The sequence below is a fragment of the Gossypium hirsutum genome, chromosome A07 (assembly GCF_007990345.1).
Source record: "Gossypium hirsutum isolate 1008001.06 chromosome A07, Gossypium_hirsutum_v2.1, whole genome shotgun sequence".
NCBI classification, from domain to species: Eukaryota; Viridiplantae; Streptophyta; class Magnoliopsida; order Malvales; family Malvaceae; genus Gossypium; species Gossypium hirsutum.
Window position 1 is genome coordinate 596,479 of NC_053430.1, and position 106,377 is coordinate 702,855.

Here is a 106,377-nt window from a genome sequence, read left to right on the forward strand (position 1 = left end):
CAATTTGGTACCCGAGTTTGACACTTTTTTTAAAGGTGGTACATGTGTTTTTTTTCCTCATTGTATTTAACAAAAGTTATACATTTTGGTACCTGAAAGTAACAATATTAACTTTTTAATGTTTAAATTGAGTTTCAGAGTTGAATTGATGAAAATTCATAATTAGCTATAATATTAGAAATTAGCTTTCATCAAAATATTTCTAAACCTCAAATTAAATCACATCCACAAGACTATATTTTATAAATTAAACATCAATTAAACAAATTCACAATTAACACTAAATTTATTCTATTAACAAAATCATGAAAAATTCAAACCTAATAATATTAGCACCTAACATTCATCAAATCAACCCCTAAAACCTGAATTAACCAATAAAAAGTCAATACTATTATCTTTAGATACCAAAATATATAACTTTGTTAAGTATAAGTATTAGATTGGACCAAAAAATAACACAAGTACCATATTAGAAAGAAAAGTGTCAAACTCGAGTACCAAATTATATATTAAACCAATATTTTCAATATATATTATGCATTTTAGTAGTATTTTTTGTATTTTTAAATCTATTATAATTAATCATTTCATCATAATAACATCATTAAAATTTTCAAAATCTAAAAAAGAAAATTCTATAGAAAATAATGACATAATTTATTTATATAATCAGTAATCACTAAACCCATCAAATAATTGTGACTCTATATATATTTATCCAATAATTGTCATTTTAGCCTGTTGACTAAATTTGCTCATCTGTCAAGTTATTGATAATTGGATAGTATAATTTTATTAACTCATCTTAAAAGGTACTTGTCAATTAAATATGCATTTAATCACTTCTTATCCATTACGATTAATTTCTTAAATATTTGTAAATTTTTTTTACGTATTTGTTGTGTGCGATTTTCTATATTAAGACTAATTATTAGGGTATTTTTGAAAAGCTTTGAATTTTGATGTATTTATTTGTAATTATATATTTGCGATATGTTTAAATAATTTTTATAATTAGTGAATCATTAGAGTTGGAGATTCACACGGATAATTAATTATTATACATAATAATTAATAAAGTGGATTTAACACGTAATTTCTTATTAATATTCTAATAATTATATTAAAATTATTAATATATTAAATACGAATTAATAATTTATTATTAGTGTATCAAATACTAACTCATAATTTTTTTAAAAAAATTGAGAATTGGTTCCACCTTTTCTGTCCCACTTTGAGAAAGCAAAAGTAGAGAAAAAAAAAGCAAACAAAGAAAAGAAATAACATAAAATAATAAAGAAAAAAAGAAAGAAAGAAAAAGGCAAAGCAATAATAAAATAACTCAAAAGCCTCAATGATTTAAATTCTCTCATGTAATAGAACTGTGAGAGAAAAAGGGTCATCATTTCTCTTAAATTCCCTTCTCTACTTAAACCACAAAATTTATAAACTCTCAAAGTTTCTCTGCAAAGACTTGTTTGGGAGCTATGAAAGTGAAAGAAAAAAAATAAGGAGCAACAGAGAGTTTTTCTAGTTACTAACATCATCAACATCATCATCATCATCATCATCATCATAGGCCATGAACCAAGGAGTGTTGCAGAGCTCACCAGTGCAACAATTAATGGCCGGAAACCCTGATTGGTGGAGCATCAACAACGCCATGCGACCACCATCAACTCATCATCATCATCAACAAACAGCTTCCCCTTTCTTCCCTTTCCCTCCACCACAGCCACCACCACCACCGGCGGCAGCGGCGGCTGCTGCTACTTTCTTCCCTCAACTCATCCCTACTTCCACTTCTTCTTCTTCTTCATGGCATGATAATAATAACCAAGAGGTTCCTGAATCATGGAGTCAATTACTCTTGTAACTCTCTTGAACCCCATACATATGAAACATGCATGTATGTATGAATTTATGTCATGTTACCATGTATCATGTATGTATCTTTTTTCTTTGTAGGGGAGGACTGGTGGGAGAAGAACAAGCAACAGCATTACAACACCAAGCTTCAACTGGTAATAATAATATTATGAAACAAGAAAACTATGTGTATGGCCATGCAAATGAAGATTACCATCATCATCATCATCATTATCAAGGATCTAAAGCAACAACTAATTGGTCCATGGCTACTGCTTCTTCATCACCAAAATCCTGTGTAACAACAAGTTTCAACAGCAACATGTTGGATTTTTCAAGCAACATCAAAGCTGATACCGCTACAAGGCAACACCCACCATTAATGGATCCATCACCTGAGGTATTTTTAGGGTTTCAAAGTTAGGGTTTTATTTTTTTTAAAACCCAAAAATTCCAATGATCAAATTTAGGCTTTTGTACTAGGAGTTATATTGTAATTTATCTTATTTATTCAAAAAATTGGTAAGTTAGTTCCTGTTAAAAATAGGTCATTTTGACAAAATTTTCACTCTTTTTTACTGTTATAAACTGATTTTTTCATGTCAATATAATTGTCTAATTATTCTATTAGTTAAGCCAGTTTTAATAGTATAAATGGATGAAATTTTAAAAAAAATAAATAGTTTACTCTTTCATTTAATATATAAGGAATAATTTGTCTATTTTTTTGAATAAATGATAAAATACAATTTAACTCAGGGACCTTCATAATAATTTTACCATCAAAATGCTCATATTTACTTTGATTAATTTCTTTTTGGGTGTTTGTGTAGTGTAATAGCTGCACTGCAAGTGGTGGGGCATTGAAGAAAACTAGGGTTCAACCTTCTGCAACTCAATCTACTTTCAAGGTGCGATTTATGTACTAAACAAAAAAAAAAAAGAAAAAAAGAAAAAAAATATTTTTAGGTAAAAGTATTTGATTTTATATTAAGAGTTATATTGTATTTTGTTTCTTTTACTCAAAAAATAGATAGATTAGTCTTTGTACATTTAGTTCAAAGAGCAAACTGGTTCTTCTTATTAAAAATTTCATCCATTTGCACTAATAAAAACTAGCCAGATAATGACACATGGCGTGTCATGTGTACCTCATGCTGACGTATATGAAACAATTTTTAACCATAGAAATGCATGAAATTCTTAACAGAAGGACCGACTTGTTCTTTGGTCTAACGCATAGGAACTAAATTGTACATATTTTGAGTAAAAGGGCAAAAAAATAATCCAACTTCTAGTACAAAGACTTCTATGATACTTTTATCATAATTTTTATATAATTAAATATATGTTTTTTTTTATCTCAATACAGATTGCACGCACACTCACAAGCATATATATATGTATACATACACAAAATACATGTGGGGTGGTAAAACCTGTTGTCCTTGTTTGGTTGTCGATTTCTAGAGGGTTGATTCTCTTTTTTTTTTTTTTTTGCTGTAACTATCATATTCTATTAATGTATGAAAAAGAGAATATAGTTTAAGTGAAAGTAAAATAGTAAATTATTCACCAACCTTTTCTTTTTTCTGACTTGTATATATATAAATGTTATATGGCAGGTGAGGAAAGAAAAATTAGGAGACAGAATTACAGCACTTCACCAGCTTGTTTCACCATTTGGGAAGGTATAAAAAGCTTTAGATATTTGCAAAAATAAAAATAAAAAAATGATGTTTTAACTCAGTTAATTGCAATCATTTTGATGAATAGTTTAATTTCGGTTTCAGTCCCTCTATTATGGTGAAATTCTAGATTTAATTCATTTATTTTAATTTGAGATAATTTGGTATTTTTACGTTTATAATTACTTTTACTAGGTCTAACTTGATAACACGTTTAGTTGCTATAGTTAAAGTAGTGAAATTGCTTGACATGATTGGATTTTGGGGCTAATCCAGAATTTTTTTTTAGGGTGTCAGAATTGAATTATAAATTTTTGAGAGGTCAAAATATAATTTTTATCATATTAAAATATGATTCCATCATATTTCAAAGGAAAAAACGTTTTTTTTCTTTTTCATTTTGGGAGCAAAAGGGCAATTGTACCATATAACCTATAATTACGGTCATTTATAAAGAGATTGAATTGCAATTTTTCATTTTTGAGAGGAAGGCAACTGCTTGCCCAGTTGTATTTGCCTCTGATTGGATTTTTACGTGGTCCTAACATAGTCATTAAGTAGCAACTAACAGTGTTATTAAGCTACAAGAAGAAAGGACCCAAATTATACCAAATTAAAGTGAAAAAGTTGAAATATGAAATTTTAGCATAGTAGAGGGATAAACCCAAATTATACCCAAAAGTATGCTTTTTTCTTTTTAGTTTCACTTTAAGTAAAGCAAATAATGACAAATAAAAATGACATTGGTTGTGGTTTGCGTGCCGTTCACTTTTGCAGACTGACACAGCCTCTGTGTTGTTAGAAGCTATTGGCTACATCAGATTCCTTCAGAGTCAAATTGAGGTGATTTTTCTTCGTTCTTTTAGTAATTTTTTTTCGTTATAATTATAAGTTATAAAATATTGAGTGATCAAAAATGAATTTTTTTATTATAAATTTTCATAATTATATGATAATATATATATTTGCAATGGAGCATGGACCACCCAACACTGTTTTTAAAGTTGTTTCCAGTCCTCACAAGATGGTCTTTTTTATTTTTATTTTTATTGAACTACTAAATATTATTGTTCTTTTTCATTTTGTATATATATACATGTTCATTCATCCGCCTTGAATGTAGGCTCTCAGCTTACCGTACTTGAGCAGTGATGGATCATCAGGAAATATGAGGCAGCAGCAACAGTCTGTAAGAAAAAAAAACTATATCTTCCTTAATTTCTCAAAACATAAAAAGACAGTTTTGATTAAGGTTCTAGCTGTCTCCTGTAAGGAAAAAAAAACTATATCTTCCTTAATTTCTCAAAACATAAAAAGACAGTTTTGATTAAGGTTCTAGCTGTCTCCTGTAATCGAGCTTTATCGAGTTTGAATATCGTAAAGTTTAAATTCGACTTGAAATTTAAAGTTCGATATTCAATTCGAGCTTGATCGAACATTTGTTTTTAAATTCGAGTAAGCTCGTTTATCAATTTTTGTATTCAAACTTTAACATGACTCGATAATTAAGCTTAGGGTTAATAATAAATATTAATAGCAATAATATAATTAATTATAATATCTTCATATTTAGGTTCAAGGGGAGAGAAATTGTATATTTCCTGAAGACCCTGGTCAGGTAATTAACCTTTTATAGGATCCATTACCTCAAAGGAACTTTAATTGTTTTTTATTTAAAGCAAAGCAATAAAGAGAGTCTCTAAAAGAAAAATGTTTATGCTTTATAAAGTTTGATAAATAAATTGAAATGCCAATATTTAATTTGATGGATGCCATCTTTTCTTTGTTTAGCTGTTGAATGAAAAATGCATGAAGAAGAGGAAAGGTAGTCCTGCTGATCTTCAGGTAATTCTTCACTAAAGCCTCTATTTGTTTCTATTCGAGTTTTGAAAATTCTGGGTTATTTTAGTTTGAGATTTTTTCAAAGTTTGGGTCTGTTTTCGGTTGAGGTAATTTTTTGTTCTAAGTCATTTCGGATTTCTAGTGGATTTTTCAAGTTGTGTCATTTTAGGTTTGGCATGTAAGTTTTGGATATTTTTGGAGTTGGCTCTTTAAGTTTGAATAATTTTGAATTTAAATTATTTCAAGTTTAAACTATTTCATAATTCGGATATTTTTTAAATGAGTCATGACCACGAGGCATAGGGAAGAGGGTGTGCAAGGGCTCCAATCTCCTTTCCTTCATATTACCTTGGGCTTTTGATAATTCTATTTTTGAGCTCTCTAATAAGTGGCAGATTTGGGATTAAGTTTTGGAAGGTTTAAATAAAATTTTCAAAAATTTTAAGAGTTTATAATGAATTTTTTGAAAAAAATTTAAAAAACTTAATTAAAAATTTCAAAAACATTATGAGGCATAATGAAAATTTTCAAAATTTTGGGAGGCCAAACTAGTTTTCAACAAATTTCAAGTGAAAATTTGAAAATTTTCAAAAAATTTGTGGGCCAAGGCCTCCCTTAGTCTCCATTATGGTTGGCCCTACCTCCAATATAGATTTTTTGATTTCACCCTTGTTTTATGGTTAAATCAAGTTAAAGTCAAATTATAATTTAAGTTAATCATATTAGATTTTCGAGTTAACATATATTACCTAACATGAAACAACATCATTAGTTTCCTCTTCCATTTTGTAGGATTCTAATGAAGAACCAAAGAAAAACCTAAAGAGTAGAGGGCTATGCTTGGTTCCGATATCATGTACACTTCAAGTCGGAAGCGACAATGGAGCCGATTATTGGGCTCCTCCGTCTTTATTAGGGTTTTTGGGAAAGGCTATAGCAAAGCACACTTAAAAGGAAAAAAAAAAGCAACAAAAAAAGTAAGTACTTAGGTAGAGATGATCAAATGGAAGAGCTTCATGATGGAAACGTTATAACATCATGAGCAGTCACTCTGCTAAGAAAAAAAATGGTTCAAAGGCTGATTGCTCATGATGCTATACACAAATTATTTTAAAATTTTCATTTTGGACTATTTATTTTCTAGGTGATGATTATGTGTGTGCTAACAAGCTAACAAGCTTAGCCCTTCCTTTTTCTTTTTCTAATCTACTACTAAGATTTTTAAGCTTATTTCTATATATATTGTTTCATCTTTAATTGAAAAACATTTGCTTTGCTTAAATTCATGTATTATTCACTATTAGTATGTATTTAGCATGAAATAATCACTTCAATCATGGACGAAGCCAGAAATTTTGTTTAAGGGGGATCAAGATAAGATTTTAAAAGTTTGAGGGGGCTGGAGATAAAAATTTTATTCAAAAAGGACTTAGATTATATAATTAATTTTTAGGAGGGGCTAAAAATTACAAAATTTTCATTTATTTGAATGATTGAAGGACTTAAAATGAATGGTTAATACTTAACAAGGACTACTAATAATATTTTCCCATTTGACTGGGAGAACAAGGCCTCTACCTGCTATCCTGGGATTTGTCTTTGACTTCAATAATGCATTCATAAACTCTAATTACATGAATTGTCTAATACAATGACTTTACTTGAATGGAACAGTATACTGCAATATCCTGAATTGTTGTTGAATTAGTGTGAAATTTGGATAATATACGAAGCGAAAGAAAGTATGTAAAAGAATGACTGAATGGATGAATGAAACTCGTATACGTGCTGCCATTTGTAGAGCATCTGTCAATGCTTAGATGCCCCTCCGAGAAGTTTTTTCATCATTTTTATACAACATTATTTTCATTATAAATTTGCATTTCCAGTTTTTAAAAAGAAAGATAATGCGCTTCAACGTACTCGAATCTATGTTGTCCTACATTGACAAAAATAACGATGTCAATTAAATTAATACTCAATCGGCCATTCATAATGTTTTTCTAATAAAAGAAACTCTTAAAAGAGCTCGAGAAAATAATGGGAAACCTACTTGTACTCATAAGTTAAAAAGGAACGTAAAACTCTATGCAATATTGTTGAAATATTCAAAATTCCCCTAATCCAAAAAATTAGAGGGAAGGTGAAAATTTAGGTTTTAATTCAAGTGAGTTTTATTTAAAAATAAATTATAATCTATGACTATATTTAAGTGTTTTATTAAGTTAATAACAATGTGTACAAGCAGATTACAATTTCATTTGAGATTATTGAGAAACCTGTAGCATTGTGATTTGTTATGGCTTACTACACCACATAAAAACAAGTAGGCTTTCGAGATTTCCTTTCCCCTATGTTAGAGTCAGCACAATTTTCATTAATTTTAACAAAATTAGTAAGAGCAGAGGTTTCCTTATCGTTATGAACGTAACCTATGTGTCTTTGTTCACAATAAAATGATAGCAAATGAATATATAGGAGTATAAAATATTCATGTATAAAGGGTTATAATATATATACACCCTTAAATGGTTAAATTGCATATATATATTTAGTTTGTTGGTATTGGTATGCCGAATGGATCTTCCGTCTCTAGTCTTTTATGATAATTAAAAAACATACACCAACTTTGATAAGTTAGAATCTTTAGAACAGTGATACTATCAACGAGGTGATAAATTTGAAACAGTGACCTCATTAAATGAAACGACTCCACCATTTGAAATGGGTTCAATTGGTTCTACGACAAGACGTCCCACAAAAAAATGCCGGCTTTGTTGGAAGAGGAAGCATTATGTTATCGCTTGCCAACATGACAATCACAGATAGCGATAGCATAGTTGGTCTATTTGTTGGACGCACAATAACCCAATATGAATGCATTTAAGCACCACAGAAGCCACACATGATTGAACAAGGATCTTGTCTATTAACTCCATTATATTCCTTCACCCTTGGACCATAGTTTCCACGCCTACAAATGTATACAACTATTAGCCCATTTTGTGCATTTGATTTTTCGATTGTAGACAACAAAGAGGAAGTAGAACATACAAAAGTCAGAAAGATTTCACCATTGTCTGATAAATGAAAACCATTGTTCTTTTTTCCACTTATAATCTCCAGTAAAAGGACTCCAAAACTGAAAACATCAGAATTGATAAAGAACAATCCTTACATAACATATTCAGGTGTTATATATCTACTATTTTAATTCATAATAATGAAAAAAAATTAAAAAATTAGACTATATAACAAAAAAATTTATGACAAAGCATGACACGATGTGTCAGTGACAAAGTGAAAATTTTATTAATTTTAGATAAGAGGCAATGCAAGAATATATAATGAAAAATTTTCCAAACCTCGTGAACTTGTGAGGAAATGAGTTGTTAGGAAAATATGTAAACTAAACTTACCATGTTCCAACCACTATATTGGTTTTTGCTTCATTTTTATCTTCACCAAAAAAAAATTTCCATACTAAAGTCTGAAATTTTCGAATTCATTTCATGATTAAGAAAAACATTACTAATTTTTAAGTCTTTATGTATAATTCTAAGACGAGAATCTTCGCATAGATACAAGATATTTCGAGCTATTCCTTTAATAATGTTAAAACATTTTGGCCCATCTAATTATATAGCCAAGTTCGTATCTAACAAAAATATGAAAAAAAAAATGATTATACTTTCATTATTTCATTTATTGATTAGTTAAAAGGTTCAAAGATCAAACCGACTAGGAAGACATCCAAGCTTTTGTTTGGTAGGAGCTCATATGCAAGCAGCTTTTCGTTCTTCTCTAAGCAACATCCTAAAAGCTTCACAACATTTCTTTGTTGTAATTTAGCAATTAACATGAGTTCTTGAAAGCCTTTTAACTGCAATTTCTTTACCATCTGTTAGTGTCCCCTCGAAGAATGAATTCATTTGATATAATATCCTTCAATTTATAATAAACTGTCATTGGAGTTATATATAGCTGTTTGATCACGCCCCAAAAATATAGTTCATCAAATAAAATATAAATTTTAATTTTAAATTAAAAAAAGACATTTAAAAAGAACTGACACGTAATACTGGTGGCGCCATTCTCTATAACTCCACTAAATAAATTATCATTAAAGTGGTGACATCATTCTCTATAGCTCCACCACCATTATTTATTTTTTAGCCCACTATTATTAAGAAATACCAATATTTCTCTGATATTTATATAAAAGCAAACTCTTGTGATCTTCCGGCATTGTCTCCATTAAAAGTTTCTCTTGAGCGTTCATTTCAGTTTCTTCCCTCTACCAAGTCAAGTAATTGAGCTTCTTGGCTGTTTTCTCTATCTATAATAAAAATAAAATGATGTTAATAACTGAAATAAGCTGTAATTCTATGTGTATTATTAGTGAATCAGATGATGACCTATTATTAAAAATAAAGAATATAATTTTAATTTTTTTAATAATATATTATTATCTATTTCATTTAAAGTGCATATAAACATACACTATATCAAATGTAAGTTCTAAAAGGAAGTAGTAATGCTAGCCAAAAATATTACTCCATTGCATACCTCTACTCTTTTTCCTCCTCCTCCTCCGCCTACATACGAAGAAACAAGAGATAGAGACCACAACAAGCCCAAAATTTGCTGATAAACTTGCTCCAAGTATTGGAATCCAGTTTGATTTGTTTTGCCTCTCTTCTTCTAAGCAAGGGCAATATTCTCAATTCAGTTCATTGTAATTCTTATGAAATATAGGATTTTTTTAGATTACACCGGTAAGTTAAAATTAGATCTATTAACCTAAATTCGGAAATTGAATTTGGTTTGACTATAAAAAGTTAATAACTATAACTCATCAACTTAAATAAAAAAAATGGGTAAATGCATGGTTTGATACCTAAACTTGACTTCAAGGTTCATATTGGTACCTAAATGTTTTTTTTGTCTAATTAGGTACCTAAATTTGGCTTTTTGATTCAAATTAGTACTTGAACATGACTTCATAGTAAAAATTGGTTCTATCTAATAAGTCATCTATCCTAAGTACTAATTTGGACCAAAAAGCCAAGTTCAGTTGCCAATTTGAACCAATAAAACAAGTTTTAGGTACCTAATTGGACCAAAATAAACTTTGGGTACCAAATTGAACCTTAAAGTCAAGTTCAAGTGCCTAATTGGAAAAAACTCTTAGGTACTGATTTGAACCTTGAAGCTAAGCTTAATTACCTAATTGAACCAAAATAAACTTTTGTTACCAAATTGACCCTTAAAACCAAGTTCAAGTACCTAATTGAGAAAAAATCTTAGGTGCCGATTTGAACCTTGAACCTAAGTTCATGTACCAAAAGTATATATTTACCCTAAAAAAACTGTGGTGAGAGAAACTTGGAGTAGTGGGATCTGCAATTGCTGTTATATTATAGAACCGCTGAAACTCATATCTAACGTTACAACTTGGATTCAAAACCCTTCCCCCTTCAACACTTATGCAACAATCTGAAAGCTCTGCAATGGCTGCTCTCAGACATGTAACACAGTCCGGTTCTGTTATGTCCAGCATACACTGTACTAAAGCATGTAGTCTTTTAGACCTCGAAAAATCCTCTTCATTGATCGCAAATTTCATAGCACGGATCGGTTCATTCACCACCCTGGTTACATGCAGCACCATCTATAACCCTTAACACAAACCGTTTGAAACTTTCATCCTCGGTGCTGTTCACTTTCCCCGCAGGTATAAGAATCCGCGACGACGGCAAAGATCTTACTATCCGAATACCGGAGGAAGCACTCGTCGTACCATATCACCGCCGTTGTCTCGACAGGGCAGCATCGGGCGATATCGTCAGCAGCTAAGGCGACGCATGAGCGGCAGAAGGTGATGAAATAGTCCCCACGGCAGAGGAAAAGACCGTATACGGTTTTACGGCTTGTCCCTACGGTTGTGTTGAAGAAACCATGATTAGCATGGATGGAATTAGAGGACAAGGAAGATAATAAGGTGTTGCGGTTGGCTTGATAAGAGGTGGTGGTGGTGTTGGGACATTCATGGTGTCTATACGCAGGTTGCTGAGCTTTGGTCGTTGTAGGGTTATGTAAGAACAGGACTGTAACTAACAGGTTTATGATGAAAACTATGAGTGAATCCGTACTTTTTGTAATGAAAATTCGAAGTTTTCTCTCTTGTTTTAGCTTTGGTTCATTAATTAAGACAAGGAAGACCAAGCTTCAAAAGATCTGGATATATTGTCACATGTAAGAAAAGGTTAATTTCCTCAAAAAGTCCTTTAGATTTATTACTTTATTTAGATAAGACCTTGGGGTTTTTTTATACCCGAATAAACCCTTAAATCAAAATAAGCCCTTAAACGTCTAATCAAGCATTTTTTTTATGTGCCAAAGAGGCCTTAGAATTGTTCGCAAACGCTGAGGCTTTGGATTTTGAAAGTTAAGTTCGAATTTTATCACGTGCATTTGTTATATATGAGTCTCTTTCTTACTATGTGCATATACTTTTGTGAATTTTATTTAGACTTTTTTAATTCTTGAAATTTCTCGTGCATTTTACTTAAAATTGTAGTTAGTTTGTGAAACTTAAAAAAAAAATATATTTTTTATGTATTAATGATTATCGTAGCTGATTTAAAATTAGTTTAAATGTTGAACGCAATGCTATCGTACAATTAAAAGAAAACTCAAAAAATAACATAAACAAATACATAAATACGTTAAAATTTAGATAATATACATGAATTTTAACCTAAAAAATACCCTTATTTCAAATAAATATCGATTTACATTAGAAATTTTATTTAGATATAAATCGAAGCTTAAGAGCTTGAATGGATACAAGTAAAAATTAAGAACTTATAAGAATGCCAATTAAAGTTTAAAGACTTATTTGAGTGTAATAAACAGTCTGCAAAAGAATCTCTGATACTTACTAAGGAAAAAAAAATTGAGAATGGAATTGATATTTGAATTGTCTCAGTATATTTAGTCTATAAGGAAGACTAGAAATCTCAATCAAATTGGTAATTCAATGCTCAAAATTTCAAAACACCTGTGAGCCAGTCCAAGAGAAAATTACAGATTGTGCCACTCAAGGAACCCTCACGTATTCGTTGGCTTATGTATTCGTCAGCTTTTTATTCTCTATTGTATAGAATTTATCCCGGTTTTACGGTTCAAGTTTAGAATTTGTAACTTTTCCTTTCAATAATATCAGTTTTAAAGTTTGAACTAGACGAAGGCAAATAGGTAAGTAATGGTCTTGGTCTAGACTTATTTAAGGGTTGAATTGTTTGTCCGAGCTAAAAGTTACACTCAAAATTTGAAAGAGTTTAAGTAAAAATTATACTCGAAAAATGAGTTTAGGCAAAAGAATAAACCCATTTAAAATATGAGTTGAATAAAGGCTTAAATATTTAACGCCTAAACTCAACTTAACTTTTTTATTTTATTTTAAGTTTATAATATTTTATAATATTTTATTTTTATATATTATGTAATAATTCTAATATAAATCACCTCTGTCTTCTTCTACTGCACAAACTTTTTTCCTTATTTTCTTTTCCTTTTTATTTTCATAATTTCTTCATCTTTCTTAATTAACTCATTTGTTTTGAAAGTCTAGCATAAATGAAATATAAAGACAACATTAAATGAGAAAAAAAATATTAAAAATCTGAAATTTTGCATAGATCGATCAAATATATTATTTTTGGGGGCAGATTCAAGGTGGGTTACAATCTCTTTTTAAGGCAAGGTCGGATAATGAGCATATGAATAGTAATGAGGTCGAGATTAGGGTAGGCCAAACTCCAACCAACCCCATCTTGCTGCCATCTCTAAAACTAGTCATATGCAATAAATAATTTTCATCTTTTACGCACTTTCATGCAATTAACACGCTAAAAACACACCAAAAACCTTCTATATTAAATACCTAGCTAAATATATCCATCTTACGTGTATTACACATCTTTTCATTACTTTCCCCTTCTTTAGTTTTAGCATAGGAAATCATCTACCGATATTGTTTTTATACAATACTTAAAACTACCCATAACTCCTTTCAATTTTTAAATAGGAGGATAATGTATTTTAACGCGCTAGAACTCACATTTACTTAGACTAATAACAATATCAATACCAACTAAATTAAGACTCAATCTGATTCAATATAATAAATGTGCATTTAATATATATCTTAATTTTTCTTAATTTTATTTAACTTTGCTTAGAGATGTGGACCAAACAATATATATATACATTTAAAATTATCTTAAATAAATTTTAATAACCTCAACTAACCATTAATCTAAAATAATAAATAATTCGTATTGCCTAAAAAAATTCCAATAACAATAGGAGACATTTCAAATCAAGGAAGAAAGGTTGGTCAAATAATACGAGCATTTTATATGAAAATATTTGATATTCTTTTTTATTAACAACGTATAAACATGGTTCATATATGTATAATTTATATTAAAATATACATTTAAGATGATCTATTCTTAATTTATTATGTATGGTTGGTCAATCTTATCATCCAATCAAAGGATTAAAGATTTTAAGAAAATGACTGAAATATATGTTAAAGATTAGGTTAAATTTATTATAAGTTATGAATTTAATTTTTATATTTTGATTTTGTCAATTTAGTTCTTAATTTTTTTTAGTTAATCAATTTTATTTTTTGTACTTTTCGAATTTTAAAATTTTAGTTATTAAAATAATAGTAGTTAAATTCATTTGATTAAATTCTGCCATTAGACATGTACTATGTGTAAAATTATAGATTTAGTCCATGTACTTATACTTTTGAATTTTAGATTTTAACTTTGACACAAATAACAACCGTTAAACCCATATTAACTAGTTTTTTTACAAGTAGTATGTAGAAATAAAAAGTTTAACATAATATTACATTTGTGCAAGGGTGAAACACAAGATTTTTTTTTTAGGACGGAATTAAGTTGTATATTTTTATGATAGCAAAGATGCAATTTTACCATTTCAATAACCTACATCTTTATAACTTTTAAAGGACTATATCATTTTTTTTAATTTTGGGGAGTACAATTTTACCATATGCTAATTTAAAATTTTACAAATCATAAAAGTGTTAAAAGTTAAATTTTCCATTTTTGAGGGGTTAGAACCCTGCCAACCCATGGCTTCACCTTTGCATATATAATAATATATATGTTTGTTATATAAGATTTTAGAAATAATAAAACTTAATGAATATAACAACTATCGTTTAATCAGGACTAAAACTTTAAAAATTGAAAAGTACATGAACTAAAAGTGATCATATTAAAATACAGGATTAAACCCATATTTTACGGATAGTACATGGACTTATAGTAACATTTAACCAAAAGATAAAATATTAAAAAAAAAGTAAATAAAATAAAGAAAGATATGCACAATTAATCATTTATAAATACAATTAGAGTTTTTTTCTTTCACGCTCTATAAAAGGGAATATTCAAGTTATTCATCCCCCCAGGACACCAGTTCGACTGCTCACGCAATTACGTAGTTCCTTCAAATTATGTATGGATTTTAATTGCAGAAGTAATAGTCAAAACTACCCTATATATATATGGCTTTTTAAAAATAAAGGTCGAATTCTATACAAAGTCCTTTTACTATTCATTTTTGACGGATTTAGTCCTTCTATGATAATTTAGATTTTTTAATCCCTTTGTTTTTTTATATGGGTATTATTTTCAATCCTGAGATCAACTTTTTAAAAATAAGTTTAATTGATTAATCTGTGAACCAGTACAGACCAACCGGTTAAATCGAGAATCGTGCCTGACCAGTATGACCACCAATTCGATTAAAAAAATATTGAAGAAAATAAAAATGATCAGACTAATTCCATGAAAATTACATGATCCAGGGACCATCCATAAATTTTCACAAAGAATAATGGTACCATCCAACCAAACTAAACCCCTATTTTCCATTTCTTCCTCGTTTCCTTTTAATTTTCACACAATGAAGTTTCCACATTCTTGACTTTTTCTATGGACTAGTCAATATAAGCTGTGGTATTTGTTGAAATATATACACACACAAACACAAAAGCTGTGGGATTGTTTTTTTCTGTTCATAGTATATATATAAGCTGTGGGACTTGAACATAGTATATAGGAAAGTCAGTTGTATGTCAATTTCATGATTTCATCATTGATATATTTAGGTCAACTTTGATATATTTATATACATTCTGCATATCATTGAGGGATCAAAAAGGAGAGGTCATATATGATGGGGTTGAGCTTGAAAATGGTGTTGTTTGTTCATGTTCTTGTTGTTTTAGGGTTTGGTATCAATGGAGTTTATGGATTATTATCTTCTTCTACATTGAGAAATATTGATAATATAAACATGGAAGGGCCATATTTAGGTATAATAGTGCCAAATTCCTTTGAGATGAATCCTTTGTTGCAAACTGGTAGCTTTCTGGAAGATCATAAGATGCCTTACTTGGATTTTGCAGGTGATTTTTATCAACTTCCTCATGAAATTTTTGTTTTGTTTTGTGTTTTTTTTTTGAAAATGGAATTTTCTTGGTTGAATTTTTGGGAAAATTCTAGTTTTGATCCCTCTACTAATGTTCAAATACGGGGGTTTATTTTTTGTTTTTATATATTAATTCAACTTAATTTGTTCTGTCTTGTTTTGTAATGTTATTAGTTAGTCTAAATAGTTAACAACGGGAACTATTCCAATTAAAATGTTGATGGAAGTTTTTTTTTTTTTAAAAATACATCATTCCAACTCATAGCATTGATATGAACTTTTTTAGTAACTAAGGTTGTTAGGATCGTACCAGTCGATGCATTAGTTCTGAGAAAGAGGTTGAGTTAGGTTAAAAGATCGGTTTAAACCAATGATTGAATCGATTAAATCGAGTTTTTTTGGATGAATTTTTAATAATTTATTTAATCAAACCGGACCAATCAATCAGATCAAGCACAGATGTATTGGCATGTCCGACTTCCAGTCTGGTCACAAAAACATTGTGATTAACTATTTGGATCGGCTAATGATGTTATAAAAATAGAGGGGTCAAATTAAAGCATACAAATTAAATCTCAAATTTGAACATAGTAGAAGGGCCAAAATAAGAATTTAACCTTAAAGTTTTAGTGTAGAATAACCCAATTTTTTTGTTTATGTAGGGAGAAGGTTTCGAATAGGTCGGTTGGAAAATGAAAGGGTTATTATTGTTATGACAGGGTTGAGCATGGTAATGAGAATTTTTTATTGTATCTGCAACAGTATTTCAGTTTTTTTAAATTGTCATTTTGGTCCCTCAATGTTATTGATTATTCCCCATTTCCCCTCCCAATGGAATTTTTTTATAGCTAAATGCAGGGATAGCTACACAATTGCTAATTACTTTATTCAAGGTGAAAGGAATTTTGCACTATGGAATAGCAGGAAATGCAAATTCACAGCTTCAAATTGGAGATGTAACAATCCCTCAGTTTTGGGCTCATACAGGTCTTTGGAATTGGCAGGTACTACACCATTTTTTCTTTGGGTAAATTATAGTATAGGTCACCCAATTATGGGTTTTCTTTTTCTTTTTCTTTTTTCAGTCATCCAACTATGAAAAGTTACAAAATAATCATCTAACTATTTAATTGTCTTTTTTGTCACTAGTTGGCTATTGTAAAAATAGAAACATCCAAAAATCCTAGATAGTTGGATGTCCAAAAAAGATAAAATTGAATAGTTAAGTGACCAAAACAGAAAAAAAAATGATAATTGGGTGGCTACTAATATAGTTGACCCTTTTTCTTTTCTTTTACATCTGTTTTACAATTCATATTTAGGGTTCGGAATTGCTCCACCCAACAATGTCGTCTTTAAAGTTCAAATTTATATTCTCTTTTTAAGAGTATAAGGTAGATTACCATTGCACCTATATATTTTTTTTCTTTTTACTTTGTGAATGAGATGCAATATTGCTCAAAAAGAATTGGGGTTAAACCCTAAATATTAGACACATTCAAGCGCTCGAGCTAGTATGGCGATAGGGGCAAGATGGTTTTTTACTTGCCTCAATTCTGAATCAATTTTTATGTCTCTCATCTAGAGGTATTCATGATCCGGCAGTTCGTCCATCCCATTTTAATTTGGGCTTGTATTTAGTAATTTCAACTTCAAATCAATTGATTTAGATTTTTTTTTTAATTTTAAAAAAGTGAAATAGATCATTTAGGCGAGACGAACTAGATTAAGTATTAGGCTAAAATTTTTATTTGAAATTTTAACATTTGAGTTCTCTCCCCCCAAAAAATCTTCCCAAAATACTGTATAATTTTCCTAGTATATTAATTTTATAAAATTAAATAAAATACATATTATAAAATATTTAAATATGTATTATATTAAATTTTTAAAATGATATAATATGTTATTATTTATTAAAGTTTAAAATATTATGAACCCAAAGTTGATATCTAATGATTGGTGTTCCCCTTCTTCAAGGATAACATGATAGTTGTATAAAAAAATATAGGTTGGATTGAATTTGAAACCCTATAAATTTGGATTACTTTACTATCCCTAAACCCTAAATAGGCCACAAGTTTTTATACTTTTGTCAAATTTAAAATTTAATCCATGTATTTATATTTTTAGAAATTTAATTTTCTTATTTTGTAGATATCTAAAATTCAAGTCTAATTATTAACATGGTTAAAATTATTTTGTTAAATTTAACTTTATTACGTTATGTTTTTAATTACATTATTTAATATTGTAAAATGTCACACCAGCAAATTTAATAGTGTTATCAATTAGACGTGAGCTTTTAAATATGGAAAGTATGACTAAATTTTTGAAAATAAAATTAAAGGGACTAAATTCCAATTTTAGAAAGAATACAAAGACTTATGATATATTTTAATCTCTCTTTTTTTCTCCCTCTACCTTGCTCGTACACTCTTGCAATTTTGCCTTTTTTTCAACTTTTCATTTTACCTTATGATTCCTTACAATAATTCACCATTTTTTTTTTTTACAAATCCATTAATGTTTTAAAAGAGGTATGGGGATGGACCTGAGGATGAGCTAGCTTTAGAATCAAATGGAGACTACACCAGAGAAATTGGTTACCTTAGGTTTTCTGATTATTACAACGGCACAAATTGCAACAATTCTTCAGACAATTTGCTCAACAATGTTTGGTATCAACCTGAAGAAATATTCCCAATAAATGGGGTTCCAGAGCAAAGGCAACATGCATTTTGGGTTCCAGTTAACAAGCATTACTTTGCCATTGCGGAAAGAGTTCAGGTAAATTTAATGTTTTAAAAAAAGGGTTAATTTCACCGAATGTCCTCAAACCATGGGTTGAATTTTGAATTGTTCCTGGAGTTTCAAAATGTTCCAATTGAATCTTGAAACTAAAGTATTGTTCCAATCAAGGGCAAATCTAGAATTTTCTTTTAGTGGGGGTTGAAATTGAATTATAAAATTTTAAGAGGTTATAATATAATTTTATCATTTATTAATTTATGATTTCATCATTTTTGAAGGGATTAAACAAATGTTTTTTTAATTTTTAAGGAAGCCAAAGTATAATTTTACCATATATTAACTTAAAATTTAATTATTCATAAAGAGACTAAATTACATGATTTTCAAATTTTTTTGGGGCAAGGCTCCTTCCTACCCCTTAAAATCTCCTTGGTTCTGATCAAGTACTTACATCTGTTTAGTTGTCAGTTTTGGGAAAAAGAACTACGTTAGATCAAAGTCGACAGCTAGGCTAATGGAAGGATTTGATTGGAATGAGAATTTTCAATTGGAATGTTTTTGAAATTTATTAATCAATTTGAAATTTTACCCCTACTTTGAGGATGTCTAGTGAATTAACCCCAAAAAGTCGATTGTTAAGTGTTTTAGACATCCTCAAAGTATTTAAAATATTAGTACCATATCACTCACGTCCTTCGGGTAGTTTAGTTGTCAATTTTGACGTTAAATGCTATATTAAATAGCTTATTTAAAACATAATGATTGACTTTTAAATATGTTTGTACTTATCACATTATCAACTTGGATATTACATGTTAAAAAAAATTTGTAAATATTAATGGCACTCTTTTTATAAAGGCATCAAATTCAAGTTGTCTATAAATATATATATTTGAATTTTGATCTTGTATTTTAAATAAGCCCCGTGTTAGATTCGAGCTAACAGTTAATGTCTAAGTTGATAGAAGGATCTAGTTAATACTTTGAAGTTTGAAACTAATTTAAAATATAGTCATACTTTTGGCATATGTGATTGAATTGACCCCCAAAACTTAGATACTTAACTGGAAGAACAGTATAGTTTGCGACCAATTTTGTTGTGAGCTTTCCCCATCTTTTGGGTTAATTATATCACACATCCCTAGAATATGATAGTTTGGGACCAATTTTGTTGTGAGCTTCCCCCATATTTTGGGTTAATTATAGCACACATTCCTAGATTATGACTTTGATTTAAAATTGGTCTCAAATTACAATACATATCAATCAAGTCCTTATGTCAGCTTGGACATTAAAAGCTAACTCGGATCTAGCACCAAACTTATTGAAACCATTTAAATCAAATTTTAAACCCATATATACCTTCTATATAGACAATTTGGGGATCAATTTTTACATTGAATCCTCCCCCCCCAAAAAAAAATCATAAATTTCTGTTTCCCCCCTAAAAACAGGGTTTGAGGCTTGCTGGATGTGTGAATGGAACTTGCTTACCAAGACCACCAAGGGTAGTGAGAGTACAAAGAGGGATCAGCTCCAACATCTTTGTCGACAATAAAGCATGCCGTGAGTTCTTGAACTCCAAGTTCAATGCAACAGCAATCGACATGGAGACAGCTGCGATAGCCCTTGTTTGCCACCAACAAAACATGCCTTTTATTGCATTTAGGTCCCTGTCTGATTTAGCTGGTGGGGGTTCTGCCTTGTCTAATGAAGCTGCTTCATTTGCCACTTTGGCTGCTCAAAATGCTGTTGATGTTCTACTTAGGTTCATTTCCCTATTATCTTCATAAAACATATAAAAACAAGTTTCTTTCAAGGCATAATCTCTTTTGGAATTTAAAAATTATAAAATTTGATTGGTAATTGTTAGTTTATTGTTACGATAATGTAAATCCCAAATTTGATAGGAATATTGGGTTATATTTGTTGTCTTTGATAACGTTGAATATTTGTTGTTATAGTATGGCATTTTATAGCCTTTCTTTCTTTCTGGTTGGATAGTAGGTTAAATTATGATTTTAGTCCCTACACAATATTCAATTTAGGGATTTGGTTTATGTACCTTAGTTTGATGTTGTGCCTTAATCCAAATTACTATCATCATTGTCAAATGGTTAAAATATGCTACAAGTCCTTTCGATACATTTGGAATTTAGTATACTAGAGGTACTAAAATTAAGGGCGAGAGAAACTCGAATAAAATTATAAAAATTACTATATTCAATTTTTCTTTCAAAATTTTATAAAAATTATAAAAAATGTTAAATCATATTTTTAATTTAACTTAAATAAACATATTTGAATCCACATTAATTTCATTTTATTCAAATTGATTAAAAATTCTCAAATTGAGTTAAGATGACAAAATATGACTTGTCGGCTCAACTAATTTTGTTGAGGGTGAGTTGACTCATTGGGGAGAAGTTTAAAAAGTTTTGTTTGCCAAAAATTCAACCACACCCTCAACAATCGAAGGTATTGTTCCATTGTTAGGGTTTTGTCTTTGACCTCTACATAGCTCAAATGGTACCATAATTGCAAGTAAAAGCCATATAAACTTCACGTTGGTGGTTTGAACCGCTCCACATTTAGATAGCTCAATTATTATTCGTACACCCTTATACTAACACCTCTCTTGAGTCTTGCAGATCATATCTCCACTAATCAAGGTACCTTCTTTGTGAATCATACACAACTCTTATCTCCACTAATCAAGGTACCTTCTTTGTGAATCATACACAACTCTTCGCAGATATCAAGGATAAAACCTTAACATAAAGACAATACCTTCAATTTGAAGGACAACATTTCAAAAACTTCTCTCTAAAAAATCAACTTACCATCAACAAACTCAATATTTTTTTCATTTGATTTGATGATACACTTTTCTCCTAAGGCCATAACCAAAATTATAATTTAACCTTCATATTGTTTTATCCTAATTTTATATCTGTTGGGCTTCAATTTTGGGCCCATAGTAATAGGCTCCTTACCAATTATATATTACATTATCAACTTTTTAAACGACGTCGTCTTTGTCTCTCTTCTTATTCACTTTTTTTTTCATTCAAAATCTTGTTCTTCGAAAGTCAGAAACCTCAAAAGAACCTCAAACCAAAATTCAATAAGCAAAAAAAAAAAAAATGGAGCAACCATTACCAAAGAGCTGGAGCATCCATACCCGACCCGAGATCATCGCCAAGTACCAGATCCTGGAGCGCGTGGGATCAGGCGCTTACTCCGACGTCTACAGGGCGCGTCGTCTCTCCGACGACCTCATCGTCGCCCTCAAGGAAGTCCACGACTACCAATCGGCGTTCCGCGAAATCGAGGCCTTGCAAATGCTTCGGAACTGCCCAAACGTCGTCCTCCTGCACGAGTATTTTTGGCGGGAAGACGAGGACGCCGTGCTTGTCTTGGAGTTCTTGAGGACCGATTTGTCGGCGGTCATCCGAGACGCGAAAAAAAGGGAAGGTGGGGTCCGAGTCGGTGAAGTTAAAAGGTGGATGCTTCAGATTTTGTGCGGTGTCGATGCGTGTCATCGGAATATGATCGTTCATCGGGATTTAAAGCCCGGTAATCTGTTAGTTTCCGATGACGGTGTTCTTAAGTTAGCCGATTTTGGTCAGGTAGTACTTTTTTGTTGCATTTTCTTAGCCGATTTTTTGGAACCTTTTTTCCTCGAAATGTGGTGATCTGGAATTAAGTTTATTTAGATTGGAAATTTTGCCTTTAGAGCTTGCTTTAATAATGTCATGGCACAGGTTGCAGGTGTTTAAACTCAGTGTTTTTAAGTGTTGAAGTATACACATGGATATAGGGATATGACTCTAAAAATTTAGAAAAAATCTAACCATAAATCAAGTTAACTTAAATCAATGAAATTGTAGAAAATATTTGTAAACCTGCTCAATTTACAGTGAATGAATTACTTATTTTACTAGGATTATATGACAGCTGATGCTTCATTTCATTTGATCTAATTCATAAGCTAGTGAAGTTACTTCGGAAATTCTGATGCTTTAGGTTGATGGGGTTCTTCTAATCACTGCATTATGTTTTTTTTTTCATCCAAATGCTGCGTTTTTAATCGCAGCTGAGGCTATGGCATTTGCATTAGTTAAAAGGGTGTTGATGTTAAATTCTAATGGACTCTTCATTTTTGTTGAAGTATACAGATGGATATACGGATATGACTGTAAAAATTTAAAAAAATCTAACCATATCGCCAAGTAACATAAATCGAGTTAACTTAGATCAATGGTCATGTAGCAAAAATTTGTAAACCTGCTCAATTAACAGTGTATGAAATACTAATTTTACTAGGATTACTAGAGCTGGTGCTTCAAGTCATTTGATCTGGTTCATTGTGCAGTTACTTTGAAAATTCGGATGCTTTAGGTTGATGGGGTTCTTCTAATCACTTCATTATGTGTTCTTTTTCATCCAAATGCAATGTTTTTAATCTTAGATGGGACGATGGCATTTGCATTAGTTAAAGGGTTTTGATGCTAAATTCTAATAGACTATTGCTTTTTTGTTTGAATTGCTACAATTTTCATTAGGAGGTCCCATTGGTTCCCTGATAATTTCATGAAAGATCAGCATATTGGTCCATGCATTATCAGAAAATGACAGTTCATTTTGATGTCAATGAACAGTTAGGGTAGGCACAGGCTGTAAAGGCGTGGTACTGATGTTTATTCTATTTTGAGTAATATAACATGTTTTCGGTAATAAAAGTTTCAAGGATTTAGTGCCAGTCTGCATTTTGGACTGCATTCATACTCATCTGTTTCGTACTAGGTACAGTCGAAAGAATGATAGAATCAAGGAATTAAATGAGTGGAAAATTTGTCTCCATTGACTTTTACTAGTGGCTCCTCGGCTACTGCTTGTAATATGGCTTGGTAATATGCTTGCTTGCATGTGATGGGGTAAAAGTACCATAGATCAAAGAGCAAATTACTCCTTTCTTTTAAAAATTTCATTTCTTTTTACTATTAAAAACTGGCACGGCTGACAAAAAAACCAGATGGTGAAATGTGGCATGCCATGTGTACCTCATGGTAACACACAGGGACCAGCTTTTAACAGTAAAAATGGATGAAATTTTTAATAGAAATACCATTTTGCTTTTTTATCTAACAAGGATTAATTTGCTCATTTTTTGGTATAGGGGCCAAAATGCAATCTGACTTCTAGTATAGGGGTTTTCATGATACTTTTACCCATGTGATGGTGTGTTTCTCGTGAATGCAAAGTACTATGTGAATTATAATCTGCAAAGAACCTGTGTGATTTGTTTTACTTGTTATCGTCCATGTGTTTGGCTTGCTTTTCAGGCAAGGATACTCATGGAACCTGGATTTGATGGTGACAATAACCAACAAGTGCCGGTTGAGCAAAACATAGGATATCAGGAATACGTACCTCCACCACTAGTCGCAGTCCCTGATGCTCACAGTTTGCCAAATCAAGGATGTAATAACCAAGCAGAGGAAGTTACGAATAGAGAAGAATATCTTAGACAGTTGGTTGAGCTTAAAGCAAAACGACATGCCATGGATGAAGCTGACAAGGAAACAAATACTAATGACGGATACTCATCTTGTCTTGCAACGGGTACGATAAGTGACATTGACGATGATCCTCTCAAGAGTTCTTATTCATACGAGGCCGAAGAGGGTGGGAATGACAGAACTGGTGCTCTCACATCTTGTGTTGGTACTCGCTGGTTCAGAGCCCCGGAACTACTCTATGGCTCTATAGACTATGGACTAGAGGTGGATTTGTGGTCATTGGGTTGCATTTTCTCAGAGCTCCTAACCCTTGAGCCGCTTTTTCCTGGGGTTTCTGACATCGATCAGCTTGGCAGAATCATCAATGTTTTAGGGAACTTAACCGAAGAAGTCTGGCCAAGCTGTTCTAAACTTCCCGATTACAGAACCATTTCTTTTGCCAAGATCGAAAACCCAGTCAGTTTAGAAGCTTGCTTACCCAACAGGTCTCCGGACGAAATCTCTATTGTCAAAAGACTTGTTTGTTATAACCCAGCTAATCGAGCTACTGCAATGGAACTATTGAATGACAAGTATTTCAATGAAGAACCTCTTCCACTTCCTGTTTCCGAGCTGCATGTACCTCTCACAAAGAATGACCATGATGAGGATTCACCTGGTGGGTGGAACGATTATGACGGCATGGGATCTGACTCCGATTTCGACGATTTCGGACCTTTTAATGTCAAGACCACCAGCAGTGGTTTCTCTATACAATTCTCTTGAGCCTTGTTCTGTATTTGAGGTATAGTGAATGCTTTGAATTATTAAATATTCCGTTTTGTTTTAGGGTATAGTTAAAAAAAGTTAAACCTGAAATTAGGGAGATTAAAATTATGAACCCTGTCTGAACTTGGTGGTTTTATGTATGTTGAAAGTTGATTATGTAATTAGTATATGCAAAGCTCCAGAAGAATGGATTAGGTTAAAATATACCATAAATTTCTGTACTCTTTGTATAATTGGAATTTAGTCCCATTTATTTCTTAAAATTTCAAAATTTTAGTCTAATTATTATCACTGTCAAAATCATTTTGTTAAATTCAGTTTTATTATAACATTTTTAATTACATTGCTACCAAACAAGTGTATTTTTTATTTATTTTAAAATGCCACACCAATCAATTCACAAAGTTAACAATTAGATTTGATTCCGAAAAGTGAAGGGATCAAATTCTTAAAAATAAAATTACAAGGATTAAATTTTAAATTTGTAAAGAGTATATAGCTTGAAAGAGTGACAATTAAAATGGGATTTTTATAGGGTTAATACATAGTTTACCATTTAAACTTATCCAAAAATACTTACCTCATTACCTAGTTGATACCTAAAGTTGTATATCGTTACACATATTGTTCTAATTTATTAGTAGGTTTAATTTTTTTAAGGGTTAACATATAATTTTCCATCTAAACTTGTCCAATAATACCTAGTTGGTACTTGTTTAAAATTTATATTTTTTTAAATTAATTTATATATTTAAAAATAACATTTTTTAATTTATACTTATCACGTGTCATATTAAGAGATTGTCATATGCCACTATAAAATTAGCAATAGATACTAACCAAATACTTTTAAGACAATTTTAAAGGAAACTGCATAATAACTTTTTTTTTATGTAATAAGACTCCATAATAAATAGATTAAATTTAGTTAATTATGGTATATTAAAATGAAAACTTAATTGTATAGTATGGTTTAAATTTTAAATTTGTCTTGAATCTTTAAATTAAAGTATCATTAAAACAGCTTCTCTTTATTAATTTAGTCGTTAGCTTTAACATTAAATTAAATGTATATAGTGGTCTATTTAGTTGGTTGAATCATATATCGATAGTCCAATTAGTATCATAAAATTAAAGAAAAGTTGAATCGATAAATATTGATTGAATCAATTGAATCGTACAAAAACCATTTGAATCAGAGATAATTTAAATATTTAATTTTGTTGTTATAATGTATAAAATATGAATGTTTAAGCTTCTATTATTGTTATTTTGTGTTTACTATTTTTTTCCCTTTTCTATGATTTTTCTAGTTTTCTATTTTATTTTATTTTATTGTTATAGTTGAGCAAGTGATTTGGTTGGATTGAGAATTGAGAAATTGATTAGTTTAATTATTGATTTTATTCTTATAACATTATAAATGTTAAAAATATTTATTAATTTATAAATATTAAAAAAAGAAAAAAGGAAATACAAGTTGATGTTTAAGGCCAAAACCGATAGTTGCACAAACGGAAGGGCCTGATTGGAAAGATGCATTAGTTTGAGGATTCAACTGAAACATTTTGAAGTTTAGGATTAATCTAAAAATTGAATCATAATTTGGAGGTGTCTAGAACAATTAACCCTAAAATTGAAAAAGGCTTACTCTTGAGTCACTGAAACAATTAATTACGTCTGGTCAATTGGTCAACATGAATATATATTAGCATAAGCTCGAATCCAATCAAATCCTAATCCATTCACGTATATATTTTTTACCCAGTGATATAAGGCCACGTGTTGTTCAGATTATCCCCTAAAACATGTTGCCCACGTGTCAAAAGATAAATAAAAAGAGAGCTATTTCCGTTCCTTAGTCACAATCTCACTTTGCAATCTCCCTCGAATCTAAAATAATTGATTTGAAATTATTCCAATTTTGATAAAATTCAATTTGTTGGTTCAACTCAAATTTAAAATAAATTTATAGTTTGAATAATGAATTAAAAAATCTGAAATATTTTTTTATTTTAAATTCGCCTCTCCAATAATTTGTTTTTTTATTATACTATGTTTTTAGACGTGGTAAATTAATTGATCACACTATTAATTTGTAAGTTTGATTTGTTCGTACAGTTTAATTAAATAAATTATTAAAAAATAAATATTAATTTAATTGATTTGTATCGATTCACTTGTTAATTAATCTAACGTCTTTTTTTTAGATTAATACTCTAATTGGTTTCAAGTTTAATTAGCCTGACTAGTCGATTGATTCAGTTCAAACAATTGTAATTTTTACTCATAACTTTAGATCCTTAAAACGAAAGAAAAAAGCATATATGCATGCTCAAATATATGTTCTCGCTAATTAAATAAAAATAATAATATTGTTGACAAACGTACTCATAAACTTCAAAAGAATTAATTTTATAAATAGTAAAATGGACATAGAAGATACAAAAAAAATATATTTTCTTTCTAGATAATTTAATATTTATTGGTAAATATATTTAACATTTATTAGTATAATTTATTTGACCTACGAATTTAGCCTATAAATATATTCTTAGTAAAATTATATTTACCCGTGTTTTTTATTCTCTTTGGAGGAATTTTCCCACAATAAACATGTGTGTTCAATTTTTTAAATTCTTTCACTATTTTTACTTGTTCGTTCTTAATTGTATCGATCCCCTACATTAACAATAATCTTATTTGACTAATTTGACTCTTTTCAATAATTCAAAAACTATATTGTTTTATATATTCCAATATGTATATGTGTTGTTTTAATCCACACGACACCGCTTTGGTGGAAAACCTCAGAGAGTTTAATATAAACAGATCCAACGTTCAGCAACACTCCATACTAAACACCTATGAATTTTACCCGTCCGATCAAATCTTTCAACATCAACCTTCAGATTTCAGGCTCAACCGAATCTAACCGTCCAATAGACACTAAAAAAAAAAGAAAAAAGAAAAATTGAAAATTCAAAACTTAGCAAGAGAGAGGGAGGAGAGAAACCCAAAGGAAAAAGAGAAGAAGAAACAGCAAAAAAAATCCTTTCACACTTTTTTCTTTTTTGAAAAATCAGTGCTTTAAAAACCCCAACTTTAATAATTCTACTTGTAGTGTGTTGTTTAGTTTCTGCATCTCTCTATGCATCGATCGGATACTAAATCTTCTACATTTTTTGGTACTTATTGGTGGAAATCTCGAACTTGTGGTGAAGTCGCGGGTTATTTTAGTAATTTGAGGTTTCTGAGATTGTAGATTGGTATTTGAACCTAAAAGTGTGTGAATTTGAGTTGATTTTAAGTTAATTTGTGAGATCATTTATTTATTTGGTGGAATTTTTGAGTTGTGGCTGTGTGGTGAATTTTTTGAAATTGGATGGGGAAAGAAGAAGGAGGTGAAATCCCGCCAAAAATGGTGCAATCTGATACGGCGGATTTTCCTTCGAAGAAGCTAGCGAGGCAGCTCGATTTCACGGCCGGTTTTGGCGGGGTTTCTTCCGGAAGTGTTAATTTGCCGGAGCACCCGCAATCTACACAAAGGATAGGTGTGGCTTCGCCTTCGGCTTCAGTTACTGTGCAACAGCAACAGATAAAGCCGCCGACGGAGGTGGCTGCGGCTGTCCCTGTTGTCGCCGCGCAACATCCTCCTCTTACTACTGCTTCGACCAGAGTTGTGTAAGCTTTTCTAATTAAAAAAGTTTGTGATTTTCTTTTAGTTTATTATAATTATTATGGTGTTTGCTCTTTGGATTAATTTTTGTTTTAATAAATTTATCTCAGTTTTTCTTTTCCTTTTCGAGAGTGGTGTACATAGTGAACATTCCCTGTCCTGATTGAAATTTTTTTTATATGCTTCAAAATTAACTCTATAGTTTGAATTATGTTTACATCAAATTCTGATAAATTTTGTGCTTTTTTTTCTCGGTAAGAAATGCATTTTTAGGAAAGTTACTAATTTTTGCTTTAGCAGAGAGTTGGGTTTCTCTTGGGAAGTGATCACTTGGAAGTTAACCATTCAAATTATTTTTTTTTCTTCAATTCTTTTGTACTAAACATTGTTTCTGAATGAAGGTAAATTGATTTGTTGAGAATTTGGGTTTCTCTAAGCTTTATCTTTCACCTTATATAGCTTCTCTAGAGGGTTTCTTTTGATAGGTTGTGAAAATTATGCAAACTAGTAAGATAGAATGTTGTGAGAGATTGCGGAATGGAAGAACGAAGTGGAATTTGAAGAACAAGTGCAATGGCAAATGGTGATAACTAAGGAAATAAGTGCCTTGGGAAGATGAAAAGTGTGGTGGTTAGGATAATTTAGAGAGAAAGATGCATTCTGAATTCCAAGAGTGGGAAGTTATTAGGATGCCACGTATACAAAGCGTGTGTGGATGGGAAAGGGAAGTTTCAAAGAGTATCATGAGAGACTTCTAGGCTGTAGGGAGTAAAGGTTGATAACATAAGAATGCTCTTGTGCAACATTAGTTCAAAGTGAAATGAAAAGAACTTGTGTTCCAATAAAAAGTTAAAAAGGAGGCAGGAGGCTTCTTAACAATCTCCGTATTCGAGCTTCAGTGGCACTTTTAGAAAATCCTGATGCTGAAGTAAACCCAAAAATCCTGCCACTTATACCGGGGTTAGATCCACACTGCAGAACTTGTATATGTTGCTACGCTACTAGGGAATGAAAAGTTGCTATGTTGGAAGAGTAGAATGCTAGATCACCAAAGCTTTGTAGCACTAGAGGAGCAAAACTCTTGGAGCACTAGAGCTCTAGAGTGTTGGAGCAGTGAAGCGTTGGAGTGAAAACACTGGAGCTCTGGAGGATTGGATTGCTACTGTTGAGGAGCGCTGCCACCAAAAAGTGTCATTGTTAGGGAGCATTGCTGCCTGGACTTTCTCTCTAATCAAGTTTTGCGTTCATGACATGTTAACAACAAATAACAAGTATCAACAGCTTCTTAGGCTATTTACTCATTGTTTCCCATTGTTTCTGTCTAGAATCTAGTTTAGTGGTAAGATGTTTTCATTGTCTTTCTTGGACATAACCATATTGGTCATTTCCCCCCTTTATTAGATGTTAAATGCAATGAAACTTGTCTTATTCTCTTTCAATTTTTCTTGTCGGTGTTGCATTTATGGAAAATATTCTTTGAATAGCAGAAGTTAATGGTTCAACGAATAGCAGAATTACTTTAAAATATGTCATTTTTTGAAAATTTTTTAAATATGGAAGCTAGTTACCTGTTCTCTAGCCTTAACTCTTTTTCTTTATTTCTTGCTTGCTTCAGAAAACCGGAATCCCCCAAAGCAAAACCAAGACCAAATGAACTAAAAGATGGCACTCCAAAGAAGCAGAAGCAATGTAATTGTAAACATTCTCGGTGTCTGAAACTGTAAGTACATCAACTTATGTGCTCTTTTGTCTTGAATGAGTTCTTCCATGATTCAGTGCTGCTCAATTCTCAATGTGTTATTAATAGCTGTTATTACTGTTTTTACTTGTTGGCTTGTAACATGTTTCTTACAAACTCATCTATGCTGGGCTCTTTCCCTATTGATAGGGTCTGGTTGTCCTTTTAATGGCTGTTGTTACTATTTAACTTGGTGGCTAGTAACATGTTTCTTACGAACTTGTCAACACTGGGGTTTTAAAGGAAGTAAATGTCAAATGAATTTGTTAAGAGCAATGTACTTGCAAAGTTGAGTTGGATAAGACTGGGAAACTTTTTCCTATATATAGGGTAGCATTTCCTATTTGGTGTAGTGCTATATTTATATATGTTTTATTGGAAAGAATAGTAGAAGTAATCAGCAACAATCCTGTAAATACACTTTTCTATATTTTGTAACAATATCAATTAATGAATAGTTCTTAGAAATATGTCTCAGAACATTAATTTTTGTATCATTAGGCCCAAACTGAATTCAGTCTCTCCATTTTCCAGGCTGATAAGTGGTACTTTCTAGCTAAAAGTTTGTTAGCATTTTCCGAACCTTTATCCACATTTAGCCTTTTAGGTTGGTTGGATTGGACAACAACAGCCTCAAAATGCAATTGGTGCAAGGTGTAGAAATATTTCATTCTGTACTAATTGCTGAAACATGAAGTCTTCAGTTTTAAAAAATGCACTTCATTCTACATCCAATTTTGCCTAGACCCTTTGTATCCTTCAATAACTGCAACTTCTTTTACAAAACTTGATCTGACCTTTCTTTCTACGTGTTTTTTCCCTTTTTACTGTACGCATCTAAATCAATTTTGTAGCTTAGAACCTCTATGACAGATATTCTGCATTCCAACAGACTGAATAGATTCGCAGTTCTTATATGTTCTATCTTCTGAGAAGTGTGCATGAGAGAAGATTTTATACCATAGGATTATGTCTTTTATATGCAGCATCTAGGCATCTTGCCTAGGCATTTTAGATAAACACCGTACTACTAGTTTTTTAGACATTCATTTTTGTGTGTGATTTTTTTAAAATCATCTCTGTATGTGAACTGTAATCAATCTGTTTGATGGTATACAATATAGAAACTTAATTATGCAATGCCTTGATCAGGTACTGTGAGTGCTTTGCATCTGGCACATATTGTGATGGGTGCAACTGTGTTAATTGTTATAACAATGTTGAGAATGAAGCTGCTAGACGAGATGCTATTGAAGCGACTTTGGAGCGTAATCCAAATGCATTCAGACCAAAAATTGCTAGCAGCCCACATGGTGCAGGGGATAGCAGGGTATGCTGGCTGAACTTTTTTTTCATTTAATTTCACATTTTACCTTACAGATTTTGCACAGAAAATTTTAGCTCATTTTTATCATGGAGATATCAATATTCATACGGCTCCATTAAAATGTCTAGCTAGGGTCATATGTTTTGTTGCCTTTACTCATTGATGGGCCTGTTGGAATATACAGAACCTTTTAAAATTATATTCTTCTATTGAAATGTATGACTAAGCCTTGATTTTAGCACACAGTTGATGTCTTTTTTCTTTTTTTTTCCTGAACTTTATCTGTTAGACTCTTGCAAAGGAAAAAGATTCTCTTCACTACTTAAAAGGTAGTGGAAACTTTATCTAAGGGTGAGTGATGCGTTTCAACTAAATTTAAGCTTAACATTAATTCAAATTATTTTCCTTTTTATTTTTTCTAATTTTAAATCATAAAATGTCAGCAATAGATTTAGTTGGAAGTGTATTATTCACCCTTGGATAAATTAGTGGAAACTTCCACCACTTTTTAAGTATTGAAGATTCCCTCTTGAAAATTTTAGGGGGAAAGGGCCTAGGCTTAGTATTTGATGTATAAAATTCTAATAGCATGAATGTCTTTTGATAAAGCTTGCTGCAATTGGCATTCTCAAAGTAATTAGTTTTGAATTATTTTTAGGAAGAGGCTGGGGAAGTCTTAATGTTGGCAAAGCACAACAAAGGATGCCATTGTAAGAAATCTGGGTGCCTTAAAAAGTACTGCGAGTGTTTCCAAGCTAACATTCTTTGCTCCGAAAACTGCAAATGCATGGACTGCAAAAATTTTGAAGGAAGTGAAGAGAGACAGGCTCTATTTCACGGTGACCATGCCAACAATATGGCATATATTCAACAGGCAGCAAATGCTGCCATAACTGGAGCTATTGGGTCCTCTGGTTATGCATCCACTCCAGTGTCTAAGAAGAGAAAAGGTCAGGAACTGTTCTTTGGGTCAACTGCCAAGGATCCATCTGTTCACCGGCTTGGAAACTTTCCACAGGTAAAGCTTCTTATCTATGCATATTTATTGATAATTGTCTTTGGAGAAACTGTGTCGGCTAATTCTTCTCTTGTTACAATAAAAGCTTCACGCCATTACTTTTAGTTATGCTCTCGGAACTTACATTTGCTACCTTTTTTCTTCTTCTTCTTCTTCTTTTTTTTTTTTTTTAAATTTGTTAATCAGCATCATCATATCAGAGCTTCTGCACCTGCCTCCTCCCTGTCTTCTGTACCAGCTTCTCGTGCTGGTACAACTGCTGCAGTAGGCCCTTCGAAATTCACATATAGGTAAATAGAGAGTTTTGATCAAAAGATATTTGTAAATCTGATTGTTCAGGAAACTAAGTTATGCATTTTGGTGAAGGTCTCTGTTAGCAGACATCATTCAGAAGCAGGACTTGAAGGAGCTTTGCTCTGTTTTGGTAGTCCTATCTGGAGAAGTTGACAAGACACTTTCAGGTAAACAGAAGCCATTCAGATAACTGGTCAAAGTTGTAGTGTCTAATTCTGTCGTATTTTAGTGATTGATATACGAGTTTGCATGTGTTAGCAAACAGTGCAAGTATCATCATGTATGATTATAAACTTATACTTGCTTTGTTGTTGTGTTCACCTCAAGCTTTTCATCGAAACTAATTTATATTGAATCTTCCGCTTGTACTTGTTAAAGAAAGATTAATGGTTCTACTTTTTTTTTTTTTCTTCCCGAGTATAAAGTAATGGTATGACTTTTCTTCCACACGAATGCATAATATCAGCATTTAAAGGTAGACCTCCTTTGTCCACAAATACTGTTTTAAATATTGGTATTAATGTTGTTACCATAAATATTCTTCTACTTTAGATCGTTCTTGTCCTAGTGAATAATTGTTGGGTACTTGATGCCAATAAAAGAATCTGTTGTGCATCCGTTGTTGGATTTTCATTTTTAGCAATTAACTTTTTAGTCAATCTTAGCAGGCTAATGGATTTGCCACAACTCCACCTAATTGGTCTTCAATTTCTGTATGCATTCAGATCAGATAATTTTGACCGATAAACGGGCAGAAGATCATGCAGAAACTTCCATTGCTTCATCCACTCAAGACAGGCTGCAAAACCAGAAGGATTCTGATGCTGAGAAAACCACGGCTGATGATTGTTCAAGTGCTAACCAGGCTGATAAAGCTGGCCCTGAAGAATCCAGCTCGGATGGTGCTGATATGCCAAAGGGAAGACCTATGTCTCCAGAAACTTTGGCATTAATGTGTGACGAACAAGATACAATGTTCATGGCCTCTGCTTCTCCTAATAGGATCATGGGCCATGGTTGCAGCACATCTTCACAATTGCCTTATGAACAGGGCATGACCGAGATCTATGCAGAGCAGGAAAGAATTGTTTTGACGAAATTCCGAGATTGTCTCAATAGGCTTATCACTTTCGGAGAAATAAAGGGTAAGTTTCCCTTCCCCTTTTCTGAAAATTTAATTTATAATTAATTATATTGTGCACTTAAAAAAGGAAGAAAGACTCAAATGATGAAACCATATCTATTTTATTGGGTGAATGTACCTGAGAGGTCCCTCTATTATAAGGATCTCATCAATTTAGTCCCTCTACTATTAAATTAATCAATTCAGTCCCTGTACTATTAAAAAGAATCAAACAAGGCCAATTTAGAATAGAGTTAACATTTACTATTGGGATTTGACGATGCTTCACTATTTTTCTCACAGAAACGCAATGTTCATCATTAGCACGAACGGAGATAGGTAGTCAAAGAGGTCACCCCAGCAATGGAACTGAAACAGTCAGAAACGAGACTGGGAATCAACAAGGATCCATTACCAATGGAGTTGCAAAAAATGCAAGTCCACCGACAGTCAAGACATCTCCGATGACTGCTTCAGTGATCACCGCCAGTAACAATGATCTCTCTAGAGGTCCATCTCATCCTGAAAATGGGGATGCTAAATCAAAATCTGAGAAAACAGATGTAAAGACCATAAATGATGCTGACAATCGACCCAAGGTATGATACCATAATTCTCTGCACTATTTCGAACCAACCATTCAACTTCCACTTTTCAACTTTGATGCAATATCAAGGTGGTTTGTGGTAGACATCATTCTTGAAACTGACCAGTGCACTAATTTAATTTCTCCCATATTGGAAAATATTTATCCGTTTTTCGTCTCATACCATGCCAACTACCCCACCATAGCTTCCATTAATCTATTCTTATTTTTTAGCTTAAACAAAGAGGAATTTTATAATTCTTGATGGAGTTTGTAGCTTACAGTTAATATCCAAGAGAAATGCTTCTGATTATTGCTTTAATTGGTGAGTCACGGTCTTGTATTGAATGCTGTTTGCCTCAACGATTTATGTTCTTATTGTTTATATGTAATATTATTTCTTCATTGAAATGAAATTTTTTTTCACGCTCTTTCTTGCACAGTATGGCTACACGTGCATGTGTATGGTCGTCTTGTTGATATATACACATATATATATGTGTATGTATGGTTCTAGCACGTATAAGTGTGACCAAACAAAGCCATCGACCATGGTTTTCTATACTGAACTAGACCTGTTGAACCGGGAATCGAACGGGAGAAAGATTCTTAAATCAGTTGAGTCACTGACTAGTACGAATCAATTGAATCTAGCTTAAAAACAGTTCAACTATTTTTTATTTTTTAATTTTAATTTTTATAATTTATTTAATCAAACGGTCTGAACTAGTTGGCAAGTAAACTATTGGTTTGATTAGTTTAACTACCAGTTCGGTTCTAAGAATATTGAATAGACCTAGGGTATGGAAGATTTATACCTAAAACTTGTGGACTTGGAATAGCTATTAATGCACTTATATCGGATTGGGATAGTAAATTAACTTAGTTTGCTAGTTGGAATTTAGCTCTGTTGAATTATGTTCTAGCATACAACTGGTTTAGAGTTAAATTTTGGCATAATGTTAAATTTAGCCTTCAACATTTAACATTTGTATCTTTTGTTAGTTTAATTATTATTATTTAACTAAATTTGGCTTTCAATCTTTAAAATGAGTCAAATCGTTTTTTAAGAGAAATGCTAAAGCATTTTTAAAGATGTTGGGGCGGCAATTTGCTTGGTAGATCATGTGTATTTTGTATTGATATAATACTATTTACCTTATATTCATGTGAATAAATAATTTAAAAATTACAAAAAGAAATATTCAAAAAAAATTCATAAAATTCAAAAAAATAACATGAATTACATGAGAATTGTTATGTGGGATGTTTTAGTGAATATTTTCGTTGGTAATGAGAAAATATTGATGGCGTGGCAATTTTTTTGAAATGTTGATGGTCAAATTTTATACTTTTTAAAAAATTGAGATCTGTTTAAAAAATAATGGTTAAATTGATAAAAAATTGTAAACATTAAGAGTTAAATTTGATATTATATCTTAAAATATAAGCAATTCATGAAAAAAAATAAAGATTAGATTGAAAAAAAAATTAAGAGTTAAATTTCATATTATATCTTAAAATGGATAGAGCATATTGTGTTGTTGATGAGAAACTATTGTTTTGAAAAATATTTCTTTTAAGGTTTGTAACTGATAAAAATTCATGACATTAAAAAGCAGCATGTGTGGGTCAAAATTTTGACCTAGTAAACGAGGATCGTGTCATTTGGACTAAGCTACTTTCTTATTTCTAGATAATGACCCTTTTTAGCATATATTAATCAAATTCTTATTGCTTTTGTATTAAATAATTTTTTATTATTAAACATCAAAATTGCAAAATTACAAAGACTCTCTTGACTTTTACAAATTGACCCCCTAAAGCTCCAACGGCACCAGTCGGAGCATTGTCAATCGCACGGGGCCTACCGCGGCCTATTGCTTTATTATTTATTAGCCTCAAAGCCTTGACTTTGATGATGGAGATGAACTTGCTGCTGCACTCTGCAAATAAACAAAAGGTAAGCACCTCATAATCTCATCTCTTATTTATTTATTTTTTAATATTTAATATTTGTTTTGTGTTTTATATTTATGATTCCGCATACACAAACATGTAATATGGTTTCTAATTATCTATAAATAGAGAATTATGTCTAAGCACGATCATAAATAAAAAAAATTCTATATTAACATTAAAAAAACTAAATATATATTAGAAAAAAGAGACAAATTATATATATTTTTTAAGATTGGTTGCAGAATTAAAAAAATTACAGAATATTAACCATTTTAAAATATAAAAAATGTTTGATAATGATATTTATAATAATAATAACGATTTTTTTATAAATTTTTAACTTTGACTTGATAATTTTAATTACAATTTATGTGGGATCTAATTTCGCCCTTTATGAGACCTAAGCTACATTGGGCAGAGAGGAAAATGGAAAGAAAGAAATAAAAAAGGTTGTTAACAATGGGATGCCTTTAATGGCTCTTTCTTCCAAATACTTTGATGGTTTATAGAAGCTACCGTACGCCTCTGACCATTTTTTTAGACTTTTATATACGTGATTTGCTCCAACTGTATCTGCCCAAAACACTATTCCACCACTGCCAAAAACCACATTATAATCCATGTTAGTGAAAAGACTACGTGAAAGGACTATTCCTAAATGATATGTATGTTAACATACAAGAATATGGTTATGATCTGCATAAACCCTCTAATAATGTTTAGGTGATCTGTACAACTGTACATAATGCACCCGTATTTAATCACGAACTGGTTATAGATTCCAATTATATCAAAAGAAGTTTGCAAAATGTTGTCAATTGATAATCGATAGATTATTAACACGTCTAGAATTGTCTTGAAAGTGGTTATTTCTCCATCTCAAGATGTTCATACTCAATTTTAATCCCAAATTTTATCCACAGGACACTTTTGGTTTACACAACTAATAGAAATGTCAAGAGTCACAAGCGGTCCTAACTCTACTACAAACAAGCTACGAAGTAGGAGTGTTTTTCACCTATCATGAAAATCGAAGAGTTTGCGAGCTATTTCAACATAGATGATGTTTCACTAATTTCTCTATAGTAGAGTTGAGACAAAAAACTCTCCTTGAGACTATTTCGAACGTTATGAGAGTGTATTGACTCTTAACAAACAATGTTATTCAAACTTCTCTCAACAAAATCGAGAATTGTTAACAAACTTAAGACACAAGCAGAATCTATACTAATTATACAGATCCAATAGTTATGCAAGTAAATATTTAAAATAATTATCTTTGTAATGACATTATGAAATCACCAAATTAGCTGCTTGTAAGTAAAATTAAAATTAAATAAACTTTGTCCCTCCCACGACCCAAAAAGAGAGACATACCGGTGAGATGGGAAGCTCATTCCAAGAACAGATGTAGTATCAAGGTCTGATGCTCGAACCACTACTCCTTCATCCAGAACTCGACATGCCTCATTAACTACTGGGAACAGCACCATCTCTAGGATTTCTTTATCAGTAATTGTTCTAAGCTGTCAAAACAAAATCAATTCATTTGCTATTTTTGTATACAAAGGCCTAATAGAAAAGGTGTTGGCTTCTATTGTCTTTGTCTTTCTTAGCTTTCTTAACATTAACCCATCGTGAATCAGATTGATTTTGGATCTGATGAATTTAGATTGGATTAATTTGAATTTTTATATTTTTAGGTTAATTTCGAGTTTAGGTTATTTTGAATTTTGGTCATTTTGAGTTTTGGTCACTTCAATTTAAGTTATCTTGGGTTTAAGTTTATTCTAAGTTTGATTAGGGGTGTAAATGAGATACTAGTACTCACAAGTCATAAGCTACTTAAGTTCGACCTGAAAAAGAAAACTCAAACTCAATTTGATAATTATCGAATTCAGCTTCAGCTTAAGCTTGAGCAACTTGAACTACTAGTCAAACTGAATTCAAGTTTAGTAATACTTAGCTCGAATGGCTCGAAAGCCTTATCAATGTTTTTAATAAATATTTTATATTATTAGATTACGTTATTGCCCTTAATATATTAGCATGCTGAGTTTAAACTCAAGCTTGAATACATATAAGCTTAATCAAGTTAATGCTTGAGTACAAAAATTGATAAATAGCTTAATCGAGCTCACGTTTGATAGCTCAATTATATCTTGAGCTGCACTCAAGCTTAAAAATAGATATTCGGTCAAATTCGAGCCATATATCGAGCTCCAAATTTCAAGCCGAGCTCAAGCTTGCCAGTATTCAAGCTCAATTTAACTCGATTACACCCTCATGTTCAGGTCAATCTAGATTTAAGTTAGTTGGATTAAGTTTGGAAACTTTTTATTATCAAATTTGAATTGTGTTGATGGAATCAATTATATACTACAGAAGTATAAAATGATTTTAAAGGCAAGTGTAGCTACCTTTCCAGCAGGCATAAGCTTGGTTTGCTGTCGACTCTCCTCAATAATAGGTAATATAGAAGGATCAGGTTTTGGCTTGCTTCCTTTCTCATAAATATAGTATCCTTTCCCATTGATTTTCCCTGCAAATTACCCAAAAAGTTCATAAAATGCTTCAATAGCTAAGGAGCATCCATTGAAAACACTAACAAACGAGAAAGAAGAATGTCATAGGAATAGTATAAATACAGTTTTGCTTTACCATTTCGTCCATTTTTCATCAAAAGCTCAATCAATGGAGACATGAATACTCGATCTGGAAATGCCTTTGCAAATTCTTTCCAAACTGCTAAGAAAACTCCGTAACCAGATACATCTTGAAGCCTGCAAGTATTGCAAAAGGGAAGCATAACTTATCAAAAACATGTCGTTTTATATCATAACCCAACCCCTTGGTTTTCTATGTTTATAACCTAATAAATTATGTTATTTTTTAAACTAAAGCCATAGTAATATATAGTATTATAGTGTAAATATTTAAAAATTGTTAATATGTCTGTATATAAAATTTTAATAAATGAAAAATATATATAATTATTAAACATTAAATTAAAAATAATATAAATATTTAAGAAAACTAAAAAAAATAATATGAGTGCATCTAAAATGGATTTGTGTTAGCCATTACAAATATGAGCAAACTTGAATAAAATTTTAAACTCGTATTTTAGGTCAGGTCGAACTTGAAGCAAGTATAAAGTGTGTTCATATCATATTTAAACTCAACCTAAACTCGGACTGGCCCATAAACACCTCTATATCAAACTGTAAATACATAATTCAGAATTATCAAGTGGGCTTTTACAAATTCAAATCCTAATCCCCACACATAAAGTGCACCCTAACGAACAAATATCAAATCAATTGGTATTCAAAGAAGACAACTTTGATTTGTATCTTACTATTAATGTTTTTAGAACCAAATTGATAGTTAAATCAATTAAGTCATCAATTTATCGGTCCGATCTATTCAATTAAAAATTCAAAAAAATAAAAAGTTAAAAAAAATGAACTAATTTTTAGTCGGTTCAACTGGTCCGTATTGATTTTTAGTCTAACTAATTCAAAATCATTTCTCAAACCGATACCCTAACCAATATCCTGGTCTAACCAGTCCAATCCAATTATCATTGCTTACAATCGACCTGGAAGCCGGGCCGGGTCGGGTGATATATTTTCTGCTCAGCCATCAATGACATCTAGATGTGATAAGAATAGTATTACTAATTAATGTGTGCATTTTGTGGTTAATGGTTATATACTCAATTCATGAAAATGGGAAAGAAAGAAGATTACTGGAAAGGACCCATAGGAAGGCCAAAGTTGCTGATCACCCCGTCGATTCTGAACAAGTCGACACCTAAATTGACCAATAAATGTGCACCTTGAGTGTAGGGGAAGAATGTCCGGTTGACAGCAAAACCGGTGCAGTTACCGACCACGACGGGAACTTTGTTTATCACTTTCCCAATTGTCATAAGATCAAGAATAACTTGTGGGGAAGTTTTTTGTGTTCTTACAATCTCCAAGAGAGGCATCACATGTGCAGGGCTGCATATGAGAGACCCAAATCAAATTAAGTTGCTTTAACTTACAAACTATTGTGCAATTCGACCAACTAATTATATTAAATGGGTTAATTTTTTTGGTCAATTTAGCTATTTTTTTAAATTAAATTGATTATTAATATTAAAAAAAGTCAAATCATTTTTTAGCATAGATTCTAGCTAAAACATTAATTATTTTAATGATGTTAGTGTAACAAACTACGTAGTAGTCAATATTCTTCATATCGACATAACATTATTTGTCTTATATGTTATATCAACAAATAATTTTAAAAATATGAAGAAAATTTAAAAAAAAATTAGCATGAAATACATATGAATTGTCATGTGAGTTGCCATATAAAAAATAATTTTTTAGTTAATATTTTCATTATAAAAACAACAATTCAACTCTTTTTAAAATAATAATGATTAAATTTAATTTTTTTAAAAAATTTAAAAAATAAATTGTTTAAAAAGAATAAAGGTAAAATTGTAAAAAATATAAAAATTAAAAGTTAAATTTTTAAAAAAATATAAAAATGTATACTTTGAAAGATAATTGACTAATCCAATAAAATATTATTAAAAGAAAGGAAAATAAAAGTTGATGACCTGAAAAAATGAGCTCCTATAACACGATCTTGTGGGTTTAATTTGTCTGCAATTAGATTGAGGTCAATAGTGGATGTGTTTGTGGCCAAAATACAGTGAGGAGGGCATGCTTTCTCTATCTCACTAAATATTTTTTGCTTTAAACCAACATTTTCAATCACAGCCTGCAAACACAGCAACAACATTAGAGATATTTCAGCGCAAATCCTCCACACAGAAACAACATTCTCAAAATTTTTGAATTTTTTCAATCAAGTATTTCAAAAAACTTCAAAATTTTAATTTGAGTAATCCTTTTTTTTTTGTAAATTTCGTACGTTAAACCTTCAAAATATTTTAAAGTTTTAATTAAACCTGCGTTTAGTTTAAAATTCTCACTGACTCCCTTAAATTTTTTAAAAATTTTAATTAAATCCCAAAATTTAATATCAAGATTCGTTATTAATTATAAATGCTGTAAATTTCGTAACATAGCTCACCTCTATGACCATATCTACATCTTTAAATTCAGAGTAATCTAATACTCCTTTAAGGATTGAGAGAGCTTTGTCCGCTTTATCCTTTGTTAATTTTCCTCTTGTAACTAAACCTCGAACATTTGCTGCCATTAAAAAAAACTATTATATATTATTGGAATAAACGAATTTAGGTTGATATTATTTGTTTTTAGAGTACAATAAAATAATAATTAAAAAATTATATTTGGTATCATCTTAGATCGTTTATGGAGTTTTTTTATACTCCATTGACAATGGACAAAATAATTATCAATATTACATTTCTATAATATGTAAATACTTCTAGGTAGAAAACTTCAAAATTTTACCATTTGTCTCTTTTTTTTTTTAATATTTTACTTTTTGTAGAAAACTTCTCATTTTACTTGTAGAATTTAAAAACTGTACTGACAATATATATTTAAAAACATGTAATTTTATTAGCTATTGAAAGAGTAACGATAATCTGATAATAAATAATCACCTTGAATCCTCTCTATTCCCTTAAGGAGATAATCACAGTTGAGTTCCTTGAGAAGGACACATATATTGCTGACAATAAGAGCCGTGGCTATCCCACAACCCATTAGGCCTCCACCAATAACACCAACTTTCTTTATTTGCCTAGGTTTTAGACCAACATCAGTAACCTTTGGCACCTGCAAAATTACAATTTTCTTAGAGAAATATTTAAGATAAAAGATCCCAATTGGTCAACATCTGCTTCAAAGTTTGAATAATTACTGTTTGGAACAATTAAAATTAGAATAAAAAAGGAGCAAAGAATAGCAGGAATAAGCAATTACCTTTGAAGTAGCACGCTGGGCAAAGAACAGATGAACAAGGCCTTTTGAATTGTCTGAAAGGACTGTCTCCCTAAAAACCTTGTCCTCCTGTATACATAAAATCCTTATGTATCTTTAGGTGCAACTGAGTAGAGACTCTTACGAGGCTAATAGTGGCAAAATCAGAATTTCCATTTTAAGGGGGTCAGAATTAAAGTACAAATTTTTATAAGAGCTAAAATATAATCTTATAATTGTATTAACTTATAATTTTATTGCTTTTATAAAGACTAAATTATAATTTTATTGTTTCGAGAAACCAAAGTGGAAAATTACTGTATTTAAACTTAAAACTTTATAGATTTTAGAGTTCTTAAAGGAAAAACTTTCCATTTTAGGAGAGTCAATGGATCATTATAGACATGATATTAACATATTTTATGTATGCCCAAGCTTGGTTAGCTCAAAATATAAACTTAAAATTTTGTCAAAGTCCACCCATATTTGTAAATAATTAATTCAAGCTCATTTTTTACCTGCTTATATTTTAAAAAATATATATTTATATTATTTTTAATTTAATTTTTTATTTATTAAAAATTTATATATAGTTATCTTAACATTTTTTAATGTTTTTATAGTAGTAGATTTAATTTTTATGTATTATAAATTACATAATATATAAAAGTAACATAATAGATAACATTACAAACGTAAAAATAAGTCGGACTTAAACTTGCCTTGAATATTTAAATCCAAGTTTAATCTATATTTTAAATAAATTTAAATTTTTTACGAACTCACTTTTTAAACCTAATATTCTTTTAAATTAATGTTCTAAAATATCGAATAAATCTTTGAATTTAAACGAATAGGCCAAGTCTCTACTACCCACCGCGTTGCCTGAAAACATTATCGCATATGAGATTAAATGCAAGGGATCCTAAACCCCTGCGTACCTCAAAAGTTAGAAGGGAGGGGATTGCATTTCCTATTCAATTTAAACAGCATAAGCATTTATTATTCATGGAATACAAGTTGGTCTCAAATTGGTAAAAGTATGATGAAGATTTTTTGTCTTAAAAGTTAAATTGTATTTTATTTTTTTTATTAATAAATAAATAAATTAGTCGTTATACGTTATACCAAAGAGCAAATCAATCATTTTGTTAAAAATTTTATTTGTTTCTAATATTGAAAATTGATCTATATATGTCGACATGAGATACACGCAGTATGTAAAGTGTAATTGTTTACTGATTTTATAAATCACGCCAGTTTTCAACAATAGAAATAGATGAAAATTTTAACTAAAAGGATTAGTCTGCTATTTGATTTAATGTATAATGACTAATTTATTCATTTTTTAATAAAGGAAACAAAAAAATGTAATGTCAAATTCAAAAAATTACCTTTAAAAGTCCTTTATATCCTCCATGGAGAATCCCTTCCTCAATTACATCTAGGCATGCTTGATGCAGAGATGAATTTGGGGCAGTCCTTTTGGCTTGATGTCTAGCAAATCTTAACACCTCTTGTGCTTCAGATAGGGATCCAATCTTGTCTGTCCTTTGAAGGGATTTCACCCATGGTTTACGTCTCTCTGCAATGTCTAAAGCCCATTTGCGAGAATTTTTGAGCAACTCTTGTGAAGGAGCAATAGCATCAATAAGACACAGTTTCTTTCCTTCTTCAGACAGGATTGGTTTCGATGACTGTAAAAACATTATACACATATGAATTAGATTTACAAAGTTTACAACAATAAAGAGTTCATTATAAGTCATTAGAAATTTGAAAAATAAGAGTGAATGTATCTAGAGTCTCTTTACTATTAAATTGATTAATTTAATCTTAATACTATTAAAAAAATCAAATAAATTAAATTGAAATAGAGTTAACATTTAATGTTTAACATAATTAATATATTTAAAGTTATTATGGTTCTGCTTAGAGTTGAACTTTAATTGAAAAAATAATTTTCAAGACCTTTTTATAAAAAAATATTAATTTTATTACGATTTTGGACTTATTTAATTCTTTTTAATAATAAAGTGACTAATTTGATTCAATCCCTTTATTAGAGGGACCTCCCAAATACTTTAACCAAAAAATAATTCAACATGCCAATAAAATTTTAGAAAAGCATAGCAGACAGGGAGTATTACCATCAACATTTCAATAGCCTTTGACAGCCCAACAAGCCTTGGGAGACGTTGTGTGCCTTTTGAAAAGAGTCATAGTATATAACAAGTTAGTCGAAGCTTGTAAAGTACAATTTATTCGTGTTATCGGTCCAACCTCAAAAGACGTTCTATATATAGTAGTGGCTATACCTCCAAGCCCAGGAATCAGTCCAAGCGACAATTCAGGCAAGGCAAGTTGAGCTTTAGGAGTAGCAATACGTGCATGGCAACTCTGCATGTGAAAAAGAAAAATTAGACACAAACTGAGCAAATTAAAACAGGATAAACTACACTTATAGTTATCTAATTATTAGTATTTTTTTATTTAACTATTCAATTGTTTTTGGTCACCAGCTTTTAAAATTACTAATGGATAGATAACTTGACAACTTTTAAAATTGATATAATAGCAAATTTAACTCTCAATATTTATACATTATATCATTTTAGTTTTGATTCAAAAAAAATAACCCTCAACATTTTCATATTGTTTAATTGAGTTTTTTTTATAGCTTTTTTTTATTTGTGACATTAACAGTTAATTTTAAAATAATAAGAAAATATGAAAATTATTATTTTTGATTTTTCAGGTTTTTCGTTTTTGGTATATTTCCAATCAAATTTAGTTGATAGATTTGGTTTTTTTAGCTTTTTAGGTGAAAGGGTAGTAAGGAAAAGTAAAATTCAAAATAAAAGAGACCAAATTACACCATGTATAAATGTTGATAGTGGTGACCAAAATGAAAAAAAATTGAATAGTTAAATGACCATTTTATAACTTTTCATAATTGAGTTACCAAATAAATTTTAAAATAATTAGATGGTTATAAGTGCAATTTACCCATTAAAATATCATGGCGGACAATGACAAAATTGTTACCGAAAAAAGTTAATGGCAAAAAATATATTCATCAACAGAAGAAAAAAACAAAAACAAACCATCGCCAATTCTAAGCCACCTCCAAGAGCTAATCCTTCAATAGCTGCCACAATAGGCTTATTGCAATCTGACAGGGTTTTATAAGAACCACATAAGATCAACCATAAATAATGAAAACAAGCACACCAATAATAAGTTAGGTGGATAATATTAATAAGTTAGGCAGAAAAGATTTCGGTTTGGATCTACTTTTAATAAATTTGTAGTTACAGTATTTTAATTTTTGAAAAAACAAAGAACCATATAACATGAACCATAAACAACAGTGAAAACAAACACATTAATAAGTTAGGCGGATAACATTTCGGTTTGGATCGATTTTAAATAAATTTACGGTTACAATGTTTTAGTTTTTGAAAAAGCAAAGAACCGCATGAATCATAAACAACAGTGAAAATAAACACATCAATAACTTAGACGGATAACATTTTGATTTGGATTGATTTTGAACAAATTTACGGATATAGTAGTTTAATTTTTAAAAAAAGCAAATCGATTCATAGGTTTTACAAAAATGTATTTTTTATATATTTTTAAGTTATTTTCATTAATTTATATATAATTTTTATAAGGTTAATATAAATTCAATATTTTTAAGTTATGTTCAATTCGGTATTTGAACTTTTTTCTCAATTTGTACATAAGTTTGACTTTAATATTCAATTTGGTCCAATAAATACTTAACATGTGTGTTCTAGTAAAAAAAACAAAACATAAGTACTTAATTGGACAAAACAAAAATTTAGTACGAAATTAAACATTGAAGTCAAGTTTAGATACTTGTACAAGATAAAAAAAAATTCAAATATCAATTTAAAAAAAAAAGGTGCCAAATTGAATATTGAAATCAAAATTAAGTACCAAATTTAGACAAAAAGAACGCAAGTATCAATTTGAACATTGAAGCCAAATACATATATCAAATAGTATATTAACCCTTTTATATTATAAAAAAATAAAAAGTTAACCACAGATTAAATAGAAAATTAAAATTCCGTTCGGTTTAAGAAATAATCTAACTCAACACTGCGTTTAAAATAAGCTTTTAATTTTCTCTAATGCTGTTTGAATTGAACTAATTAAATTGAGAATCAATTAAAATATTGATTTAAAGAATAACTTTGGATTAACTACATTAGAAATTAATACAAACAGATTGAACTGATTGTTTTAATAACTTTTAATCCGACGGATTGGATGGATCGTGCCACGGTTTAAAAAAACAATGGTGCTCTCTGTCTATTCTGAGGTATACCACAAGTCAAAGGATAAGAAGAAACCTTCGATAGCAGTAAGGGCAAGAGCAACGGATGCTTGAGGCACCAAAGATACATCACCTGTTTAAGCACCAATGAAAATTTCCACTTCCTCATTAAGTAAATGAAATTATAATTTACTAAAAAAGTAACAAAAAAAAAATAATTACAGAAAACCGAAACTAATCAAATTAACTTATACCGGTTAAGTGAACTTTCTGAATAACATTGAGATCCAAACCACCACAAAACTTTCCTCCACTGCCTTCATTAACGAAATCAAAACAAATCAGTAAAAATAAGCACAAACATCTCGAAGCTTAAAACAAAAATTTTATCATGAGATAAATCATTCATATATAGATCCGATTGAAATGAGAAGAACTCACCGGTTAAAACAGCAGCTTTAACATCGTTTCTCCGCGAAACCTCATCAAATTTCTCCATCAATCCCGCAATTACTGCAATAATTGAAAAAATATTTCAAAATTCAAATCACTACATCAAAAAATGAAGAAAATAAACGAAAGCGATCAAGTATGCAGAGCTTTTACTTGGAACAGCCATGGTGTTCAGGGGAGGATTGAAGATGGTGATGACCGCAACGCTGTCGTCTCTATTGGATACCTACAATCTTTGACTTTTCAAAGATGAATAGTGGCAGAAAGTTGGCACCGAAAGGCACCGAAAGTAGAAAGTAAGATTAGTTGGCATGGGATAATTGCAATTTTGGTCCCTAATTGTATAGGGACATTGCAAGTTGATCCTTAAACCTCAACTATAAATAGGCCTAACCATTTCTTACTTTCTTCATCCCACACTTGCCATTCTCTACTTAAGGCAATTGTTCTCTCTCCCTATTTGTAAACTTTCACTTGTATTTTTGGAGTGAAATATATTTGGTAGTGCCCGAGGACGTAGGCAAAATTTGCTGAACCTCGTTAAAATTCTAGTGTTCTTTATTTTTGTTCTGCATATTTTGCAAGTGTCATTGTAGTGATTTATTGTGCTATTAAATTACGATAGAGGGATATTCTGGCTAGGAAAGATCTGGTATGTAAGCGATCCTCGTGATCCACCTTTCTTTCCTGGGAATTGAACTTAGTGTGATTTTTCAGTACAATAATTTTACTCTTTCACACGCTTCCACGCAACAATTGGTACCAGAGCCAGGTTCGTACTTGGGGAATCGATCGTTTATGGCACTATTCACGTATACGGCACTATTCACGTATACAGTACTGTTCACGTATACAGTAGTTGGGATTGAGGAGAAAAATGGGAGCAGCATCGTCATCAGCAAGGACTACTGTGACAAATGCAAAATTTGAAGTAGAGAAATTTGACGGTACCAATAATTTTGGTATGTGGCAGTGTGAGATCCTGGATGTCTTATGTCAGCAAGAGCTGGATATAGCCCTTGAAGAAAAACCTGACAAGATGGATGACAAGGAGTGGGCCAAGATCAATAGACAGGCGTGTGGTACAATCCGCCTATGTTTGGCCAAAGAGCAGAAGTACTCCGTCATGAGGGAGACATCAGCGAAGAAGCTGTGGGATACGTTGGAAGAAAAGTTTCTAACGAAAAGTCTTGAAAATAGGCTTTATATGAAAAAGAAACTTTTTCGGTTCACGTATGCACCCGGTATGTCGATGAATGACCATGTGAACTCATTCAATAAAATTTTAGCAGACTTGCTAAATTTGGATGAGAAATTTGAAGATGAAGACAAGGCATTATTGTTGTTGAATTCCCTTCCTGATGAATATGATCATCTTACCACCACATTGCTTCATGGGAAAGATTCAATCACATTTGATGCAGTCTGTAGTGCGTTGTATAGATCTGAGACTCGAAAGAAAGATAAAAGAGATCACAGAGATACAACTGCAGAAGTCTTAACAGTAAGAGGTCGTTCACACAGCAGCAAACCTGGTAGAAGGGGTAAGTCCAAAGGGAGACCCGCCAAAGATGAATGTGCCTTTTGTCGTGAGAAAGGGCATTGGAAAAAGAATTGTCCTATGTTACAAAAGGGCAAGTCTATTTCTAATACATGTGTAGCGGAGCATGATGAGGAGTCAGACTTTAGCTTGGTTGGCATGGCAATGGCATGTCAAACGGATGAGTGGATATTGGATTCGGGATGTACTTACCATATGTGTCCTAATAAGGACTGGTTTTCTAGTCTTGAAGAACTAGAAGGTGGAGTTGTTTTTATGGGCAATGATAGTGCCTGTAAGACAATGGGTGTAGGTACAATCAAATTGAAGAACCATGACGGCTCAATCCAAGTTCTGACAGATGTTCGCTATGTACCCAGCTTGAAGAAAAATCTCATCTCATTAGGGGCCCTAGAATCTAAAGGGCTCACAATCACTTTGAGAGATGGATTACTAAAGGTAGTAGCTGGGGTATTGACGGTGATGAAAGGCACTAGAAGAAATAACTTGTACTATTTAAATGGAAGTACAGTTATTGGATCAACATCAACAGCTTCTGCGAAAGATGCAGATTCAGAGGCTACCAGGTTATGGCATAGGCGATTGGGACATGCTGGTGAAAAAGCTTTGCAGACTTTGGCGAAGCAAGGCTTGTTGAAAGATGCAAATTCTTGCAAATTGGAATTCTGTGAACATTGTGTTCTGGGCAAGCAGACGAGGGTAAAATTTGGTTCAGCAATTCACAATACGAAAGGAATTCTGAACTATGTTCACAGTGATGTGTGGGGACCTACCAAAGTGGCTTCTTTGGGAGGTATGCACTATTTTGTCACTTTTCTTGATGATTATTCAAGAAAAGTATGGGTGTATCTAATGAAAAGAAAAAATGAAGTTTTGGATGCATTTCTGAAGTGGAAGAAGACGGTGGAGACTCAGACAGGTCGAAAGGTCAAACGACTTCGATCAGATAATGGTACTGAATACAAAAATGATCCATTTCTACAAGTATGTCAAGATGAGGGCATTGTGCGACACTTCACTGTTCGAGATACACCACAGCAGAATGGGGTGGCAGAACGCATGAATCGGACTATACTGGAGAAAGTTCGATGTATGTTGTCCAATGCTGGATTGGGCAAGGAATTTTGGGCTGAGGCAGTTACATATGCGTGCCATCTAATTAACCGATTGCCATCAGCTGCAATAAATGGAAAAACTCCTATGGAGATGTGGACTGGTAAACCTGCTACTGATTATGATTCTTTACATGTTTTTGGTTCCACTGCATATTATCATGTAAAAGAATCTAAGTTAGACCCAAGAGCAAAGAAAGCATTATTCATGGGTATAACTGGTGGTGTAAAAGGATACCGTCTCTGGTGTCCTGATACAAGGAAGTTTGTTTTCAGTAGAGATGTAACTTTTGATGAATCAACCATGATGAAGAACGAGGATTCACAAAAGGATGACAAAACCAGTAGTACTTTGCAGCAGGTGGAGTTTGAAAAGGTTAATGATGATCCAGCTAATATTGAAAGAACAAATGATGAAGAAGTTTCGACCCAAGAACTTCTACAGCAACAAGATTCAATTGCATATAGGAGGCCAAGAAGAGAGATTCGTAAGCCTGCTCGCTTTGACGATATGGTGGCCTATGCACTTCCAATTGCAGATGATGATGTTCCTTCCACTTACACAGAAGCAATAAGTAACTCTGATGGTGTAAAGTGGAAGCAAGCTATGAATGAAGAAATGCAGTCTCTTCATAAAAATAGGACTTGGGAGTTGGTGAGACTGCCCAAGGGAAAGAAGGCAATTGGATGCAAATGGGTATATGCAAAGAAGGAAGGATTTCTTGGTAAAAATGAAATTCGATACAAGGCTAGATTGGTAGCAAAGGGTTACGCTCAGAAAGAAGGAATAGACTACAATGAAGTGTTTTCTCCAGTTGTGAAGCATTCGTCTATTCGGATTTTGCTAGCCTTGGTTGCGCAATATGATCTTGAACTAGTTCAGCTTGATGTGAAGACCGTGTTTTTACACGGTGATTTGGAAGAGGAAATCTATATGACTCAGCCGGATGGATTCAAGGTTGCTGGAAAAGAAAATTGGGTTTGCAAACTGACAAAGTCGCTTTATGGATTGAAGCAATCTCCGAGGCAGTGGTACAAGCGATTTGATCAGTTCATGAAAGGGCAAAGGTACACAAAAAGTAAATTTGATCATTGCGTGTATTTTCAGAAGCTACAAAAAGGAACTTTCATATACTTGCTCTTATATGTTGATGATATGCTAATAGCATCTAAGAGCAAAGTTGAGATTGAAAGATTGAAGACTCAACTCAATCTCGAGTTTGAGATGAAAGATCTAGGAGAAGCTAAAAAGATTCTCGGCATGGAAATATGTAGAGATAGAGCTCATGGCAGAGTTAGCTTGTCTCAGAAGCAGTATTTGAAGAAAGTACTACAGCAGTTTGGCATGAATGAGCAGACCAAACCTGTAAGTACCCCGTTGGCTTCTCATTTCAAGCTTTCTGCACAACTATCTCCTTCGACGAATACGGAACGAGAATACATGTTGCAAGTTCCGTATTCTAATGCAGTGGGTAGCTTGATGTATGCAATGGTGTGTACAAGACCCGACATTTCACAGGCAGTTAGTATAGTGAGCAGGTATATGCATAATCCTGGAAAAGGACATTGGCAAGCTGTGAAATGGATTCTACGGTATATTCAGAAGACCGTGGATGTTGGATTACTGTTCAAGCAGGATAATACACTTGGTAAATGTGTTATTGGGTACGTTGATTCTGACTATGCCGGTGATTTGGACAAGCGAAGATTAACCACCGGTTATGTGTTTACACTTGCTGGAGGACCAATAAGTTGGAAGTCTACACTACAGTCTACAGTTGCATTGTCAACCACAGAAGCCGAATACATGGCTGTAACAGAGGCTGTAAAGGAGGCTATTTGGTTACAAGGTATGGCTAAAACCTTGGGGTTGGTTCAGGAGCATATTAACGTGTATTGTGATAGTCAAAGTGCTATTCATTTAGCAAAGAATCAAGTCTATCATGCACGTACAAAACATATCGACGTACGATTCCATTTTGTGCGGGAAATTATTGAAGAGGGGAAAATTTGTCTTCAGAAGATCAAGACTGCAGATAATCCCGCAGATATGATGACCAAGGTGGTAACAACAACCAAGTTCGAACATTGTTTGAACTTGATCAATATCCTGCAAGTTTAACAGTTGAAGAAGGCACTATCAAGTATTGTTGTCAAAGGTAGAAAGAATTGTGTGAAGATAAGATTATCCTAATCAAATCTTCAAGGTGGAGATTATTGGATACCTACAATCTTTGACTTTTCAAAGATGAATAGTGGCAGAAAGTTGGCACCGAAAGGCACCGAAAGTAGGAAGTAAGATTAGTTGGCATGGGATAATTGCAATTTTGGTCCCTAATTGTATAGGGACATTGCAAGTTGATCCTTAAACCTCAACTATAAATAGGCCTAACCATTTCTTACTTTCTTCATCCCACACTTGCCATTCTCTACTTAAGGCAATTGTTCTCTCTCCCTATTTGTAAACTTTCACTTGTATTTTTGGAGTGAAATATATTTGGTAGTGCCCGAGGACGTAGGCAAAATTTGCTGAACCTCGTTAAAATTCTAGTGTTCTTTATTTTTGTTCTCCATATTTTGCAAGTGTCATTGTAGTGATTTATTGTGCTATTAAATTACGATAGAGGGATATTCTGGCTAGGAAAGATCTGGTATGTAAGCGATCCTCGTGATCCACCTTTCTTTCCTGGGAATTGAACTTAGTGTGATTTTTCAGTACAATAATTTTACTCTTTCACACGCTTCCGCGCAACAGTCTCCGACCTCCATCATCACTCGTATTTGCGACATATCACTGTTTTGGCTCTTTTTTGCCTTTTTTTTAATTTTTTCTTCCAAACTTTCCAATGAAGATGTAATTGTAACTTCCAGTGCTATGGCTTCGCTTTATATATAGATGTTGTTGAGTGGAAAGTTTTGTAGCAATATGAGGAAAATAATATTTAAGGTTGACTAAAAATTATATATTCCCATTTTCCCACCTTTTTATAAAATTATTTTCTGCGAAAGAGTCAACGAATATATTTGGTCTTTCGTCGTTGAACTTTTAGGCCGTTTGTCGTTGCCGGTCAGATCTCAGGAAATTCGTGCTGGTATGATTCACGAAAATACGTCGTTTCCTTTAATCAATAAGACAATAATAAATAAGGTGGTCCGTATTGTCAGGACGTTGCCAAAGGGCCCTTCGCCCCTCGGCTAAATGGAAAATTTCTTTTATAGCCTACCTTCTAAATTTAAAAAGAAAATATTCAATTTAGTCTTTTTTTACTTTTGATTAAATGGAATAATTTTAATTTTAACCTTTTAAAAATAATAATTTAATTTAAATATTTTTTATACAAAAATTTTAGCTTTGACTCCTAAATTTTATAATATTATTTCGGCCCCAAGTAAAAAAATTTACTTTGCCTTGCGTCCTGTATCAATTTTTAACTAGTATCAATACATATCTATTTAAACAATATAATGTGTTTTTATCAAAATAATTATTTAAGTTTAATGATATAGAGTCGATTGAATTTAATTAAAATAATATATAGCTTTAATTTTATTCAAATTCATTGGTTCTGTATTGACTAAATATATTAATTCAATTAATACGAGTGGAATGGATGAAATGTACTAATCTGATCTATACAAACTAAAATTTTTATTAAAACAAAAATTATAATTTGAATTTTCAGTTTATTATTAAAAAAACAAAACATGAATATAATCAATATTGATATAGAAATTACTACAAGGGAAAATTTAAAGGGAGCAAAAGAGAGTATTGGTCCTTAAACGAAAATTTGGTATTTTAATCATTAATAAATTATAGAATTAAAAGTTACAATTTGACACTTAAAAAATAAAAAATATTAATTTTTTAAAATTGATGGTATAAATTATAAAATTATGTTTTAACCTCTATAAAATTTTATAATTTAATTTCCAGTCATAAAATATTTTCTGGATTCCTCCCTGAATTACTGTGCTAACAACCATAATCAACCTTTGGATTTGCTCCATTATGAAACATGATGTTTCGAAGAAAAAATTTCTATGGCTTTTATTTTATGTGACTACCTTTCCAAGTTCACATTACAACTTCACTCTTATTGCTTTCACAACTATTTTAATAACAATCATATTATCCTTTTTTTTATATAATTTTAAAATAACATAATAAAATAATTCACCATAATATTGGCAAGTGTTTCTCAAAAATCTAATCTCTTTAGTTTTTTTAAGTTTGATTTTCTTCACTTATTATTTAACTTAGGTATAATTGTATAGAAGGTCATGTACTATATGTTTTTAGTGAATTTAACCCCTCTACTATAATTTGATTATTCTAATCTTTTTAATTTTCAAAATGCGTATTTTTAAAGTTTTATTCATAAATCAGCCCCTAAAATATATTAAAATTCTCAACTTGGTCCTTAAAGTTATTTTTTTTCAAAGTGATACTTAAACTATCAATTAATTTTGTCTCAATTTACATAAAAAATAATATCACCTAATAAGAACATGAAATATGGAATGTTTTTATTGGATGTCATATACTTTTTGGGTAAAATGATAAAAATTGGATAGTTTAGTAAGGAACAATTTAAGAATCCTGATATGTTTAAGGGGCTAATTTACTAATAAAGCTATTTTTCAACTGATTTGATATCTAGTTAATTCGTGACATAAATTAAGTCAAAATTTTAAATGCAATCTATATAGATATAAAACACATCATGCATATGCTATACCTAGAATACAATAAATTAGTTATGAAAAAATCATGTTTTAAAACTTCAAATTCAAATCACATTGGGTACGGGTTATTTTAGGTTCAAGTCATTTAAATTTGTTAGACAAATTTTTCGAGTTAGGTCATTGCAAGTTTTGCTATAGGCTTTTGATACTTGAATTTAAGTAATTTTAAGTTATTTGTTTGGGTCAACTTGAGCTTAAATCATTTTAAATTATTTTCGGGTTTGAATCATGATTTTTAAAATTGAACTGATCAAGCCATCAATTATTTATCTGATTACTAGTTCAATTTTTAATTAAATAATTTATTAAAAATGGAAAAAATAAATAAATTATAACACTGGATTCAATAAATTCTTTATCTTAATTGAGAGCATTTTAAAATCCAATCAATTAAAAATTTTTTTGTTCAAATCGACATACCAATCCATTTCTATTTACAAGTCTAATCTAATTCAACAATTACAATTTATTTGCCTACGGATTATCTTTGAACCTTGCAATCGCATTATAGGTGGACCTATGACTCTATAGTTTTCTTTTTCTTTTTGAGATGTACCAAAATCCCACTATTATTTGTTTATTGGGTCATGGTCATTGTCTTGGTGTCGGCTAATGTGACTCACGAGTCAATGATACCTTGCTTTTTGTGATGGCTTCATGAAATTTTAAGAAATAATGATGACGTCTTGGAATTTCATAGGTTAACTTGTGATATCTCAGTAAATTTAAAATTTAGTCTTTATATTTTTAATATTTAAAAATTTAACATTTTATTTTTTAGATTTTAAAATTTTAGTTTAATTGTTAATGTTATTAAATTTATTGGTATGATATTTTGAGATGAAAATATATATCCACTTGATAGCAATATAATTAAAAAAATAATGCTATAATGAATCTGAATTAAATAAAATAATCTTAACAGTGTTAAAAAGCGGTGCAAAAAAGAAGATGGCAAGGTCGAGGCCACCCTAAAATGGAAAAATATTATATTGGCTCCTTTATATTTTATAAAATTATAAAAAAGCAAATGGTCAAATTATATTTATCCTCCAAAAATGATAAAATTTTAATTTAATCCTTTAAATATTTTAAATATATAAGCTAATACAATGATGAATTTACATTTTATCTCTTAAAAAAATATAAAACTCAGTTCCCCTCCAAAAAGAAATTTTGACTTCGTCTTTAAATGTTTACAATTAAACTTGAAATTTGAAATCTGGAAAGTATAGGTACTGAATTACCAAAAGTAAAAGTACAAAAGTTAAATTTTAAATTTATAAAAAAAGTACAAGGACTTAGATAAAATTTAACCAAATTCATATAAACCAAAAAGAAAGTTGTTGAATAAATAAATCATCCACGAAAAACCTCATTTGTTGTCCCTATTATGGTTGTTGAGGGCCACGTTTAACAATTCTCTTGACTTGCATTCCAATTGACCGGCTTATTTTAAGCGTAAAAGGAAAAAGTAAATCTAGTAAAGGTATTTTATAAAGAAAACATTTAAATTTGGTCTTGGCCTACGCCGATTAGTTAAATTTTTTTTATATTAACATTAATATATTTTTATTATTAAAATTGATCTATCCCGAAAATGCAATTAAAGTGTGTAAGTTCAACATATTCTTAGAATTACAATAAAGAAGGGGACTACATGACTAAACTAGCTGGTCATAATTTTAATAGTTTGCAGAGATTTGAAGAATTCTCGGACTCAGCTCTAGTGTTGCTATATGAATATTTGAATGCATCATCCCTTACTGCTATTTAAAATTTTCACTGGTTTATAATCATCATTGGTTAACTATCCTTTATACCGAAAAAATTATCGTCCTCAAAATGTTTTACTCAAACTCAAATTAGATTAAACCAAATTATATAAGAAGTAAGAGTTGTAAATTCAACCAAAATTGAAGTCATTATATGATATAAGTGCAAGTATAGGCGTAAGTGTACAAATCATAAATAATATATATAAATAAACTAAAATTAAAATAAAATCTTAAATTAAAAATGAATTTATATAGAGGATGCACATAATGTTACTTAAAATTAAAATAATTTGTGAGAAAATCTCCTTATGATATTTGTGATGTTGAAACTTAAACTTTGATGTTCAAGATGTCAAAAATCTTTAACTTTTGCTGAAAATAAATAAATAAAAACTAAAAATTTCAAAACGATAATAAATATTTAAAAATAAATATCATAAATAGTCCCCATCTTTTGTCAAATTTTTATGATAGTTACTTTAAATTGTTTTTTTTTCAGTTTCAATGCAATATTAGGTTTCAATCCAAGAATTTGGTGAGAATTACAAGTAAATATGGCATTGATTTTATTAATTTTTTTTCTCATTTTTAAAGAATTTATCTTGAAATTTTGATAAAATTATGAGGGACCATTTGTGATATTATATTACTTTTGTCCAGAGCATAGAAACAAGCTATTATTTGGAGCTTATGTTCAACTAAAAAATGGAATAATATCACAAATGGTCCCTCATAATTTGGATAAAAAATCATCTCAGAATTTTGATAAAAACTTGTGGGACTATTTGTGATATTATTCCACTATTTTAGTTGAACGTAACCTCCAAAGAATGGCTTATTCCCATCCTTTGGAAAAAATGGAATAATATCACAAATAGTCCCTCATAATTTTATCAAAAATTCAAAATAAATTCTTAAAAGAAGAAGAAATTAATAAAATCAATATCATCTGTACTTGTACTTCCCACCAAATTATTGACTTGAAATCTATTAATATTGTATTGAAACTGAAAAAAAAAATTGAAAGTAACTATCATTAATATTTGACAAAAGATGGTGACTAATCATGATATTTATCCATTTTTTATTTGAGGCCAAAAAAATATTATAGGCACCTGGAGGTGCCAACTTTCAATTCGGCTGCTCCATGCGCCGATTTCAACAATTTCACTAATTAATTTTTTAATCCATATATTTTGATAAATAAACTTTTTTATTTCATATATTTGGGGAAAATGTAATATTATCTTAAATATATTAATAACATTTATCAAATTAAATTTATATTTTTCAAATATAATAAAATAGAGTAAAGATGAATATAATATTTTAAAAAAATAATATTAGAGAAAATTAATTTGACAATATGTAAAAAATAAATAACATGTAAAAAATTATTAATAATGATATTTAAATTATAATGTATTAATATCAATATTCATGATGAATTATCGTATTATTTTAATATTAAATATTTTAAAGATCAAATAAAATTAATCTTAAATTAGTTAAATATTTTTTAATTATATTATTTTTTCAATTCATTGAATTTTCTAAACAGAAACTAATGTTCTAAAAATTTTAAAAAGTTAATATACGTAACCAAAATAAAATAAAATTTATTTTTTGTTAAAAATACAAAAAAAAATTGATTTCTCCTTTTCCATGTTCTCAGCATTTTACTGGTTATGGTCGTATCATGACCTGACCTTCCAGTATGATACACAAACTGAAATTATCTTCTTTAAAGTTTTGCTACCCTCAAGTATGTCTCCACGTATAAAAATCCATAGTGTTGACGCATAAATAAGTGTACTCTAGAGAATAGATATCTACAGAGATTGTGGGTTTAAACATGTGGAGATGTACATGTGAGCGGTGAAAATTTAAGAGATTATGAGTATTAAAAGAGCATAATTCCAGATCATACATATCTATAAGCCAACAAATCAAGTTGGGTCTTGAGAGATTGATTATCTAATTTTTCTATTCAATTTATATAATTTAATTATCAAATCAATTAAATTTTAATTTAAACAGTTAAATTACCAATTTGATTTAATTTTTACAACTTCATAAATACAGTAAAAGAATATATATTAGACTTATTCATGAACCAAACAAGTTGATCGACTTAACTTAAGTTATGCTTGGACAATATTTTTTATGTCTCGGCCTAACTCAAATTTAATTTTAATAATAAAAATATTTTAAAAATAAATTAAATTATAAAAAAGATATTTTAAATATTTGTTAATTTTTGAATAGTGAAATGGACTTTTGGATGGGTTAGGCTAAGATGAGCTTGGGGCCGCAGACGGGGCCCATGGAGAGGTGTAGTATAGACTAAAGAGTCATATTCTTTGACTATGGGCTAATGGACTTCCATCTTATTTGGACTTCTTGACTAATTTCCTTCGTGATCCATTAACACAGAATTAAAAAAAAAAAAACTCGAGTGAGGAAGCTCTGAAAATGGCGTCCTCTTGGAAGGCAATGTCTAGGTTAACGACTCGGTTACAGTCTTCAACTAGTAAGCTCAATAAGTCTTCATTCACTGTTCTTCAGTCCACATCTCATTCTTCAGCTACACGCATTTATCGCATCTCAAGGTGAGAGATTTTAATTTTTTTGAACTATTTTTTCTTATTTGGCTTGAATCTATGATCTTCGAACAATTATAATTCGTTTAAATATTTTTTTTAAATGATTAAGGCTTCCATTGGAGCTGAGTAGTGTGGGATCGATGATGCCGCTTCACAACGCTATAGCTTCGGCGCGATTGATATCGAGCTTGGCTTCTGAGTCTCAAACTTGGAGTTTAGTTCCTCAAGGTTAATTAACTTTTTCTTTTTTAATTTCATTTGATATATATATATATACATATTTTCAATCCAAAATCTATGAACAAAAGAATATGTTTCTGATACAATGTCAAGCAAAATTCCAGAAAATGAGGAAAGAAAGCTTTAAGAAAAGCCTTTTAGTTTAAGAAAATATCAATGGTGGGCGAATCAGCTTTTTAATTTTAATATACTGTATTTGCATCCTATGATAATATATTGAAAGCTCGATTGTTACTAGAACATTTAAATATAAGACTAAACTTTGCAAATTAAATGTAAGGCAAAGATTTCGAGACTGAACTGTTTAGTTGATCTGCATTACTTAATCTAACTGTTGATTGATAGTGAGGTCTAATTATGGTTTTAGTCTCTCTACAATGTTGAAACTTAGGATTTAGTCTCTCTGTTATGTTGGAATTTACTTTAATTTAGATTAGTAAGTCCAAATAGATTACATTCTTAGTTGATGCTGTTACATTATTAACAGTATTAACTATTAATTGATAACAGTGTTAATAGGGTTAACAAATTCATGGAAATCCATGTCATTACTTTAATAGCGGCGGTTAATAGTGTTATGAATTTGGACGAACTAATAACATTATAAAAGTTAAAAGATAAAATTAGAGTAGAGGGATTAAATCCCAAATTTCAGCATAATAGAGAGGCTAAAACTGCAATTAGACCTAATGTGTAACTTGAAGCATATATTCTGAAATTGGTTCTGGGTGTTGTGTTGATCTTCATTCTTCTTTGTGTTTGAGCTGCAGGTATTTCATTGCCTTTATGATAGCCATGTTTTGCAGAGAGTTTTTGGAGTGGAACATGGGTAGTAGTGTTAACATTTAAGCCTTTTTCTTTTTTACTGATTTCTGAGGCACAAGATTTTATAGTTGAACCTGGTCTTTGAGGAACACTTCAATTTGACATTGATTTTTGCTTTTGAGTTTGGTTCCTTTCGTCAATGTTGCCTTTCTTCTTCTTCTTTTGCTTTCCCCTTAGTGTCTCTTAACGTGGATGAACTTCACATAATCACCCTGAATTCATAACTTTGACAAGAGCTTATCAGTTTTTTTGTTTTGCCCTTATTTGTGTTAGATTCAGCAACAAGCAATTTCCCATAGGAACTTTGAAGATTCTTTCATTTCCCTTTGACATGTTTAAAGATGTGTGTATTACTATCAACTTTTAGTTTGGAGATGATTTAAAATATGGGACCAAAAGTAATCTAAGCAGTCCATTTGTAGCCATGAGATTTCATATATCATGGCTATCTCATGCTAATCTTAGTTTGCTTGCCATTTTAGCCATGGCACGTTCTGCTTAATAGTGACTCTTTTTTCCAATGAAGTTGACATTGCTTATAGTTAAAAATAATGTCGATAATGGCATGTTATTATAGCCTTGAACATCCCATTTCAAATGTAATTGTCTTGATTTTCGTCATTTTTGCTCTCGCAAAAGGTGCTTTCTACTGCACTTTATATAGATCATGGTAAATTTAGGGGTGATATTGGTTCTGTCCGGTCAAGTTTTTTAGATTTTTTTAAACCTCCATCATAATCTAGGTTTAATTTATTTTCATGTTAAATTTAATTGGTTTTTAGACACACTACTAGATTCATAGGTATTTCTAATAATTATTTACAGGTTCAGTTTACTGAGACGGAGGCACTATAATGTACTTTTTTTCGATGACCGTGAATTTTGAATTATTACATATTCGATGTATTTTAATTTTGACATTTTAAATAGAATAAACAAATTAAGTGATAACCCATAATATAATGAGCTCATAACCCATTTACATACCTAATCAGTCAACTCAAATTTAAACATTAAACCTAAATACCCATTAAAATTTTATACTTTTAAAAACCCAAATTTATTAAAATTTAAAATCCAATACCAAGTAATATTTAAAACTCAAATTAATATTTTTTATGATATTCATTTTAATTTTTATCACTTAATATATAAAAAAACTTAAATTGATAAATATCCATTAAGAATAGTAGAAGTCATGAAAATTGTATGTTGGATTGTTGGCCAAGAAAAGAAATATTTTTTGAGTTGATTAAAAATTGTTTGATTTAATTTTTAATATTTTTGTAATGAATTTGAAATAAAAATAAAAATAAAATTAGAAGTAATATGATATATTAAATTGAAGAAGAAAATACAATTATGTGAAAGAAATTAAAGGGAATGAAATTTTAAAATACCTCAATTATAGTTTTTTTTTTCAACTGAAAAAAATTTAAAAACCAAACTGAAACAAACAAAAAAAATTTCGTTTGATTTATTTGGTTTCTGGCATAAAAAATTAGATTGATTGAATTCACACTCCTAATTTAAAATACAGCATCATCATGCTTTAATGTAATCCAAATTCAAACACTAAATTGAAAAAAATTACCAAATTCTAAAACTAATGTAAAACAAATTAAAAATAAAAATTGTCAAATTGATGTAGAGGAGAGCATTTTTCGGTTTTAACTGAAAAACCGACCCCTTCAATTTTCTTGATTTCGGTTTAATTGGGTGGGGTGGATTAATTAATTTTGGCCTTGGTATATTTAGTTAATTCGTCCTGTTATCGATTTTTTAATTTCAAAACTGACTCAAATGAAAAAACCAGCTAATAATATATTAATTTTAAGTTATCTCAATAACTCATAAGATCTAATTAAACCCATTTTAAAAAATTAATTAAAATTTAAAATAAAATAAAATATGCTTATAGTTTTTATACTTTTCAAAAATTAGAAATTTAGTCTATTTAGTTGTATTTTTAGGAAATTAATTTTTTTACTTTTCAGATTTTAAATTTCAAGTCAACTATTGATAATGTTAAGTTACATGACTACTCAGTGAGTATTTTTTTTTATTTCATAATGTCAAAGCAACCAATTTAACCAAAAAGAAATTAACGAGGTTAACAGTTAGACTTAAATTTTAAAATTTAAAAAAGTAGAGGACTAAATTCCTAGAAATACAAGTATAAGGATTAAACTCTCAATTTTGAAAACGTACAGGGACTATAGGATATTTTAACCCCAAAAGCTTTCAGCCATTTTTCATGATTTCATACCCTTTCCCCCCAAAACATCCCCGACGGCCGACACCCATTTTCTAAAACCCTAAAATATCACTGTCGTTCGTTGCCGTTCACCTTTCACTGACGTTCTGAAGGAGCTTCACCGTCGTTCAGCTCGGGGTACGTCTTTCTCTGTTTTTGCTATGCTTATTAACTTGGCAGACTTTTTTCTTGATTTTAACCATTTTTTTTTCACTATATCTAGTTTGATGTTTATTTTTTCGCTTTGGATGCTGTTCATTTTTATGCTTCATTTGATTTGTTCAATTTTTGTTGTTTTGGATGTTAAGTAGGAAGTAAAAAGGTTTTGGAATGTGACGTTTGTTTTCTTCTGATTCGTTGACTGTGTCGATGTTGTAAGCATATTATTCGATTGTTTATAAGCTGGAAATGATTATTATTATTATTTTTAAATTTAATGCTTATTGTTTTGAAAATTCTATGAAATTATGAGGTATGTGCTTATCGGTTAGTGCTTTTGTTTTATCGCAATTTCCTTTCTACAAAAGCCTCAAAACCCGCAACCTGTTTACTTTTCCTTTCTTCAAAGTTGCTGCATAGAGCGGTTAAATGGCTACTGTTAGTAACAGCAATAGCAGCAGCAGCAGCAGCAGCAGCATCGTTAATGGCGGGATAAGTATCGTAAGTGATGGTCAATGGAAAGCTGAGGAAGCAGTTGGTGGGAATGCCAAGGCTCTCCAAGCCTTGAGAGAACTTATCGTTTTCCCTCTTATCTACTCTCGTGAAGCCCAGAAACTTGGTCTCAAAGTATCCAGCTTTTACCTTCTTTTTTTTTTCTTTCTATATATATTTTCAAAATCTTAAGTTGTAGCTTTTGTTTTTGAGTTATTGATTTCTGGGTTTTCTTTCAGTGGCCTCGTGGTTTGCTCCTATATGGTCCCCCAGGCACTGGGAAGGTAACTAACGGCTTTATGCATCTGCTTTTCTTTCTATCTTTCTTTCTTCAATATCGTCACCAGTTTTTTGAAATTTGAATACCCAGAAAGCTAATATATGTTGTAAATCATTGTTCTAAAATGGGTGAATTTCTATCTATAGTTGATAAGAAGGGGGGGGATATATGATCCTTTTGTTCATTGAAGTAACTTGGTTTTTTTGCAATGTAGACAAGCTTGGTACGTGCAATCGTTCGGGAATCCGGTGCCCATTTAATAGTTCTCAGGTACTGCATTTTTTGGATTGATTTTTGTATGCTATAAAAGTGCATCTGTATGGTGCAAAAAAAAAGGTCTTTGAATTGTTGTTTTGTCATTTTCAAGTTTCCATAGGTTTTATGATTTTTGGTTGTCTTGCAGTCCACACTCTGTTCACAGAGCACATGCTGGAGAAAGTGAGAGAATTTTGCGGGAAGCATTTTCAGAGGCATCATCTCATGCGAGTTCAGGCAAACCATCAGTTATTTTCATTGATGAAATAGATGCGCTTTGCCCTCGTCGTGATTCAAGGTATTGAAAGAAGTGAGAGCAAAAATGGATTTTTTTATAGAAAATTGCTCATATTCAAACTGCCTCTTTCTTTTGGTAATTTGTATTTGAGTGTGATTGACAAACAAGTTGAGAATTCATGGAATTCAAGATGTAACATTGCATGATAGTTGATCACTTATAATTGGTTATTGTGTGAAGCAAAATTTATCACTAAATTTCTAATGCTGTTTCCTTCATCTACATTCCCCTATAGGTTGTTATCAATGGTTTGCTTGGCTAAAAAGAAGTAATCATATTTTGATAATAACTGCAAAAATCTAGAAAAAGGTCATACCTAATATTTTGTTTTAGAATATTTGGTGTATATGCACATTGCATTTTGCATGTAACCAAGTGATTGTTTTCTGAAGCACACTTCAGTAAACTAACTATGCTTCAAATGTAGACGTGAGCAGGATGTTCGGCTAGCTTCTCAACTCCTTACATTGATGGACTCCAATAAACCCTCAGCAACTTCTGTACCACGAGCCGTTGTGGTTGCATCAACTAATAGGTTGGTTTGTCTAATTCGAGTTATAAAGCTTCATTCTTTTTGCACGTGCCATGGTCAGCCTCGTTTATAAGTAACATAGTGTCAAGCTTCTAGAGATTTTATATAAAGATTCAAATGTCATTCAAGTTTCTTGTTTTATGCTTATGTTAGAACCTAATAGTTATGCATTATACTTACTACTTCCCAGTTTCCGCCACTTTCTAAGATTTTCTCCAAGTGCTATGATGTTATGGTGCTATCTTTATAAACTTAAATGCATTGGGCTTATAAATTTTGTACCGTCAATTATCTCCTTAGTGTAATTCTTATTTTCATTTTGCCCAAAAAGAGGCTGTAATGTCTTAACTGATGGACTGGTGGTTTAATCATAGAAAGCTAGTTGCAGTGGGTCCTAACATTTTAGGTCGAACTTAGTAAATCGTTGCTAACCTTTATTTTTGTGCATCAAGAGTGGATGCAATTGACCCAGCTCTAAGAAGGTCAGGGCGTTTCGATGATGAAGTTGAAGTTACCACGCCTAACGAAGAAGAAAGGTTTCAAATTCTCAAGGTAAGACTGACTGTCCCTTATATGTGTTGCTTTGCTTGCTATGATCAATCAGACCCTTTAAATGCTTGAAACATTTGTAAGCATGAGTTGTCACTGTACTAGTTGCTTGATTCACATCCCAGTTCAGATTGCTTCAAGTCATAAAGCTTTGTTGTCATTGTTTTCAGCTTTATACAAAGAAGGTTCCTTTGGATCCCAGTGTTGACTTACAAGTTGTAGCTGCATCTTGCAATGGATATGTTGGAGCTGATTTGGAAGCTTTATGTCGTGAGGCAACCATGTCCGCAGTTAAAAGGTCTACAGATGCAGGTGAAGTTCCAAGTGTCGTTAGCCTAACAATGGACGACTGGAAGCTTGCTAAGTCTGTTGTTGGCCCAAGCATAACAAGAGGAGTAACTGTGGATATTCCGAAGGTGTCTTGGGATGATATTGGTGGACTCAAAGATCTGAAGGTGAGAATTACATGTTTTATTTCTTATTGAGAATCTTGGATTTCATTTTACACAATTCATGAACAGAAAAAGCTCCAGCAAGCTGTTGAGTGGCCTATCAAACATTCAGCTGCATTTGCAAGGCTTGGGATATCTCCTATTCGTGGAGTTCTTCTGCATGGACCTCCTGGATGCTCAAAAACAACTCTTGCTAAAGCTGCTGCTCATGCTGCCCAAGCTTCTTTTTTCTCTTTGAGGTTAGATCATATTTGGGTGGACATTTTGTAATCCATAAAACATGTATGGAAGACCTTAATATTTCTTTGGTGGTTGATATATTTTGACTGATGACTCCCCACCAACTTCTGCACCTGTTCTTAAGAGATGCTTTAGGGTGTAGGACTTTAGCCATCTTATGGTAGCTGTATTTTGGTTCTGGGCTTTAGGGTGTGTGACATAAGTTTGTAAATCGAATATCTAAGAAGATGGTAAATTTGAAGTAAGAAAATCTTGGAACTAGGATAGAATTACCTTTTGCCTTTCTTTGGTTTAAGCCATTCACACACAGGAGGCCTAATCATTGAAAGAAAGAAAATGTATTAGTACAAAGACAAGCAAGCATGCTAATAAAACTGATTTTGTATAAAGACTTAGCTCCTTATAGACCTATGTGAGTACACATATTTCCAATGATTACAATGGAGCCCTGTGTTAGCAGTAAACAACTTCGTTGTTAGACTTGCTTATATGGGTAAAATCTCAGAGATAGTGGATGCTTACACAGAGGACTTGGTACAAGTCCGCAGAGTTTGAATTACACTATTATCGTCCTTGTTCTAGCTAAACCATCTAGGTCATCTTGGGCAACCGTCAACACTTCATCAGGCTTGATGTGATAAAGATGGAGGTTGACTGGTTTACTAAATGCAAAATTTGCCATTGCATTCCGCCAAAGCATTACCTTCCCGATAGATATGTTTAAAATTCACTTCCCAATCCAAATTTAGCATCCGTTAACAGATCGGAATACAACATTAAAACTATGCCCTTCTCCTCTACTGCAAATTGCTTTAGCCACTGAGAATTTGTTGACTTCCAGCAAAGTCCTCCTCACTCCCATATTATGGCTACTGTTAAACCATCATTCACCCCCCACATTTCAGCTTCAAAGACCGAGGATATGTTTACATTTTGCCTTTCGATCTCACTGCTTCGCTCTCATGCTTGTTTAAATACTGTGTATTGTGCTGGTCTATTCATAATTTATGAATCAGTGGTGCAGAGCTATACTCGATGTATGTTGGAGAGGGTGAAGCTTTGTTGCGAAATACATTTCGTAGAGCGCGTCTTGCAGCACCAAGCATAATTTTCTTTGATGAAGCTGATGTTGTTGCTGCTAAACGGTTAGCATGTAGCATTTTACTTAATAGAGTTTGTATTACTTGATTTTCTCTAAAATGTAGATTTTCTCATATTCTAGGTTTTGGATTACGTTTGTCGTGTGCTATTTGGTTTTGACAATTAGACACCATGTTATTGACTCAATGCTCTTATTTCATAATGTATTTGGCAAGATAATGAAATGTATTGGGTGAAGTCTAGATTGTGGTCATGCATGGTTATGTGTCTAATGATTTTGTCGCCTATAAATACATTCTTCTCATCATTTTGCTTTGGACTGTTCTAGTAGTTCAAACTGATTATATCTTCTCCCTTAAATGGCAGGGGTGGGAGTTCGAGGAACAGTACTACTGTTGGAGAGAGGCTTCTATCCACTTTACTGACTGAAATGGATGGTTTAGAACAGGCAAAAGTGAGAGATAGTTCCATAAGCCGGTAAAAGTACCATGGAGGCCCCTATACTAGGAGTTAGATTGCATTTTGTTCCCTTTACTCAAAAAAATGCACAATTTAGTCCCTATACATTAGATTAAAGAGCAAATTGGTCCTAGTAAAAATTTCATCCATTTCTACTGTTAAAAACTTGGTTTGTTGACAAAATAACCAGACAATTATACATGGCGTGCCATGTGTACTTCATTCTGACATACATGGACTAATTTTTTAACGGTAAAAATAGATGGAATTTTTAACAGAATGATCAATTTGCACTTTAGTTTAATATATAAGAACTAATTTGCCCATTTTTTGAGTGGGAGGGGTAAAATTTTATCCAACTCCTAGTTACAACAGCCTCCCTGGTACTTTTACCTCCATAATCCTTATTTCCGGTTTGTCAGACTATCAGGGATGTTATCTAGTTTTCTTTATGTGATTTTTGAGTCAATTCTTTTTCAGGGGATTCTCGTTTTAGCTGCTACCAATCGACCTTATGCAATCGATCCTGCGCTTATGCGGCCTGGAAGATTTGATTTGGTAAAAAATCCTTCTTTTATCATCTGACTTTTGACATTGCTGTTTCCCTGTATGGTTTCTCGGTCCTAACTTGTCTTACAAATTCAGTACACCATTAAACCTTGTACTTTTGTCTCATTAACAAAAATAATATATGAATCAATTGAAATGGAAAACTTGAGCATTGTTTCAATGGTCTTAATTGGTACCTTCTTGAAACAATGAAAATATAGGTGCTTTATGTACCGCCACCTGATATGGACGCTAGGTATGAGATCCTTCGCGTGCATACACGGAACATGAAAATCGGGGATGATGTTGATCTAAGAAGAATAGCAGAAGATACAGAGCTGTTCACGGGAGCCGAATTGGAAGGTTTGTGCAGGGAAGCCGGGATAGTAGCCCTGAGGGAAAACATATCCGCCACCTTAGTCAGCAATCGACATTTTGAAACAGTGAAGTCGTCCCTAAAACCAGCACTAACAAGAGATGAAATTGAAACTTATTCATCATTTATGAAGAACCAAGGTTCAATGTTGTCCCCTTCCGGTGCCACCGAGTTGAAACTGAGTACCCGACAAAAAGCCATAATACAAAAAGGTAGAAGTTCATTGAGTAAAGCATTTCCAATTAAAATAAGTGTTTTGGGTGTCATATTGCTTATTGCTGGTACATATATATTCATGCATAATGAACAAACATCATATGAATCAGTGGTTACATAAAGTATGCTGATGATCTTATATAAATAGTTTGTATCACCTATTTTTTTTGGTAACGTTTGTTTATTTATAGAAACATTTTGTATTCTTTTTTCTTTTGGGGTTAAAATATGCCTATGGTCCCTGAATTTTTCAAAAATTAGGAATTTAGTCATTGTACTTATATTTCAGGATTTTTATCCTACCTTTTAAATTTCAAGATTTGGGTTCAATTGTTAATTTTTTTTTTGTTAAATTCATGTTAGTTACAACATCTTTCTAACTACATGGCTAAGTTTTATTATTATTATTATTATTATTATTATTATTATTCCAAAATGCTATCAACAAATTTAACCAAAAAAAATTATCAGTGTTAGTAGTTGCTTTTAAATTTTGAAATTTAAAAAGAAGAGGAATTAAATTCTTAATAATGCAAGTATATGGACTAATTTTCAATTTTTGAGGAGTACTGGGACTATAGGCACATTTTAACCTATTAATTTTAGCCATTTAGGCTAGTTAATGACATTGAGGACTAAATTATGCCGAATTAACAACTAGATTTGGCAATGACATTTTTGTGTTTGTTTAATACAGCGACGATATTAGATGTTGGGTAAAAGTGGAATATTTGTAACAATTAATGTTGCTGAATTTAATTTTGGTATATTGATTTATTTCTCTTTAAATTTATAAAAAAATTATTTTAAATTTTCATTTAATTTTTTGTTTTTTGTAATTGTTGAAGTTGTATTGTTTGTCAAATTATTCTTAAAATGTATGAAAAAGTTAATGTTTTTTAATTTGTTGATGTGGAAGTCCACTTGTATGTTATGTTAACAATTAATTTTAGAACATATTTTTTTAAATAATTTTATAATTTTTGGAATTTTTAATTTTAAAAAATAATTAATTATTAATATATCATTCATTTAGATATCACGTCAACAAATTAATAAATATTAATTTTGTCATACATTTGGGAAGATTTGACAAATAACCGGTGTGAAAAAAATTAAGAAATAGTAATTTTTTATATAAAATTAGAGAATAAAATAAATTATTATATTTTAAAATTTTAAAATATTAATCATGCCAATATTAGATGGGTATTGATGGAACACTTTTTTTTAGACGTTGGTTTTGACATTTTTCAAACATATATTTTATTTTCACACAAATACTTAAATATGATGGTTTATTTTTATTAAATCAAGTGATAAAAAAATTGATATTCCATAAATAAAATATCGGGTTCGAATATTATAAATGAAGAAACAGTTTTATAAGAGTTTAGCTCTCTTTTCAAATATCCAATTCAATTTCAATTTACCATTGAAGTTTAAAAATATTGTGAAAAAATATTTCAGAAAAGTGCTTTTAAAAATTTTGATAGTGTTTACTATTGTGGTCTATAAATACTTTTAAGAAGATAAAATGTCTATTTTAAATATGATGTTATAAGGTAGGAAATTCAATAAAAAAATAAAAATGTAATTTTATTTTTTCTGTTAAAAATTGTTATTATACATAAGAAGGAGGTACAAGTGGCACACCACTTGTTACCATCTAATTAATTTACTAACTATACCAGTTTTTAATAGTATGAATAGGTGAAATTTTAACAGAAAAAACCCATGTGCTCTTTGATTTAATATATAAGTACTAATTTATTCATTTTTTTAGTAAAAAGAGTAAAATATAATCTAAATTTTAGTACAGGGATCTCTATGGAAATTTTACCTAATTCTAGCCGAATCCATAGAATTTTATTATTAAATTACTAGACCATATATTATCAGAAAGACACAGATAGATATATCCTAACGGCCACACATGGCCTCCTTTACTTTTACCACTATGCAACAACAGCCAACACACTACTACTTCCTTTCCATCACTCTCTGTAAGTACCCTTCATCAGCATCTTCCACTTATTTTCTTTACCCTTCACCTCCAAAACACCAAATCCCTCAACTTTTTATACATAGAACAAGACATGCTAGCGTTAGACACCATTTCAATGCAAAGCTATCCACAAAACACTACGAAAAAAAGGCTAGGAAAGAAACTGGTACTGGGTCTAGTTCTTCTTCAAGGTCTAGCAATGGTGGAACTGAAAGGAACAAGTTAGAGAACCTTTTTAGTTCTGTTTTGGAAGAGAAAGCTGAAAAGAAAAGGTATGTAAAGGATAAGAAAAAAATGGGTTTTGATAGTTCTTCATTAAAATCATCTAAAACCATGGAAAATAACTCTGTGGTGGGGAAAAAATCAAAGAAAGATAAGGCTAATTCACCTGTAGTACACTTAAGGGTTCAATTGGATATGTGTTCAAAAAGAGGGGATGTAATGGGGGCTATTCAGCTATATGATAAAGCTATAAAAGAAGGGGTTACAATGGGGCAATATCATTATGCTGTGCTTTTGTATCTTTGTTCTTCTGCAGCTATGGGTATTGTTCAACCTGCTAAAAGTGGTAGTGGTAACAGACCTGTTTTAAACAATGGTAAATTGGTTGATTTTGATAATAGTTTAGCAAATGGGTCTACAAAGCCTTATTATTTAGAAGATGATGAGATTTGGGTAAGTGAAGATGTTAAGAAACATGCATTGGTTAAGGGATTTGAGATATACGAGACGATGTGTTCAAACAATGTACCGATGAACGAAGCGACATTAACATCTGTAGCAAGAATGGCAATGTCAATGGGAGATGGTGATATGGCATTTGATATGGTAAAACAAATGAAACCATTAGGTATAAATCCTAGATTACGATCTTATGGTCCTGCTTTATCTGTTTTTTGTAGTACCGGAGATGTTAACAAAGCGTTCGAAGTCGAGAAACATATGTTGGAACATGGTGTTCAACCCGAAGAGCCTGAATTAGAAGCACTTTTAAGAGTTAGTGTAGAGGCTGGAAAAGGTGATAAAGTGTATTATTTATTGGATAAATTAAGAACAAGTGTGAGGAAAATATCACCTTCTACTGCTGATATAATTGTTAGATGGTTCGAGAGTAAAGCAGCCTCGAGAGTGGGGAAACGACGAATAGACCAAAAGTTAATAAAGGAAGCAATCGAAAATGCTGGCGGAGGTTGGCACGGACAAGGTTGGTTAGGTAAAGGAAAATGGAGTATATCATATACAGTTGTTGGTGATGATGCTTTATGTAAATGTTGTGGTGATAAGTTGGCTTTAATCGATCTCGATCCTATAGAAACCGAGAAGTTTGCCGAATCAGTTGCTTCGATAGCTATAAAACGAGAGAAGAACTTCAGTTTTCAAAAGTTTCAAGTATGGAAATCATCTTTTTTTCAATCACTATAATCATGTATGCTTTTGATAAAGTTGTAATTTTATTTTTGTTATAGAAATGGCTTGACTACTATGGACCGTTTGAAGCTGTGGTTGATGCGGCTAATGTTGGTCTTTTCAGCCAGAAAAGATTCATGCCATCAAAGGTCAATGCTGTTGTTAATGCGATACGACAGAAACTTCCATCAAGGAGATGGCCACTTATTGTTTTGCATAACAAACGGATCACTGGACGGAAGATGGATGAACCGGTAAATAAAGCATTAATTGAGAAGTGGAAAAATGCCGATGCTCTATATTCAACACCAACCGGTTCCAATGATGATTGGTACGAAATACGGGAAGTTACAGCTAACTTGCATGATTGCTTATTTGCATAATGGCACATTACGGTTCTATTTATCTGTGCTTCAGGTACTGGTTGTATGCAGCTATCAAGTTTAAGTGCTTAATTGTGACTAACGATGAGATGAGAGACCATACCTTTCAACTTTTGGGAAATGAATTCTTTCCGAAATGGAAAGAAAGGCATCAAGTGAGTAAAGCTCTTGATATATGCTCAGTTGCTTAGTATGATTCTCTAAAGCAATTCTACTAATAAAGAATCTGTCTTTTTTCCTTATCAAAGGTGCATTTCAGTTTCTCAAACACCAGTCCAGTATTTTACATGCCTCCTCCATGTTCGGTAGTAATTCAGGTAAGTCCCTACGAACTATAAATCGAAAGAATAGAGAGAGAGATACTGTGCTGAATCTTCATATATGCAAATACATGTCAATAGGAATCAGAGAAAGGCCACTGGCATATTCCCATTGCATCGGAACTCGATTATGATTCTGAAAGAACATGGTTATGCATTAGACGAGCTAACTCACATGCGGTGAAGGAAGATTCCGTAGCCATAACTGAAGGTATTACCGAGCTTAGTTTATCAATGTTTCTTCACTCAGCTATCATATGTCACATAGTAGTAGTATGCATGCAATTTATTTGATGTCAGCAAATTCGACTTTATGGTGTCCCATTGATTTGTTTACATACAAGGTTTTCATGTGTGACAGATTCGCAGTCTCTTAACCGTAACAAGGAACATACCAAGTCAACTACTCAAACCGAAGTTAACTCGAATTTCCTGCCATTAAACAATGGAAACTATGATAAACCACGAAAGCTAGCTGAGGAAATGTACAAAAACATCACCAGTATTTCGTTTGCTTCTGTCTCCTCCGATCAACACACAGTTCTATCAGAAATAGAAACTGCAGAGATGCTTGGCAACTGTGTAATCGACTTTCAAATATGAAACAAGTGGCTTTCGTGTAAAGTTTTGGAAATTGTATTGAACTACCAGTAGGAATCTGTTTTTAGTTGTATAGTTTTGAAGTGCCTGAGCCGAGTTTATATTGAACTATGGTTTATTTTAGCAGGGTTTTTGCCCATCGGAAGCCGTTTCTTTCTGGAGAGAAAATATCCAAATTTGCCAAAGTGCAATCCAAATTTGCCAAGACATCACCAGTGTTATATATATAGCATTCCAATTCTCCTATCTTGATTATGTTTATAAGTACCTAGTTTTCTCCATGTATTGAACTCTTATTCTTACTCTTTTATGTTAATTTGCTCCTCCTTTTTCGAAATACCGATAGCAACAGTAGCAACCATTGAGAAATTGAATGAAGAACCAAGGTATGTTGACTCTCCTTATCTACGCAACATTAGAGTGATATACATACGCACATACACCTATAGACATTAGCTTGATCTTCCATGTTTCTAACCGGTTCATTATTGTAGGGATTAAACTGCTCCATGTCCAGTAAAAGTCATAGACAAGCATGAACTCGACACTAAAGAGTGCCGCTTTTCTTCTTCACATGTGCAGACAAGTGACTCAGGGTTCAGCATTAGAACTAATTTAGTTTCATGGTGCATTTTGAGGCAAAAAATTTACGTACTTGCAGACCAAGTAAATGACAGAACAGTTTACTAGAGATGAAGACAGCCGGAAAGCAGTTCCCGAATACATCAAATCTTAAAAGAGTCATATAATCACTTCCCTGTCCAAATTTGGACATTAGTTACTGTCCCCAATGGAATCCTACATTGGACATTTGGGCTGAACATATGTATATTAAGGTAACCTTTCTTTCTAACTATATATACATTTTTATGTACTTGTCTCCCAGTTATTGCATTTTCTCTATCTATCAATCACGACCTTTTGGACTTCTATTGCCACTTAAGGATTCCAGCTTTTCTAGATTAGGAGACTTTTTCTGAGTAGAACTAACCGGTGGCTTGGCCAGTTTTTTGTCATTGTCACCCTTAAAGTAGATTTCTAGATTAGTTGAGCTTCTTCTCCTTGAAGCAATACCCCAACCCATAAAATCTGATAGTGTTGGTGTGTCTGAACTGCTCACCCTCAATGCATCTTCATCAGATGAGCTAGGGTATGTCTCGGATTTTTGTGGTGATGATGTTTGAGCAAGGGAATCAGCATGAAGGACGTCCTCGATTCTTGACATGACATTGAAGGCCAAGCTCTCTAGAATCCTTGAATAGCTCTCTAGAATAGCGTGTCCTACATCCTGGTGAAAAATCGAAGATCAAGTAAGTTTTTTATCGTCAACCTTTGAATAACATTTAATGCTTTGCTTGTTGTGTATGTACCCTATTATCTTGTAACTTAGATATATCGAGTGAAGATTGTGGAAGTCCGGGATAACGTTGCTTTAACAAGATTAAAATAGTTTCCGCCCTTTCTTCGAAGAGTTCCCTTTTTTCCAAGCTAACACCTGAACCCCAAGAAGACCTACCGTCTTTTTGGTGCATCTTCCTCTTCCAAATGACAATGGAAGCCTCAATCCTATTCTTAAGGTCAAGAACTTTGTGTTCCGTCGACAAGTCCATAGTCGAAAGGAATTGTGATGGATCAAAGTGGTCCACCGTAATGCCTTTATAGATCGAATCACCGAGGCTCGCTCTTCCGTTCTGCATGATGGAGAAGATCAATAAAGATAACTAAAAAAATGATTAAAAGAAGTTGGTAAAAGTAACATGGAGGCTCCTGTACTAAGAGTCAAATTGCATTTTAGCCTTTCTAAAAAAAAGTTAAATTAGTCCTTGTATGTTAGTTCAAAGAGTAAATTGGTCTTTTCTGTTAAAAATGTCATCCATTTATACTTTTAAAACTGACATGGCTGACAGAATAATAAAAAATAAAGGGAATTTTTAATAGAATGACCAAGGACTAATTTGTCCATTTTTTCAGTAGAGGTGGTAAAATGCAATCTGACTCCTTTACAAGAGCCTTCATGGTACTTTTACCAAAGAAGTCTTATTTCTTTACCCTGGGGAGTGAATCAATGTAACTTTCAGGTATCTCTATTTCAGATAGTACTTCAGCATTGATAGCCATAGCTGCTTTTAGCACCTGGTTTACTGACTCCTTTTGACACTGCAGCCATCTCCGTGACATTTCCGATAACCCGTTTACAGGTACTTTAACAGTTGGATGCCACCATTTATCGTCCCTTTTACCGTTTTCATTCTCTTGGTCATCATCTTTAGAGACATACCAAAATTCTTTTTCTTGTCCAAAGCCATCAAGAGTCTCCTGTTTTTTTATTATAAATTTTGATCAAATATTTATTTATCATATGATCTTTATCAGTAAAAGTTTCATGGAGGCTCTTTCAAATTGCATTTTACCCTCTCTATTCAAAAAATAAGCAAATTAGTCTTTGTACATTGGAGAAAAGAGCAAATTGATTCTTTCTGTTAGAAATTTCATCCATTTGTCATGTTAAAAATTGGTGTGGCTAACAGAATAACTAGACAGTATCACTTGGCATGCCATGTGTACCTCATGCTAATGTATAGGAATTAGTTTTTAACAATAGAAATTGAAGAAATTTTTAAAATAAAGAACCAGTTTGTTCTTTAATCTATCATATAGGGATTGATTGGCTCATTTTTTTTCTGTAGAAAGGGTAAAATACGATCTGACTTATTGTACATGGGCCTCCATGATACTTTTAGCGATCTTTATCAAGTTAACTAGAAGGATAAAGTTACTCACTATAAGCATCGTGTCGAGTTTTCTTAGACCAGGTATGTTCACAAGCAGATCACTCCTTTGTCTCGTGACCATAATCTATCCAAATTCGAAACAAGTTGCTGTGAGTTCATATAGTGAAATGGTAGTACTAGTTCGAAGATTTGTGAGTTATATGTTACCTCCATGTTCGTTCCGTTTTTCGTTTTCTGTTGCGAAGGAACTAATTCGACAATGTGATCAGTTACAGATAGAAGCCAATCCATTTCTTTTCTCCACCTTGCTTTGGTTTCTGGTGCCATAGGTCCTAATTTCACTTGTTCCCCAAAAACAGATGCTGCAATTATCATTTACCAATATGTTCAAATTATCAACATTTTTCATCATGGAAATGAAAAACGAAAGCTAGAAGATCGATGGGATTCGACCCTGAAATTGCCGGATTTCGTTTCCTATGAGTGGTTACATGAACTAACTGAGCTAACTTTGAGGTTTTTATTATGCATTTGATAATTAGATTTTAACATAATGTCAGATCTGATCCTTATTCATTTTTTAACTAAATTTGGTTCTCAATTTTTTAAAAAGAGTCAATTTGATCTTTAATCTTTTAAAAAAGGAGTTTGAGTTGATGTTTTTAATGGAAACTCTGACTAATATGGCATCCCATATCACAACTTACGTGTACTTCATGCTTTTTTTTTTTGAATATTGAATTTTTTTCATTTTTGAATATTTTTATAATTTTAAAATTATTTGTTGACGTGGCATATAAGATAAATAATGCCATGTTAGCATGAAATACATATAAACTGACATATAAGGAAAGCAATTTGACCCTTTTTGAAAGTTTTAGAGTCAAATTTAGCTTTAAAAAAATAAAGAAATAAGTTTATCATTATACCTTTAATTTTAGACAAGAAATGTTCTACCTGCTAGGTTTGTCACTGCATTTGACAAAGCCAAAGCCGAAGGAACACCTTTGCCTCCTCCTGACATATCTTCTCCCAGAAGCAACTTAGAAAACCTTTCCTTCATCTGCTCCATATCTGTCTCAATATATACATGCATATATATATATATCTTAGAAGGAAATAATTAGCTTTCTTGTTCATAGATTGTAAAGCAAAAATTTGGAAAATGAGATTAGTGGTTTGCTTGGCAGAGTAGAAAAAAGGGAAGAAATGGATATAGGATGGTGAAAAACCAAAAAAGAACATAAATGTTTGAGTGTGTTAGGTAGGGAAGAAAATTCTCGCTCACTTAACTGCATTACAAAGATTAGCTTTGTCTTCATTAGCTTTCTTGTTCATAGATAGTAAAGCAAAAATACGAAAACGAGTTTAGTGGTTTGCTTGGCAGAGAGAAAAAAAAACAACAGAAGAATGAACAAAAGATGGTGAAAAACTGAAAAAGAATATGAATGTTTGAGCGTGTTTGGTAGGAAAAAGAATTCTTGTTCATTTAGCTGCATTACAAAAGATTAGCATCGTCTTCATTAGCTTTCTTGTTCATAGATTGTAAAGCAAAAATACGGAAACAAGATTAGTGGTTTGCTTAGCAGAGTGAAAAATCTAGAAGAAATGGAATTAGGGTGGTGAAAAACTGAAAAAGAAGATGGATGTTTGAGCGTGTTTGGTAGGAAAGAAAATTCTCGCACCTGTTTGTGGCCACTCCTGGGGAGTTTCTACCACAGACTCTCCTATATTTTGTTGCCCCATTGATTTATCTTCACTTGGTTGCAGATTATCATCGACATCAGCCACGTGCTCGTTGTTACTGCCTGCCGCGGTTGTGTTTTGTTGCTGGTGGTGGTGATGTCTCATTGGATTATCAAACAGGCGAAAAGATCCTACATTTTGAGTACTATACAAGCGAGTCAATGTTCGAACCATCATTCAATTCCTGTGTTTCTTCTTCTCGTTTTTAAGCAGCAAAAAAATTGAAGAAGAAACAAAGTCGAAAAACAATTATAAAAAACAAAAGAGTCTGTTTTTAATGAGTGAAAATGAGAGGCTAGCAAGGATTTTTATTTGAATTTTTCAGTACTGAAAAGAGATAAAGCTCTTTTGAGTGGTTAATCTTGTTTGCAGTTTTTGCAGGCAAAGTATCAACGGTGAATGTTTTTGGAACACAAATTTGAGGTTCAGCTGACAAAGAAACTATAAACCACAAAGACTAAAAATGGTTGTTTGTTTTAAGGTAGGAAAATCATTGCCAAATTTTCCGCAAAAATCATTCAATGTTTAACTAATTTTAACTAAATTCTCTGTGTTTTTTTTTTAGGTCTGCTGCTGCCCTTCCTGTTTTCTCTTTTACAGAACCTACCCATTGTAGTTAAGTTTTGTTCAGTTTAACTGTTACAGTTCTTTAGTTGGAGTAGAGTTGATAATGGGATGGGTTGAGGTCTGGTTTCAAAAAAGAATTGAAGTTTAAGCCCGTTTCAAAAAAAGTTAATAAAATAATGATTTATATATTTTTATAATTAAAATATTTTTTATTGTTTAAATTGAATTCGGATTACGCCAAAATGAGGTACAAAAATCCTTATCCAATCCCGAATCGAACTAAGCAGATTATCCGACCTTTGTGCAGGTTTAAGTTGGACAGAATTATTATGGTATGTTATAGTGATAATTTATGGTCCTCAAATCTTTATGGTTCATGATATTTTGTGTTAATTTGAGGTTTCCCTTTCCATCCTAAGTAGAATCATTGGCTTATGAGGTTAGGACTTGGGAGAAACACAAGGGCATAGAGATAAAATTGTTTGAGGAGTTGGGTTAATGGTAGTTTAGGTATTGTACAAAAAAATTAAGTTAAATTATTTGAATTGGTCACTCAATTTTTAGGGTGTTTTTATTTTAGTCATTAAAAAAATATTTTTTCATTTTTGTCACCAATTTTTAAAACGTTTTCATTTTAGTCACTCAAGCATTAAATTATTAATAGCGTACGTCAAATCATATTTACACTTTTATTTTTTTTAACGAACTAGATTGCTTCCATTTTGGTCACAAAAAAAAATTACTGTCTTGATCGAGTAAAAAAATAAGGATTAAAGTGAAAAAAATAATAGAAATTAAAATAATGTACTAAAATATTTTTAATTTGTACTTTTTATCCCATTGCTGAATATTTTAATATTTTTTCAATATTGAAATGTTAAATTTCAAAACATAATAATCAATTAAATAAATTGTTGAAATTTTTTTATCCCTAGATAGTATTAATGATTTGTCACTATAATATTGAAATTAATAAAATTATTCTTTTTGCTATTATAATAAAAGTCGATTTGTTAATATAATATCAAAAATTTATTTAATTGATTTTGATGTTTTAAAGTTTAAAATTTTAACATTGAAAAAATTTAGAACTCTCAAAAGGAGTAAATAAGTATAATTTGATAATCTTTTAATGCATTATTTTAGTTTCTACCAATTTTTCACTTTAATCCTTAACTTTTTTTACCCCAATCAATGCTTAAAAAGTTATATTTTTTTAGTGACCAAATGAAAGCGGCCTAGAAGTTTAGTGACTAAAATAAAAGTGTATATATGATGTGACATGTACATTAAACCGTTGTTAGAGATTTAACAACTAGTTAGCTAAAATGAAAGCATTCTAAAAGTTGAGTAATGAAATTATAAGAATTTCTTTTTGAGTGACCAAAATGAAAACGTCCTGAAATTTGGGTGACCAACAATTTAGGTGACTAAGTGGATAGTTTACCCAAAAAAGCAACATTTAACCTTGATAACTTATTTTAATAGTAACAATAAATGTTGTTATGAATTTGAATAGAAATATTTTAATCTTTTTAGAAAAAAATTTAAATAATTATAATTCAAAACAATTTTTTTAAAATTGCCGAACATAATTTATGAATTTTCAGATTTTTAATTTATTTTTTAGAATTATTGTTAAATAAATACCTAAAAGTACAAAATTAATATTTTAACTATAATTCAATGACTAAAATAGTAATTAATCCTTTGAGTTAACATGTCACATTATGATTTTATTAAAAGGTAACAGAAGAATGATCAAAATATAACAAGTGACTTACATAACTTTTTAAAAATTGAGTGACTAAAGCATAATTTTAAATAAAATTTTGAAACTATTGATGTAATTTACCCTTATTTCAATACCCTTATTTTATGTGAACTTTATTTTCTAATAATTATTGTTCAAAGAAAAAGAGGAATTGAAAAGGATCTCGATATTATAATTACTACCCACAATGAATTTGAAGAAAATGTTGATATTAACTTTTGCATATTTATTATCTAAATTCGTTTTACTGACAATAAATATATGAATTTACTTACTTTCATGGATAATAAATTCAGTTTAAATATTCAAAATTATTATTTATTTAAATTTTTAAAAATTTTATTTAAAAAATATTTTATATTTACTAAATGTTGATATTAAAAGGATTTAAATATTCGAAAAACTTTTAATTAATTTGACTTATATCTAATGGGTACAAATAAACAAAAAAATTTGATGGTAGTCATCGATATTCCTTCCGTCAATCATTTGATGGGTACAAAATAAACCAAAATTTGACCAAATCTGCTAAGATTAAATGTCCACCAAATTTAAGGCATATTAGTATGAGGAGGGCCATAGTAACTTTTGTCTTCTCATTTCACATTGGTCTAATTCTGATTTTTAGTCCTTCTACTATGTTAAAACTTGGGATCTAATCCCTCTATTTTAATTTAACTTAATTTGATAGCTTACTTTTATAATGTCATTAACAGATTCAAATAACTATAGTTAATTACTTTCATTAAAGTCAGTCAAACATTCGAAGTCATGTGGAAATTCAATCAACCATATTCAACTAATAATACGTTTACAAATAAATCAAATCTTCAAAGAAGGTTTTTTTTTTTAAATTCAACCTCATCACAAAAACAAAAGGTATTATAAAATTTGGACTTACTAATAATATTAAAAAGGCACGAAGCTTAAATTATGCTAAATTAAAAATAGAGAATTAAATCTTAAATTTCAGGCATAGAAAAAGGATTAAAACCAAAATTATACCTTTTGCATTTCCCAAGAACAAAAGTTTAAACAAGGGAATATTGTAGTTGCGAGACATTCCCCTTGTGTTTTCTTTTCTTTCCTTTATTTTTTCTGAAAATCAAAGATCTTTTGGTCCCCTATCACAAATTTATAATGTAGGAATGTTTTTTTTATATTTAAATTACATAATTTTAATAGAATTAATCATTACAAGTAATTAATTAAATAATTAATTTAACAATCATTACTAGAATTGAAGTAAAACACGTTTGCGCAATATCGAACTTGAACCTAATAAAAAATTGAGTAAATTATATTTAATATCATTAAATTATTAGCAAGTTAATGTTTTTATCATTTAATTATAAAAATTATAAAATGATTATTGAACTATTCGAAAGTTTTCATTTAAGTTATTGGGCTGTTAAGTTTTTTTTTTAGGAAGCTCTAATTGACGATTTGAAAGTTGGTACGGTAGATCAATACCCATTGATGAATAAAAGAACATACCTTAGGTCTAAGTCAATCTAATAACCAGTGCCAAAGACTGGAAAAGAAAGTTGTTTGGATTTTAGTTAGCAGATTCATGATGTTTAAAGCAATTTCATGAAAAAAAACTAAACTGTAGAAGAGGAGGAAAGAAAAGTTTTCAACTGGTGTAGGCGATACAAACAGAGAAAGCTATATAACAACAATTTTAACAATTTAGTAACTTAAATGAAAATTTTTAAATAATTTAGTAATCATTTTTTAATTTTTTAAAATTAAGTGAGCAAAACATAAATTTACTAATAATTTATAATTTACCCTAAAAAGTTTTGAAACTTTTTGTGAATGGCCCTTTGTTTGTAATTATTTGGTTAAGCACTTTTTGGCATAATAATTAGAAGCTGTATTAGACAAAAAGAAAAACAGTGTGGTGTAGTTAGAAAACAAAAAGCTACAAATCTGTCAAAATACAAAGGGATGGCCATGGGCATGTGCTCATTGCCCCTTTCAATGGGAAAGTTGTGAGTGTGATGTGACTGTGATGACCATTTTTGAGCCTTAATTAAAGGGTAACTTTTGTTGTATTTTCTACTTTCAATTATTGGCCATAGGTGGGGGAATCAGAAGCTGAATCAATTAATGGAGTTATGGTCCAAAAAAATGATCCTATTGAGTTATGGTCCAAAAAGATAATATGATCTCAATTTGTGATTTTTTCTAAGTTTAGTCCTTTTACTTTTGATCTTTTGAATGTAGTTTTTCTACTATTTTAATTTAATAATTGAAATTTAATTGATAATAATGTAGAAGGAATTCTGTTAAATTGTATCATGCAAGCAATTCAAAGCCAGGTGAGATCCATGGAAGCAAAAAATATATCAAAATTCACTTTAGTTCTTTGATGTGAAAGAATATTTTAATCCCAAATTCTGAATTAATAACTTTATAATCTCATATTCAACATTTTTTATTTGCATATTTGGTATTTCAACTGTGTAATATTGATTATGTAATTATTTATTTTATTCTAAAATGCCTAAACTAGGCAATTATACCTCAGTACTTAAAAGTGAAGGACATTACACACTTAAGTGTGTCGGAACCTATGTCTTTTAATTTTTTGTAATAACAATGGTGCCAATCGAGCTAAAATTTAGTTAATGGATTGCAATTATTAAATCAGAAGAGCAAAATAAATTCCAAATGTGTGAAAAGTATAGGGACTATGAGCAAAATTAGACCATAAAAACATAAATAAAATTTTAGGATTAATATCTAGTTTACTCCTTGAATTTGTCTAAAATTACCTAGATAGTACTTGAATTTTTTTGTACCTAGTTGATACCTAAATTTGTATATTGCCCCAATTTGTTAACAACATTACTTTTTTAAAGGTTAACATGTAGTTTGTCTCTTCTGAACTTGTCCAAAAGTATCTAACAAGTACCTGGATTTATCTAAAAAGTACCCAGTTGGTATTTAAACTTGTCCAATTATTTTTTATTTTTTTAATTTATGTTTATCATGTATCATTATAAGATTGGTCTTTTAGCACAAACTAACTGTGTTGGTGAAGAGCTGCTAACCTCGATGATGGAATATTAGTTCAAGTATCAACTAAGTAAAAAAAAAGAGATACTAACTAGATATTTTAGACAAATTTAAGGATAAATTACATATTAACCCAAAATTATTGCAGTGGAGTGGAGTTGATGATTTCAAACGAAATATTTACCTTTGCCTCTTGGCTTAGCAATGAGGTATTTTTCAATCTCATTTCAAATAAAAAATTAACATTTTAGGCAATAAAAACATATTTTTGTTTCTTTTCTATTTTGATTTCGTGTGAACTGGTCTCTCTTAAAAAAATCAAAATAATATAATTTTTTATCAATTTTGATAATGAGCAACTAAAGAAAATTAATCATAACATTTATATTTTTCGTCAATTGTATATAATTTTTGTTAATATAATAACAAATGTAACTCTTAATATTTATATATTCTATGTAAATGTTAACGGAATGTATAAATATTACTTGTTAATTAATAGGATTTATTATTATACTAATAAAAAATATTTACAATTAATGAAAAAAATTAACGATTAAATTATGCTAATTTTTTAAAGTGACAAAATGTCAAAATTGAAAAAGGCTACAGAAGTGGTTTTACCTTTCTAGCTTGAGTAAAAAGGTTTTCAAATTCAAAGCATTAATTAAACCTTTACATGTGCAAGCAGCGGTAAAAGTATTAGCTTTGTATATCTGTTAAAAATGGATATATTTTTTAACAGAAAAGTCAATTTACTCTTTAATTTAATATATATTATTTCATCTATTTTTTTAAGTAAAAGGAGTAAAAAGCAATTGAACTCTTAATTTAGTGGCCTCTATCGTAATATTTCCCAGCAACCGGCCAAAAGAAGAGCTGGGAAAATGAAGATTCAATTACATTTATGATAGGCACCAAAAGCAGTATCAGTCTACAAAAACTAAATATACACATACATACATACATTGCAGGAATCTTGTGAATGCATTTAAACTGTTCAAATTTTCAGCTTTTGATCATTTTTACCTACTTTACTGCAAAAACCCAGACAGGAAATTTTTTTAAAACTCTTTATCAATTAAAAAGTTCATTTAATTCATAATTTGATAGTGAAAGGTGATTTAGACATGGATCTGCAAGTGGTTGTTCATAATGCCTTTTTTTTTTTCCCTTTGTTCTTCCTTTTTTTCCCTTTACCATCAACACCATACTCATGATTTCCACTAAAAGCTTAAACCTTAATGCAAAAATGTACTAATAGTGGTAAAAAAATTAAACAAATTTGGTAAATGATGTAAATTAAAAAATTTCAAAGCTTTAATTCCTTCATTTGGTAACTGTTTTAAATAAAGTTTAAAGCTTTTGCATGCTCTAAATTTGCTCACTTTTTTCAAAAGGTCCAAAATTTTCATTATCCCCAATAAGTAAACCAATCAAATAAACATTTTTTTTTTTTGGCTTTGGATCTGAAGCTCTGCTAGTTCATTTGCAACAGGTAAGCACCATAAATTCTTGGGTTTTTTATGCTTTTCATTTTTACATCCATTTTCTCATCATGATCTTCTTCTTTTTGCTTTTTTTGGGTAATTTTGTGGCCATTTTTGGTTCTTGTTCAATTAAGTACTGAAAATACTTTTTTTTCTCCATTTTTTTGTAAATGGCAATGCTTTTTGTTTATTAGCGCAGCAGACAAGAACTGATTAATGTTTTTTTTTTTTTTTGCGTTTATGTTGTTTTTTTTCACTGAAACAGAGTTTGGTTTTGTCGGTTTTTAGATGATCATGTCTTTGATTAGAACATTGAAGAGCATGTAAGCAAGTGGATTTGGCGTTTTATTTTTGTGTATATTTGTAAGTATCTGAGTTAATGAATATATTTGTTTTTTGGGTTTACAGAATATGCCTCAAGAGAGTTTAAGATCAATTGTTTATAGATCATTTGTTACATGTGATGATCCAAAAGGAGTTGTAGAGAGTAGAACAATTAGAAGGTCGAAAACCGGTTCAACCGACACGATGGTGCGTAATAAAACTGACGAATGCCGGCAAAAAACGAAGAACCGATCGACAAAGGGGACTTCTTGTCAACTCTTGGAGGTTTCAAGGAGAGCTCACAAGCTAAATAATGTGATTGATTCATGTTCGAAACGGCTTTGGTATGATACGAATTCGAGAGATGTAGCTAAAGATTTGTTGAAAGGAGCACTTGATTTGCAAGATTCATTGCATGTGCTTGGGAAATTGCAAGAAGCTTCTCATTATATGGCAAAATGGGATAGGGTGAGAAACGAGCCGAATTTGAGTCTGGTTAGAGAATGGGATTATCGAACTGAAAACCAAAATCCGAGGCTTTCCGTTGATGGTTCTTCGAGAGATTGTGTTGAGGAGCATAGGAAAGTGATTACGTATAGTCTAGCTAAGCAAAATCTATTGCCAAATGTTGAAGAAATGAGATGCTTAAGTGGAAGATATCCAGGTATCCCGTCTACAAGCTCGAGTTAATCTTCAACCGTCCGTACTGAAAAAGGCCCAAGTTTGATTGCGAAGCTTATGGGACTAGAACAAATGCCTTCGAGACCACTGCAGACAAATTCGTGCAAGGAAGTGGAGTGTAACAAGATTTTGGATAGACAGAAGCATATGTTTGAAATCAATAGGCCAAAAGTGAGGAAGTCTCGATTTGTTTTCCAGAAGGAAGATCTAGATAGGCGAACAATGGACATTCACGAGGCCATGCATTTTAAAGGACTATTGAAAAGCAACTTCATCAAAGAGATCAAGTATGATTCCCATCAATGGAGTGATTTCTTTCCAGAACAGAAGTTGATCAATGATAGTCCTCCAATCGTACTTATAAAACCTCGATACAGTCCACACTTGCAAACAGAAGAAAAGTTCGTGCCATGGTTTCACGAGGGTCGTAGCTTAAACACTGATACTATGCTCAGAAAAGTGCAGCCTCCTTCCATTAGCTCGAGGGAAGGTGCTAAAGAAAGCAAAGAGAAAGAGGCCAAACCAGTGAAAAGCGACGTAAAAGCTAAAGAGAAGCTATCTATGAAGACAAAAACTTCAGGGCCCATAACCGTGCCATTGCTCAAAAAAGAGGCTACTCACAAGAAAACCAAAAAGATACCGAAACCAGTTAACAAGGAGGTTGCAAAGGCAAAGAATTTATTGAGGTCTAAAGATGAAGCTAAGGTTACCCCTCCAAAGTCTGGTAAGCTTGAAAATGGATCAAATGTTACAAATAATAAAATGTCTCATCAACGCAGATCACAAACTGTAGTCCGTGCTCCAAATGATCGGAAAAAGGGAGTGAACAAGATGAAAATGGCTAAAATAACTGTGAGTTCTTTATAAGTTTACTTTCTGTATTTATAATTCTTTTGTTAAACGGCATATCAGCATACTGGACTTGAAATGCCTATGCTACATTCATTAAGCTATGAAAACCCGAAATGAAGATTGAAAACTAAATGCAGTTTATCTTTTATGCAGAACGAGATATTAGAACACAATGGAGATGGTATTGTTTCGGAAGGAAAGAAGATTGATCTTATATCAGAAAGCGATACAGTTTTCGAACAATATAGCATTGAAACTGATATTATGATTGGAGGTAACAATGGAGGATAGAAATTTTAGTATAGTAAATTGATGTATGCGACATTAGTCAGCTGCTGTGTGGCTGTATTAGATTCGTAAATGTATACAAAATGCATTTTCCGATTTAGATGCATGTAATATGCTGAGAGTTCCTAATTTTTATTCGATACTTGGGACAAACTCGAGAACATGACGTACATTTAGGTGATATATGTTTAGATACTGAACTGGGTACTTTATATTAGGAGTCAAATAACATTTTGTCTCTTTTACTAAAAAAATGAACAAATTAGTTCATGTATGTTAGATCAAAGAGTAAACTAGTCATTTTATTAAAAATTTCATCTATTTGTCTTGCTAAAAATTGGTTTGTGCATGTCAACATGATGTTAGCCATACCCGTTTTTAAGAATAGAATAGATAAAATTTTAAACAGAAATGATCAGTAATGTATAGAGATTAATTTGCCCATTTTTTGAGTAAGGGGTGGTAAAATGTATTCTGACTCCTAGTATAGGGACCTCCATTATATTTTTACCGATTGAACTGTGCGTAGAATGTTGATACTCACCTAACAAATTCTTTGTTTCCTTTTCTCAGAATGTCGTGATAACAGCGAGGATTCCGTTTGTGACATTACCCTGGTGACTACTGATTATCAAAACAACCGAAAATGTATCGGTCCAAATGAAACTGACAACGAAAGCTTCACTAGAGGGGCCAAACTAAAAGCACTTCTATTGAGCAGTCCGGCTTTCCTCAATCACGCTGACTATCTTTTTTATCTTCATGTGAATCTTCCTACAACTTCACCAAAATTCGACATCAACGAATTCACAGATGCCAACAGAAGACTTTTCTTAGACTGCGCAAATGAAATTGTTCGAAGAATAAGCTTTCCCGATTCTCAACTGGTTCACCCTCCGTTATCATCCGTGGTCAGAAATGCCAAAACTCATATCTCTCTAGACCATTTGTTAAGGGAAACTTGTGATCAGGTTGAGGCATTGAGAAACTATAGTGAAGTAGCTGGTGAAGACTACCTTGCTGGTAGTCTTTATTCAATGCTTGAAAGAGACTTAAAGCACAAGGAAGCTTTAAGTGGAATATGGGACTTGGGTTGGAAGAAAGGGTTTACTGTGAATGACACGATACAAGTAGTGGATGAAATAGAGAAGCAATTATTGAATGGGTTAATCGAGGAGATTTATGCCTAAGTTTCAGCAGAAACCGAGTTCGGTTACACTTTTAACAAGAGAATACGAGTTCAAACTTTAAAAATAATAATATTGTTCGGAAAGCCTGTTACAACATGGACGTGAGCGATACAACAATTGTAAATAAAGTTGCTTTAGTTGATAATTGTAAATTCGTTTAGGGTAAATTATATTTATAGTCACTCACCTATTATTAAATTATTTTTCTAGTAATTTAATTATAAAAAGTTATAAAATAGTTATCTAATTATTCGGATTTTTCTTTTTTGATCATCAATTGCTAAATACTTACGGAAAAATGACATGGTTGTTTTTGAAATTAGCATAATAACAACTTTAATACTCAACATTTATACATTGTGTTAATATAGTATTGATTCTAAAAATTTAGCTCTTGAACATATACACACTGCGTAATTTTTTTTATTTGCTTTTTATAACTTTTTCACATAAAAAGCTAAAAAAAATCATCAACTAAATTTGATTTAGCGACAATAATATACCAAAAATGAAAGATAATTTTTATCTTTTCTCATGCTTTTAAAACTAGCTTTCAATGTCGCAAATAAAAGTAAAAGTGCAAAAACAAAATGTCAAATTACACAAAGTATAAATGTTAAGGGTTAAAGTTACTATTATGCTAATTTTAAAAATTATCTAATTATCTTGCCATTAGTAATATAACAGCTATGCATGATAAGATTAGATATTACATACGATAATCATGCATAATAAAACTCGAGCTTTTCAAATGTGAGGCATTTAGATTATGATTTCAATTTTATGTTTTTGATGGTACCAAATTTTTCTTTTTTGAAAATTTGTGAGTATCAAACTTGAATTTCATGCAATTCTAAATTTTATGTGTTGTTAATTTATTTATACTATATATTAAGCATTTGATTAAGCTTATATCACGAGTTAATTGAGTAATTTAATTAAATGGTAATGAAATTAAACATTAGATTATAACATATTTACTATGTAAATATTTTTAACTACATCGTAAGTATGTCTTAATCTAATATTAACAAAAATTTTTGTAGATAAATTTACTCATGATTTAATCAAAGCTACTGAAAAAAAAATCAAACCCATTAGGAAAAAAAAAGTATTATTTTTCATTTTCTATTGGGTAAATAATGTAATTACAATTTATTTTATTTTATTTTTCTAGAATATAAAGATCACACGCTATTGAAAAAATAAAAATCAAACCCATTAGGAAAAAAACAAAAACAAAAAGTATTTCCATTTTCATTTTATGTGGGTAAATAATATAATATCAATTAATTATATTATATTTTTCTGGAATATAAAGATCACGCGCTATTGAAAAACATAGGGTAAATTCCACTAAAAGCATTAAACGATTTGCAGGTTTACATTTTGGTCACTTAATTTTAAAAAGTTATAAAATGGATCATTGAATTATTCAAAAGTTTTTATTTAAGTTACCAAGCTTTAAGTTTTTCTTTTCTAAAGTCTTGCTATCAAGCTCCAAGGGATAATTCGGCGATTGTTATAGTGGATCAGTACTCATCAACAAATAGAAAAACATACATTAAATCTAAGTTGATTTAACGAACAGTGTCAAAGATCGAATAAGAAAACTATTTAGATTTTAGTTCGCATATTCTTGACGAAGTTCAAAATTGTTTCATGAAATAAAACTGAACTGTAAAAGAATAAGAGAAAAAAAGCTTCCGATTAGTGTAAGCGATGCAAATGGAGAATGTTGTAGAGTAAAAATTTTAACAACCTAGTGACGTAAATGAAAACTTTCGAATAATTTAGTAATCATTTTGTAACTTTTGAAGTTGAGTGATCAAAACATAAATTTAATAATATTTTAATGACTTTAAGTGAAATTTACCCAAAAATACAAAATGATGAGCTTTGAATAATCAGAGCCACAAGTCCGACCCCATCCCTTAATATTTTATATAATTAAATTTAAAAATTAAATGATAGAAAAGGTTATTTTTACCAAATAACTTTAAACTATTATTCAAATTTTAAATGAATCCTAAATTTTAAAAATTCTAATTCAACCATCAAAAATCAATATTATAATAATTTGATTCTTTTATTAGCTTAACTATTAGTTTGAGCGTAAAATGTGAGCTCATATACATTATGGGTATATAAAATATAGATTAAATTATAAATGTATAATGATAAGTTTATCTCTTAATATTTAATTTATTTTGATCTTATTTTTTAAATAATTTTGGCTCTTAACCTTCAATTTTATTCGAATTGCTTTGTTTTGGGTAGAAAATTTGATTGAATTATTAAAATTTTAACGGCACTAATATGATAACCGGCATAATAATTCAATACATATAAACTCTTGTTTTTTTAATGAAATCTTATGTTTTTTTTTATGAAATACATGTTTACAAGCTACAACCATGCAAGTTGTCACCTTAATTCGTTAAAATTTTAACATTAATTTTTCTCTAAAAAAATAAATTGACTTCATTTTAAAGATTAACGAATAAAATTATCTAAAAAAACTTAATATACAAAAATGATAAATATTAGAGATTAAATTTATTATATGTCAATTATAAACCCGTATTTATATTGTATAGATAATCTGGATTTGATGTAATAAAATTTATAATATCTTTCTAAATTTTATTAAATGTTTAAAGTGACGTGTCTTATTGATGTAACTTTGAGATCTAATTGGAAACTGATGAAGTTTAGAGACTAATTTAAAATATTTGAAATAAATTAAGGACTTTTGGTGAAATTAACGCAGAAACAAATTTACAAAAGTCAGCCTAACTGTCAAATTGACGAAGCAGCAGATTCAAAAGAGTCGTCTCTAATCTCAAAAGCTAATATTTGAAAATTTTTGGTTATTTTTTAGAAAATTCCTTTCTTGTTTCTTCTTCCTTTGACCGGTAAACGGTGAGTTGAGAGACACGGCCGAAGCGAGTGTTTTGGGATCCTTTAATAAGGATATTGGTAGCCGCGTTTTTTCTGGTGATGGGAGATGATAAATCGGCGGCGATGACGGCGAGTAGAGATCGTGAGCTTCTAATTCCGGTGGCTGAATCCGTAGACGATGATTCCTCCAAAGCTTCTTCTTCTTCGTCTTCCTCTTCTTCGCATCATGCCGGGCGTGAGGTATTTTTCTTTCATTTCCTTTTTTCTCGATTTTTTGTTCCTAATTGGAGTCAACGTTGTGATTCAATTCGATTTGACTTGGTTTGCAGCTTTTTTTGGTTAGTGGTTGTAAGATTTGATTTGAATTTTATAAATTAATAATACTCGTGCAATAGAGCTTAATGCGATTCAATAGTGGAAAAATTAGATGTTTCAAATTCATATTCGAGCTGGAAACTATTGATATTAGAAGAGGTATGGAAATTTGAACTGTTTTACTTGTGTTTTGACTTGGTTTTTTGATGTAGGAAGTTGCATAATATACTGGAGCTATTAAAATATGAGGAAATGGTTTTTCCTTTGTTTTGTTGTTAATTGGAGTTACCTTTGTGATTTAATTCAATTTGACTTGGTTTGCAGCTGTTTTTGGTTAGTAGTTGTAAGATTTGATTTGAATTTTATAAATTAATACTCATGGAATAGAGCTTAATGCGATTTAATATAGAGAAATTAGATGGTTCAAATTCCTATTTAAGCTGGAAATTATTGATATTAGAAGAGGTATGGAAATTGGAACTGTTTTAATTGTGTTTGACTTGGTATTTTTGATGTAGGAAGTTGCATAAATATACTGGAGCTATTAAAAATTAAGGAAATAGTTTTCCCTTTTGTTTTCTTGTAAAATTGTTATCAGAAGATAAGACCATTTAGGATATGTATAACTGAGCTGATGGTTGATAGAATTTCATACAAAATTTGTAACAAATGATTGCTTTATCCGTTTTAGAGGCTTTCAATGTATCTGTGATTTATTTTTGATAGCTTAAAGTGCTGTGTAAAGAATGTTAAGGCCCACAACAGAAGGTATATGATTCCTTTTCGTAAATTCCCTTGAACAAATTTAGGGTATAGAACTATAGGCTTGAATTTGATGTCTCCCCTCCGCTTATGAGACACAATGACATTATTTCTTTCTGGTTTGTGGAGTGGGATATTGATGATCTTTCAAAAGAAATGGTTTTATTATGTTGCCTGTATGGGAATTCTATGCTTATGTTTGTCTGTGTTTTCTTGTAACGAGCACACTTTTGTTTTTTACTCTGAAAATTTGCCTTACAAGCTTTGTTTTATGCAGACCTTTTACAAAATTGTCCAGAGCTGGGCTTCAAAGAAGTTCATGACAGGATGGTAACTGGCATTCTTTCATCTCCTTTCTTTAGCTTTATGGACTCATATGATGGATGTTTCTACAATGGTCATATGTATGAAAATGATTTGGATGGTGCTATTACCATCTTCTTACAAAGGAAAAAAGGGATCAACACAAACCTCCAATTCAACTTCTTTGTTTCATATCCTTGATAATTAGTGAAAATACTTTCACTAATGTATCATATGTAAATATCTTTGTAGATTTTACCTCTAATTTTGAGTACTGTAAATTTTAGAACTTTGGAGCTATTAATTCTTGAATGAGAGATAATTCTAAATACCTTGAAATTTTTCACAATTATTCAGCTATTTTCTAGGCAAAGTGCTTGGTGGAAAATAGTATTTCACTAGAATGGTTGGGATGCATTCAGTCACCATATAATTATAATAAATATCCTCATTTACAATGAATTCTTTGGGAGAGTAACGGTGGAAGCTTGATATGAAATTTGAAATAGAGATAACATGTTTGATCATTGACCAGCCTGGCATGTTCTTTTAATTTTTTTTTCTTGTTTCCACTTTTCTCTTGTCGCAATCTTCTCATGAAATGGATGCTTGTCTTGAGATTCCCTACTTCTCTATCATCTTACAAAATGTTTGTTCTTTCCGCTATGAATTTGTGCTAACTTTTATTTGATGAACTCCAAAACTTAGTAGCATTGGTTTCTGATTCCAAGAAAATGTGTATGGAGTTTCTATTGTCATTCATGAAACTGTTATAGCAGCTACTGAACCATTTTTTATTTTGCAGCGTCATTTTGTTTCCTATAGCAATCACTTTCTACATAACATGGTGGTTTATTCACTTTGTGGATGGCTTTTTCTCTCCAATTTATGCTCAACTCGGAATTGATATATTTGGTGAGCATCTCAGGCAGTTAGCACCTAAAAAGCTTTTTCTTTTTAACTTCCAGCAAGTGCGTTGAACTTATTTCATAATTGTCGAGGGTAAAAGTACCATGGAGGCCCCTGTACTAGGAGTTAGATTGCATTTTGCCCCCTTTACTCAAAAAATAGGCAAATTAGTCCCTATATGTTAGATCAAAGAGCAAACTGGTCCTTTTTGTTAAAAATTTCATCCATTTATACTGTTAAAAACTTGTGTGGCTGATGGAATAACCAAACAGTTACACTTGGCATGCTATGTGTAGCTCATGCTGACATACAAGGACCAGTTTTTAACAGTAAAAGTTGCTGGAATTTTTAACAGAAGAATTGGTTTGCTCTTTAACATAACGTATAGAGACTAATTTGCCCATCTTTAGTTGAGGGGGCAAAATGCAGTTTGAATCTTAGTACAAGGGCCTCCATGGTACTTTTACCAATTGTTGAGTCTTTTATTCTTCCCCCCCCCCAATTGGATCATGGAGTTCGTAAACATGTTTTCTTTTTCTAAGGCTATGTCCTCCTTTTATTTCCTGGATAGGTCTCGGCTTTGTAACTTCTATTACATTCATCTTCTTGGTTGGCGTATTCATGTCATCTTGGTTGGGCGCATCTGTCCTGGGCCTTGGTGAGTGGTTTATCAAGCGGATGCCATTTGTTCGTCACATCTACAATGCATCCAAGCAGATCAGTTCTGCTATATCACCAGGTATGCACTATGTTGGTTTTCTTCCACATGAAGTAAATTAGTTTAGCTGGTCATATTATTCAAATTGATCCATGTAGTGACAATCCATATGCTACATCAGTCTTTTCATTCACTTCTTTTACTATTTCAGATCAGAACACACAAGCCTTCAAGGAAGTAGCCATTATAAGGCACCCACGTATCGGTGAATATGCATTTGCCTTCATCACTTCATCTGTTACTCTGCAGGTAAGCAAATAAAGTTTTCTTCCTAAATTATCATTTTGGCTTGCCCTGTTTTTTTCTTCTTTTTCTCATGAGATCGTAACAGGGTGGAGCGGATTTTTGCTCGCCCTGGCCCTGACCCTGACCTGACCTTGACCCGAAGCTTAATCAATTCAGCTTGAATCCTACCGGATCCTGATTCTTAAGAAAAAAAAAATCTGCCTTGAATTTGAAATTTAATAGGAGACCCGACTCCCGAGTCCAACTGACTTGAATTTTATTTTATAGTTTTATTTTTATTTTGAAGAAAATAAAAATATTACATTTTAATTGTTTTATTTTTTAATTTTGAAGCAAATAAGATTTATTTATTTGTAGTTTAAACTTAATATTTATTTATTTATTGAAAGCAAAAACTTAATAAATATTAGGAGAATTTTTGTAAATATCTCAGGACAGGATGGAGCGGGTTTACCTAAAACCAAACCTGACTAATTTTCTATTTTCACCCAACCTGACCCACTCAAACCTGATTTTCCAAAAAAACTCTAATCCTAACAGGTTGGTTCAAGTTGGAACCCGTCAGATTCGGGTTTTTTTGCCATCCCATATTTTTCTGGCATGCATGTTTGCATGTTCATTGAGACTGCTTGTTGCCCAGCTCGCTTCTACAGGATTGTTGTTCCAAAAGACTGCTTGTTGCTTGGTGTCTGAACTTCTAAATTTGGTTGCTAGCGTTTTAAATATTGATTATTCCAGTAGGGTTTAAGACAAACCAGGTAACGTGAAATCAAGGATGCCGTTTTATTCTTTTTTTTTTTTAAATGCAGAGTGACGCTGGTGAAGAAGAGCTATGCTGTGTGTTTGTTCCCACGAATCATCTTTACCTTGGTGATATATTCCTCATCAACACCAAGGATGTTATCAGACTGAATCTGTCAGTCCGTGAAGGAATTGGTGAGGCATTCAACTTCTTTTGTTGTCATTATTACAAATGCAAGGAAAAAAAGGAAGGGGCTGGGTGGGGTAGGAATGAGAGGAGTTACTGCATAGACCTCCTAACTCGGGGTTTAAATGAGACACCGTGCTCGTAAGCTATTCAAGTTCGACTTGAAAAAAACTCTAATTTGATTTGATCATTCTTGAGCCAAGTTCTAATATTATGATATTAAATTACTACTATACCCAAAAATTTTGTATCGAGTTTGAACATATAAATCATGTACACGAGCTTGTTATATCTCGAGTTTGTTTCGAGTTTAAACTTATATCTCGCTCTTTCTCCCATTGCAGAAATTGTTATATCTGGGGGAATGTCAATGCCTCAGATCCTATCAACACTAGATACTCAATTGGAAAGAAGCAGACCTGAGAGAAGCTGAGATATAAGGTAACAGTTGTAGAGTTGTCGTTGTTTATTTATTTCACTTTTTTAGTTTTGGACTTCAGTCATCGGACCGACCATGCAATCAATATGTCTCAATAATGCAGGATTCGGAATTAGATTATAAAAATTTGTAATGGTAGTGTCTGGTTCTGGTGGCATCTGTAATTTAGCTTGCTTGCATAGAAATGTAAAAACCGTTTGCTTTCAAAGTGTTAAGTTTGTTGATAATTGCGGGGTTCATCTTTCCCCCCAAATGTTGTTACTTGAGCATAGAATGTAAAAACTGTTTGTTTTTTCAAGTGTAGATGTGGAGGCCTGGTTTACGTAGGGTTGACTTTGGTTCGGTCTATAGGGTTTTGGATTTTTCAAATTGTCCGTGATAATTTTGATTCATTTTTATTAATTTAATTTTGAGTTTGGGATTTTTGGATTTTATTTTGATAAAATGGATTTGTTTTATGATTTTCGGATTGTATTTGATAATTTTTCTATATTTTTTCATAAATAATTATTTTATAAGTAGATAAAAAAATTGAAGACTTTTATTTAACGTCATAAAAAATTAAAATTAATATACATTAAATAAATGATAATTTTGTTCGGTTTAGGTAACTGCAATTTTTCAACTTATGAATCAAAATCACCCAAATGCCTGTTCAAATGGGTTCTTTTGTCAGCCCTAAGTCCAAGTTTGGATAAAATGATTCTAACCTTTTGTTGATCAGATTAAATCTAAATTTAAATTTAAGTTCAAACCTTAAAATTATACATAAATTTTGGTACATAAATTTTGGTGATAAATCCTAAAAATTATATATGAACTATGGTTATGAACTTTGATTTTGTGTAATTTTATACATGAAATTTTGGTTTGATCCAATTCTTGTAAATTATTAAAAAAAATATTGATATAAGATCATTTTATGTTTATATATTGCATTATTAAACAATTATATTTATCTAATATAAAAATAAATTAATATATTTATTTATTTAAATATGTATAATTAAGTCAAATTTCAAATATATATCTGAACCACAATTATAGCTTCACGTATATAATTGCACCAAATTAAAGTTCATACATATAATTGCACGTTAAATCAAAATTCATTTATAATTTTGAGATTTATCCTTAAATTTTAATTTGATATTGTTATACATGAGAAACTTTTATTGATTTAAATGTTTAGATGAAATTTTAATTTTGATTCATTTATACACATTTAAAGAAATAAATAAACTAATTTACTTGTATTTTGTATGCAATATGTAAGCATAAAATGGTATATTGATAATTGTGTTAAACTATATAATTGTGTTAATAGTTTATGAGAATTGAATCAAATCAAAGTTTTATGTAATATAACACAAAATCAAAGTTTATATATAAAAATTACACATTAAGTCAGAGTTCATGTGTAATTTTGATATTTATCTATAAATTAAATGATAAAAATATAATATTTAAATTTAATTATATAAATATTTGTATAAAATTTTAAAATATTTTATAATACAATAATAAAAATAAAACCAGGACAAATTCGATCTTAAATATGGATTTTTTTTAAAAACACAATCATAATATGACTCTATCCATAAATAACCTTTTCTTTCGCGTAGCCCATTTGCCTAGTGTTTTCTTTCTTGGGTTAAGGCCCATTGCAAAGAATGTCGAAAGTGGGCGCATTAAGTGAAAATCCCAGTAAACCCTAATACCTTTTCTCATGGTCATGGATCCCAATATCCCCGCAAAAACCCTAGTAGTTTACATTCAAGTATGTCCCTCATATAAACCATTGACATAAAGTGAGTTCATCGACCGTGATTCTGAGCTCCTCTCTTCTTTTAGGGTTTATGTTCTAATCGTATATCCTACATCTGTTTCTCCGATCTTCATACCTCTGCTTTGTAATTCGTTTAATTTTGTCCCTTTTCTTTTGTAAATCTGTAATTTGATCTGCGCTCTACTTGTGTAGTTTATGTTCTCATCATATAATCTAGATCCGTTTCCTCTACTTTGAAATTTGTTTAATTTTGCCTTTTTTTCCCCGGGAAACTGTCATTTTAATTGAGTGCTTCTTCTATGGATTATGTTCTCTCATATATCCTATATCGGCTTCCTCCGCTTTGAAATTTATTTAATTTTACCTCTTTTTTTGAAAATCAAATATTTATGCTGCGAAAAAGGGACGGTGACGATTTCAACAGTGAAAGGTCTCGTTCGTCGTAATCGGCTGTTCTTCAACAGCCGTTGCCGACCATCCTGTTATATCACCACCCATATTCCGAGTCCCCTTTTCTTTCCTTCATTATTTTCTTTTTCAAATTATATTAATTTTTCATACTAATAATTTTCTAAGAAAAGCGGCCGATGATTAAATATTTTATTAATGACAAGCATATGTCTGAATTATTTCATGTTGAAATGCCTAATCTTCTCTATGAGGCCGATTATCCCTTTCCCATCACTTTTTAAAAAATATTTACCTATAAATTCTCATCGATAATTTTTTTTAAAAAAAAAGGTTTTTCTAGATGATTATATAATTTCCTTTTCAGCTGATGATCTACGTGATTATTTTCTGATCTTTTTGCTTCTCAATCTCATTGCTCAATATTAGTTTCATGCATAATAATATTTACGGCCATAAATGTTTAAATTAATTAACAAACATTAAGATCGAAATTATGGAATCATCTTTGAGATGATTTTATTTGAATACTATGTCGATTAGAACCTTTTCTAGGATTTCATATTAAATTAAAATAACTATTATATAAAAAATAAGAATTTAATAAAAATAACTATATTGGTAGTTAATTAATTTTTCCTTGATCATTTTGCCAACAAGAAAAATAAAATATAATATTTTTAAGTTATTTTGTTTTTTTTTATTGACTTTTCGGTTAAAAAAGTAAAATAAAATTGTAAAAAGATTAAATTATATGATGTGTATTCTTTTTAGATTAAGCACACGTCATTTCATTGAAAAATCACAGAGTCAAATATTTTATTTCTTGGATTTTGAGTAGATTAAGATATACAATTCAGTTTAAAATGTCAAATGTACTCATTTGAGCATGATGATCCATCTTTAATCTAATTCTAACAAGGAGCCTAAAATATCATTCATAATAAATAAAATCTGTCTTAATCACTGATATCTCATTACACAATTTTATTATTTAAATAATTTTGTTGACAGGAAATTTTTTAAAATTAGGTAAATATAAATTCTAATTATTTCAAGTTTGGGATTAAGATCTTTATAAAATTGAATTAGTTTGGGTTTAAATATTTGAATTGATAATTTGGGTTTAAGTTATGCTAAAATAAATTTGAATTTGAATTAATATAGATATGAGTTTTAGATTGAAGTTTTATGTTGATGTCATAATTCAGAAATTAATCATTATCCATCAAAGTTGGATATCTAGTTTTGAAAATCGGTTCGGTGGCTGAACTGACCAAACTATTATCAATTAGGTGGTTTATGAACATTGGTTGCCTTCCACAGCGCTTGGTTCTCAATTTGACTAGACCAGTCAAATTGTTCAATTTAATTAAACAAATTTATTAAAGAATAATCATTGTTCGAACTAGACTAATCAATTGGATTAAAAATCAGTTGATGTGCGAATCAGTACAGGCCGATTAAATTGGCTAAAAATACATATTGAATTGATTTTTTATTTTTTAATATATCTTTTACAAAACTTTTAATAATTTATTTAATCAAACTGTAAAATTAAAAAAATAGAAAAGACTAACTCAATCAATTTTTCAATCCGGTTCAATTGACCTAATCCTCTCTTCAAACCAATAGCAATAGCTTGACCGATTCTCAATCTGGATAATATAAATGAAAACAACAACTTCACAATTTTAATAAAATAGAAATCCAATTGATATTTTTAACATTTAACCAACAAGTAAAAGAATCAAGCAAAAGTGACTGTTATCCATTATTTACTTTCATGTAAATGACTAGCAGTATAATACTTACAAATCAATGGTAAAAGCCGTGATTTCAAAGGTAAAAAATTTTGGTGATATCTCATGAAAAAAACATATCATTCATTTGCAAACAATTCGCCAATAAAATCTGTATGAAAAAAAAAAAACTGTTGATAGCAATGGAATCTTTACAGAGATAGTATTACCATTTTCAAGAAGTGGAGCTCCCGCTATGATTTTGGCTATTTTTCTTTGTACTTCCCGTCTCAATTTCCCGAGTAGTTTGGCCTTCAGTCGAGCCAGAAGGGTATAAACCGTACTCGCTGGTCGGTTCACTGTACTCACTACTAGCACCGTATTCTAGCGAGCCTAATGCAGCCCTTCGGAGCCTTTTCATGTCTTCGTTGTAGTGGCTTGCATCGTAGTCTGAGCTTCCTCCATATGAACTGTACACATTGCTTTGTCCCGGTCGCATTCCTTCGTTGAGATCTGATAACGACGATTCTCCTTCTAAAGCTCGTACGATCTGTGCTCAGTTGCAAGTTACGGGTTAGAAGCAAATAATGAGTGGAATGTAAAGAGTGGTGGCTCTAGACCCATTTACCTGGCTCATTCGTGGTCGACGTCGTGCTGAATGTCGAACGCAAGCAGCAGCACAAGCAACCATACGAGCCATCTCGTTGTGGTTATATTCCTTTTGTAACCTCGGATCGACGAGATTGTTGAAATTTCCATCATCTAATGCTCTTGAGAGCAATGGCCTAGCCTGCAATCGGCAAAATAAGGTTTACTCGATAAAAAAGGATCCTAAAAAGCTTAAACCAGTCCAGAGCAATAATAACTAACCCATTCGACCAAACTATCCTCGGCATAAGACGAGCCAACCGGTCTGTGTCCGCTAATCAACTCCAACAGCATGACCCCGAAAGAAAAAACATCCGATTTTTCCGTCAATTTTCCGCTTGAAGCATACTCGGGAGCCAAATACCTGGAACAATGAGAATACTAACATAAAATCACTTTTCTTGTGAACCAAGCAACAACAATGGATGAAGTCTTCTTACCCAAAAGTACCCATCACTCTTGTGGATACATGAGTGTTGACATCAGAAAAGAACTTTGCAAGTCCGAAATCAGCAACCTGAAAACCAAAGTTTATCGTTATCTCGATGAAGAAGTAGCAAGAAAAAAAAGCATATTCGCTTGAGTGAAGTAGGACGGTCGACACATAATCTAATTCATGTTTGAATCTTTAGCAATGTCAAGAAATCAAAACGAATGAAACCGATACCTTAGCCTCGAACTTGAAATCTAAAAGAATATTAGCCGCCTTAATATCGCGATGAATGATCTTAGGATTACCTGAAAAACCATGAAATCTGTTACTGAAAAAGATCGAGATCTTACTTCTAGAGCAAGTAAACAAGGGAGAGAGGCAATTAGCATACAATCCTCATGAAGATATGCAAGTCCTTTTGCAGATCCTAAAGCAATTATCATCCTTGTTGGCCAATCCATTGTAGGTCTCCCTTTTCCTACAATTAGTACTCGATAATCAGTATTAGATGTATTTACCGGAAAGGTTCAAACATCAAGTAGCATACAGTCAAAAGGCAGTCTTACCGTGCAAGTGAAACTCCAATGTGTTGTTCGGAACAAACTCATAAACAAGCATTCTTGTTGTCCCGGAGATACAGTATCCGACCAATGAAACAAGATGTTTGTGATGAACGCGGCTGATAATCTCGACTTCTGCTTGGAATTCTCTTTCCCCTTGTCCGCTTCCGGCCTTAAGTTGCTTGACTGCAACTTCCGTTCCGTTTGGAAGAACTCCTCTGTGCACGTACCCGAAACCGCCTTGCCCAAGAAGGTTTGCATCGGAGAAGCCATCTGTTGCTCTTGCTAGTTCCTCATAAGTAAACTTGCTCTTGGTGAAACCAAGTGCAATGCCAGGGGAGGGTGGTGGAAGTGGATTTTCGGAACCTGAATTATTAGAACCGGAACCTCCACTACTGCTCATGAAAGGCGGTGGTGGTGGAGGTGGTGGCATTGATGGCATAGGAGAATCTTCTGAAGATGGTGGTCTCCATGCCGTAACTGGCGGAGTTGGGTTAGGCAAAATTGCACCGTATTGATCGACACGCGGTGGAGGATTTTGTGGCCACCGGTATTGTTGGCCACCGTGTGGATGATCTGAAAGAACAAAAATATTTCAACAATCCGATTTGACCCGAATCTAAAACTAACGATTTGACCCGAATCTAAAACTAACTTGGAACTTAATCAACTAAACACAAAATGATTCAAATTGTAGATAATCCAAAACCAAGTAACTCGGAATCACCTGCAAAATCATAATTCAAAATAATCCCTGCATGCAATGGTCGGACACAAAAAACTACCAGAAATATCAAAGTGATCTTAACTCGAAATGATCAAAACTGACCCGAACTGGAACGGATTGAATTAGAGATAATCCGAAATTGACTAGAATCAAAATTACTATAATTCCACGGAAAAAGTCTGACCTTTAGGAGGCCCAGGAGGTGGAGGCGGCGGCGCGTAGTAAATTTCGCCGTCGTCTCTTCTTCTTCTCCTTTTCATTTGACAACATATAAACAGCAAGCTCAAAACCAACAATATTGCCACTCCCCCTATTGCTATACCAATAACCAGTCCGGTCGATACACCACTGCTTGATGACGGTGGCGACGGAGGAGATGGAGTTCCTGAATTCCTCGAAGGAGGTGGTGGTGGAGATGAAGTACCTGGACTTCTCGGGGCAGGTGGCGATGGAGTTGACGTAGAAGGAGGTGTAAGAGAAGGGGTAGAGGATGGTGGTGGAGATGCTGCTTCTGAAGGTGGAGGGGATACGGATGATGTTGGAGGAGGCGATGAAGCGGAGGGGGAAGGAGTGGTGCTTGAAGGAGGAGGAGCTGATGGGGTGGCTGGAGGTGGAGATGGGGTACCAGATGGCGGGGAGGGAGGACTAGTTGGCGGCGGAGCTGCTGCGGTTGGTGGTGGTGTAGGAGTGTTAGTTGGCGGCGGAGTTGCTGCGGTTGGTGATGGTGTGGAAGGAGTGGTAGTTGGCGGCGGATTTGCGGTGGATGGCGGCGATTGGGAAGGAGGACTACTCGGCGGCGGAGCTCCGGCTGAAGATGGCGGCGGAGACGTAGTGTTTGTTGATGGTGGTGGTGATGACGGCGCCGGAGTCCCCCCTGGTGGTGGTGATGACATTATTGTATTCTATATAACAAAATGAAAAGACAAAACAAAATACATAAACAAAAAACAAAAAACTTTTTCAGTGTTTGTTTAAAAGAAGGAATGTGTTTTTAAGAGCGAAAGAACAAAAATAAAATATTTTTTTCCGGGAAAATTGGTTTACTTCGACAGAAATGGCAGGAAAATAATATTTATAATAATTAAACTAATAAAAGTATTTTCAGTAATTCAGTATTTTTTAAAAAATAGATTTATGACGTAGAAGTTTCATACAAATCAGTGATGCCTAATACGCGTTTTAAATTAAATAACATATTATCTTACACTATCTATGTTTACGCTAATTTTTAAATTATGATTTTTGTCTCCGTGATTTATGCATTCCAAACTTCTTTAATATTTGCATTTTGCCCCCTTTTTTCATTTCTCAATTTTTTTTATTTTTTATATACAATTTAAAATAAGATCTGAACTTAAAATATTATCAACTGTATTCCCTCAATTTTATTATCTCAAGTAAAGACATATTTAGTATTTAAATTATTTTTTTATAAATTTATTAGATAATTAATTTTATCATTGAATGTGCCATAAATCTAGTATTGATAATGATTGATACTTTTTGGCCGACACTTCAAAATAATTTGTAGTTAAAAGTTTTATGCTGGCATCTCAAAATTTAAATTCCGATATTAATATCTCCTTCCTTTTAGATTGTAATGTTTAAAAAAAAATTGTATATAAATTTTATAGAAAACCCAAACATAATAAAATTCACAAAATTTCAACCTTTAAATTAAATCAAATCAATTCAATCCAATTCTAAGTTCAAAGAAAATTCAAAATAATGAAAAGGAATTCAATTGATCTAATTTAGTATATAAATTATTAAATTATTGATTTTGTATTAACAATTTAATGATAATCTTTAATAATGATTTTCAAAAAGTATGAGAATCAAATCCTCAATTCTATAAATTTGGATATGAAGAAGCATCATCAATATATATAAAAAAAATCTTTAAAAAAATAAATATTAAATATTTTGACCCTTTAACTAAATTTTAAATATTTAATCCAATCAAAATTCAAATTCAAAGAACCAATCAAAAACAGCTAAATTGGTCTAATTTGGATGGAGTCAAATAGGTTATTGAAATTCTATTTGACATTTTTATTTTATTTGTACCCAGTCTAAAGCAACTTGTATTGGAAACATTTTATGATACTAAAATATATTTTTTTATTTTTTAATATTGATTTTATTATAAATTTTTATAATATCTATTTTTTTATATCTAAAATTTAGAAATTACCTATAGTCCCACCTTCACCCTTAAATAAGAAGATGATATATTTTAAGGTACTCAGATTCACGTTCTTTTATACATATCAATTAAATTAAAACTCAATAAAAATATGGATATAGTTAAAAGAACAAAATATAATGAAATAAATGATTGGCAGATTTTATGGGATTAGATGATGACAGTCCAATCATACCGTCATGGCATCACTTCAATTAAAGTTTGGCAACAAATTTGCTTCATTTGAAAAACAAACGTCTATCAAATGAAAACTCTTGCTCAGCAGTCATATTTTCACAAGTTTTTTTCTTTAAGAATTTCTATATGTATTTAAAAAATAATATAAAATATAATCGAATAAATTATTGAATATATTTGAACACAACTCATCTATAATAACTATATACTTGATAATCGTGTAAAGTAAAATTTGAGCATCAATATTTGATAATCCAAAATTATGAAAAATAATAGTTGAGTATGAACATAACGGGCTAACTTATGATTTTTGTCACGTTGAATCCTTGAAATTTAATTTTATACATATTAAAAGTTTTATTATTATAAATATAACAATTATATCATACAATAAAATTAATATAAAAATATAGCAGGATGAAAAATTAGATAAAATTCATTTATGATGAACTTTAAGTATCGTAATTATGCACGATGAACGTTGAATTTGGATACTTGATAGCATAAAACTTTCACTAAAATCGAGTTGGTTAATTTGATATATACTTTAATTTATCTATATTGTGAAATTATTTTAAAATAAAATTTTGAAATTACATGTATGTTATTCAAAAGAGGAAATTAATAAATTGTGGATATAAAAAAAATAGCTTGCTTTTACTAATTTTTCATTTAAAAAATCTACAACTCAACCTTATGCTTTTGATTATTTTTAAATTCTAAATCAATCTACTAACCCAAATTTTTAATCGTATTAAATGATTTGGACAAATGCATTAATATTAATAATGAAGGGTAAATTTCATTAATTGTCCCGAACTTTTGATTAAAATTACATTTCTGGCACCTAATTTTCGAAAGTTACATAATGGTCACTAAAGTTATTGAAATGTTATATTTTACACATTTTGTCATTTTGTTCCTGATTCTAAAAAATTCAACAAATATAACCTTAATATTTACACATTTTATTAATTCTGTCCAAATTAAAAAAAATTATAATTTTAAAAGCTTGAAAATATATAAAATTTATTATACAATGACATAAATATATATAATTACATAGAGGCTTAAATATGGATTTGGTTGAGGGATTCAAATCAACATTTCTTGAATTTTAACAACTTTTTTGGATGATTCAACAAAATTTAACCTTCAGTTTCTCTTAATTTTTTTCATCAATATTTTTTTTTTCTTTTAAACCTCACCAAGCTAAATGAGTCATTTAAATTAATTTTTTGAATCAATAAGAACGCATGGTCACGCAATGGAACAATGGAAAGAAAAATTTTACATATTAAAACTTAAGTGACTATCTGAGTAGTTTACCCTTTAAAATTTTTAAAAATTATTAGCAATAAAAAATTTAAAAGCTAATCGTTTAAATTAACATGCCATGTCACCCTCTTAATGGAAGTTAACGAATGAGTGATAAAAATGGAATATTTCAATAACTTTAATGACAATAATGTAACTTTTAAAAATTAGACGACTGAAATGTAATTTAAATTAAAATTAAGAGAGGATTGATATGATTTACTCATAATAGAAACACTGAGATTGAATGTAATTAAACTAATTTTACATGTTTAATAATTCAAAAAAAAAGAAAAAGAAAGGTTTGACCAACATATTGTGAATTTCCCATAATATTCTAAATTAACAAACAGATAAAACGATAATAATTTCAAACAAATTGTGGCCGAAATCTTATAATCGTCAAATTAGCTAAATGCCGAAATTAAGACCTTAACCATAAATTTTATTATTTTATTTTTTTTGTCTAATTTTTATTTTTTAATATAATATTAAAAATTATTTATAGCCTCCTCCCAATCTCTAAATAAGAGGATAATACATTTCAACGTATTTGAACTCATATCCACTATGACAGACAATAATATTAATATCAACTAAACTAAAACTCAACAAGCAAAAATTAACATAATTAAATTCTTAAAAAGCGAATTAGCATTTATGAAATTATTATTCTATTTTTTTTTCTTTGGCGAAAACTAGTATGGAATTAGCTTTATAAAATGGGGGAATATTCCCAAACATCAAGATATGATGATGATGTGATAGAAAATTCTGGTTCCATTGCTTTCAAATGCTAAAGGTGAAATTTGAGATTTTTTTTTTGTCTGAGAGCAAAACAAAGTGGTAGAAAATACTGCAATTAATAAAAAATATATTTAAAGGTAACTATAAAAGTTTAGGTGTAATTTTATAATGGTTTAATTTTTAAAGGGATTAAATAAAAAAAATT

General features: G+C 31.1%; 13 protein-coding genes and 1 non-coding gene across 25 annotated transcripts; 10 read left to right on the forward strand and 4 right to left on the reverse strand.

The window, feature by feature from the left end:
* Window positions 1–1,324: 1,324 nt before the first annotated feature.
* On the forward strand, window positions 1,325–6,635 carry LOC107930868 (transcription factor bHLH68). 3 transcript variants are annotated; one of them, XM_016862628.2, is made up of 9 exons: window positions 1,325–1,878; window positions 1,975–2,275; window positions 2,709–2,786; window positions 3,501–3,566; window positions 4,341–4,406; window positions 4,687–4,752; window positions 5,137–5,181; window positions 5,355–5,408; window positions 6,198–6,635. In XM_016862628.2, the coding sequence occupies exons 1-9, from the start codon at window positions 1,589–1,591 to the stop codon at window positions 6,354–6,356; spliced, it is 1,125 nt and encodes a 374-aa protein (XP_016718117.1). In that variant the 5' UTR covers window positions 1,325–1,588; the 3' UTR covers window positions 6,357–6,635. The 3 variants fall into 3 exon arrangements, with proteins under 3 accessions (XP_016718117.1, XP_016718118.1, XP_040972981.1); XM_016862629.2 differs by lacking the exon at window positions 5,137–5,181; XM_041117047.1 differs by lacking the exons at window positions 5,137–5,181; window positions 5,355–5,408; window positions 6,198–6,635 and adding an exon at window positions 4,896–5,098 and having other exon boundaries at window positions 4,687–4,815.
* Window positions 6,636–10,810: 4,175 nt separating this feature from the next.
* On the reverse strand, window positions 10,811–13,245 carry LOC107930806 (putative cysteine-rich receptor-like protein kinase 9). The gene is made up of 2 exons (XM_016862524.2): window positions 13,241–13,245; window positions 10,811–11,634 (listed from the first exon to the last, which is right to left on the reverse strand). Exons 1-2 carry the CDS (start codon window positions 13,243–13,245, stop codon window positions 11,112–11,114), a joined length of 528 nt encoding a protein of 175 aa, XP_016718013.1. The 3' UTR covers window positions 10,811–11,111.
* A 2,257-nt stretch (window positions 13,246–15,502) lies between these two features.
* On the forward strand, window positions 15,503–20,635 carry LOC107930791 (bark storage protein A). Its single transcript, XM_016862506.2, has 5 exons — window positions 15,503–15,933; window positions 16,619–16,686; window positions 16,805–16,960; window positions 18,495–18,746; window positions 20,165–20,635. The coding sequence occupies exons 1-5, from the start codon at window positions 15,699–15,701 to the stop codon at window positions 20,501–20,503; spliced, it is 1,050 nt and encodes a 349-aa protein (XP_016717995.2). The 5' UTR covers window positions 15,503–15,698; the 3' UTR covers window positions 20,504–20,635.
* A 1,106-nt stretch (window positions 20,636–21,741) lies between these two features.
* Window positions 21,742–25,274, forward strand: LOC107930851 (cyclin-dependent kinase F-1). The gene is made up of 2 exons (XM_016862596.2): window positions 21,742–22,342; window positions 24,059–25,274. The coding sequence occupies exons 1-2, from the start codon at window positions 21,857–21,859 to the stop codon at window positions 24,998–25,000; spliced, it is 1,428 nt and encodes a 475-aa protein (XP_016718085.1). The 5' UTR covers window positions 21,742–21,856; the 3' UTR covers window positions 25,001–25,274.
* Window positions 25,275–27,982: 2,708 nt separating this feature from the next.
* LOC107930805 (protein tesmin/TSO1-like CXC 5) lies at window positions 27,983–35,208 on the forward strand. Its single transcript, XM_041117048.1, has 8 exons — window positions 27,983–28,687; window positions 30,298–30,402; window positions 31,573–31,750; window positions 32,406–32,765; window positions 32,952–33,055; window positions 33,132–33,226; window positions 33,785–34,204; window positions 34,486–35,208. The coding sequence occupies exons 1-8, from the start codon at window positions 28,389–28,391 to the stop codon at window positions 34,785–34,787; spliced, it is 1,863 nt and encodes a 620-aa protein (XP_040972982.1). The 5' UTR covers window positions 27,983–28,388; the 3' UTR covers window positions 34,788–35,208.
* A 1,922-nt stretch (window positions 35,209–37,130) lies between these two features.
* On the reverse strand, window positions 37,131–54,100 carry LOC107930826 (peroxisomal fatty acid beta-oxidation multifunctional protein AIM1). The gene is made up of 18 exons (XM_041118042.1): window positions 54,062–54,100; window positions 47,570–47,642; window positions 47,405–47,476; window positions 47,218–47,280; window positions 47,040–47,096; window positions 45,759–45,826; window positions 44,970–45,051; window positions 44,802–44,857; window positions 44,046–44,348; window positions 42,655–42,741; window positions 42,333–42,507; window positions 41,831–41,952; window positions 41,352–41,515; window positions 40,486–40,740; window positions 39,392–39,513; window positions 39,151–39,272; window positions 38,108–38,256; window positions 37,131–37,326 (listed from the first exon to the last, which is right to left on the reverse strand). Exons 1-18 carry the CDS (start codon window positions 54,098–54,100, stop codon window positions 37,131–37,133), a joined length of 2,205 nt encoding a protein of 734 aa, XP_040973976.1.
* Window positions 54,101–58,987: 4,887 nt separating this feature from the next.
* Window positions 58,988–60,908, forward strand: LOC107930792 (uncharacterized). 2 transcript variants are annotated; one of them, XM_016862509.2, is made up of 3 exons: window positions 58,988–59,228; window positions 59,332–59,450; window positions 60,233–60,408. In XM_016862509.2, exons 1-3 carry the CDS (start codon window positions 59,092–59,094, stop codon window positions 60,250–60,252), a joined length of 276 nt encoding a protein of 91 aa, XP_016717998.1. In that variant the 5' UTR covers window positions 58,988–59,091; the 3' UTR covers window positions 60,253–60,408. The 2 variants fall into 2 exon arrangements, with proteins under 2 accessions (XP_016717998.1, XP_016717997.1); XM_016862508.2 differs by lacking the exon at window positions 60,233–60,408 and adding an exon at window positions 60,561–60,908 and having other exon boundaries at window positions 59,036–59,228.
* A 1,385-nt stretch (window positions 60,909–62,293) lies between these two features.
* LOC107930869 (cell division control protein 48 homolog B) lies at window positions 62,294–69,152 on the forward strand. Of its 3 annotated transcripts, none has more exons than XM_041117050.1 (13): window positions 62,294–62,682; window positions 63,072–63,330; window positions 63,435–63,479; window positions 63,690–63,745; window positions 63,879–64,028; window positions 64,456–64,563; window positions 65,013–65,112; window positions 65,280–65,564; window positions 65,631–65,800; window positions 66,818–66,946; window positions 67,269–67,356; window positions 67,842–67,919; window positions 68,132–69,152. In XM_041117050.1, exons 2-13 carry the CDS (start codon window positions 63,133–63,135, stop codon window positions 68,621–68,623), a joined length of 1,899 nt encoding a protein of 632 aa, XP_040972984.1. In that variant the 5' UTR covers window positions 62,294–62,682; window positions 63,072–63,132; the 3' UTR covers window positions 68,624–69,152. The 3 variants fall into 3 exon arrangements, with proteins under 3 accessions (XP_040972984.1, XP_016718119.2, XP_040972983.1); XM_016862630.2 differs by having other exon boundaries at window positions 63,124–63,330; XM_041117049.1 differs by having other exon boundaries at window positions 62,295–62,682; window positions 63,113–63,330.
* A 1,250-nt stretch (window positions 69,153–70,402) lies between these two features.
* On the forward strand, window positions 70,403–78,462 carry LOC107930867 (proteinaceous RNase P 1, chloroplastic/mitochondrial). Of its 4 annotated transcripts, none has more exons than XM_041117052.1 (11): window positions 70,408–71,899; window positions 71,977–72,248; window positions 72,335–72,455; window positions 72,549–72,617; window positions 72,702–72,831; window positions 72,982–73,606; window positions 73,715–74,056; window positions 74,361–74,530; window positions 77,723–77,861; window positions 78,080–78,179; window positions 78,264–78,462. In XM_041117052.1, exons 1-6 carry the CDS (start codon window positions 70,439–70,441, stop codon window positions 73,221–73,223), a joined length of 2,295 nt encoding a protein of 764 aa, XP_040972986.1. In that variant the 5' UTR covers window positions 70,408–70,438; the 3' UTR covers window positions 73,224–73,606; window positions 73,715–74,056; window positions 74,361–74,530; window positions 77,723–77,861; window positions 78,080–78,179; window positions 78,264–78,462. The 4 variants fall into 4 exon arrangements, with proteins under 4 accessions (XP_040972987.1, XP_040972986.1, XP_040972985.1 ...); XM_041117051.1 differs by having other exon boundaries at window positions 70,420–71,899; window positions 78,071–78,179; XM_041117053.1 differs by having other exon boundaries at window positions 70,403–71,899; window positions 77,723–78,179.
* Window positions 73,892–77,875, reverse strand: LOC107930804 (rho guanine nucleotide exchange factor 8). Of its 2 annotated transcripts, XM_041117055.1 has the most exons (7): window positions 77,638–77,875; window positions 76,910–77,026; window positions 76,160–76,314; window positions 76,002–76,076; window positions 75,270–75,536; window positions 74,591–74,911; window positions 73,892–74,508 (listed from the first exon to the last, which is right to left on the reverse strand). In XM_041117055.1, the coding sequence occupies exons 1-7, from the start codon at window positions 77,873–77,875 to the stop codon at window positions 74,128–74,130; spliced, it is 1,554 nt and encodes a 517-aa protein (XP_040972989.1). In that variant the 3' UTR covers window positions 73,892–74,127. The 2 variants fall into 2 exon arrangements, with proteins under 2 accessions (XP_040972989.1, XP_040972990.1); XM_041117056.1 differs by lacking the exon at window positions 75,270–75,536.
* Window positions 78,463–84,007: 5,545 nt separating the features above from the next.
* Window positions 84,008–88,144, forward strand: LOC107930776 (uncharacterized). Of its 2 annotated transcripts, XM_041117058.1 has the most exons (5): window positions 84,008–84,564; window positions 84,822–84,879; window positions 84,965–86,413; window positions 86,567–86,687; window positions 87,275–88,144. In XM_041117058.1, exons 3-5 carry the CDS (start codon window positions 85,619–85,621, stop codon window positions 87,889–87,891), a joined length of 1,533 nt encoding a protein of 510 aa, XP_040972992.1. In that variant the 5' UTR covers window positions 84,008–84,564; window positions 84,822–84,879; window positions 84,965–85,618; the 3' UTR covers window positions 87,892–88,144. The 2 variants fall into 2 exon arrangements, with proteins under 2 accessions (XP_040972992.1, XP_040972991.1); XM_041117057.1 differs by lacking the exon at window positions 84,822–84,879 and having other exon boundaries at window positions 84,027–84,564; window positions 87,275–88,139.
* Window positions 88,145–90,662: 2,518 nt separating this feature from the next.
* LOC107930872 (protein CONTINUOUS VASCULAR RING 1) lies at window positions 90,663–95,642 on the forward strand. Its single transcript, XM_016862632.2, has 7 exons — window positions 90,663–91,035; window positions 92,150–92,202; window positions 92,981–93,090; window positions 93,656–93,823; window positions 93,954–94,051; window positions 94,858–94,984; window positions 95,321–95,642. The coding sequence occupies exons 1-7, from the start codon at window positions 90,895–90,897 to the stop codon at window positions 95,407–95,409; spliced, it is 786 nt and encodes a 261-aa protein (XP_016718121.1). The 5' UTR covers window positions 90,663–90,894; the 3' UTR covers window positions 95,410–95,642.
* Window positions 95,643–97,607: 1,965 nt separating this feature from the next.
* Window positions 97,608–97,713, forward strand: LOC121203917 (small nucleolar RNA Z43). Its single transcript, XR_005898850.1, has one exon. It is a non-coding gene; the product is annotated as a small nucleolar RNA Z43 (small nucleolar RNA).
* Window positions 97,714–99,011: 1,298 nt separating this feature from the next.
* LOC107930862 (proline-rich receptor-like protein kinase PERK1) lies at window positions 99,012–102,762 on the reverse strand. Of its 2 annotated transcripts, XM_016862617.2 has the most exons (9): window positions 101,907–102,761; window positions 101,002–101,571; window positions 100,827–100,913; window positions 100,670–100,740; window positions 100,443–100,519; window positions 100,225–100,366; window positions 99,983–100,144; window positions 99,585–99,904; window positions 99,012–99,270 (listed from the first exon to the last, which is right to left on the reverse strand). In XM_016862617.2, the coding sequence occupies exons 1-8, from the start codon at window positions 102,613–102,615 to the stop codon at window positions 99,590–99,592; spliced, it is 2,133 nt and encodes a 710-aa protein (XP_016718106.2). In that variant the 5' UTR covers window positions 102,616–102,761; the 3' UTR covers window positions 99,012–99,270; window positions 99,585–99,589. The 2 variants fall into 2 exon arrangements, with proteins under 2 accessions (XP_016718106.2, XP_040972993.1); XM_041117059.1 differs by lacking the exon at window positions 99,012–99,270 and having other exon boundaries at window positions 99,363–99,904; window positions 101,907–102,762.
* Window positions 102,763–106,377: the final 3,615 nt, after the last annotated feature.

Excerpts from the sequence above, each read along its gene's own strand:
- LOC107930868 (XM_016862628.2), top strand. The coding sequence starts at position 1,589 with ATGAACCAAGGAGTGTTGCAGAGCTCACCAGTGCAACAATTAATGGCC. Across the intron at positions 5,182-5,354 it reads TTCCTGAAGACCCTGGTCAG|CTGTTGAATGAAAAATGCAT; the intron begins GTAATTAACCTT and ends TTCTTTGTTTAG. Across the intron at positions 5,409-6,197 it reads GTAGTCCTGCTGATCTTCAG|GATTCTAATGAAGAACCAAA; the intron begins GTAATTCTTCAC and ends TCCATTTTGTAG.
- LOC107930791 (XM_016862506.2), top strand. The coding sequence starts at position 15,699 with ATGATGGGGTTGAGCTTGAAAATGGTGTTGTTTGTTCATGTTCTTGTT. Across the intron at positions 15,934-16,618 it reads GCCTTACTTGGATTTTGCAG|GGAGAAGGTTTCGAATAGGT; the intron begins GTGATTTTTATC and ends TTGTTTATGTAG. Across the intron at positions 16,961-18,494 it reads CAGGTCTTTGGAATTGGCAG|AGGTATGGGGATGGACCTGA; the intron begins GTACTACACCAT and ends ATGTTTTAAAAG.
- LOC107930851 (XM_016862596.2), top strand. The coding sequence starts at position 21,857 with ATGGAGCAACCATTACCAAAGAGCTGGAGCATCCATACCCGACCCGAG. Across the intron at positions 22,343-24,058 it reads AGTTAGCCGATTTTGGTCAG|GCAAGGATACTCATGGAACC; the intron begins GTAGTACTTTTT and ends CTTGCTTTTCAG.
- LOC107930805 (XM_041117048.1), top strand. The coding sequence starts at position 28,389 with ATGGGGAAAGAAGAAGGAGGTGAAATCCCGCCAAAAATGGTGCAATCT. Across the intron at positions 30,403-31,572 it reads CATTCTCGGTGTCTGAAACT|GTACTGTGAGTGCTTTGCAT; the intron begins GTAAGTACATCA and ends TGCCTTGATCAG. Across the intron at positions 33,056-33,131 it reads CCTTCGAAATTCACATATAG|GTCTCTGTTAGCAGACATCA; the intron begins GTAAATAGAGAG and ends ATTTTGGTGAAG.
- LOC107930826 (XM_041118042.1), bottom strand. The coding sequence starts at position 54,100 with ATGGAGCAAATCCAAAGGTTGATTATGGTTGTTAGCACA. Across the intron at positions 42,508-42,654 it reads CCCAGCGTGCTACTTCAAAG|GTGCCAAAGGTTACTGATGT; the intron begins GTAATTGCTTAT and ends GTAATTTTGCAG. Across the intron at positions 39,273-39,391 it reads GATGAAAAATGGACGAAATG|GGAAAATCAATGGGAAAGGA; the intron begins GTAAAGCAAAAC and ends GGTAATTTGCAG.
- LOC107930792 (XM_016862508.2), top strand. The coding sequence starts at position 59,092 with ATGGCGTCCTCTTGGAAGGCAATGTCTAGGTTAACGACTCGGTTACAG. Across the intron at positions 59,229-59,331 it reads CGCATTTATCGCATCTCAAG|GCTTCCATTGGAGCTGAGTA; the intron begins GTGAGAGATTTT and ends TAAATGATTAAG. Across the intron at positions 59,451-60,560 it reads TTGGAGTTTAGTTCCTCAAG|ATTCAGCAACAAGCAATTTC; the intron begins GTTAATTAACTT and ends TATTTGTGTTAG.
- LOC107930869 (XM_041117050.1), top strand. The coding sequence starts at position 63,133 with ATGGCTACTGTTAGTAACAGCAATAGCAGCAGCAGCAGCAGCAGCAGC. Across the intron at positions 67,357-67,841 it reads ATGGTTTAGAACAGGCAAAA|GGGATTCTCGTTTTAGCTGC; the intron begins GTGAGAGATAGT and ends ATTCTTTTTCAG. Across the intron at positions 67,920-68,131 it reads GGCCTGGAAGATTTGATTTG|GTGCTTTATGTACCGCCACC; the intron begins GTAAAAAATCCT and ends ATGAAAATATAG.
- LOC107930867 (XM_041117053.1), top strand. The coding sequence starts at position 70,439 with ATGGCCTCCTTTACTTTTACCACTATGCAACAACAGCCAACACACTAC. Across the intron at positions 71,900-71,976 it reads TCAGTTTTCAAAAGTTTCAA|AAATGGCTTGACTACTATGG; the intron begins GTATGGAAATCA and ends TTTTTGTTATAG. Across the intron at positions 72,618-72,701 it reads CATGTTCGGTAGTAATTCAG|GAATCAGAGAAAGGCCACTG; the intron begins GTAAGTCCCTAC and ends ACATGTCAATAG.
- LOC107930804 (XM_041117055.1), bottom strand. The coding sequence starts at position 77,875 with ATGATGGTTCGAACATTGACTCGCTTGTATAGTACTCAAAATGTAGGA. Across the intron at positions 76,077-76,159 it reads AAAACGGAACGAACATGGAG|ATTATGGTCACGAGACAAAG; the intron begins GTAACATATAAC and ends GAATTTGGATAG. Across the intron at positions 75,537-76,001 it reads AACTCGACACGATGCTTATA|GAGACTCTTGATGGCTTTGG; the intron begins GTGAGTAACTTT and ends ATAAAAAAACAG.
- LOC107930776 (XM_041117058.1), top strand. The coding sequence starts at position 85,619 with ATGGGACTAGAACAAATGCCTTCGAGACCACTGCAGACAAATTCGTGC. Across the intron at positions 86,414-86,566 it reads TGAAAATGGCTAAAATAACT|AACGAGATATTAGAACACAA; the intron begins GTGAGTTCTTTA and ends TCTTTTATGCAG. Across the intron at positions 86,688-87,274 it reads AACTGATATTATGATTGGAG|AATGTCGTGATAACAGCGAG; the intron begins GTAACAATGGAG and ends TCCTTTTCTCAG.
- LOC107930872 (XM_016862632.2), top strand. The coding sequence starts at position 90,895 with ATGGGAGATGATAAATCGGCGGCGATGACGGCGAGTAGAGATCGTGAG. Across the intron at positions 91,036-92,149 it reads CGCATCATGCCGGGCGTGAG|ACCTTTTACAAAATTGTCCA; the intron begins GTATTTTTCTTT and ends TGTTTTATGCAG. Across the intron at positions 94,052-94,857 it reads CTTCATCTGTTACTCTGCAG|AGTGACGCTGGTGAAGAAGA; the intron begins GTAAGCAAATAA and ends TTTTAAATGCAG.
- LOC107930862 (XM_016862617.2), bottom strand. The coding sequence starts at position 102,615 with ATGTCATCACCACCACCAGGGGGGACTCCGGCGCCGTCATCACCACCA. Across the intron at positions 101,572-101,906 it reads ACCTCCTGGGCCTCCTAAAG|ATCATCCACACGGTGGCCAA; the intron begins GTCAGACTTTTT and ends TTGTTCTTTCAG. Across the intron at positions 99,905-99,982 it reads GTCGACCACGAATGAGCCAG|ATCGTACGAGCTTTAGAAGG; the intron begins GTAAATGGGTCT and ends AACTGAGCACAG.